Raw genomic sequence first — 144,179 nt, 5'->3', positions numbered from 1 at the left:
GATATGTCTCCCCAGCAATCTCACATCATAAACAACACCACACAGTTTATTACATTTGCAAAATAGATCATAAGATCATAAGACATAGAAACAGAATTCGACCCTAACGAGTCCCTACCGCCATTCAATCATGGCTGATCTATCTTTCCCTCTCAACCCCATTCCCTTGCATTCTCCCCATAACCTTTGATGCACTGACTAATCAAGAACCTATCAAAATACTGTATGCACAACTATAAATATATAAACACAGATATACAAAATACCACAAAGACATATACAAGACCATCTTTAGTCAGAGGGTGGTGAATCTGTGGAATTCATTGCCACAGATGGTTGGACATTGACAGATTCTTAATTAGTGAGAGTGTCAGGGGTTATGGTGAGAAGGCCAGGGAATGGGATTGAGAGGAAAGATAGATTAGCCATAACTGAATGGCGGAGTAGACTTGATGGGCTGAATGGCCTAATTCTGCTCCTATAAAATATGAACATGAACTTATGAATGGAGCATAAGACATAGGAGCAGAATGAATCCATTTTGCCCATTGAGTTTGTTCTACCATTCGATCATGGCTGATCTATTTTTCTCTCTCAACCCTATTTATCCGCCTACTCCCTGTAACCTTTGACGCCCTTACTAAACAAGAACCTATCAATATCTGCTTTAAAAATACCCAATGTCTTGACTGCCACAACCGTCTGTGGCAATGAATTCCACAGATTCACCTCCCTCTGGCTAAACAAATTCCTCATCTCCATTCTAAAAGTAGATTGTTTTATTCTGAAACTGTGCCCTCTGGTCCTAGACTCTTCCACTATCGGAAACATCCTCTCCACATCCACTCTATCCAGGCCTTAACTCCTATAAAATGCTGCATCTTTCAGCCTTCAGTGAACAAATTCTCCAAATTCCAGCTGTCAACGTTAATCTTCCTAGGGATGTGTTGCCGGGCGGAAACGGATATTCTTGTTGTTGAGATGCAAGATGACATACTTTAAGATCCATTGAATTTGTTTGACTTTATGTAATGGAAGGCACAATGAGGCCATTTTGTTAAAGGGAGAACACCATCCAGCTGTTAATATTTCACCACAGCATTGTAGGCAGTAGTGGGTTAGAAAGAGGTGGGTGAGAAAGGTCACCTTTTGAGATCTCTACATGGGAAAATTCAGAACCAGCAGCAAGGAGACACAAACGGTTGCAGAAGCTGGGAATTGAATCACAGAACAAGTATTTGGAGTATTGTGTTTAAGAAGTAACTGCAGATGCTGAAAAATCAAAGGTAGACAAAAATGCTGGAGAAACTCAGCGGGTGAGGCAGCATCTATGGAGCGAAGGAAATAGGCAACGTTTTGGGGCTGAAACGTTGCCTATTTCCTTCGCTCCATATATGCTGCCTCACCCGCTGAGTTTCTCCAGCATTTTTGTCTACCTTTGGAGTATTGTGTTCCGTTTTGGACATCCTGCTATAGGAAGGATGTTGTTAACCTGGAAAGAGTGCAGAGGAGATTCGGAGATACAGTGTGGAATCAGGCCGGTCGGCCCACCGAGTCCATGCCGACCAGCGATCCTTGTACACTAGTTCTATCCTACTCACTAGGAGCAAGTTACAGAAGCTAATTAACCTACAAACCAGCACGTCTTTGGAATGTGGAAGGAATCCGGAGCACCCGGAGAAAACACCCACGGTGCAGAACGTGCAAACTTCGTACAGACAGCACCTGTAGTCAAATCAAACCCGGCTCTCTAGCGCTGTGAAGCAGCAACTCTATTGCTGCACCACTGCCAATTGTAAGCCATCATGGTGGAACTTGGCATAGGTGCTTTTCTCAAGTCTGATGTTAGAGCTTTGGCCCTGGGTGTGTCTGGTATACACTGGTTCACTTTTACCCTGTCACTGGAGGAACTTGTGAAGAGTTTGAGGATTCAGTGTTGACGGAATCTCTCGACTGCTTTGCAATGGCTCAGAGACATTCAGGAGAGCAGGGGTTAGGCATTGGTTAAGTCTGTGTGTTGGTAATTCAGACTCAGATTTATCACATCGAGCCAGATTCACCTTATCAAAGAAATGTTTAATAAAAAACAGAATCAACCAAATAATGATTTTATATTCAGCTGGCCAATGTCAAAAGAAATTCCAACCAACTGCATGAAAAGTTGAAAAAATGTTGGCTTCCAAAAACGAATACCAGGCTATTTATGACTAAGGTTTTCCGTCCAGACTTATTCTATGTACTCACACTTGAAACTTTTCTTGCATGAGAGGCCTGGTCAGAAAGCGTGGCATCCAATTTAACAAGAGTGTGATGCATTTGCAGAGACTTGAATAATTGCACTTTACGAAGTCACAGCTAGTATTTGGCAAGTCTGACCTCATCTCTCATTCTACCACATGTTTCCCGTGAAACTAAAACAGGCCAATACACAAAGTTTCACTTCATGACTGTTTAACCCCAGTGATGTGGAACTTTACTTAAGGGCCTGTCCCACGAGCATGCGATTACATGCGTCTAGCGTGACCAAACGTGGTCGCTTGAGGCATACGGCCTCGCGGGGCCAGTCCAAATTCCAACCGCGGAGGCGTATGGAGTTGTGCAGGGCTGGGCTCGACATCATACTCACCAATCAGCTGGGCAGGAGGCGGGCCGACTGAATTTGGACATCGCACGGCGTCAGGCGGTGACGTCATCACGCAACGGCACGCCGGGTGGTGACGTTATCGCACAACGCCACGCGCTAGGCGTACGCCGTCAAGACGCTGTGTACGATGTCGAGACGCTGCATACGGCTGTTGAGGCGTTGCATACGGCCTCAATGCGGCTGCGGGCCGACAGGCCGTTGTCGAGCGGGATTTTCGGACAGTGCAAGATTTTTGGAGCACCGCGCGATGTCGGGACCAGCTCAGCACAACTCCATACGCCTCCGCCGATCGAAGTGGGACAGGCCCCTCGAGGCCGTACGCCTCAAGCCACCACGTTTGGTCGCGCTAGACGCATGCTATCGCATGCTGGTGGGACAGGCCCTTTAGAGTAATCCAGAGTGGAAACAGTCCCTTTGGCCCAACTTGCCCATGTCGACCACCATGCCCCATCTACACTAGTCCCACCTGTGTTTGGCCCATATCCCTCTAAACCTTCCCAATCCATGTACCTGTCTAAATGTTTTTTAAACATTGCGATAGTATCTGCCCCTGCAACCTCCTGCGGCAGCTCGTTCCACCACTCTTTGTGTGAACAGGTTATCCCTCAGGTTCCCATTAAATCATTCCGCCCTCACCTAAAATTTATGTCCTCTGGTTCTCGATTCCCCTACTCTGGGCAAAAATACTTTTTTTGTGTGTATAAATACAAAGAGCTTTTATTCAAACAAACACAAATACAGAGTAATAACAAAATCAAGACTGCCATTGGCAGTTTACAATCAAATAGTTATCAAATTAAAATATTGTCAATTTTATCTACAATACACTCGACCCCCCCGCGGCGACCAGCGTTCACGGAAGGCCTCCAGAGTCCCCGCGGACACCGTGTGTTTCCTCTCCAGGGACACGCGGGCACGTACGTGGGCCCGGAAGAGAGGCAGGCAGTCGACTCGGGCAGAACGCTCGACTGCCCCCAGCCTGGACCTACGAATTTCCACTTGGCGAGGCCCAGAGGCAAACTGACAGGGAGACCCCATCCCTCCCGACCCGACCCTCTCTGTACCGGATGACCAAAGATCAAGAGCGCGGAAGGGGCAAAAGGCCATGGGTTTACCCAATCAATTCCTCTCATGATTTTGTACACCTCCATAAGATCACCCCTCATCCTCCTGCGCTTCAAGGAATAAAGCCCTAGCCTGCTCAACCTCCCCCTGTAACTCAGTCCCTCGAGTGCTGGCAACATCCTGGTAAATCTTCTCAGAACCCTTTCAAGCTTGACAACATCTTTCCGATAACATGGTGCCCAAAACTGAACACACTACACTAAATGTGGCTTCACCAACGTTTTACATAACTGTAATATGACCTCGCAATTTCGACATTGAATTCCACTTAATTCTTACATGTGCTGGCAGTGTAGAATTAATAGAGAAGATTAATGTGTGAAAACGCATACCACCAGATTCAGGGGCAGTTTCTTCCCAGCTGTTATCAGGCTACAGAACCGGCCTCTCACCAACTAAAGAGTGGTCCTGACCTCCCATCTACCTCATTGGAGACTGTCGGATTATCTTTACTTGGACTTCACTGGACTTTATTGTGCAGTAAACATTATTCCCTTTATCCTGTATCTGTACACTGTGGACGGCTTGATTGTAATCATGTATAGTCTTTCCGCTGACTGGATAGCATGCAACAAAAAAGTTTTTCACCATACCTCAGTAAGGTGACAATAAACTAAACTAAACAAAACTAAATAGATATTCTGTCCCTTGTGATGGAGATTGAGAAAGAGATTGGAATTAGAGATAGTGGCAGCACAGTGGCGCAGCGGTACAACCGCTGCCTCAAAGTGCCAGAGACACAGAGTTAGATCCAAGACCTCGGGTGTGTGTGTGTGTGTGTGTGTGTGTGTGTGTGTGTGTGTGTGTGTGTGTGTGTCTATGTGTGTGTGTGTGTGTGTGTGTGTGTGTGTGTGTGTGTGTGTGTGTGTGTGTGTGTGTGTGTGTGTGTGTGTGTGTGTGTGTGTCTCTGTGTGTGTGTGTGTGTGTGTGTGTGTGTGTGTGTGTGTGTGTGTGGAGTTTGCATGTTCTCCCTGTGACCACGTGGATTTTCTCCGGGTGTTCCGGTTTCCTCCCACATACCAAAGACCAGTGGGTTTTGTACGTTAATTGGCTTCTGTCAATTGCCCCTTAGTGTGCAGGAAATGGATGGGAAAGTGGGATAACATAGAACTAGTGATTGGTGGTCGGCGTGGACTTGGTCGGCTAAAGGGCCTGTTTCCATGCTCTATCTCTTAACAAAACTAGTCCAAGTGAATAAGAGGGCAGAGTGGAAGTTAATAAGATGTTAGACACCATGGTAACAATCCCGTTTAATTGTACAGACTATCAATCTCTCATGTGATGTCTAACATCCTATTAATTTCTACCCTGCCCTTATATTCACTTGGTCCTTCTCTGACCCTTTCTCCCCTTTCTCGATCTCTCTGTGTCCATCATACTGTACAGACTATTGAAGGACATCTACTACAAACCCACTGACTCCCACAACTACCTTGACTACGCCGTTGTTGTTAACATATGATGAGCGTTTGACGGCCCTGGGCCTCTACTCGCTAGAGTTTAGGAGGATGAGGGTTTCTCACATTGAAGCTTAGTGAAAGGCCTGGATAGTGTGGACGTGGACAGTATGTTTCCACTAGTGAGACAGTCTATGCCCAGAGGGCAAAGCTTAAGAATAAAAGGACGTACCTTTAGAATGGAGATAAGGAGGAATTTCTTTAGCCAGAGGGTGGTGAATCTGTGGAAGCCATCGCCACAGACGGTTGTGTCGGCCGTTATTGGGTATTTTTAAAGCAGAAATTGATAGGTTCTTGATTAGTAAGGGCATCAAAGGTTATGGGGAGAAGACAGGAGGTAGTTAGTTTAGTTTTTTTGTCATCTGTACTGAGGTACATTGAAAAGTATTTTTTGATGGGGTTGAGGGAAAAATAGATCACATAATCGAATGGCAGAGTGGATCCGATGGGCTGAATGGCCCCATTCCACTCCAATGCTTTACGGTGCAGAGGTCGCAGGGGCAAAAGTCTGAGACATGACTAGTTCCGAGTGGCAAATAACTGCAAGCTCCCTGAAGAATTTCTGTTCTCGAGGGCCACGCTCAGGCTGACATGGATCAGGCCCAAATGGTCTTTCATCTGACAGATGAGGAATCCTTTTAAAGTCTGGTTCATCTTGGGAGGAAGCCAGATTCAAAAGGTCGAACAGAACCAAGACAGAGTCTTTTAGCACCATGGAGCAGCGTCTAAGGCAATGAACTAGGAAGTTAGTGACAGGAGCAAGCTGTTTGCACACTCCAGATTTGGAACGTATCTTATTGACTCCAGCAGCTTTGTCTTGAGTTTGTTATTAAAAGTCCCGACCTTCACTTTGGACACTTTCCAACTATCGAGTGGGATTAGTTGAAACCAGTGAGGTCTTCGTGTCCTATGCACTGGGATCAAACAATTCTAGAGACTGAAGGAAAGTTCACCTTATAGCAAAGCCCTCTAGCAAGAAACAAAGTGCTGGAGGAACCCTGTGGGTCAGGCAGCATCTGTGGAGGGAACGGACAGATGACGATTCGGGTCAGGACGCTTGTTCAGACTGATGGAGTAGAGGGGAGAAAGCTGGAAAAGAGAGGTAGGAACGTGACAAAGTCTGGCAAGTGATAAGAGGTGAGGGGGAACAAGAAACAGCAGATACACACAAATTGCTGGAGTAACTCAGCGGGTCATGCAGTATCTCTGAGGGAAAAGGATGGGTGACGTTTCGTGTCGGAACCCTGCTTCAGACTGCAGTGACTGAAGAAGGGTCTCAACCCAAAATGTCACCTATCCACGGTCCCCATAGATGCTGCCTGATCTGCTGAGTTACTCCAGCACTTTGTGTAGTTTTAAGGAACCTCAAATAGTGGTTTACAAAAAAATGACACAAGATGCTGGAATAACTCACAGACCAGGAAACAAAAATAGGTGAAGTCTTAGAAGGGTCCCGACCCAAAATGTCACTTATCCATGTTCAGCAGAGATGCTGCCTGACCCACTGCGTTATTCTGGTCTAGCACTTTGTGTCTTTTATTGTAAAACAGTAATTACATCATTCCTCACGGCAGGACCAAACTGTACTGCTGGGGAAGAGTGCCATCAAGTGGCAATGGACAGTACTGCTCAGTATTATACCAGGCCCAGGCATGGGGGACATTAACACTGGAGACTACATGTATTGGCATTCTGGTGTTCAAATTTAGAGCAGCCATGGTTCCTCTGGGCTTGTGACCTGGATAAGTGGAGAGAATAATGGGATTAGAATTGGGGAAAGCACCTGTTAAAATTAGGCCATGGCCCTTCCGCGGACAAACTCAAGACCCGGCGGTCGTGGCTTCAGGGAGAGCCCGCTGAGCTGGTTCCCCGCAGCCGAATGAAAGAACAGGTGGGCGAGGAACTAGGCTCGGAACCGGGGTCCGGCCTACTGCGCCCTCAATGTCGGCTGCAGGAGGCACCCTTGGGGTGCAACGATGGACGGGCGAATTCCTGGGCGTGCATGTTCCAGAACATCTTCCTGGACCCAGCACACTGAGGTCCACTGGCACGGTACGTGAAGCCAACAGTTTTGAACCTGGGTTTTAGGATGGACAGTGATTTTAAATTAGATAATCAAATAGGCGCGGTGGTTAAGTCCAGCTTCTTTCACCTAAGGAAGCTGGCAAAGGTGAAGCCCATTCTCGAGCGGCAGCATTTTGAAACAGTAATCCATGCCTTTATTACATCTAGGCTGGATTACTGTAACGCACTCTATTTTGGAGTTGCACGATCTTCACTGGCTCGTCTCCAGTTGGTTCAAAATGCTGCCGCTCGCCTTTTAACTGGAACTCGAAAGAGGGAGCACATAACGCCAATTCTGGCCTCCCTCCACTGGCTCCCGGTGCACTTTCGAGTTCATTTTAAAATTCTTTTATTTGTTTTTAAATCTCTAAATGGGCTCGCCCCGCCTTGCCTCTCTGAACTGCTCCACCCATAAGCTCCTGCCCGGTGCCTCAGGTCAGCTGATCAGCTGCTCCTGGAGGTACCGAGGGCTAAGCGGAAGCTCAGAGGGGATAGAGCCTTCTCTGTTGCTGCACCGGCACTCTGGAACATCTTGCCGTTGCACATCAGACAGGCCCCCTCACTGTCCATCCTCAAAACCAGTATTAAAACACATTTTTATTCCTTGGCTTTCGACACTGCTTGAGACTTTGCTCCTGTTTTTAGTGCTTTTAATGTTTTTTTATTTTTATTGTTTTTAGTCCTTCGTTCAAGGTTTTTATTGTCATGTAATAATTTCTTGTCCATGATCAGTCATGTACAGCACTTTGTTGCAACTGTGGTTGTTTTAAAGTGCTCTATAAATAAAGTTATTATTATAGTTATTATTAATTATAAAGAAAGCACATCTACCTCCTGAGAAGATTACGGAGAATCGGTATATCAGAGAGGATTCTCTTGAACTTCTACTGGTGTACAGTAGAGAGCATCACAGCCTGGTTCGGCAACTTGAACGCCCAGAAACGCCCAAGAAGATGGCAAAAAGTGGTGAACACTGCCCAGTCCATAACCGGCTCTGACCTCCCCACCATCGAAGGGATCTATCGGAGTCGCTGCCTCAAAAATACTGCCAGCATCATCAGAGACCCACACCACCCTGGCCACACACTCATTTCACCCCTGCCATCGGGAAGAAGGTACAGGAGCCTGAAAACTATAACATCCAGCTTCAGAAACAGCTTCTCCCTACCGCCATTAGGCCATTAAACATGACAATCTCAAATAAGCTCTGAACTACATAGATTATTATTGTTATTATTGCACTATTATTGTTTTTTATGTGTGCGTGTGTGTGTGCGTGTGTGTGTGCGCACACACTGAACTTCCAGCCTAATTTATTATATTGTTTACAGTGTACTATGTTTACATATTCAGTTATGCTGCTGGAAGTAAGAATGTAATTGTTCTATCTACAAATACTACAATAAAACACTTGTGTGCAGGAAGGAACTGCAGATGCTGGTTTAAATCGAAGGTAGACACAAAATGCTGGAGTAACTCAGTGGGACAGGCAGCATCTCTGGAGAGGAGGAATGGGTGGCGTTTCGGGTCGAGACCCTTAACTGGAGGAGAGAGACGTAGGAAATTATACAGGGGTAATTAGTGGAAGACACCAGTAAATGGAGAATTAGGGAGGGCAATAGTAAATAGGGAATATGGGGAGGGTAACAACAAATGGGGGAATTAGAGAAGTAATACTGGTGAATAAGAGCAATAGCAAATGGAGGAATTATAGAGCAATAATAAATGGGGCAAAATAGGGGATGGCAACAGTAAACGGCAAGACAATGTACAGACATTGAGATGAGGTTCAGGTTTAGGTATATTCTTGTCATGTGTATTCAGGTACCACAGGGTGTATACAATATAATGGCTGCCTCGCCAACAATCTGTCTCGTCCCTTCTCTGTTTTTATTATTTTAAGTATGTCTTAAATGTATGATTCAATGTTTCTTGGTCTGTTTTATGTGGGGGGTGGGGGATCGGGGGGGGGGGGAACTTTTTTCAGCCACTTTCCAGCAATTTTTCTCCATGTCGCATCGCCGTCCCCACCCTGCGGCCTACAACATGGAGTGGTGCAGCCTTTCCTGGAGACCGGCCCGGAGCTTCAAGCCGCGGGCGCAGCGCGGACTTTAACATCGCGGAGTGGGAGATCCTTTGCCAAGGATCGCCAGCGAAAATGCTCCGACCGCGGGGGACCGTGGACTTTAACACCGTGAAGCCGCAGTCTCCGGTAAGAAGAGGCCGACTCCGGAGCTCCATGCCGCGGAGTGTTCCGAACCGTCCCAATGACGGAGTTTCGATCATCCTGACACGAGGGTTTGGACATCGGACCGTGGGCAGCGGCAAACTGCGGAGGGTTCAAAGGCCCCGACCACGGGTCATCAAAGAAGGAAGATATCAGAACTTTGCCTTCCATCACAGTGAGGAATGTTGATTCCACTGTGGTGGATGTTTATGTTAAATTTTATTTTATGTGGCTGTGTGTATTGTTGCTTTTCACTTAGTCTGGCAGTATGGTAACTCAAATTTCACTGTACCTTCATTGGGGTTAAGTGACAATAAACGCGAACTTGGGGTACAGTGAAAAGCTTTGATTTCCATGCTGTTCAATCAGATCAGATAATACTATACCTTCTGCTGGATGGGAGAGGGGAGAAGAAAGAATGGCCGGGGTGGGACAACTCTGATGATTTTTTCACTGGGTCGCTGATTAGGTTTACCAGGATGTAGAAAAAAGAACAGCAGCTGCCGGTTTATACTAAAGATAGACACAAAGTGCTGGAGTAACTCAGTGGGTCAGGCAGCATCAGGACCGTTCTTCAGGCTGAAGGTAGGAAGGAGAAGAATTGGAGGTTAGGATTGGAGGGTATTAGCGACGAGGTTGGACAGACATGGATTGTTTCCTCTGGAGTGTCGCAGGTTAAGGGGAGACCTGATAGAAGGATGTAAAATTAGGAGAGACATTGTTAGGGTAGACAGTCAGAACCTTTTTACCAGAGTAGAAATGTCAAAGACTAGAGGGTACAGCTTTAAGGTGAGTGGGGCAGTTTAAAGGAGAATGTTTTTTACATGGAGGGTGGTGGGTGCCTGGAACGCGCAGCTAGGGGTGCTGGTGGAGGCAGATACAATAATACAATAGTGGTGTTTAAGGATTTTGGATAGGCGCATGGATATACAAGGAATGGAAGGATATGGGTCACGTCCAGGCAGATAATAATTGGACTTGTCATCATGTTCAGCACAGACACTGGACCAAAGGGCCTGTTCCTGCACGGTTCTCTATTCTATGTCCTACATACAGGTCCACCATCAGTTTTCCGGCAACTGGTGATCCGGAGCCTTATTTAATCCAGACAAAATTATGAGAGTGCACTTGAAGTCCCTCCCCCAGAAGTCTCCCTGAAAATGTGACACCTAGGCCGGATTAAATCTGACTCCCTCCCCTCCCCCTCCCCACCCCCCACCTTCAAGCCCTCTAGACTTCCAGCCGGGCCTGCAGAATCCATTCCCATAGCCAACATCCGAGGCCGACTTTGTGGGCCGGTATCCCTGCTCCCTGGCAGCCTAGGCGGACCGTTCCGCTACTGTTGGACACCTCTTGGAAGCCTTGACTTCTGTTGGTCCGGCAAAACAGATAATCCAGCAGGGCTCTGGAACCGAGGGTACAGGAAAATCGGCGGTGGACCTGCAAATTGTTGTTGGCAAGTTGGCTCTTGTGTCCTCTGTACTACAACTGAGAGAAGTGACTAGTTCACCGCACAGAATCTGACACCAAAACTATGCATACAGGGCTCGAAATTAGCAGTTGCCCGGGTGCCAATGACCACCCAAAGTACCGCCGGGCAACCTAAACACCGAGTCATTTTGCCCGGCTTGGCACTGCAGATACTGGTTTATACCGAAGATAGATACAAAAAACTGGAGTAACTCAGCGGGTCAAGCAGCATCTCTGGGGAAATGGAACATGACGTTTCGTGTCGGCGACGGCTGTGCGGGGCAAAGATACTAGGTGCGGGGTGACGAAGGGTTGGAGCGAATGACGGGCCCCGCACAGCAAAAGCAGCGGCCGCGAAAGCGGCTCCACCTCCTCCTCCTCCCGCACCCCGCCCGCCCTGATAGCGGCCGCTGTTTGCAAATCCGCTAACGGCGATAACCGCTTTCAAAACAAACCCTCTCGCACGCCGAGGCTGGGAGGAGGAAGGGAGGGGGAGGCCTCTTTCCGCCATCTGAAGCAGTTGCACCAAAGATTCTGTAGCTATAGGATCTTTGAGCTGCACCGCTCGGTCCCGCACCTTGCTGTTGGCTGGCGGAGGAGGGGAGGCGGTGGCGAGGAGTTCCCAACCGCCTCCCCCTTTGGCGGCGACACTTAGCGGTGGACAGGAACGGCCAAGGCAGCAGGGCGATGTTGTCCGAGGAGCGCTGACCTTCCTACCTCCCCACTTCGCCCCCTCTCTCTCTCTTGTACGCCCCCCTCCACCGCTCTTATTCTGGGACCCCTTCTCTCCATCCCGCACTGATCCCCATTCCCGCCTCTATTCAGTCTTCACTGACATCCCCTGTGCTCCCCTCCCCATCTAACCCCCCCTCCCCCAATTTATTCATCCTGCACTGATCACCCTATCCATCTCGCATTGATTCTCCTGCCACCCCCCATCTATCCTACACTGGTCCCCCAATTCATCCTGTACTGACCCCCATTCCCATTCATCCTGCACTGCTCCCTCATACATCCTGTACTGATCCCTCCATTCATCCTGTACTGACCCACCCTCCATTTATCCTGCACCGATGCCCCCCATCCATCCTGTACTGATCTCCCCATTCATCTTTTACTCCCCCCCCATTCATCCTGTACTGAACCCCCCATTCATCCTGTACTGATCCCCTCATTCATCATGTACTGATCCCCTCATTCATCCTGCACTGATCCCCTCATTCATCCTGTACTGATCTCCCCCATTCATCCTGTACTGGTCCCCCCATTCATCCTGTACTGAACCCCTCATTCATCCTGCACTGATTCATCCTGTAGCGAGCCCATTCATCCTGCACAGACCCTCCGATCCACACGGTACTGACCCCCCCCCCCCCACCCATTCATCCTGTACTGATCTCCCATTCATCCTGTCCTGATTCCCACCCCTTCCATCCTGTACTGATCCTGTTAACTACGGACTTCGTCCGAGCACATTATCGCACGCGTCGCATGAGGTACACAAAGCATCCTTGCCTCTCATGTGGTTTCCCTTGTTTGAGGGGTGTCCCTCAATATACGGCAGCTGGGGAAACCTAGACTGTGATCCATCATATCATGCTTCAACTTGGAAGTTTGATTAAGATGCTCAGAAGTGAAAGGGGCTTCAAAGAAAATATTTTTGTTCGATGGAAACCTTGACTATTGTGTGATACACCTTCCACTCTCCCTGAGTTAGTCAATGCTGCCTTATTTTGTCATCTGTCTTTTTACAAATCTTTTTGGGGAACTGAAAGGTATCCATTCCTGCAGTAGGGGATAGACACAAAATGCTGGAGTAACTCAGCGGTTACCAGGCCATGAGTAAAGTATGAATCCTGGCACTTATGTGGCAGACTAAAGTGCTTTCAGATGTTGTCACATCACGTTAAAGCACTTAGCGCACAGTTATCTATTTTTAAACTCGTGACGTTAGTATTTTTTGTAGGCCAGCGAAAACGTCATCCTTCCTTGCCAGCACTAAAGCAATCTTTACACTCCCTGTCTTGGCATGTGGCAGCCATCTTTACAAAAAATGCCATTATAAATCGTACTATTACCAAAGTAAGACATTCTAAATGACTTCACTGAAGCAGCACCAATTATCGTAGGAGATGCAAGAAAGTGCAGATGTTGGTAAACAGACGGATCCTGACCCAAAATGTCACTTGTCCTTTCTACAACAGATACTGCTTGAATCAATTAGTTGCTTCGGTGCTTTGTTTTTTGCTATTATTAGTCTTAGCGGCATTTTCTTTAGTATAATACTCAGTAAGGCCACCAGCATAATCAAAGACGAGTCTCACCCTGGTCACTCCCTTTCTCACCTTTCCTATCAGGCGTGTGAAAACACATACCTCCATATTCTTCCCATCTATCTCATTGGAGATCTTCAAACTATCTCATATTGGTCTTTATTGGACTTTATCTTGCACTAAACATTATTCCTTTATCCTATATCAATCTATGTGCACTGTGGATGACTTAATTGTGATCATGTATAGTCTTTTTGCTGAGTGTATAGCACGCCACAAAAAAGCTTTTCACTGTACCTCGGAACACATGACAATAAACTAAACTAAACTAAAGATTGTCAAGAGAGTCAAGAGTGCTTAATTATCACATGTAGCAACACAGAACAATGAAATTATAGTCAGTCATTCAGCACTGAAACAGGCCCTTCGGCCCAACTTCCCCATGCCAAACAAGATGCCCCATTTCCACTCCCACCAGCCCACATTTGGCCCATATCCCTCAAAGTACTGGAAGATCTAAAACAAAGTACTGGAGGAACTCAGTTGGTTCGGCAGTATCTGTGGCAGTGCTTCCACACCTCAAACATTATTTTCCTGAAATGGAATCCCAAATTTCCTGGAATTTGATGGTATTTCCTGAAAATGTTTAAATGCTTCCTGTGTGCTATTTGGTTGGTTTTTATTTGTGCGGGCACACGTTAACAACACAGGGAAGAACAAGGCAAAACAGATCTATGTAACTACACCATATCTGCCTGCTTCTGTTACTCACTTGTACAGTGTTATGCAAAGCGGCTTTCATTGCCTCCAACAACTTTCGTTATCTTCGTTTTTTCAACCTGCTCTCATGAGTCTCAGTCTCTGCTCTCTCCCTCCCTCGCTTCCTCCCTCCCCATCCCTTTCTCTCCCTCCCTCTATCCTCCCTTTTTCCCCCCCTCACTCTCTTATTCCCTCCCTCCGTCTCTCTCTCCCCCCCTCCTTCTCCCTCTCTCCCTCCCACTCTCCATCATCTCCCTCTCTCCCGAAATTATTTAATTTCCCTAAAATTACCCGAAGACAACCAGAATTTGCCGAATTTCGGGTAATTTCCTTCAAAGTGGAAACACTGATCTGTGGAGGGCTTAGGCTGGTGATTCTTAAAGTCAGGATCATTCTTCAAATTCTAATTCAGGACCTGATCTGAAATGTTGCCTGTCCAATCCATCCACAGATGCTGCCCGACCCGCTGAGGTTTTAGTTTAGTTTAATTTAGAGATACAACGTGGAAACAGGCCATTCAGCTCATAGACTCCATGCTGACCAGCGATCACCCGTCTATCCTACGCACTACTGACAATTTATAGAAGCCGATTAACCTACAAGTCTTAGGAATGTGGGGGGAAACCACACGGTCACAGGGAGAATGTGCAAACAAATCCATATAGACAGTAGAGAGAGCCTGACGAAGGGTCTCGACCCGAAACGTCGCCCATTCCTTCTCTCCATAGATGCTGCCTCACCCGCTGAGTTACACCAGCATTTTGTGTCTACCATACAGACAGCATCTCTCAACACCAATGACTGCACCTCCACTGACTCCTCTGTCAAGCTTCTCAAGTTTGCGGACGACACAACCCTGATTGGACTGATCCAGGATGGGGAGGAATCTGCCTACAGACAGGAAGTGTCACAGCTGGCGTCCTAGTGCCATGGCAACAACCTGGAGCTCAATGCTCTTAAGAGAGTGGAATTGATTGTAGAATTTAGGAGAGCTCCCCCTCCCCATCAATAACACCACAGTCACATCTGTGGAGTATTTTAAGTTCCTGGGAACCATCATCTCGAAGGACCTTAAGTCGGGGGCTACCATCGACTCCACAGTCAAAAAGGCACAACAGAGGATGTATTTCCTGTGGCAGCTGAGGAAGCACAATCTGCCACAGGCAATGATGGTTCAATTCTATATGGCCATCGTAGAGTCTGTCCTCACCTTCTCCATCATGGTCTGGTTTGGCTCAGGCAGCAAGCAAGACACCCGGAGGCTGCAGCAAATCGTCCAATCAGTTGAGAAGGTTATTGGCTGCAACCTTCCCTCCATTGACCAACTGTACACTGCAAGGGCCAGGAAGCGAGCGGATAAGATCATCTCTGACCCCTCTCACCCTGGCCATAAACTCTTTGAATCACTTCCCTCTGGAAGGCAACTCTGGACTGTCAAAGCTGCCACAGCCAGGCATAAAAAAAACTTTTTTCCACAAGTAGTAGCTCTACTCAATAACCAAAAATCTGTAGCCTTCTTTTGCTCTCGTATTCACATGTTTAATCAATAATGTTTTATTATTAATGTTTAATATTTTATGTATCATTCTTAACTGTCACTGTATGTCATGTTGTCACTTGTGGGCAGAGCATCAAGGCAAATTCCTTGTATGTGAATACTTGGCCAATAAACGTATTAATTAATTCATTCAGCAAGTCTACCGCTGCGCCACTGTGCCACCCCTTCGTTCCTCAAGTAATTCGTGTTTTTTCCTCAAGATTCTAGCATCTGTAGTTCCTTGTGTTTCTAGCCTTAGGGGAAAAAAATCAAATATATATTCGTCCCCCCTGCGCCATTCTGCCTTGTGCCCCTCCAGCATTTACACCCATTTCACCACTTGCCATATATTCATTCCTCTGGTTTCACAAAACAGACCACTTCAATACTAATCTCACACTTTTCATCTCTGTCCAAACATGTGCCTTTCAAAGAAACCCACCTGTATCAACCTACCACTTGCCAAGCTTTGTCCCGCTACCACCTCTCTTTTCCAGATTTCTACTCCCTCACTCCATCGGTCTGAAGGGTTCTGACCCAAAACGTCATCTGTCCATTTCCCTCCACAGATCCTGTCTGACCCACTGTCTTTCTCCAGCATTTAGTGTCTTGATTTATTTGCACAGGCTTGCAGAATTTATGTATAATTGATGTTTTTGTGTTTGGGGACTTTAAAACTTCGACCGCCGGCCTGCGGCCTACACCATCTTGAAGCCGCGGTCTCCGGTGGTGAGGCATCGATTCACGACTTACCTGGACTTACCCTGTCTGTACTTCTGGACGCCTGCAGCGACGACTGCGGAGGGTTGAGGTCGCGACCACGGGGGAAATGGAGGAGGACTGGACAAATTTTGTGCCTTCCACCACAGTGATGAATGCTGTGGTGGATGTTTGTGTTAAATTTTTTATTGTGTATTGTGTGTTCTTTTTTATTGTACCGCTGCTGGCAAATTCATTTCACTTGCACATAAGAATAGAACTTGATTGATTGATTGACTGATTGTTGTCTGAGTCAAAGTGCCTGTGATGCTGTAGTAAGTAGGTATGTTGCAAAACGTACCTGAAGCGTCGCTGAAAATCTGTCCCAGCCCGTGTGCGCGATTTTGACGCCGTTTAGAGGGGGGCGGGTTTAAAACGCGATTTTCCCTAGGCTGTTCAAATCGAGGTTTTTCAGCCTAGTTAATTATTAACGAAAAATCGCTGGAAGATTCCCTCGCTTGAGCTATTATTAGTTTTAAGGGCTTTATTTAATTGTTATAGTAGGTTAAAAATTAACCTCTAAACCCCTGACCGCCGACAACGGGCCAGATCTCATACAGGGGACAACAGGAGGTAGGCTGTTTATTTTTACATTAAAAAGGGCTTCTTAAGATCCCTTTATACAAAGTTTAATGTTGCGAGTAGCTAATTTTGGGCCCATTATATCCCGCAGTATTTTTCTGGGCATTTGAGGGCACAAATCTAGCGCAATGTGAACGTTCCAAACCAGCGCGTTCACAGAATCCCACTAGAAAGATGATTTAAATGGACTTTAATTTACAGCAATTAAACACTAAATTCCTTCCATTTGGCCTATAAATTAATGTAAATGAGATTTAAAAATCATGTTTTATTGTGAATATTATTTGGACACTTAGGCTATTTAAAAATGTTAATCATTTATTAAGAAATGGATAGATGTTTAGGTCTAGTAATTGAAGTTTGAAATTGGCTACAATTAGGTAACTAACTAATTATATGCTTTAATTTCAGGTCATCCAAGTAAGATTATTTTATGGTACACAAAATTGCTGGGGAAACTCAGCGGGTGCAGCAGCATCTATGGAGCGAAGGAAATAGGTGACGTTTCGGGCCGAAACCCTTCTTCAGACTGATGAGGGGTGGGGGAGAAAGAAGGAAAAGGGGAGGAGGAGGAGGAGGAGCCCGAGGGCGGGCGGATGGGAGGGTGGGAGGAGACAGCTAGAGGGTTAAGGAAGGGGAGGAGACAGCAAGGGCTAGCAAAATTGGGAGAATTCAATGTTAATGCCATACGGACGCAAGGTCCCCAGACGGAATATGAGGTGCTGTTCCTCCAATTTCCGCTGTTGCTCACTCTGGCAATGGAGGAGACCCAGAACAGAGAGGTCGGATTGGGAATGGGAGGGGGAGTTGAAGTGCTGAGCCACCGGGAGTTCAGGTAGGTTATTGCGGACTGAGCGGAGGTGTTCGGCGAAACGATCGCCCAACCTACGCTTGGTCTCCCTGATGTTTGTGGATTTTGGGGAGAAGGTAAAAACGGGCCGTGCGGCGCTGGGGAACGATGAGGTTGGAAGCTTGGTCGGGCAGGGCGTGGGAATTGATGAAGTCGGTGATGGTGCTAGAAATGGTGGCCTGGTGCTCGTCAGTGGGGTCATGGTCCAAGGGTAAGTAGGAGGAGGTGTCCGAGAGTTGGCGCGTGGCCTCAGCTTTGTAGAGATCGACGCGCCAGACTACCACGGCACCTCCCTTGTCGGCTGGTTTGATGACCCAATCTGGGTTTTTGCGGAGTGATTCAATGGCAGTGCGTTCAGAGGGGGAAAGATTAGAGTGAGACAGGGGAGTGGAGAAGTTGAGGCGGTTGACGTCGCGGCGGCAGTTCTGAATAAAGAGTTCCAGAGCCGGGACTTTATGAGGGGGGTTCCACGAGGAGGGGGTGCGTTGGAGACGGGAAAAGGGGTCATCATTGGGGGGCGAGGACTCCTTCCCATGGAAGTGCGCTGTGAGGCGGAGACGACGGTAGAAGCGCTCCAAGTCATGGTGGGCGCGGAACTCATTGAGATGGGGACGGAGGGGGACAAAGGTAAGACCTCTGCTGAGGACAGACCGTTGGGTGGGGGAGAGGGGGAGGTCGGGGGGGATGGTGAACACCCGGCAGGGGTGGGAGTTGGGGCCAGAGGAAGGCAGGTGGGTAGACTGGGGACGGGGCGATGTGTGGGGGGGGGGGTTGTGGGTGTTGGAGGAGTGGTGGGTGGTCAGGGGGTGGGGGGGAGAGAGGGCTGTAATGTGGGTGGGGAAGAGCGGGGGTGACATGGTTGGGGGGGGATGGGGGAGGGTCAGTGGAGCAGCCACTGAGGTTAGCAAGGTGGGTCAGTGGAGCAGCCACTGAGGTTAACAATGAGGTGGGCAGACGGGCGCTAGGACCCAGTGGAGTTAAGTTCAGGAGAGTGGGAGTAAGCAGCGTGGAGGCTGCAGGCCCAGTGCAGAGTCCAGGCTCCAGGTAAGGCGACGGCTGTGGGTTGCTGGAGGGGGGTGGAGTGGCGCGGGTCACCGGACCCGATGGTCGGAGTCCAGTGGCGCGGGTCAACGGACCCGATGGTCGGAGTCGAGTGGCGCGGGTCACCGGACCCGATTGTCGGAGTCCAGCGGTGGTTGAGTCGGGGTCCGCGGGCGATGCGTGGGTGGTCCCGGTGGGCGGAAGGTCGGCGGCGAGATGAATCGGGTGCGTTGCGGCGGCCATGTTGGGGGAGCCCCGGTTCGGCGGCGATGCCGGGTAGTTCGGGTCCGGTGGCGATGTTGGAGGAATCAGCGAGGGGGAGAAAGTCCGAGTTACCGTAGAAGCTGCGAGGCTGGGCGTCATCGGTCGGCAGGTGAGGGTCGGCGGCGGCATCGATGTGGAGGTCGGTGAAGGCGGCGTCCCGGTGAGTATGGAAGTCGCTCCTAGTGGCCAAGATGGCGTCATCCATACCCCGTAACACTGCTCTCTCTCCCCATCCCCGCACTCGCAACAAGTGCAGAGTCCCTCTGGTCCTCACCTTTCACCCCACCAGCCGGCAAATACAACACATAATCATTCGCCATTTCCGCCACCTCCAACGTGACCCCACCACTCGCCACATCTTCCCATCTCCCCCCATGTCTGCCTTCCGCAAAGACCGCTCCCTCCGCAACTCTCTCGTCAATTCTTCCCTTCCCTCCCGCACCACCCCCTCCCCGGGCACTTTCCGTTGCAACCGCAAGAAATGCAACACCTGTCCCTTCACCTCCCCCCTCGACTCCATTCAAGGACCCAAGCAGTCGTTCCAGGTGTGACAAAGGTTCACCTGTATCTCCTCCAACCTCATCTACTGCATCCGCTGCTCTAGATGTCAGCTGATTTACATCAGGGAGACCAAGCGTAGGTTGGGCGATCGTTTCGCCCAACACCTCCGCTCAGTCCGCAATAACCTACCTGAACTCCCGGTGGCTCAGCACTTCAACTCCCCCTCCCATTCCCAATCCGACCTCTCTGTCCTGGGTCTCCTCCATTGCCAGAGTGAGCAACAGCGGAAATTGGAGGAACAGCACCTCATATTCCGTCTGGGGACCTTGCGTCCTTATGGCATTAACATTGAATTCTCCCAATTTTGCTAGCCCTTGCTGTCTCCTCCCCTTCCTTAACCATCTAGCTGTCTCCTCCCACCCTCCCATCCGCCCGCCCTCGGGCTCCTCCTCCTCCCCCCCTTTTCCTTCTTTCTCCCCCCCCCCCCCCCCCCCCCCATCAGTCTGAAGAAGGGTTTCGGCCCGAAACGTCGCCTATTTCCTTCGCTCCATAGATGCTGCTGCACCCGCTGAGTTTCCCCAGCAATTTTGTGTACCTTCGATATTCCAGCATCTGCAGTTCCCTTTTGAACAAGATTATTTTATATTTGTTTCAGAATGCTTCAATCTATGATAACTGAAAATTTCATTCAGTTCTCTTAATTTTTAAGAAAGTTATGGGCTTTTGACTGTCCACGATCACAGCTTTTTCGTTATGTCCATAGAAAATCAATAGGAAACAAGATGCTAATTTCCGAGTATGAAAATGGCCATAACTTTTTAAATACTTGAGATATGAAAGTGAATTAGGTGTCAAATTAAACTTATTTTTATGCTTTATCTGATGGGATAAATTGCAGACTTGATTTTTAAAATCTCAAAATTTTGTAACATTGCTACTGTAAGCAAGTTTTTTATTGTACCTGTACCTCAGCAAACTTGTGAGTCTGACATTAAACTGAAATGGTAACTCAAATTTCACTGTACCGTAACTGGTACATGTGACCAAAGATCATAGAGGAGATCCTCTATGATCTTTGCATGTGACAATAAACTGACCTTAAAACCTTGAAACTTGACACTTTAAGGCAAGTACTTAGAAATATCATAGGAATTGAGGTCAATTTTGACCTTCTTAAGATGGCGGCGCGGCCTACAGAGGGCCAGTGGTCCGCTTTTCCTCACTCGTCTGCTTAATGATGCACATACAATGAAGATTATGAAGTGTTAACTCGGCACTTCTCTCCCCGGAGACTTTCTAACCTGCGGGACGTTTCCAATATTCGTAATTCTTGTTTGAACGAGGTTCTCACATCCGTCGCCATGACTACCGTGGGACCTGTCTGACTCGACCACTCGTATAGCGCATGCACGCCCCTCCTCCCTCCGCCCTTATATAAGAACAGCACATGCGCAAACACGGCTCAGTATCGGGGACATGAACAACGCATGCGTATACACGGCAGTGCCGGGGTCATAATTAGCGCATGCGTATACATGGCTCAGTGCCGGGGACATGATTAGCGCATGCGTGTACACGGCTCCGTCACCCGGGGCATGAACGGAGCAAGCATCGCGTCACACCCTCAGCAACAGCCTCGCATGACGTGCCACGCCCTCCCGCTTGGACCACGCCTCCTCCCACGTGTCCGGTTATACAGTCTGAAGAAGGGTTTCGGCCCGAAACGTCGCCTATTTCCTTCGCTCCATAGATGCTGCTGCACCCGCTGAGTTTCTCCAGCATTTTTGTGTCCCTCCGGTTATACTTCACCCTATTCGTTGAGGTGCATGCCAATTACCTGCCAGTCTCATCTGCCCAGAACCCGCCCACTCGACCAAGCCCCGCCCTCCGATGCCAAGGACCACAGAGAAGAAGATGGAGGAGATGAGGCTCTTACAAACCTCTATGAAAACATCATAGAAACCATGCTGTTGGATTGCATCATAGCTTGGTTTAGGAACAGCTCTGGCCAAGGCTACAACAAATTGCACAGAGTTGTGGGACATGGCCCAGTCCATCACACAGAACAGACTTCCCACAATTGACTGTCATCATGCTACCTCGGGAAAGCAGCTAACATGAACAGATCAGTCATTATCTCTTCTCCCCACTGTTTGACAAAAGATACAAAAGCTTGAAAGTACGTATCACCAAGAACAGCTTCTTCTCCACTATTATCTTGAAAGGACCTCCCAACAGTTAAGCATGTATTCCTGATCTTCCAATCTACTTTGTTGCGGCCCTTGCACCTTTTTTTATCTGTACTTTCTCTGTAGCTGTTACACCATATTCTGCACGCTGTTTTTATGCAACTTTTGCTCAACCTGATATAATCTTAGAAAACAGAACAGTGGAGCATAGGAACACGCCCTTTGGTATGGTATATGTGATCTGTTTGGATACTATGTAAAACAAAGCTTTTCATTGCACCTCGATACACGTGACAATAATAAGCCTAAATAATGTCTGTGCTGACCCTGGTGCCAAGACCATTGCCCCATTCCTGCATATCCATGTGCCTATCCAAAAGTCTCAAGTCCGAAGAAGGGCCCCAAACCGAAATGTCACCTATCCTCTCTCCAGAGATGCTGTCTAACCCGCTTAGTTACTCCGGCACTTTGTGTCTATCTTTAATTATCATATGTACTGAAATGGAACAATGAAATTTTTACTTGCAGCAGCACAACAGATTTATAAACACAGTATCCCATAGACCATAATAAACAAACAAAAACAGTTCACTAAAATAAAACAATATTGTGTAAAACAAAAGTCCCTTAGTGCAACCCGTGCAGTTTGTAATTCAGAATTTACACAGAGGGTAATTGGGTGCCTGGACCATGTTGCCAGCAGTGGTGGTGGATGCAGATACGATAGTGGCGTTTAAAAGGCTTTTAGATAGGCACATGGATATGCAGGGAATGGAAGGGTATGGATACATGCAGGCAGAGATTAGTGTAGCTCAGTATCTTGTTCAGCATGGACATTGTGGGCCGAAGGGCCTGTTCCTGTGCTGTACTGTTCTATGTTTTATCTGATCGAGGAGATATTAGGAAAAGAGGAAAAAATGCTGGAATTGGGAAATCTATACCAGTGATTCAAAACACTGAAATCTGAAAAGACTATTGGAAATACTCAGTTGTTCGGATACCATCTGTGGAGAGAGAAACACATTTAATGTTTCAGGTTGATTACCTCAATTACCATATTACCTGAATGCATGAATTTGGCTTAAATAAAAGCGATTAAGGGTGGAACAGTGGCAGAGCTGCTGCCTCACAGCGCCAGAGACCCAGTTCGATCCTGATCTCGAGTGCTGTGTGTGTGTGTGTGTATAGTTGGCACGGTCTCCCTGTGACCGCGTGGGCATCCCCTGGGAACTCCTATATCCCAAAGGTACACAAAAATGCTGGAGAAACTCAGCGGGTGCAGCAGCATCTATGGAGCGAAGGAAATAGGCAACGTTTCGGGCCGAAACCCTTCTTCAGACTGATGGGGGGGGGGGAGGAGGGAGAAGAAAGGAAAAATGAGGAGGAGGAGCCCGAAGGCTGAGCGATGGGAGGAGACAACCCGAGGGCTGAGGAAGGGGAGGAGACCAAGGGCTAACAAAATTGGGAGAATTCAATGTTCATGCCCCCAGGATGCAGACTCCCCAAGCGGAATATGAGGTGCTGTTCCTCCAATTTCCGGTGTTGCTCGCTCTGGCCATGGAGGAGACCCAGGACAGAGAGGTCGGATACGGAATGGGAGGGGGAGTTGAAGTGCTGAGCCACCGGGAGGTCAGGTTGGTTATTGCGGACCGAGCGGAGGTGTTCGGCAAAACGATCGCCAAGCCTCCGCTTGGTATTAATCCTATATCCCAAACACGTGCGAGTTTGCAGGTTGATTGGCCATCTGTTAGTTGTCCCTAATATGTAGGGAGTGGATGGGAAAGTGGGATAACATACAAACAAAGAATTTCAGGTGCTGGGTTTATATACCAAAGGACACAAAACGCTGGAGTAACTCAACTGGTCGGGCAGCATCTCTTGAGAACATGATTAGGCAATGTTTCGGGTCGAGATCCTTTGAGACTCAAGAAGAAGGGTCTTGACCTGAATCGTCACCTATCTATGTTCTCCAGAGATGCTGCCTGACCTGCTGAGTTACTCCAGTACTTTGTGTCCTTTTGTGTATTAAGCATAATCTGCAGTTCTTTAATTCTACTGAGTTCAGTTTTGGTCAGCCTATTTGCAGGGCTGCCAACTCTCACGCATTGAGCGTGAGAGTCACGCATTTCACAAAATTCTCATGTTCTCACGCTGATCACAGATTTCTCACGCTCAAAAATCAGCAAGTGCTGGAAGTTCTAATTAAAGCAAAAATTGTTTTAGAAGTGAGTAAAAACCATGAGGGGGATATATAAGGTGAATGCGTAGTCTTTTTCCTGGCATGTGATTCAAGAACTAGAGGGCATTGGTTTAAAGCAGGGCTCTCAAACTACTGGCCCGCAGGATGATTTGAGGGGAAAAAAAGTTGTTTCGTTTCTCCCGTGCAGATGGTGTGATAGGTGGTCCCAGCACCGACCCTCCCCCCCCCCCCCCCGAGGCACCGCTCACACCTCTCACCCTCACCTTCAGCCGCTCTGTCCACACCCCATGGAGTTTTAATCCCGGCCCGGAGCCAGGAGCGGACCGGGTGAGTGGGAGCGTCGGTGCCGCCTCCGGAGCCGCGGGCATGAATCTGGGGCTAAACCTCTGCTCCGATGCCCAACCCCCGGGTCACTGACCCTCACCCCCCTGGACCCCAGCTGGACACAGAGAACCTGAGCCGGCCCGCTTTCCCGGGAGGGGGGGAAGAGTCGGGGAGGGGGGAGAGGGAAATGGTCCACGGGCATCGCCAAGTCTCCGCTCACTCCGGACGTTGTCGTCGCTTCACTGACACACACACTAGCACACACAAGGTTTAAAGGGATAAGGGCCAAATGCGGATAAATGAGACTAGTTTCGATGGGCATCTTGATCTGCATGAACAAGTTGGGATGAAGGACCTGTTTCCATGCTGGAAGGCTATGACACATTGTAGAAAGGGTGCAATTGCTCTGGAGAGGATCCAGGGGCAATTTATGAAGATGTTGGCAGGGCTGGAATTATTTTTCACTTTGAAGAAAGATTTGATAACTGGGATTGTATTCTCTGCAACAATGGAGGTGGAGAGAAAACTTAGTTGAGGTGAATAATATTATGAGAATAGGACCTGTTTCGCTTAACAAAGAGTGTAGGAAGAAACTTGCGATGCCGGTTTAAACTGAAGATAGACACTAAAAACTAGAAAAACTCAGCAGGACAGGCAGCATTTCGGGTCGAGTCCTTCAGACTGAAGAGGTTGAAAACCAGCCATAAAACACAATGACTGGACGTGTGTATCCAACTAAGGGCAGAAATCAGAATCATGTGTTCATCTTTATTGACGTGACACCATAATAAATATATTACAGAAAAAATAATTTAATGGAGTGGCACGGTGGCGCAGCGGTAGAGTTGCTGCCTTACTACCACATGGGTTTCTCCCACATCCGAAAGAAGTGCAGGTTTGTAGGTTAATTGCTTCTGTAAATTGTCCCTGGCGTGTAGGATGGAACTGGTGTATGGTAGATTGCGGGTCGGTGTGGACTTGGCGGGCTGAATGCCTGTTTCCATATATATGTTTTACATATATATCTTAATTTCATTGAACCATATATGATTGAATATGTGGCATTCTTTTTGTCTTGTTTCTATAGTCAAAGGGTAAGGTTGATTGATTTATTTGTGCAAAACAGTGATGGAAGTGACTTGCCTTTTTTCTCTGTTTTTTTCTCTCTATATATGCATAACAGCATGAATTATAATCTGATTTCCATACATGAATATAGTCATTCATGTGCTGCACCTGTTGACCAGAGCCTACTGCGGAATGTAATTAGAATGTAATTTAGCCTAACCTCATTCATACCTAATCCAATTTAAAGTATAAATGTTGCATTCAAGTGTAAGTTAAAAGAATCGCTACAGTGTGCACCAGATTGCACAATTTCAAGCTGAAAAATGCGAAAACTCCCTACACCCCCATCCCCCCTCGGTCGCTACGCTCCCTCGCAACTCCCACCCAATGTTGGCAGCCATGCTATTTATGTCCTTGTGGCATAACAGAACGACTGTGAATTAGTGATCGATGGACAGTGTGGACGCGATGGGCCGATGGGTCTGTTTCCTTGATGCATCTTTCACTCAAATCAATCAGTCAATTTTAATTTGTATTTGTTACAGAAACAGCATGTCAATTTATCCCTATTTTTCTTGAACAGTAAAGCCATTAGTTCCAAACCAAGACTTTACACCTTGGTGACAAAGAGTTTGTCGAGGTGGAAAGTCTTTTGGGGTTGAATGTGTAATCGGAATCCAAGGTGTTAATTGTCTCCATTGCTGATATAATCACAGACTCCTGTATCACCTTCAAAGACAGCCCATCTGTTCAATATTTCTATCTCTGTGATCTCTTACAGTTTACAATTCTTTCAGAAATTTCTCCATTTCTGCCCGCCAGTGTCTGATGGCTGTGCATTAATTTTCATGAATTTAACTTAGGAAATTTCTGTCCTTAATGTAGCCGCATTTACAATATATCTATATCTTATCTATCTATCTATCTATCTATCTATCTATCTATCTATCTATCTATCTATCTATCTATCTTGGATAGGCTGGGTGAGTGGGCAAATGTTTGGCAGATGCAGTATAATGTGGATAAATGTGAGGTTATCCATTTTGGTGGCAAAAACAGGAAAGCAGACTATTATCTAAATGGTGGCCGACTAGGAAAAGGGGAGATGCAGCGAGACCTGGGTGTCATGGTACACCAGTCATTGAAAGTGGGCATGCAGGTGCAACAGGCAGTGAAGAAAGCGAATAGGTATGTTAGCTTTCATAGCAAAAGGATTTGAGTATAGGAGCAGGGAGGTTCTACTGCAGTTGTACAGGGTCTTGGTGAGACCACACCTGGAGTATTGCGTACAGTTTTGGTCTCCAAATCTGAGGAAGGACATTATTGCCATAGAGGGAGTGCAGAGAAGGTTCACCAGACTGATTCCTGGGATGTCAGGACTGCTTATGAAGAAAGACTGGATAGACTTGGTTTATACTCTCTAGAATTTAGGAGATTGAGAGGGGATCTTATAGAAACTTACAAAATTCTTATGGGGTTGGACAGGCTAGATGCAGGAAGATTGCTCCCGATGTTGGGGAAGTCCAGGACAAGGGGTCACAGCTTAAGGATAAGGGGGAAATCCTTTAAAACCGAGATGAGAAGAACTTTTTTCACACAGAGAGTGGTGAATCTCTGGAACTCCCTGCCACAGAGGGTAGTCGAGGCCAGTTCATTGGCTATATTTAAGAGGGAGTTAGATGTGGCCCTTGTGGCTAAGGGGATCAGAGGGTATGGAGAGAAGGCAGGTACAGGATACTGAGTTGGATGATCAGCCATGATCATATTGAATGGCGGTGCAGGCTCGAAGGGCCGAATGGCCTACTCCTGCACCTAATTTCTATGTTTCTATCTATCTATCTATCTTTCAGCTTTCTATACTCTATACTATTACTAAAACTCTCATCTTGACAACTTCCGGTCTGTGTTGTTTTTAAAATTGCGCAAAAACGGTACCCTATATCGCTAGGATTACTCGCCACCTTACTCACCGTTCTCCTCTGCTCCAAGCGCACCAAGTTTTGTTCCAATCGGTGGAAGATTATAAAAGTTATGAAGGTTTAATAAATCGTGAGATCAGCAGATTGGTCTTCTCGCCCGTCAGTCACCATGAAGGTAACCTTCCGGCACCCACTGGAGAATGAATTTCCGGAGGCGGGGCTGAGTCAGTGAGCACGTCCACAAGCCGCCAAGAATAAAACAGAAGCAGCTGAGTGTGGGCTGTGTTCACGGGCAGGGGCGGGCTGTGTTCCGTGGGCGGGGGCAGGCTGTGTTCTCGGGCGGGGACGGGCTGTGTTCGCAGGCAGGGGCTGTGAGCGCAATAGGCACTGGGGACAGGAGCAGCTGAGTGAGTCCGGAGCCGGGTCCTGGGGCCAGGAGTGCGGTCGGAGCCTCGGCCGGGAACCGATGAGCCCACACCCCCTCCACTACACCCCCCCTCCACTACACTCCCCTCCACTACACCCCCTCCCCTACACCCCCCCTCCCCTACACCACCCCTCCCCCACACCCCCACCCACACACCCCCCACCTCCCCACACACCCTCTCCCTCACACCCCCCCTACCCCACCCCCCTCCCCCTCCCCCACATTCCCCTCTCCCCCATATCCCCTCCCCCAAACACCCACTCCCTCACACCCCCTCTACCCCCCCACGCCCCCCCCTCCCCTACACCCACACCCCACCTCCCCCACACATCCTCTCTGTTCTGGTCTTTTCTTGCTTCCTGTTCCTTCCTCCACAATCAGTCTGAAGAAGGGTCACGACCCAAAACGTTACCAATCCATTTTCTCCAGAGATGCTGCCTGACCTGCTGACTTACTCCACCATTTTGCGTCTATCTTTGTTATAAACCAGCATCCGCAGTTCTTTTTTATTACAGTTACCTTGCAGTTTGACTCTCTAAAATATTCAAAGGAATTGAAAGCAAAATGTTGATTAGAATGGTGAATGGGGCAATACGTTGGCGCAGCGGTAGAGTTGCTGCCTTACAGTGCCAGCGACCCAGTTTCGACCCTGACTATGGGTGCTGTTTGTACAGAGATTGTATGTTCTCCCTGTGACCACGTAGGTTTTCCTCAGGTGCTCCAGATTCCTCCCACATCCCAAAGACGTACAGATTTGTAGATTAATTGGTTTTGGTAAAATTGTAAATCGTCCCTAGTGTGTAGGATAGTGCTAGCATACGGGTGATCGCTGGTCGGTGCGGACTCAGTGGGCCGAAGGGCCTGTTTCTGCGTTGTATTTCTAAAGTCTAAAGTCTAAACTACTGCTTGTGTTCAGAGTTAGAGACCCTAACCAGACTTCTCACTCAAAAACTATTCACTTTCTCAATTTGGGCCATCGTTATTTTCGGATTCCTTTTTTATTAAATGTCATTACATGGTCGATTGTAATCTTTTCATATTCATATCTATGCTGTCAACAGAGATGTCTTCAAAGAGAGACATGCTTTAAATATGCTCCATGTGATGAGATCTTGATTTTGGAATGTCACAAGGGAACTATTATCAGTGATCATAATAGTTAAATTTGGTTAAAAAGTTTGATCTAAATTTGCAAAGATTCAGTTTGAAAGTATGTATCTTATGGGTGTGGACATGATAGAGCATGATCTACTGTGAAATAATGAAAGAGTCACAGAGTCATACAACACTGAAATAGGGCCCTTTGGCCCAACTCGACCATGCCCACAAAATTTCCTCATCTAACTGAGTCCCATCTGCCCGCATTTGTCCCATATGTTTAAGGCAGAGATAGATAGATTCTTAATTAGTACGGTGTCAGAGGTTATGGGGAGAAGGCAGGGGAATAGGGTTAGGAGGGAGAGGTAGATCAGCCATGATTGAATGGCGGAGTAGAATTGATGGGCCAAATGGCCTAATTCTACCCCTATCACTTATGACCTTATGATCCCTCTAAACCCTTCCTATCCATGTACCTGTTCATTGCATCTTTTCCTCTAAAAACACCAACAACTCTGACCCAGTACTGCAGCCAGAACAATGGGCCTTTAAGGCCAAGTTAAAACTCTATATCTTCAATAACTTTGAAATTTGAAGGATACAAGTTGGCAGTATTGGCAGATTAGGTCAGTCAAACCAAAGACCACATTTAGTAACAGACAGCTTCCCACAAACCAGTTCCTCAAGTTAATTGTCTTCTGTACCAACAACAGGACAATGAAATTTAACTTGTTGCAGCATGGAAATATGCCCTTCAGCCCAACTTGCCCACTCCGACCATAGATGTCTCATCTATGTTAGTCCCATTTGCCTGTGTTTGGCCCATATCCCTCTAAACCTTTCTATTGAATTGAATTGAATTGAATTGAATTCCTTTTATTTGTCATCCAGACCGAAGTCTGAACGAAATTTAAGCAGTCATTACATATAATACAATACAATAAAAAACAACAATAAACACATATTAACATCCACCACAGTGAGTCCACCCAACATCTCCTCACTGTGATGGAGGCAAAAGTCTTAGGGCTGCAGTCTCTTCCCTCCTCTTCTCCTTCTGCGCTGAGGCGATACCCCCCGGGCGATGTTCCTCGCGGCTCAAACACCGCGGCCCGGGGTAGTCGAAGCTGCCGCTCACCAGACCTGCTGACGCAGCCGCTGGCCCGCGGCCGAACCCCCGGTCTCAGGCCACCGCCAACCAGAACTGCCGTCCCAGCCCCCGGAGCATCGTTCCAGCCCCGAGCCGGAGATCGCCCTCACGTGAGTACTGCCACCGTCTCAGCCTCGCGCCAGGCACGCCGCTCCTCCCTCGCGCCAGGCCGCCCCGACCGGGCGCCGCTCCTCCTCGCGCCAGGCCGCCCCGACCGGGCGCCGCTCCTCCCTCAAGCTGGGAACGCCGTACCTCCCCGAGCTCGCTACTCCGACGGGAGCACCCGTTCCTTCCTCGGCCGGCCCGCACAGCCCCTCACGAAGCCTGTTCCAGCCCCGAGCCGGGCCGTCCTCACGGGAGCGAGCCCAGTGCGAGTCCTGGCAGGCTCTGCCCTCCTGAGCCTCGAGGTCGCCAGCTCCGCCACTAGGCCTCAGCGCAGACGGAGGCAGAGAAGGGAATACGACAAAAAAGTCGCCTTCCCCCGCAGGGAGAGACAGCAAGCCCCGTTTCAACCCCCCCCCCCCCAAAACACAAACTAAAAACCAAAACTAGACTAACCAAAACGAAAATAAACAAACCAAAAAACACAAAACTAACAGGACTGCCGGAGAGCCGCTGCAGCCAGAGCCGCGCCGCCACTAGTATGATATACCTAATTCATATACCTAACCAGTGTCTTTTAAATTGATTTATTTTACCTGATTCAACTCCTTCCTCTGGCAGTTAGTTCACTTCACTTTGGTTGCTGAGGTTAATGTTGCGTTCAAGAGCATTACAGTTGTTGGGAAGAAGCTGTTCTTGAACCTGGTGGTCACGGTTCTCAGGTTCCTGTGGAAGAACCACCTCCACTGAAAGAACACAAAGTGCTGGAGTATCTCAACGTGTCAGGCTGCGTCTCTGGAAGATATAGATAGGTGATGTTTTGGGCTAGGACCCTTTATCAGATCTAGGTCTAAAGAATTATCAGTTCGAAGAAGGGTCCCGACCTGAAACATCACCTATCCATGTTCCCCAGAGATTCTGCCTGACCCACTGAGTTACTCCAGCACTTTATGTTCTCCTGACCCGCTGAGTTACTCCAGCATCTGTAGTTTCCTGTATCTACCTATGTTGAAATATTATGAATAGAATTTAGTTAAATCAATAGGGTGGGAATTTTAGTCTATGGTAGAGATATGTTTCCATCTATTTTAAAACCTCTCCAATTTTTCTCATTAGGGTCCAGGTTCACGGTTCCCTCAAAGTAGCAATGTAGATAGAATGACAAAGAAGGCATGTGGTATGCTTGCCTTTATAAGGTGGGCCATTGAGCATAAGAGTCAGGAAGCCAAGCTTTATCGGACCTTGGTTAGATCGCATTTGGAGTATTGTGTGCTGTTCTAGTCGCCCCATTACAAGAAGGATGTGGAGACTTTGGAAAGGGTGCAGAGGAGTTTACCAGCATGGTGCCTAGATTAGGGGGTATTAGCTATAGGGATAGGTTAGACAGACTTGGATTGTTTTCTCTGGAATACCAGAGGTGGTGGGGAGACCTAATAAAAGTATAAAAATTATGAGAGGCATAGTGCCTTGCAGCACCAGAGGCCCAGGTTCAATCCTGACTACGGTTGCCGTCTGGACGGAGGTTGTAACGTGGGATTTCTCTGGGTGAAACATAGAAACATAGAAAATAGGTGCTGGAGGAGGCCATTCGGCCCTTCGAGCCAGCACCGCCATTCATTGTGATCATGGCTGATCAATCAATAACCCGTGCTTGCCTTCTCCCCATATCCCTTGATTCCACTAGCCCCTTAGAGCTCTATCTAATGCTCTCTTAAATCCATCCAGTGATTTGGCCTCCACTGCCCTCTGTGGCAGGGAATTCCACAAATTCACAACTCTCTGGGTGAAAAAGTTGTTTCTCACCTCAGTCTTAAATGGCTTCCTCTTTATTCTAAGAATAAAGCTCTGGTTTCCTCCCACACTCTGAAAACGTACAGGTTTGTAGATTAATTGGTGTTGTTAAAAATTGTGAATTGTCCCTAGTGTGTGGGATAGTGCTAGGTGATCGCTGGTCGGTGTGGACTCTGTGGGCCAAAGCACCTGTTTCCATGCTGTATATAAAGTTTAAAGTCATAGATAGGGTAGACAGGCAGAACCTTTTTCACAGGATGAAAAAATCAAATATTAGAGGGTACACAAAAATGCTGGAGAAACTCAGCGGGTGCAGCAGCATCTATGGAGCGAAGGAAATAGGCGACGTTTCGGGCCGAAACCCTTCTTCAGACTGATATTATTAGATATTAGAGGGCGTAACTTTAAGGTGAGAGGGGCAAAGTGTACAGGAGATGTGTGGGCCAAGTTTTTTACACAGAGGGTGGTGGTTGCCTGGAAAACACTGCTGGGAGTGGTGGTGGAGGCAGATATGATAGTGGCATTTAAGAGGTTTTTAGATAGGCCATGGATCTGCAGTAAATGGAGGGATATGGATTATTTGTAAGTAGATAAGAGATGGTCTTGGCATCATGTCCAGAACATACATTGTGGGCTGAAAGGCACGTTCTTGTGCTGCACTGTTCTATGTTCTAAGTGTGACAATAAAAATTGTACAGTGTGCAAGACAGTCAGCCAGTCCAGAATTATCTCCAATCGAACTGAAGAAGGGTCCTAACCCGTACTATCACCAGTCCATCCTTTCCACAGATGCTGCCTGACTCACTGAGTTCCTCCAGCACTGTGTTTTCCACAATTATCTGTTTTTCATAAAACGCTTCAAATAAAGGTTTAGAGGGATATGGGCTAAAGGCGTTCAGGTGGGATATGTGTAGATGGGGTATTTTAGACAGCATTGGCAATTGGGCCGAAGGGCCTGTTTCCCTGCTGTATGTCTCTATGTGAATGAACCAAACTGTTTTCTAACAAAATTCTCTTGTGTTAATTAATGATCAGGTTGTTTAAAAGAAAAGCCAATTGTTTGGAAATCTAATGCAGTGAGCTGTTTGGTGATGAAAAGGTTAAACTCGTGGCCTCTGTCATGTCTGCGAGATGCCCTCTAGTGTGTGTTGCATTTCTGCTGTCTGCTTTTCCCTTTGTGCAGAAAGCAAGGCCTCCTCGTTTCTTTGCTCTGCAATGGCTTGAGGGAGCTTCACGAAAGAGGCAGAAAGAGGATAACCGGAGAACAGATTACTCCCGGAGTCGAATTTTCTGGTGGTGAGTGAAGACCTTGTTGCATTAAGGCGATGTGTTGAATAGTTAGACTGTGTGTGTGTGTGTGTGTGTGTGTACGTGTATGTGCCGGTGTGTATATGTTTCCTCTGTGTGCGCTTGTGTCCTTTTTAATCGGTGTGTGTGTATATACGTGTACGTGCATGTGTGTGTGACTGTGTGTATGTTTCCTCTGTGTATGCTTGTGTGCTTTAATGGGGTGTGTGTGTGTGTGTGTGTCTCTCTCTCTTATACGTGTATGGTGTATGCATACGCGTGTGTGTGTGTGTGTGTGTGCGTGTGTGTGTGCGTGTGTGCGTGTGTGTGTGCGTGTGTGTGTGTGTGTGTGTGTGTGTGTGTGTGTGTGTGTGTTTCCTTAGCGTGTGCCTGTGTGTTTTTTATAGTGTGTGAGAGAGAGAGAAAGAGAGAAAGAGAACGTGTTGCTTGTATCCTGGAGCCTGAACATTATTTAATCATTGATTCAAAAGAGAAGAGCAGTAAATCGAACACGAGGCAACATGGAAGCAATCCCCAACCCCCTCTCCCCCTCCCCACCGTCTGCGAGCAAGAAGGGTGGGTTCAGAAATTCAACCACAAACGAGTGTAGTGAAGGGACTGAAGTTGCAGTGTAAATGGTGAGGAGGGAAGGAGGTATTGGGAACCTGGGGGAAGTGGGGTACTGGAGAAGTACACAGCCAGATGCATTCTGTGTAGACTTTTTACTTTTAGACTTTTTAGAGAGACAGCGTGGAAACAGGCCCTTCGACCCACTGAATATGCATTGACCAGAGATCACCCTAGCACTATCCTACACACTAGGCACAATTTACAATTCACAAAACCAATTAGCTTGCAAATCTGCATGTCTTTGAAATGTGGGAGGAAACCGGAGTACCCGGAGAAAGCCCACGCGGTCGCAGGGAGAATGTGCAAAGTCCATACAGAGAGCACCTGTGGTCAGGATTGAACCTGGGTCCCTGGCGCTGTGAGGCAACAACTCTACCACCTTACCACTGTGCCGCCCCATCGCCCCTACTACTGAGCCACTGTGCCCCCTACTGCGGTGCCACTGTGCCCCCTACTACTGAGCCACTGTGCCCCCTACTACTGCTGTGCCCCTGTGCCCCCCACTGCTGTGCCCCTGTGCCCCCCACTGCTGCACCACTGTGCCCCCCACTGCTGTGCCCCTGTGCCCCCCACTGCTGCACCACTGTGTCCCCCACTGCTGTGCCACTGTGTCCCCTACTGCTGTGCCCCTGTGCCCCCCACTGCTGCACCACTGTGCCCCCCACTGCTGCACCACTGTGCCCCCACTGTGCCGCCCCATCGCTGCACCAGTGTTGGTCCTACCGCTGTGCCACTGTGCCCCCCCACTGCTGTGCCACTGTGCCCCCCACTGCTGCGCCACTGTGCCCCCCACTGCTGCGCCACTGTGCCCCCCACTGCTGTGCCACTGTGCCCCCTACTACTGAGCCACTGTGCCCCCTACTGCTGAGCCACTGTGCCCCCCACTGCTGCACCACTGTGTCCCCTACTACTGTGCCACTGTGCCACCTTACTGCTGAGGCACTGTGCACCCTACTGCTGTGCCACTGTGCCACCCCTGATACTCAGTTGAGCTGAGTGTGATTCATGAGACTGTAGATGTGCAGTAAGCTTTAAAAAAAATACAGTTAGCAGCGTAGAGAAGGCAATGCAATCACTTTGGATCAGAGATGTTATTTTGGAATTAGAGATTGCTTTTGAGTGACTCCAAAAAAAATTTGTCCCCTGATTAACTGTGAACGAGGGCAAATAAATAACTGTACAAACAAGGGCTGCACAGGGACCTGGGTTTGATTCTGATCTTGGAGTTTGCACCTTCTCCCTGTGACCACATGGGTTTCCCCCGGGTGCTCCGGTTTCCTCCCGCATTCTAAAGACGTGAGTTAGAAGGTTAAGAGCCTTCTGTAAATTGTCCCTCGTGTGTAGGATAGGACCAGTGTGAGCGGATGATCAATGGTCAGCGCGGACTGGAGAGGCCGAAAGGCTGATTTCCAAAGCTGTATCTCTAAGCTAAATTAAACAAGGAACTGCATGTGCTGGTTTACAAAAATAAAAGACACATGAGTAACTCAGCAGGTCAGGCAGCATCTCTGGAGATAGATACAAAATGCTGGAATAATTCAGCGGGTCAGGCAGCATCTCTGGAGAAAAAGAATAGATGACGTATCGAGTCAGAACCCTTCTTCAGACTGCAAGTGGGGATGGGGGGGGGGGAGGGGAGGAGGTGGGGGAATAAATAGGAGGTGAGAAAAGGCAAGAACGAAACAAGGCTTGGAACCGATGACCTCAGAAAGGATGGAGCCCATAATGGTCCATTGTTGGCTGGGGAGGTGTGATAACAAGAGGGATACAATGATGTGTCCAGTGGAACAGGTGGGAAGATTGCTGCAGCACGTGGAACATCCCTGGAGACCTTACAATTAAAATTTATAACAAAAAATTACAATTATCTTCACAAGCTTTTGCTACTAGGAGAGGTTGTACCAACGTGGATTGTAGTTTCTGGAGTACTGGAGGTTAAAGGGAGACCTGAATAAAGTATTTAAAATTATGAGGGTATTAGATAGCGTAGAGAGTCAAAGTCTTTTTCCCAGGGTGGAAATGTCGAAGACTAGAAGGTACAGATTTATGATGAGGGGGGCAATGTTTAAAGGAGTTGTGCGGGCCAAAGAGAGTGCTGGGTGCCTGGAACGTGCTGCCAGGGGTGGTAGTGAAGGCAGATAAGACAGTGGTGTTTAAGAGGCTTTTAGATATGCACATGGATATGCAGGGAATGGAGGGATATGGATAATGTGCAGGGAAGTTTATTTGGCATTCTGTTCAGCATGGACATTGCGGGCCAAAGGGCCTGTTCTGTGCTATATTCAGCTAGGCAGTTGTTGACAGATCATCTTATCTTTCGTGGCACAAAGAACTGCAGATGCTGTAATCTGGTGGCAAAAACCACAAAGTGCTGGAGTAACTCAGCACATCAGGTGAGGGAGGGGAGGTGATTGGCAGATGGGTGGACAAAGGCCAGCGATGAAAAGGAGACAAAAGGCTGCGAGATAGGAAGAGGAGGGGTGAATGGTGAGGCCAGAGGAGGGGATGTAGGTAGAGTGTGAAGGAAGTAGAAAGAGGGGAAAAATGGTCGGAGAAACGGGTGGGGCACAGGGAAGAGAGGTGGTAGTAAAAAGATGGGAGTTGCATTGATTGTTAGTTACCTAAAACTGGAAAATCCAACGATCATACCATTGCGTTGTAAGCTACCAAAGCGGAACATGAGTTGCTGTTCTCCATTTTACGTATGTACTCAGTCTGACAATGGAGGAGGCCCAGGACTGAAATGCAGAAACAAGGAACTGCAGATTGTTGGCTTACAAAAGAATACACAAAGTGCTGGAGTAACTCAGCGGGTCAGGCAGCATCATTGGATAGTTTTTCTCCAATGATGCTGCCTGACCTGCTGAATTACTCCAGCACTTTGTGTCCTGGGCGGAAAGATAAGTATGGAGATGGGAAGGGAAGTTAAACTGATTGCGACCTTACCTCTCTTGGTTGATTTGCTGCTATTGAATTAAGCTTCTCTTGCATTTAAATGGGTGATGGTCAGCATGGGTGCGTTGGACCGCAGGGCCTGTTTCCGCGCTGTGTAACACCTTGCCTCTACACAATGTCGAAAGGTCTAAAGAATGATTTGTAAGTTACGAGCCGCAGTGTGCTGAAACTGCCCTGTTCGGTGATGCTTCAGAGATACAGCACTGAAACAGGCCTTTTGGCCCACCGAGTCCTCGACGACCAGCGATCACCCCGAAGACAATTTTTCCTGAAGCCTATTAACCTACAAACCTGTACGTCTTTGGAGTGAGGGAGGAAACCGGAGCACCCGGAGAAAACCCACGCAGTCACAACGTACAAACTCCGTACAGACAGCACCCGTAGTCACGATCGTACCTGGGTTTCTGGCACTGTAAGGCAGCAACTCTACTGCTGTGCCACTGTGCCAGTTGCAGACATTGAACTTTGTCTCTGGAACTGGTGCATTACAATGCGGAGAATTACACCATACATTTAAGTTTATTATTGTCACATGTTTTGACGTACAGTGAAAAGTTTTGATTTTCATGCTATCTAAACTGTTCAGATACACCAAACGTCAGACACAATCAGTTCAAACTCAAATACAATAGGTAGAGCAAAGGAGAAGTTACAGAATATGCAATATAGTTCTCAGCATTGTAGCGCATCAGTTAGATAGACAAAGTCCAATGCCCGCAATGGGGTAGAGGCAAAAAGGACAGTACCCTACCTAATTGAAGGACCGTTCAGAAGCCTGATATCAGCGGGGAAGAAACTGTTCCTGAGTTTGGAGGTGCGTGCTTTCATGCTTCTGTACCTTCTGCTGGACGGGAGCGGGGAGAAGGAGGAATGACCAGGGTGGGACAGGACTAAGTCATTGATTATGTTGGCTGCTTTCGCAAAGCCGTGTGAAGTGGAGATGGAGTCGATGGTGGCGGTTCTGGTTGGTGTGATGGACTGGGCTACATCCACAACTCTCTACAATTTCTTGTGGGATATTGTGTGATTGATTTGGCGAGCATGCAAATGAAACTTTATCCCTGTATCTTTATGTATTTTTCTGAATCGGGGTACATGTTTAGTTTAGACTAGAGATACCGCATGGAACTAGGCCCTTCGGCCCATCGAGTTCGTGCCGACCAAACATCACCCATTCACACTAGTTCCTATGGTACACACCAGGGACACTTTACAAAAGCCAACTAATGTGCAAACCATGCCTTCAAGTTTTTGTATCTTAGGCCATCTGGAGTGTTGAGATGAGTTTGCATTTTCTCTGTCTCTTGATGTACTAAGATGAGCAGTGCATGTGTTAAATGTTCACACTATGATCAATTGAATTGTGAAAGATTGCCAGGTAGCAGTGTAATATTATTATGGATGTAGCCTTCCAAACAAGAATCATAACTGAAGGAAACATTTGAGCTTGGGTGAAATATCAAGGTTAAAGTCTTCCTCCAAATTGAGCACTCTGAGATGATGAATGAAGGGTGGCCTGAAAGTACTGTTTTGGCTTGCAGGCTTTGTAATATAAACTTTCATTTATATGACGCCTTATTACACTCAGAGGTGGACTAGCTTTTGTTTTCGTAAACGATGCTGTAACTGTTATCTGAGATAGGGTGTGCTGCCATTGGAGAGGGTCCAGAGTGACATAGACTTTCAGCCTGAATATATCTCTCCTTTCCCTTTCCCGTGACTTTCAGCCTGAAGAAGGGTCTCGACCCAAAACGTCACCCGTTCCTTCTCTCCAGAGATGCTGCCTTACTCAGGCTTTTTGTGTCTATCTTCGGTTTAAACCAGCATCCGCAGTTCCTTTCTAAACTAAACTAGATGCTGGTTTATACCAAAGATAGACACAAAGAGCCGGCGTAACTCACCGGGTCAGGCAGCATCTATGGAGTACATGGATAGGTGATGTTTGGGTCTGATGAATGATCCTGACCCAGAAACATCACGTATCCATTTTCTCCAGAGATGCTGCCTTGACCCACTGAATTACTCCAGCATTTTATGTCTATCTTCACCATTGATTTTGTGTTAAGACAGATGCGAACATTACTGAGTTTGAAACTATTTAATGTATGGATACTAAGAATGTATGAAGAGTTATATGCATGGGTTTTGCATAGATACTGAGAACATCTGTTTTTTTGTTCTGTATTTATTTTTTATAATGCATATAGTTTATATGTGGAAGAAAAATTGCAGGCAATGGAGGCAGGAACCCTCCAGTCGTGACATGCCCCTGGGCTCAGAACAAAAATAAATGACCTTGGTTGCTCTCCAATCAATATCCGTCAGTTTTTCCTGGAAGTTCGAGAGTGTGTAGGTGTCTGGGGGATTGTATGTGCTGGTGCTGTCAAGGAGACATCTATGAATAATGACCATGTGGGTGAGGTGGTAAGGCATGTAGAAATGCCTCAGGGGAGTGGGTTGTCTAAGCAAGAGAACATTAATTTGACCAGTAACATGTATGAATCAAGGTTAACTCGGCCTATGCTTCTTAAAGCCCCTCCCCCCCCGCTCTGCAAACCTCCAACTCTAGAAGAGAGCGTCACGTGGAGAAATAGTTTAGTCTATTTATTGTCACGTGTACCGAGGTGCAGTGAAAAGCTTTTATGTTGCGTGCTATCCAGTCAGCGGAAAGATTATACATGATTACAATCAAGCTGCTCCCAGAGAACAGATACAGGATAAAGGGAATAATGTTTAGTGCAAGATAAAGTCCAGTAAAGTCCAATTAATGATAGTCCGAAGGACTTCAATGAAAGGTGTGAGGTCAGGGCCACTCTCTAGCTGGTGATAGGATGGGTCAGTTGCCTGATAACAGCTGGGAAGAAACTGGCTCTGAATCTGGAGGTGTGCGTTTTCACACTTCTGTACCTCTTGCCTGATGGGAGAGGTGAGAAGAGGGATTGACCGGGGTGAGACTGGTCCTTGATTATGTTGGTGGCCTTGCCAAGGCAACAGGAGGTGCAGATGGAGTCAATGGAAAGGAGGTTGGTTCTTGTGATGATCTGGACAACGTCCACAACTCTGCAATTTCTTGTGGCCTTGGATGGAGCTGTTCCCAACCATGTTGTGATGCATTCTGATAAAATGCTTTCTACGGCGCATCTGTAGAAGTTGGTGAGAGTTGATGGGGACATGTCGAACTTCCTATGCTTTCTAAGGAAGTAGAGCCGTTGGTGTGCTTCCTCAGACTTTACTTCGATATGGCTTGTCCTGGACAGGTTGCTGGTGATATTTACTCCTAGGAACTTGACGCATCTCTACTTCGGCACCGTCAACGGATGTGTACCACTTCGCTTCCTGAAGTTGAAATTAATGGGCAGTGGAACCATGAAAGAACAGACAGTAAGTTGACGTGGGTGCCATGTTACATCAGGTTTCTGTACAAAAACCTCTCACAAGTCAGTTGTTGAGCCATGCCGCCAAGTCCAGCTGCTTTACCATAGAATCCTGGACTCAAAACATTCAGGTCACTGAAAGGAGATGCTCAGAGCAAGATTCTGATCAGACCTTCAAGCCATCTCCAGCTCTCTAATTTCATGTAAGCCCATCCTCCCCCTTGTTCCACTGCTCTCCCCCCCTCCCCCACCTGAGCATATCCATTTCTCTCACCATCTCACTAAAGTTAAACTTAAATTTAAACTAAACTCGCTTGACTTTAGAGAAACAGCGTGGAAACAGGCCCTTCAGCCCGCCGAGACCCGTGCCGACCATCAATCACCCTGTACACTTGCACCATCTTATACAGTAGGGATAATTTACTATTGTACTAAAGCCAATTAATCTACAAACCCAGACGTTGTCGGAGTGTGGGAGGAAATTGGAGCATCTGGAGAAAACCCGCAGGTTCACAGATAGAACGTACAAACTCTGCACAGACAGCACCCGTAGTCAGGATCGAACCCGGGTCTCTGGCTCTGTGAGGTAGCAACTCTACCACTGCTCCACCGTGCCCCCTCATCAACTCTCCAGTCACCTAGCTGCTTCCCCTCCTTCATACACTCACCTGCCATCCCCAATTCCCATATTTCACTTTTATCCACCTCTTTCCCCTCCCCTCCAGTCCCCTTTCACCCACATCCCTCCCTCGAGCTTTACATTTTACTCCTCCTCTTCTCTCCTTGTCTGACACCCTTTTGTCTTCTTTTCTCCTCTGGCCTTTGTCACTTAAGGTGCCTGTCCCACTTGGCCGTCATTTACGCGACCTGGTAGCGTGTGGGTAGTGTGCCCGAAATCTTCGCACGCCACCGACCTATCGCTTAAATGACGGCCAAGTGGGACAGGGTGACGTTTTGGGTCGAATGGGTGACGTTTCAGGTCGAGACCCTTCTTCAGACTGAAACATCATCCATTCCTTCTCTCCAGAGATGCTGCAGGTCCTGCTGAGTTACTCCTGCATTTTGTGTCTATCTTCAATTTAAACCAGCATCTGCAGTTCCTCCCCACAGATTAATTTGGTCTGCAGCGTGCTACTTTTCATTCACCTCTTTTTTTGAATAGGGCCATTACATCTGCAGTTTTTCCAATTGCTAGCATCACTCAAGAAACTGGAACATTTTAGAAAATCACCATAAACATCATAAACTGGGTAAATATCATAAACTGGGTATTCAAATGACATCACGCGCTCCAGATGGCTGTGCGGACGCATGATGACGCGCGCGACAGTCACCACTGGCCTGTCGAATAAATGACGGCCAAGTGGGACAAGCCCTTTACTCCACTCATCTGTTAATCACCCCCACCTCACCTGTATCCACCTATCACTTGTGAGGCTTTGTCCTACCTCCACCTCTCCTTTCCAGCTTTATGACCCTTGTTACAATCAGTATGAAGGTGGGTCCCAACCCGAAACGTCGTCTGTCCATTCCTTCCTCAGGTGATGCCTGACCAGTTGAATTTCTCCAACACTTTGAGTTTTGCTTACGATTCCAGCATCTGCAGTTCCTTGTGTCACCAAAGGTCTTTTAGAAAGAAATTTACTCTTTGTACAGATTGTTTCCATCTCCAGCTCTCCTCGACTGAGCGGTGATTCTCACAGCTGTGTGATTTTCATGAAAGTGTTATTTGACGGCCGGAGGGTGAAAGTTAAAAGGGAATTCGACATATCTCCAACCTATCATACCAACTGGAGAGAAGGCAGGTACGGGATACTGAGTTGGATGATCAGCCATGATCATATTGAATGGCGGTGCAGGCTCGAAGGGCCGAATGGCCTACTCCTGCACCTAATTTCTATGTTTCTAACTTCTATAGATGCACAGTTGAAAGCATCCTAATAGGATGCATCACAGTTTGGTTTAGCAAATCCTCCGCCCAAGATCATAAGTAATTGCAGAGAGTTGTGGATGTAGCCCAGTCCGTCACACAGACCGGACTTCCCACCATCGACTCCATCTGCAATCCACACTGCATCGGGAAAGCAGTCAGCATAATCAAAGATTTGTCCCTGTCCCACCCCAGTCATTCCTTCTTCTCTCCCTGCTCCTGTCGGGCAGTAGGTACAGAAGCTTGAAAACACGGACCACCAGTCTCAGGAACAGTTTCTTCCCCTCTGTTATCAGGCTTCTCAACGGTCCTTCCATAAGCTAGGGTACTGTCCAATTCACCTCTACCCCATTATGGACATTGGACTTTGAAGATACAAAAACTTGAAAGTACATATCTGTTTGAAGAAAGGGTCTTGACAAGAAAGATCACCCATCCATGTCCTCCAGAGATGTTGCCTGCCCCGGTCTAGCATTCTCAGTCGTTTTTCTGTTTAGTTCTTTATTCCACTCCCCCAGGGAAAAAGACACTGTACATTCACCCCTGCTTGATTTTTAGTTTAGTTTTTTTTCATATTTACCAAGGCACATATTTTGCATGCGATCCAGTCACCCGAAAGATCACATGATTATAATCAAGCCGTCCACAGTGTACAGATCCATGATAAAGGGAATAACATTTAGTGCAAGATAAAGTCCAGTAAAGTCTGATGAAAGACAGTCCAAGGTCCCCAATAAGGTAGACCGCTCTCTAGTTGGTGATAGGATGGTTCAGTTGCCCGATAACAGCTGGGAAGAAACGGTCCCTAAATCCAGAGGTGTGCGTGTTCACACTTCTGTACCTCTTGCCTGATGGGAGAGGGGGGGAGAGGGGAGGAGAGGGAGTGATCGTGGTGAGATTTTTTTAAATTTTATTTATTTATTTTATTTTTTAAATTTAAAATGAGTACAGTAAATTACAATAATACACATCAGATATATCTTATTACATTTGTTGTACCACTTCGTTTTTCGAGCTTTAAAAAAGATAGAAATAAAAGAAGTAAGGAAAGTGAGCAAGAATCGTGAAGGTGCAGGAAAGTGTTGGGAGAAGAAAGCCCCTTAGGGAAGAAGTTAGAGAAGGAAGTAAAGAAAGGAAATAAGACCCCAGAAAGAAAAGGAAAAAAAAGGAAAAACAATCGCTCTATTGTAACACAAAACTCCGCAAAAAAGGATATACCAACCGTATGTTTTTTGGTTTTTTTTAATTTATTTTATATCCCCCGTTACCAGATCCTGGTACCATTTATATTTTAAATTACTATTGCACCTTATGCTTGTAATAGTTCCATAAATGCAGACCACGTCTTTTGGAAGTGGTCTGCTTTGACTGCTAGGAGGAGTCTCATCTCTTCCAAGTGTAGTGTTTCGAACATGTTTGAAATCCACATTTTTATTGTTGGTATTGGAGCATTTTCCCAAAATTTGAGTATAAGCTTTTTTCCCATTATTAGCCCGTAATTAAGTAAGTTCTTTTGAAACACGTTTAATTCGGGGTTACCTTCCGATATTCCAAAAATGATCCATTCTGCTTTTGGTACAAGTTTTATTTTAAATAATTTTGTGAAGATTTCAAATATTTCGTTCCAGAATTTTTGGATTTTTATACAAAAAACAAAAGAGTGCGCTATGGTAGCTTCTTGTGACTGACATTTATCACAAATGGGTGAGACATTGGGGAAAAGTTTATTTATTTTAGTTTTTGAATAATATAGTCTATGTAATGTTTTATATTGAATTAGAGTATGTCGTACGTTGATCGAGCATTTATGCACATATAGTAAGTGTTTATCCCAGCTCTCTTTTGAAATTTTTATAGCTAGTTCTTGTTCCCAGTCTCTTCTAATACCATCGGTTGTAGGTATTTCTATATTTAAAATAATGTTGTATAAGTATGATATTAGATTTGCTGATTCAGCCTTTGTCTTCATGGCTTCATCCAATAAGTCTGGGGACATGTTATGATAGTCTTTTGTGTATTTTTTCAGATAGTCACGGATTTGAAGATATTTAAAATATTGATTGAGGAGAGGGAGTGATCGTGGTGAGATTATGCTGGTGGCCTTGCCTAGGCAGTGTGAAGTATAGATGGAGGCAATGGAAGGGAGGTTTGTTTGTGTGATGGCTTGGCTGCGTCCGCAACTCTGCACTTTCTTGTGATCTTGGATGTGACCAAAACAAAGTGTTAATAACTAGCTAACTGTGCAATTATAACATTGTGTTCATTAGTCCATCTCCAGAACAAAGTGGCCACAAGAAATGTTATTCCCTTGCTGGAGGTTAATTTAACATGCGGAGAGTCGCAACTTGCATATTAAAACATTTGACTGTCTCATGTACATGCTAACCTGCCAGCTGATCAATATTTCTGATTGAGTATTGGAGGAATGATTGTTGTCTGTTCCCAGAACTGGTCAAAAGGTCTTGGCACAAACCCAAGGCGAGCAACCTCAGCTGCGTATTCCTTCCTGTGTCTCCGATCCTTGTAGATAGACACAACATGCTGGAGTAACTCAGCAGGTCAGGCAGCATCTCTGGAGAAAAGAAATAGGTGAGACCCTTCTTCAGACCTTTTCTCCAGAGATGCAGCCTGACCCGCTGAGTTATTCCAGCATTTTGAGTCTATCTCTGATCCTTGGCCTTGATTATGCTCCTTACAGGAACAGAAGGGCAGCACAGTGGTGAAGTGGTAGAGTTGCTGCCTAACAGAGGAGACCCGGGATTGATAATGGCTAGAGGTGCTCACTGTACAGAGTTTGCACGCTCTCCCTGTGACAGCGTGGGTTTTCTCCAGGTGCTCCGGTTTGAATGAATGAATAGTTTATGAATGAATGAATGAATGAATGAATGAATGAATGGTTTCCTCCTACATTCCAAAGGCGTAAAGGTTTGTAGGTTAATTGGCTTCTGTAAATATTGTAAATTGTGTTGGTGTGCAGGATCGTTCAAGTGTATGGGGTGATCGTTGATCGGTGTGGGCCGAGGAGCCTGTTTCCGGGCTGAATCTTTAAGGTCTAAAGAATAAATTGCCTAGTGTAGACACTTCTCTTGCTGGAATGGGATAGTAAAGGGGTGGGATTGAATGGAGGATGGGATGGGATGGGATGGGGAATGTGGTGTGGTTAAGGGTAGGGAGGAGAAATCTCATTGAAAGTGCTGGATCGAATAGTGAAAGGCCTGGATGGAGTGGATGTGGAGAGGATGTTTCCAGGACCAGAGGGCACAGCCTCAGAATGAAAGCATACACCTTGAGAATGGAGATGAAGAGGAATTTATTTAGCCAGAGGGTGGTGTATCTGTGGAATTCATTGTCACAGAGAGCAGTGGAGGCTGAGTCATTGGGGATATTTTTAAAGCGGAGATTCATACACTCAGTAAGAAAAGTCAATGATTTGAGAGGTTATGTCTTAGGTCAGGATCTTTCTTGAGTCTGAAGAAGGGTCCCGACCTGTTGTTTTCGCCTCTTAATGTTTTCCAGAGATGCTACCTGACCCGCTGGGTTATTCCACCACTTTGTGTCTTTTTTCGTAAGGCAGATTCTGTAGTGCCTTGTGTTCTTATATCTACAAGTAACATAAGATGTTGGGGGTCTTAAAAAAACGTAATCAAAGAGGTTCATCAGTCAGTCTGAAGAAGAGTCCCGACCCGAAACGTTGCCTATCCATGTTCTACAGAGGTGTGTATGAAGAGGTGTGTATGCTGATGCTGGTTTACACCGAAGATAGACACAAATGCTGGAGTAATCAGCGGGACAGGCAGCATCTGGGGAGAAGGAATGGGTGACCATTTGGGTCGAGACCTTTCTTCAAAGATGCTGCTGCCTGACCCGCTGAGCTACTCCAGCACTTTGTATCCTTTCAATGTAAATTAATTGGTGAGTTAGTTAGTTTATTTATTGTCACATGAAAAGCTTGCTCTGCATACAATCCTGTCAAATGATATATTAAATGAGCACAAGAGAACCTCTTCTGGAACAGCAAGTAGCGAGTTGCCATGCTCTGGTGCCATCAAATTCCAAAGAACCTTAAGAAAAGCCAGAAAGGCTTGCAATTAAATTTGTCTTTTGCAATCTCAGCTTTCTCTCCAAGACTAATTAAGAACTTTTGAAAAATCACTGTTATTGCAGAAAAGATGACTCCAATGAGCAAACCGATGCGTCACAAATTACTGTGCTAATTATCGGATAAGATTTTAAGGAGAAACTTCCCAACCTTTGATGTTTGACAACTGAAGGGTTGCTGCCAATGTTCGAATAATAAAAATTCAGAATCCTCAAGACTTGTGAGGGAAATTGCATGGATGAAGAAGAGCAAAGGATTTTATAATTGGGGATGAGAATTCTGAAAGTAACGTGCTCTTTCAACAGGAACCATGTTAGGACAGCAAGCACGGGAATTATAGGGTGAATGTGAGTTAGAGGACAGGGCAAAGGCTCATTACTTACGATTTGAAAAGTATATTAAATATATGTGGACTTTCCCAGAATCATAGAGTTGTACGTGTTTAAGAAGGAACTGCAGATGCTGGAAAATCGAAGGTACACAAAAATGTTGGAGAAACTCAGCAGGTGCAGCAGCATCTATGGAGCGAAGGAAATAGGCAACGTTTAGGGCCGAAACCCTTCTTCAGACTGACACATAGAGTTGTTCAGCATGTAGACAGGCCCAACGTCCATGCTGACCAGAATGCCCCATCTACGCTCGTGCTCCTGCCTGCATTTGGCCCATATCCCTCTAACCCTTCCTATCCATGCACCTTGTTAATATTGTTGTAGCACTTGCCTCAACTACCTCCTCTGGCAGCTTCTTCACTGCACTCTTTCCAGAAGAATGGTCCCGACCTGAAATGTCACCCATCTTTTTCTCCATAGATGCTGCCTGACCCGCTGAGTTACTCCAGCACTTTGTGTCTATCTTTGGTATAAACCAGCATCTGCAGTTTTTGTTCTTTCTTTTGCTCTAGTCTGGCAATTAAGGCAATATTTGTAGTCACATATTGAGACCCATACAGCACGGAAACACACCCTCCAGCCGACAATGCCGACCAAGATGCTCCATCTAAAATCATAATTCAGTCCAGAATAATTCCACTATTGCCACTTACTGAGATCAATGAACAGAGTCTTTAGACATGTTTATAATTCTCGAGACTTTAGTTTTTGTTTAGTTTAAGGTTAGAGAAACAGCGCGGAACAGGCTCTTCGGCCCACTGAATCCACGCTGACCAGCGATTCCCGCACACTAATGGTATCCTGCACACACTAGGGACAATTTACAATTATACAATTATGCTAAGCCAATTAGTCTGCGAACCTGTACGTCTTTGGAGTGTGGGAGGAAACGAGATCTCGGAGAAAACCCGCGCAGATCACGGGGAGAACGTACGATCTCCGTACAGACAACACCGTGGTCAGGATCAAACCCGGGTCTCTGGTGCTGTAATGCAACAACTCTACTGCTACACCACCATGCCGAGACTTCTTAAGTAGATGTTTTAAAACATTATTTCTTTTATATGAGTATTAGTAAGTAGGTCAGAACCTTTCCCCCCCCCATCCCTATTGGCTCTTGTGATCATGTTACTGAGATGTCTTCTAGAAGTTGCAAAAAACTTTTAATATGTTTTTGCTAGACTTGCATGGAACGTTATTAGGAACATTACCATAGACCATCAGATTTATGTGACAACTACTGAGAAGTTTTTATACCAAGAATGAATTTTAGCAGACAAGTGGCAATTCTTTTGTAATGTATCTCCTCATTGTAGTTGCTCTAATTGCAAGAAAGTGAGAGAATGGAGTTAAAATTATAGATATTATCTGTCCAGCAAGCTTTTCAATAATGCATTCTATCTGAATTTTTTCTCGTGCTCTTGCTGTAATGAGGGAGTAGACGTTGATGATTTTGTTAAATGGTCTATAGTTAATGAGTTTTAGTCAAGTTTAATGAATTTCCGTGAATAATCCCAGTGGAAGTAAGGTTTTCAATTTTACCAATGACCACGGATGCAATTATACTCAATTTCCCATCTTGCTCACTCAATGAAGTTTTCTAAATGCAAACCAGGAGTTTAAGATTTTAGATTACTTTTTAACTTTAACTGCAGTTACTCTGTCATGTATCCAATGCAAGTAACAAAATGAGAATGTTGTTTAACATGCTGATCTTATCTTTCCTTTGAAGCCTCTTTGATTTAATGTGATTAAAATACATTTAGGTTTAGGCAGGGCTGCCAACATTGGGAGTGAGAAATTGTGAGAGACCAAGCCCGAGGGAGCGCAGCAACCTGGTGGGGGGGAAGAAGGGTGTGGGAGGGGGGAGTTTTTTGCATTTTTCAGCTTGAAATTGTGCAATCTGGAGCATACTGTAGCAAGTCTTTTAACTTACACTTGAATGCAATATTTATGCTTTAAATTGGATTAGTTATGAATAAGGTTAAGTTAAATTACATTCCACAGTAGAGACGGGCTCTGATCAACAGGTGCAGCACATGAATGATCCTAGTATATTCATGTATTCTGTTACCATTTCCTTCATTTTCCTAACAAATTGTCCTGAAGTCAGGATTTTCAGTATTTTGCTGTCTTCCTCTCAGCTGGGACTTTTCCAAAATGCAACGTCCAATAACTATATATTTAAGCAATATTATTCTATTAAAAGGGATCTTGAGAGGACATAATATTTTCTGTGGTATTCATAACACAACAATGATAAAAAGATCTTTGTTTTGATTGCACCTACCAACATGCATACATTATTATATTACAGTTAATATGTACCAAGGGTAAATTTTTGTTCCAATGCTCCCCATTCCCAATTACTTTTACATTGAAGTGATTGAAATCCAAGTGAAGTTTAAATGGCATCAGAAAAATAAAGCCTCCGGAATGGATGATGTTCATTACGTTGGTTGGAGTCAGTATCAGCACAATTACTATATTAAACTTTAAATCTTCAGATGTCCTGGTTCAAGCTAAAACTAAAGACAAATAATAACCTGCTCACACATTCCCCTGCAAGTATCCCTGTCACTCCTTTCAAATATGCCCCTTCTTTGAACAAGCTCTTAAATATCGCATCTGAATCAGTTTCCATCTGATTAAACTCCTTGAGGATGTTCATCTACGTGTTCAATTAATAAAACAACGAGATTGGGGACATTTCTATTCAACCTGCCAAAGGAATTTGGGGGGGGGTTAGAAATAGTCGGTGAGGTAAACTAACATTATAGTTGAGTGGCAAATGACAATAGTGTTCCCGTCCCAATATTTAACTGAATGAAATAATGGGTTATCGGGACTGTATGTTTTGATAAACAGCCTGACACCTTGCATATCATTTTAATATTACATTTATCCCATCCCCATGGATATTCAGGATTAATAAATTAAGGTTTTGTCAACTAATTACATAGAAACATAGAAACATAGAAAATAGGTGCATGAGTATGCCATTCGGCCCTTCGAGCCTGCACCGCCATTCAATATGATCATGGCTGATCATCCAACTCAGTATCCTGTGCCTGTCTTCTCTCCATACCCCCTGATCCCTTTAGCCACAAGGGCCACATCTAACTCCCTCTTAAATATAGCCAATGAACTGGCCTCAACTACCTTCTGTGGCAGAGAATTCCACAGATTCACCACTCTCTGTAAAAAATGATTTTCTCATCTCGGTCCTAAAAGACTTCCCCCTTATCCTTAAACTGTGACCCCTTGTTCTGGACTTCCCCAACATCGGGAATAATCTTCCTGCATCTAGCCTGTTCAACCCCTTAAGAATTTTGTAAGTTTCTATAAGATCCCCCCTCAATCTTCTAAATTCTAGCGAGTACAAGCCGAGTCTATCCAATCTTTCTTCATATGAAAGTCCTGCCATCCCAGGAATCAGTCTGGTGAACCTTCTCTGTACTCCCTCTATGGCAAATCAGGCTAATTACAAATCAATAACATTAGCCAACTCCGAAACACGAAGCGCTGAGCATTGGGATCCAGACATCATGGACAACTGGCCTCAGTTCCCCGCTCACATCTGGCAGTGCTCTCTGTCTGAACCAGGGGCCACGGAGCGTTTTTGGAAGTGGGGAGGCTGAGCAATCACGGATAACTGGCCTTGGGGGTACCCGGCGAGGGAGTGGAGCAACCGAGTGGAGGGAGGGTGTCCCCCCCTCCCATGCTAGGGACTCTTTGAAATTTGATGTATTAAAATCATGTTTTAATGCATGGTAGAAGTATGATTTCAATGTTTTTTGTATGGTATTTTTAAGACTGTACTGTGGCTGAGAGGAGGGCGTTGCAGGGAATTATAAAAACTGCGCAGATCATTACAAACGCCCAACTGCCCTCCTTGGATGACATATATAGGGCCCGATGCTTGCGCCGGGCCACAAATATCAAGCAGGACACATCCCACCCTGCCAACCACCTTTTTACTCTGCTACCCTCAGGGAGGCGATTCAGGACTCTGAAGGCTCGCACCGGTAGACTAAAGAATAGTTTCTACCCATGTGCGATAAAAGAGCTAAATTCCAACAGAGAATGCTGGGGAAGCAAAATGTAATTCTAAGAAATGCCGCCAAATTCTTTTAAATTCTTTTAAATTCTTTTAAAACACCTATTTATTTTTACTAATAAGTGTACATATGTGTCAATGGTTGTCGTGTTTGTATTGTTTTTAACCGGAGGAGATGTAATGGAATTTCGTTGCACAGTATTGTGCAATGACAATAAACGTATTCATTCATTCATTCATTCATTTAAGGGGTAACTTTTTCCACACAAAGGGTGGTGGGTGTATGGAACAAGCTGCCAGAGGAGGTAATTGAGGCAGGAACAAACCCAACATTTAAGAAACAGTTAGACTGATACATGGATAGGACAGGTTTGGAGGGTTATGGACTAAAAGCATGTAGTGTAGCTGGGACATGTTTTGCAGGTGTGGGCAAGTTGTGCCGGGCCTGTTTTCACACTGTATCACTCTATGACTACATTATACCTCCACCATGCATGAATGCTTCAAAATCAAGTGATCGAGTTTTATTGCCATATACTCAAGCATAGAAACGTAGAAAGTAGCAGGAAAAGGCCATTCGGCTCTTCGAGCCAGTACTGCCATTCAATATGATCATGGCTGTTCATCTAAAATCAGTACCTCTTTCCTGTGTTTTCCCCATATCTCTTGATTTCGCTAGCCCCAAGTGCTAAATGTAACTCTCTCTTGAAAACATCCAGTGAATTGGCCTCCACTGCCTTCTGTGGCAAATAATTCCACAGATTCACAACTCTCTGGGTGAAGAAAGTTTGTCCTCATCTCAGTCCTAACTGGCCTACCCCTTATTCTTAAACTGTGACACCTGGTTCTGAACTCCCCCAACATCGGGAACATTTTTCCTGCAGTTACAATAAGTGAAAATCTAGCAGGCAAGCAGGATGCTTTCTCCAGCCACCCCCATTTGAGGCCACTATCTTCCACCATTTCTACCTAGTGCTTGGTACTTACTTCCAGCAGACACTGCTGTCCTCCAGGATGCACCGAGCCGCAGCCTGATCCATGCCAGTCACCTGGCGAATTCGGCACAGAGACTCTCACGGCAGCGGTGCAACGCTTCCGACGCCTCCGACGGCCTGGGACTCTTGCACTGAGGCTGCTCCATGGCCAGAGCTGCAGCGAGCGACTCACCAGCCCGGCAAACACTGGCCAGCCCCGGCTCCCCATCCGCATCTGTCCCCGCTGCTGCCTCTGCTTCCATCCCTCCCTCAGCCCTGGCCCTCCAACACCCACGGCCCATGCAGTTGATATGAGTTTTGAAATTTTCGTTGTTCACAGAATTTCTCACGACAGAGCGTGAGAAATTTGTGATCAGCGTGGGAATTTGGCGAAATGCGTGATTCTCATGCTCAATGCATAAGAGTTGGCAGCCCTGGTTTAAGCTTATTATTGTCACGTGTACTGAGGTGCAGTGAAAAGCTTTATTGGTGCATTATATCTTCATTCTTCAATTCTTTTTCCTAGAAAGAAATAGGGCGGCACAGTGGTGCAGCAGGTAGAGCTGCTGCCTCGCAGCACCAGAGGCCTGGGCTCAATTCTGACTTCAGGTGCTGTCTGCGTGGAGCTTGCACGTTCTCCATGTAACCGCGTGGGTTTCCTTCGGATGCTCTGGTTTCCTCCCACACCCCAAAGACATATGGATTTGCAGGTTAATTCGCCCTCTGTAAATTGCCCCTGATGTATAGGAGGCGGATGAAAAATTGGGATGAAATCGAACTAGGGTGAATGATGGTGGGCGTGGACTCCGCGGGCTAAGGGGCCTGTTTTAATGCTGTATCTCTAAACTAAAAACATGAGGGCATAGCTTTGTGGGAGGAGGAAAGTTTAAAGGACATATGTGAGGCAGATTTTTTTTACACAGCATCTTAAAATAGTGGCGAGGTGCTATATGTTCCTGCTCAGCTATATTTTCCCAGTATACTTGTTTAATACAATAATTATTTAGTTACAGGGTCATAGAACTATACAGCAGAGAAACAGGCCTTCAGCCCACCTTGTCCATGCTGACCAAGTTGGCAGTCTAGGCTGGATCTATTTACTTGCATTTGGTCCGTATCCCTCAACGACAGTAGTGTGCTAAAGCAGAGTGAAAATTCACAGCCTGGCCTTTTCCAAACGCAGCATGAATGGGTGTAAATAACAGATGCTGCGCACAAATATAATTGTCAGTGTGGATGATACATTTTCAAGGTGATGTATGACTGTCGAGATACAGCAGGAACATTTAGCACCGCGCCACTATTTTAAGATGCTGTGTAAAAAAACCTTGCCTTTAAACATCTCCTTTAAACTCCCACAAAGCTATGTGGTGCATAGGGCGGCACAGTGGTGCAGCAGTAGTGTAAATGCCTTACAATGCCAGAGACCCGGATTTGTTCTTGACTACGGTAGCTGTCTCTACGGAGCTTGCAAGTTCTCCCTGTGACCGTAGGGGTTTTTTCCATTTTCCTCCCACATCCCAAAGATGTGCAAGTTTGGTGGCCGATTAGGAAAAGGGGAGATGCAAACAGACCTGGGTGTCATGGTACACCATTCATTAAAAGTAGGCATGCAGGTGCGGCAGGCAGTGAAGAAGGCGAATGGTATGTTAGCATTCATAGCAAAAGGATTTGAATATAGGAGCAGGGAGGTTCTACTGCAGTTATACAGGGTCCTGGTGAGACCACACCTGGAGTATTGCGTACAGTTTTGGTCTCCTAATCTGAGGAAGGACATTCTTGCCATAGAGGGAGTACAGAGAAGGTTCACCAGACTGATTCCTGGGATGTCAGGACTTTCATATGAAGAAAGACTGGATAGACTCGGTTTGTACTCGCTAGAATTTAGAAGATTGAGGGGGGATCTTACAGAAACTTACAAAATTCTTAAGGGGTTGGACAGGCTAGATGCAGGAAGATTGTTCCCGATGTTGGGGAAGTCCAGAACAAGGGGTCACAGTTTAAGGATAAAGGGGAAATCTTTTAGGACCAAGATGAGGAAAACATTTTTCACACAGAGTGGTGAATCTCTGGAATTCACTGCCACAGAAGGTAGTTGAGGCCAGTTCATTGGCTATATTTAAGAGGGAGTTAGATGTGGCCCTTGTGGCTAAAGGGATCAGGGGGTATGGAGAGAAGGCAGGTACAGGATACTGAGTTGGATGATCAGCCATGATCATATTGAATGGCGGTGCAGGCTCGAAGGGCCGAATGGCCGACTCCTGCACCTATTTTCTATGTTTCTATGTAGGTTAATCGGCTTCTGCAAAGTGTCCCTAGAGCATAGGATAGAACCAGTGTTGGTGAGGCCGCATTTAGAGTAATGTGTTAAATTTTGGACATCATGTTATAAGAAAGATGTCAAGCTGGAAAGGGTGCTGAAAGGATGTTGCTCAACTTGAGGCCCTGAGCTATGGGGAGAGGTTGAGCAGGCTAGGACTCTATTCCTTAGAGCGCAGGAGGATGAATTGTCTTTCTGATGTGGGAGGAAACCAGAGCACCCGGTGAAAACCCACACGGTCACTGGGAGAACATACAAACTCGGTACAGATAGCAACTGAGGTTAGGATAGAACTTGGGCCTATGGTGCTGTAAGGCAACAACTCCACTGCTTCATCACTGTGACGCCCCTAAGTGCGTTTAAATCGCGCAGGAATGCAGCGGGCGCTTGTGTGAACTTGCTTTAACTTTCCAGAGCAGCTGTGGCGTATAAATCATCCCAGCACTTCCCTCTCAAACGCCTGACCTCACTCGCTGTCATGTGATTGCCAGTACTTCCAGCCTGAAGCAGAATTAAATTGTTAGAAGACAAAGGGAAAAAAAGAAATCAAGAAAGAAATGTTTGCAAATTTTAATCATTTTGTGTTTTAAAATCCGCCCTCTATTCGTTTTAGTTGCTATGTTTCTTTTGGATCGGCACAATGGATCAGCTGCTAGATCTGCTGCCTCACAGCGCCGGAGCCCCTGGTTCAATCCTGGTCTCACGTGCTGTCTGTGTGTGGAGTTTGCACTTTCTCCCCGTAACCGCATGGGTTTCCTGCCGGTGTTCCGAATTCCTCCCACGTCCCAGAGGCGTGCAGGTTTGTAGGCCAATTGGCCTCTGTAAATTGCCCCGAGTGTGTACAGAGTGGATGAGAAAGTGGGATTACATGGAACTAGTGTGAATGGGTGATCGATGGTCGGTGTGGAATTGCTGGGCCGAAGGGTCTGTTCCCATGCTGTATATCCAAACTACAAAACAAAAAAAAAACAGAGACCATAGCTTTGTGGGAGGGGCAAAATTTAAAGGACATGTGCGAGGCAGTTTTTTCCCCACAGAACGTTCAAATAGTGACGTGGTACAAAATGTAATCCATGTTGATGAACTATTATTAAGCATCCATAAATGTATTGGTCTAGACTTAGGTTTATTATTGTCATGTTTACCGAGGTGCGGTGGAAAGCTTTGTCTTACATGCTGTCCAATCAGATCAGGCAATACTATACATAGATATAATCAAATCAAACTCAAGTGCAACAGGTAGATCAAAGGGGAAGATACAGAGTGCAGAATATAGTTCTCAGCATTGTAGCACACCAATTCGAGAGACAATGAGACAAGGTCCATAAGCTAGTATCCTAGCTTATGGAAGGACTATTCAGAAACCTGATAACAGAGGGGAAGAAGCTGTTCCTGAGTCTGTGGAGCTCAATTTATTGGGTCAAAATATAATTGGGTCGATAGGACTGCTTGTACAATTGGCAACACTTTAACTTGTAAGATGAATGTATCTTCTTCAAACCTCATGAATAAGGATACAAATCTAGCAACAATGTGACATTTGACAGTCACATTATTGCAACATTGTCTTGTATGACCATGCAAAATAGCATTATTGCAGTGACCTCCTTGTAGATGATTCCTTTGCTCAGGCTTACTTCCGTGACTCTTGTCAGAAGAATCTTTAGTTTAGTTTCGTTTAGAGATAGTGCGGAAACAGGCTCTTCGACCCACCGAGTCCACGCCGACCAGCGATTACCCCGCACGCTAGCACTACCCTACCCACTAGGGACAATTTACAATTCTTACTGAAGCCAATTAACCTACAAACCTGTTCGCCTTTGGAGTGTGGGAGGAAACCAGAGCACCAGGAGAAAACCCACGTGATCAAAGGGAGTATGTACAAACTCCACACAGGCAGCACCCAAAGTCAGGATCGAACCCGGGTCTCTGGAACGGAGCTGGAAGGGAGCAACTACCGCTGAGCCACCAATCCGCCCCTAGTCCTTTTTATTCTTATTGCAAGGGTCTTCATTGGTGGAAAATTGAAGATTTCTGTTCCAAGGGGTGGTGGTGGAGGCAGATATGATCCATATTCTCCAGAGACGCTGTCTGACCAACTGAAATATTTAGGGTAAGCTGGGGTACTGTTTAATTCACCTCTTCCCCATTGTGGACATTGGACTATCTCTGGAACTGGTGCACTACAATGGTGGGAACTATGCCGCGCGCTCTGTATCATCCCCTTTGCTCTATCTGAAAATAGACACAAAATGCTGGAGTAATTCAGCGGGACTGGCAGCATCTCTGGGGAGAAGGAATGGGTGACGTTTCGGGTCGAGACCCTTCTTCAGACCTATGCTCTACCTATTGTACTTGAGTTTGACTTGATTGTATTTATGTAGTGTTATCCTATGCGATCGGATAGCATGCAAAACAAAAGTTTTCACTGTTCCTCAGTACACGTGACAATAATAAACCTAAACCTAAAGAGTTGTATTTTTTAATAGAACTTTTCCTGTTAAAATCATACTTTCCAAATACTAGTGGCTTTGTGCGGGTACCCACAGGATATATGTTACAGCAGGAAATTTCTCTTCTTGTATCGTACTATTCTCCAGCACTTTGTATCTTTGTTTGCAGATATGATGATTGTGTGTACCCAGATCTGGTCGGCCCCAATTACAGGAGGGATGTGGAGGCCTTGGTGAGGGTGCAGAGAGGTTAATGGGAATGCTGGCTGGATTAGAGGGTATTAACGACAGGGAGAGGATGGACAGACGTGGATTATTATCTCTGGAATGCTGGAGGTTGATGGGAGACATGGTGGATGTATATAACATTATGAGAGGCATAGATAGGGTAAACAGTCGGAACCTTTTTCCCAGGGTGGAAATGTCCAGTGGGCACAGCTTTAAGGTGAGAGGGGTAAAGCTTGATTGTTGGGGGGCAAATAACTTTTGCATAGAGAGTTGTGAGTTCCTGGAACACGTTACGTGGTGGGGGAGGTGGGTGGTGGTGGAGGTAGATACGATCGTGGCGTTCATGAGGCTTTCGGATATGCATGGAATGGATTGATGTGGATCACGTGCAGGCAGAGGAGATTAGTTCATCATGTTCATCAAGGATATTGTGGGTCCAAGGTCCTATTCTTGTACTGTACTGTTCAATGGGAGACGTTTCGGGTCGAGACCCTTCTTCAGACTGATCAGAAGGTCTCGACTCGAAACGCCACCCATTCCTTCTCTCCAGAGATGCTGCCTGTCCTGCTGAGTTGCTCCAGCATTTTGTGTCCACCTTTGATTTAAACCAGCATCTGCAGTTCCTTCCTACACACTGTACTGTTCAATGTTGTAATAAATATAATGGATTAAGAAATGTGATAATAAGTTCATGTCATAGGAGCAGAAGTAGGCCATTCGGTCCATCTAGTCTACTCCACCATTCAATCGGTTGATCTATTAGCCCCATTCTCCTGCCTTCTCCCCCTTACCAATCGTATCTGTCAATCTCCACCTTAAAACACTTAATGACTTGGCCTCCACAGACGTCTGTGGCAATGTATTCCACGTGGCATTAACGGAGGCATTATTCAGCGTGACTAACTCTTCTGCTTAAGAATATTTAGTTAGAACAAAGGAGCATAAGGAAAGGCCAATAAGCGCGTTATCGTTCATAACTTTAGTGCTCCAACAGAGACGACCCAGCAACAGTCTAAACTCCAAGCCCTTCCCCACAACACACCCGGGGGGCTGTGAATCCATACGTTCTCCAATAGATCAATCTAAATACCCTCTGAGTAGAAGCATTATTTATTCAAGAACTGTTCTAAATTATTGCATTACTTGAAATATGTTTCCTGTGCATTATTGATCTGGTGCAATGGTCAGGGATGTACCTGACCGTAATCATTCAATCCGTTACACTTCTCTTTTAACCTTCTCCACTTCAAGAGTCAAGAGTGTTTAATTGTCATATATACCGACAACAGAATAATGAAATACTTACTTGCTGGGCGTGAAAACAGGCCCATCGGCCCACCAGGTCCATGCCGACCTGGTCACACTAGCTCTCTGTTATTCCACTTTCTCATTCACTCCCTACACGCTTGAGGCAATTTACAGAAACTGAATAACCTACAAACCCGCAAGCCTTTGGGATGTGGGAGGAAACCAGAGCGCCTGCAGAAATCCCTTGCGGTCACAGTGAGAAAGTACGAACTCCGCATAGGCAGCACCTGAGGGCATGATCGAACACTGGTCTCTGGTGCTGTAAGGCAACAGCTCTTCCGCCACATCTGATCTGCCTGCACGTGATCTATGTCCCTCCATTCCCTGCATATCCATGCACCTGTCCTGAAGCCTCTTAAACGCTATTATCGTATTTGCCTTCACCATCACCCCTGGCAGCACGTTCCACTTGCGGTAATCCAAGTGTAGTCAACCATTTCATTACAAAGTCTCTTCAGGGTCACAGTTGAATTTGACATTCGAACTGTCAACCCACTATTCTACGTGTCTCTCTAGTTATTAACATATTAACTTGTGAGGCCACATGCAGAGAATTGTGTTCAGTTTTGGGCATCACACATAGATACATAGACAATAGGTGCAGGAGTAGGCCATTCGGCCCTTCAAGCCAGCGCCACCATTCAATGTGATCATGGCTGATCATCCACAATCAGGACCCCGTTCCTGCCTTCTCCCCATATCCCTTGATTCCGCTAGCCCAAAGAGCTCTATCTAATTTTTTTTTAATTCATCCAGTGAATCAGCCTCCACTGCCTTCTGAGGCAGAGAATTCCACAAATTCACAACCCTCTGGGTGAAAAAGTTGTTCCTCATCTCAGTTCTAAATGGCCTACCCCTTATTCTTAAACTGTGGACCCTGGTTCTGGTCTCCCCCAACATCGGGAACATGTTCCCTACATCTAGCGTGTCCAATCCCGTAATAATTTTATATGTTTCTATAAGAATCCCTCTCATCCTAAATTCCAGTGAATACAATCCCAGTCGTTCCATTCTTTCATCATATGACAGTCCCGCCATCCCGGGAATTAACCTTGTGAACCTATGCAGCAGTCCCTCAATAGCAAGAATGTCCTTCCTCAAATTAGGAGATCAAAACTGCACACAATACTCCAGGTGTGGTCTCACCAGGGCCCTGTACAACTGCAGAAGGACATCTTTGTTCCTATGCTCAACTCCTCTCATTATGAATGCCAACATGCCATTAGCTTTCTTCACTGCCTGCTGTACCTGCATGCTTACTTTCAGTGACTGATGTACATGGACACCCAGTTCTCATTGTATTCCTGTCCAAGTCACCCTGCACCCTCATAGCATCCTCTTCACAGTTCAAACTGCCACCCAGCTTTGTGTCATCTGCAAATTTGCTAATGTTACTTTTAATTCCTTATCTAAATCATTAATCTATATTGTAAATAGCTGTGGGCCCAGCACTGAACCTTGCGGCACCCCACTAGTCACTGCCTTCCATTCTGAAAGGGACCCGTTAATCCCTACTCTTTGTTTCCTGTCTGCCAACCAATTTTCTATCCATGTCAATACCATGTCAATGTGCTCTAATTTTGCCCACAAATCTCCTGTGTGGGACCTTATGAAAGGCTTTCTGAAAGTCCAGGTACACTACATTCACTGGTTTTCCCTTGTCCATTTTACTTGTTACATCCTCAAAAAATTTCAGAAGATTAGTCAAGCATGATTGACTCCATCATCTTCCCCACCACTGATGTCTGGCTAACTGGTCTATAATTCCTTTCTCTCTCCCTCATTTCTTAAAAAGTGGGATAACATTAGCTACCCTCCAATCTACACGAACTGATACAGAATCTATAGAACATTGGAAAATGATTCCCAATGCGTCCATAATTCCCTGTTCACCTCATCTGCCATTTCCTTGCTCTCAATAATACATTCACCTGTTTCTGTCTTCAAGGGACCCACATTTGTTGTAACTAATAAGCATGTTATAGGAAAGATATTGTCAAGCTGGGAAGGGTGCAGAGAAGATAAGCGAGGATATTGCTAGGTCTCGAAGACCTGAGCTATAGGGACAGGTTGAGCAGGCTATTCCTTGGAGCGCAAGAGGATGAGGGGTGATCTTATAGAGGTGTACAAAATCATGATTTCATAAATTATGACAGTCTTGCCCAGAGTAGGGGAATCGAGAACCCGAGGGCATAGGTTTAAGGTGAGGGGGAAGACTTAATAGGAACCCGAGGGGTACCCTTTTTTTACACAAAGGGTGGTCGTTGTATCGTTTAGGCAGGTACTATTGTAACGTTTAAGAAACATTTAAACAGATAAAGGATAGGATAGGTTTAAAGGGATATGGGCTAAACGCAAGCAGGTGGGACTAGTGCTGATGGGACATGCTGATCGGTGTGGGCAACGGTCATTTCTGTGTTTTGTGACTATGAACTTAACTTCGGAAGCAGCGTGTGCGATTAAATCCATTTTAAACATCTCTGGGCTACCTCTATCCTCATTAAATATCTGTTGTTCTATCTTTCAAAATGCACAGTGTTTCTGGATAGAATTTTTAAATCAAATTTACAATGAAAAAACTCCTCAACTGATCCCATTTGGCCCATGCATCATGTGCCAGTATAAAATTTAATTTGCTATTAATCTGTTCAAACTAATTTCCTTGAAGGAATGCCAACTCTCTTTAATATAATCTTAATTTAGAGTTGGCTGCAAAATTAAAAAGATTGAATATTTTCAATAGTTTATAAACAATATTCAATAGTTTATTTGATAGATCAGATTATTCAGGAAAGACTCTGTACCCACATCCACTTTTTCTCCTCAATCCTCTTCGCCCCACCTAGACGCATACCATTTTGCCCTTTCCCCTTCCCCCAACACGTCCCACTTCCATTCCTTCCTCCAGCTTCACATTTCGCACATCTTCCTTCTCTCCTCATCTCACAATTTTTGTCTTTTCATCTCTGGCCTTTGTCCAACCATCTGCCTAGCAACCTCTTGCCTCCTCCCCCGTATCCACCTTTCACTGGCCAGGCTTTGTCTGGCCCCTTCCTCTTTTCCAGGTTCTCCCCGCCCCCACCACTACAATCAGTCTGAAGAAGGGTCACCTACCTAGAATGTTTAAGAAGGAACTGCAGATGCTGGAAAATCAAAGGTAGACAAAAGTGCTGGAGAAACTCAGCAGGTGCAGCAGCATCTATGGAGCGAAGGAAATAGGCAACGTTTCGGGCCGAAACCCTTCTTCAGACCTTCAGTCGGAGATTACCTTAATTTGGCATCATGTTTGGACATTGTGGGCTGAAAGGCTGGTTGTTGTGCTGTATTGTTCTATGTTCTATGACACAAATACTCATTGTCATACAGGTGAAGTGTTCCATTACTGTGACTACTGCATGGACAAGAAACGTCTCCTTCCCTGAAAATACCACAGGAACATGTGACCTGATGCAAGGGACAAATACGTCTCCAACAACACAAGCCAGCGACCATCAGCGCTGGTAAGTCCAAGTCATCATATCAAGCAAATCAAGGGTCAAGAGTCAAGAATGTTTTATTGTCATAAGTCCCAAACAGAACAATGAGATTCTTACTTGCCGTAGCACAACAGATATGTAAACACAGTATTCGGTAAACAATGTAATAAATGAAAAGAAGTTCAGTTGTGTGTGTGTGTGTGTATATATGTATATAGCGTGTCTATATATATGATAGTGATGTTTATGAGATTTTTAGATAGGCACATGAACAGGCATATATATATATATATATATATATATATATATATATATATGTGTGTGTGTATGTGTGTGTATATATATATATATATACGTGTGTGTGAGTGTGTCTATATGTGTGACACACACACACACACACATTATAAAACAGAGTTTGCACGTTCTCCCTGTGACCGTGGGTGGGTTTTCTCCGGGTGCTCCAGTTTCCTCCCACACTCCAAAGACGTACAGGCTTGTAAGGTAATTGGCCTCGGTATAATTGTAAATTGTTTCATAGTGTGTAGGATAGTGCTAGTGTACGGGGCGATCATTGGTCGGACTAGACTTGATGGGCTGAAGTGCCTGTTGCTGTGCTGTATCTCTAAAGTCTAAAGTAATTGTTCCTTGTGAAAAAAATGAGGATTGATTCCTCATTCCTATGTTGCAAAGGTTGTCTAATTCTCTCCTTCAACAGTAAAACTCTCTGCAGTTGTGATCAAAGCGTTCTGGGAGTCTGGCGCTACTGAATTATTCAGGGCGAAGTGTGATGGCTGGTGATAAGCAGATAAATCATATGTCAACTATTATCAAAACCACAGGAGGATATGAATTCTTTCCAATGTAATACTGTACAATGAGCATTTGACGGCACTGTGCCTGGACTCGCTGGAATTTAGAAGGATGAGAGAGTATTGAAACTTATCGAATAGTGAAAGGCCTGGATAGAGTGGATGTGAAGAGGATGTTTCCCTAGTGGGAGATTCTAGGACCAGAGTGCACAGCCTCAGAATAGAAGGACATATCTTGAAAGGAGATGAGGAATTAATTTTGTCAGTGGGTGGTGAATCTATGGAATTCATTGCCACAGTCGGCAATGGAGGCCAAATCATTGCATATTTTTTAAGCGGAGATTGACAGATTAGTAGATTCTTGACTAGTACGGGCGTCAAGGATTATGGGGAGAAAGCATGGAATTGGGAGGGAAAGATAGATCAGTCGTGATTGAATGGTGGAGTAGACTTGATAGGCCTGATTCTTCTAGAACTTATAGAAACATAGAAATTAGGTGCAGGAGTAGGCCATTTGGCCCTTCGAGCCTGCACCGCCATTCAATATGATCATGGCTGATCATCCAACTCAGTATCCCGTATGACTCAGTATGATCCTATGATGATAGACACAAAAAGCTGGAGTAACTCACCGGGTCAGGCAGCATCTCGGGAGGAAGAATAGGTGACGTTTTGGGCTGTAACCCTTCTTCATAATCTTAGACAGGTACATGGACAAGTAAAGTTTAGAAGGATATGGGACAAATGCAGGCATATTGGACTAGCTTAGATGGGGCATTTGGGTTAGTATGAACAAGTTGGGCCAAAGGGCATATTTCAGTGCTGTATGACTCTATGACTCTTCCTACACTCAGGGTCTTTCTGATGAGCTGAACAATGTAAGATCTAGGCAAAGTGACCTTAAATGTTTAGCTAAGTTTATTAGCGAATGATTAGATAAGAGCATCACTTGCAATCCTGTGGAAAATGGATAACATAAAATGGCCAATGATGGAAGAACCGGTAATTATATGACTACTGGCGTCAGATAGAGTAATTACTGAATCAATGAGCTGGCCACAGATAATCGTATAATAGTGAGGTATTAAATGGGTACGTTTCTGATGGTAGATCAGACGTTTCAAGGGTTAGTGCGGTCAACAAGACATTATTAATAACAGACTGAATGACGCTGATGGTGTACAAAAGCATGGGAGGAATAGAAGGGGCAAATGCACAGAGTCTTTTGCTCAGAATAGGGATTTCTACATGGTCAAGAAGGTGAATGGTTATGCTTGCTTCCACCAGTCCCGGCTTTCAGTATACGAGTCAGTCCGTGGGGGTGATCTTATAGAGTTGGACAAAATCATGAGAGGAATTGATAGGTTAAATGCACAGAGCCTTTTGCCCAGAGTAGGGGAATCGATGACCAAAGGACATAGGTTTAAGATGAGGGGGGAAGGTTTAATAGGAACTTGAGGGATAACTTTTTCCCACCAAGGGGGGTGGGTGTGTGAAACATGCTGCTGGAGGAGGGGGTTGAGGTAATTACTGTTGCAACATTTAAGAAACATTTAGACATGTGTATGGATAGGACAGATTTACAGGTATATAGGCCAAACGCAGGCAGGTGGGGCTAGGGTATAAGCGGCATGTTGGTCGGCATGGGCAACTGTATGACACAATGTCTCTATAAAACATGGCAATATTAACAAAACAGAAACACAAAGTTACTTAGCCGGTCAGGTAGCATCGATGGAGGACGTGGATAGGTAGATATGATAGTGATGTTTATGAGATTTTTAGATAGGCACATGAACAGGCAAGAAATGGAGGGATACAGACAGAGTGGGCAAATGGAACAAATTAGATTGGCAACATGGTCAGCGCAGATATTGTGGGCAGAAGGGCCTGTTCCTGCAGTGTGCTGTCCTATGTTCAATACTGAATGCTAGGTTCGCTTCAAAAGGCTGATTCTTTTAATTTCAAATCGAAAATTTATTTTGCAATAAATAATATGTACAAAACATAAAAACAGGCCAATGTCTTAAAACATTCTGAGTGTGTCTCTACATTCAATAATGCTAGTGTTATATCCAGTAGTGTTAGAACCTGTCTTGATACCAAACACCCTTGCCATTCATGTGCCCCCCTCCACCCCCTCCCAGGGGTGTTCAGTTGAGTTCAAATTAGATTAGAGTTACATCATGGAAACAGACCGTTTGCCCATGGAGTCCGTGCCGACCAACGATCACCTGTACACTAGCTCTATCCTACACACCAGGAGGAAATTTACAGAAGCCAATTAACCTACAAACCTGCTCCTCGATGTCCAGCAGCGGAAGGACTCTAGACTGTGGTTCTCCCCCACTGAGGCTTCGCATTGGAAGCACCAAGCTTCAGCTCGTCCCTCAGCACGTACTCCTGCAGTTGAGACAAGTCCGCTCCTGTCTCTGGTTTATCTGTTCTTATCTTTATTTGTTTATTGATCATGAGCTTGCATTCGATCGGGTCACCTTAGAGTTATCAGTATCATCTCCACCCAGTAAACCTTCTGACAGCTCGTGTCTTATACGCTTCATGTTAGCTCGAAAGCTCAGATATTAAACACATCCCCTGGCTGTTTCAGATTATCTCCACTCCCAAGTAATTTTTATTATAATATTGCTCTTGTGACCATGTGTGCATTAGTCATAGAATCACACAGCGCGGAATCTGGCCAACTCGGCCACGCTGACCAAGATGCCCTATCTACGCTAGTCCCACTTACCAGTGTTTGGCCCGTGCCCTTCTAAACCTTGCCTATCCATGTACCTGTCCAAATCTTTTTTTAAAGACTGCTATGGTACCTGCCTCAACTACCTCCTCTGGTAGCTCGTTCCATATACTCACCACTCTCTGTGTGAAAACATTTGCTCCACAGGTTCTCAGTAAATCTTTTCCCTCTCGCTCTAATGCCCTCTAGTTCTTGATTTCTTAACCACGATTAAGATAGTGTGCATTTCTCCCACGTAGGTCCCTTAGGTTCCTATTAAATCTTTCCCCTCTCACCTTAAACCTATGTCCTCTAGTTATTGACCTATGTCCTCTAGTTCCCCTGCCCTACGTAAAAGACTGTGCATTCACCCTACGAATTCCCCTCAAATTTTATACAAATTATTTTCCATTGCCAGAAGGCCCTGTTTCTATGCTGTTATGTAATGATTATGATTTTAACACATCTGTTGTGCAATGCTCCGTGTTCCAGAGGGTGGATATTAAGGTTGAAACAAAGCTGGTTCCAATTTCCTCGTGCGACGAGTTTTCACTCCTCGTTGAGGAGATTGTGCCGGATCACCACTGAAGCACTTCCAGCAACAAGTACACTTTGCAGCTGTGTCTAGGTGCCCAGGGACTCTTGCACGCCGATCCACACTTCCACACAACACCTGACAGCAAAGCCTGCTTCCTCCCCTTAATGATTTTGGCTGAGACTGTTCAGTTGCAAGATTACAATCTTAAAATCTAATTTTAAAATGTTAAGGATGAGGGCGATTAATGTTTGATTGTTGCTGGTTTTAGGTTTAGGTTTATTATTGTCACATGTGCCGAATATATTATTATTATTATTGTTATTATTTTTGTAATGTGTACCGATGACCCCTTTTTTTTAACCCAAAATGGCAGCATCCTTTTTCTCCAGAGATGCTGCCTGACCCACTGAGTTACTCCAGCACTTTGTGTCTTCCTTTGACCTAAATCAGCATCTGCAGTTCTTTGTTTCTACAGTTTAGTTTAGTTTATTATTGTGACGTGTACCAAGGTACAGTGAAAAGTTTTTTAGTTGCATGCTATCCAGTCAGCAAAAAGACTATACATGATTACAATCGATCCATTTACAGTGTATAGATACATGATAAGGGTATAATGTTTAATGCAAGGTAAAGTCCGATTAAAGATAGTTGATGGTCTCCAAAGAGGTAGATGAGAGGTCAGGACCGCTCTCTAATTGGTGAGAGGATAGTTCAGTGTTCATGATGGTCTGTGTTGTGTCCACAATTTCTGCAATTTCTTGCTATCTTGGATGGAGCTGTTGGTTTGGTTTAGTTTAGTATTGTTTAGTTTATCATGTGTACCAAGGTAAACTGAAAAGCTTTTGCTTGCGTGCAATTCAGACAAAGAAAGACTATATATAAATATAATCAACCCATCTATAGTACACAGATACAGGATAAAAGGTACAACATTCAGTGCAAGATATAACATTGAAGTCTGATTAAAGATAGTTCAAAGATCACCAACGAGGTAGGTGAGAGCGTGCTCTAGCGGGTAAGAGGAAATGAAAGTGAAAAGCTTTGCTTTGCAGCTATCCACAGATCAGACATACCATACATAGATGCAACCAGTGCAAACTTAAGTGCATTAGGGAGGGCAAAGGGGAAGATACAGAGTGGAGAATATCATTCTGAGCATTGTAGTGCATCAGATGAAGCAGACAAAAATGCTGGAGAAACTCAGCGGGTGAGGTAGCATCTATGGAGCAAAGGAAATAGGCAACGTATCATGTCGAGACCCTTCTTCAGACTGAAGAAAGGTCTCGACCCGAAACGTTGCCTGTTTCCTTCTTGATAAGTTTCAAAGTGATCCTCCTCATCCTTCTGAACTCCAAACTTATGGTCATATATCCTGATAAGTAAAGAATGAGTACAACAGATATGTAAACATTGTACTCTCTATACACCATAATACACATACACACTATATAGAGTGTGGAGAGGATATTTCCAGTAATAGGAGTGTCTCGGACCAGAGCGCACGGCCTGAGAATAAAGGGATGCACCTTTAAAAAGATGAGTAGAAATGTCTTCAGCCAGAGGTTGGTGAATCTGTGGAGTTCATTGCCGCAGACGGTGGTGGAGGTCAAGTCATTGGGTGTCTTTAAGACAGAGATTAACGATTCTTGATTAGTAAAGGTGTCAAAGGTTACAGGGAGAAGGCAGGAGAATGGGGTTGAGAGGGAAAGATATATCAGCCATGATCCAAGGGCAGAATAGACTCAATGGGCCGAATGGCCTAATTCTGCTCCTCTGACATGAATTTATGACCTTATGAACAATAAAACACACTTCCTGACTCTCTTGCTTGTTCTGTGTAGGGGAAGACATTTTACTGAATTGAATATTCAAATCATACGTTGAACATTTTTTTGCCACTGGTATTGTGTTTGCGATGCATAGCAAGACGCACGTGTGTGATAATGACAATGAAAGATCACGTCCGTCGCTTGCCGTATTTAATTAGGTCAATGCATTTATTTTATGATTTGCTAGCTGTTTTTATCTGACAGAGCTCCCAAGGCTCTCTGGGGACGACAAGATAGGTTGCTAATTTAAATTCAGGCATTGGCACGGGCATTTAATTGAGGCGAGAACAAATGCAATCATTGGATGTTTTATAAACATTTTGAAGCTGGTCTCAAAGATTAAAGCAGCACTAATTAGTTTCTTGAAGTCAATGTGCATTGATGGACATTTGCCTCTGAGCCAGGATACTTCAAGGATTCAAGGCCGAGAATAGGTACTTCATCTCAAGAGGCAAGAGTGTTTGGAGATACAAGGAACTGCAGATGCTAATTTGCCAAATAGGGCACAAGGTGCTGGAGTAACTCAGCGGGGCAGGCACCATTTCTGGAGAATATGAAGAGGAGGCATTTTGTGTCGGGACCCTTTCTCAGACTGTCATTAATAGTCATGGGTACCGAAAATGGACCAATGAAATTCTAACTTGCAGCAGCATAACAAGCTTGAAAACACCGCCGGACACAAAATGCTGGAGTAACTTGGCGCGTCTCTGGAGAATATGGGAGGTGACATATCAGGTTGAGACCCTGCTTTGGACTGATTGCAAGGTTGTGGGGGGGGGGGGGGGAAGCTGCAAGAGTGAAGGGGCAGGACAAAGCAAAGCAGGTCATCGGTGAACACAGATGAGGGGGGGGGGTTGATCGGCAGATGGTTGGACAACAGCCACAGATGAACAGACAGAAGGTGTGAGGCAAAAGGATTAGAGAGTTGTGAATTGTGTAGCTAGAGGATTGATGAGGTGCCAATTGTTTAGGAATGTAGGTGGAGGAGGAGGGGAGGGCAGAGATAGTTGCAAGAAGGGTTTCGGCCCGAAACGTCGCCTATTTCCTTCGCTCCATAGATGCTGCTGCACCCGCTGAGTTCCTCCAGCAATTTTGTGTACCTTAGTTGCAAGGACAGCCTTGGCTTATGGGTGGGGAAAGAAAGGGTGGGGGGGGGTAATGCAGGTGAAAGGGGGGGGGGGGGGTTAGATCTGATGAGTTCAGTTCGATCATGTGTCTTTTACTGACCACAGAATGAATAAGCGGCGCTGGATAGAGAACAGGAACAACACCTAAAGTCTTTCAGTGTTCTATTCGCCTTCTAATATGCCGTGAAAAATTGCAGTATGAATAACAACAGTCAATCGACAATAAAATAAACATTTCTCTCCCTTAACTCCTCTCCAGTGTTTCCAATAGGTTGTTTAACCTGGTATTCCGTACAGTAATTCGATAAACTCAGTTTGTATTTTTTAATAATAAGTATGATATTTGAAATTCACGACCTAAACAATCATCATACAAGTCTGAGGTTTCAGTCCGAAACATTGCCTATTGATCAGTCTGAAGAAGGGTTTTTGGCCCGAAACGTTGCCCATTTCCTTCGCTCCATAGATGCTGCCTCACCCGCTGAGTTTCTCCAGCATTTTTGTCTATCTTCGATTTTCCAGCATCTGCAGTTCCTTCTTAAACATTGTACAAGTCTTATTCTCTTTAGACTTTAGATTTTAGAGTGTAGTGTAGATGGTGTCGATGATGGGGAGTCTGGTCTGTGGGATGGACTGGGCTACATGTACAACTCTCTGCAATTTCTTATAGCCTTGAGCAGAGCTGTTTCCAAACCAAGCTGTGATGCAACCCGACAGTACGTTTCCTATGGAGCATCTACAGAAGTTCGTAAGAATCATTGGAGACATGCCGAGTTTCCTCAGTCTCTTGAGGAAATAAAGGCATTAGTGTGCCTTTGTGGTTGTCCCTTGAGATCACGACAGTGTGGCAGGTGACAGTGCGATGGAGTTGTGTACTCTGTGCAGCTTGAGATAGAGATTGCCGTGCTTTGTACAATCTGACTGTTTAGTGTAGTGTCCATTATTTTGGAGATACAGGCCCTTCAGCCCACTGTCAAAACTGGCCATTCGGCCCACCGAATCCATGCCGACCATCCTGACACCAGTTCTATCCTACACCCGAGGGGCAATTTACTGAAGCCAATTAACCTACAAAGCCGCACGTCTTTGGGATGTGGGAGGAAACCGTAGCACCAGAGAAAACCCACCCGGTCACAGGAAGAACGTGCAAACTCCACACACACACACACAGCACCTGAGGTCATGATCGAACCCGAGTCTTGGGCGCTGTGTGGCAGCAACTCTACCGCTGCGCCACTGTGCCACCCGACTGCTGTAACTCTGCAGTGATTGTACTTTGCGAGTCTCCATGCTCTGATAACCTTTGGAGACCTCTGCAACCTTAGACATTGTCTGCTGCTTGATAACCCGATAGGTATTGATGTACGCTGCACGACTGATTAAAATCGCTCATTGTTCAGCTCGGTGCAAGTGAGCTGTGAGTGAAAATTGACGTTTAGTCTTGTTTCTGCACAACGATCCAACCACAGATCCTCAGGGAGTGTCCTTGCCAAGATATTTTTTTAATCTAAATTAACTACCTGTTATTTTCCAGTCAATGTTTTGGCTGGCTTTTCTGAAACAGATGTTGCGTTCTCCTCCACTAATTCATCATCTGTGTGACCTAATCATGCTCATTCCTGTAGCTGTCTAGCCTCAACTATCTTCTCTCACCCCACCCCTCGTTATTTCTCTGATGATTGAGATGATTAATTGAAAGATACAGCACGGGAGCCGGCCCTGCGGCCCACCGAGGCCACCACGACCATCGATCACCAGTTCACACTAGTTCTACATTATACCACTTTCTCGTCCACTCCCCTCCCTACACTCCAGCGGCAATTTACAGACGGCCAATTAAGCTGTAAACCCGCACGTCTTTTGGGATGTGGGAGGAAACCGGAGCACCCGGAGGAAATACACAAATATTATATTTATGTATAGTATTATCGGATCTGTTTGGCTGGACATGCAAAGCTTTTCACTGTACTCTGGTACACGTGACAATGATAAACATTAACCCTGAATGTCCACAATAGGGTAGAGGTGAATCGTGCAGTACCCAAGTTTACGATATGTAAAGCAAAGGGGCAGATACAGAGTGCAGAATATCGTTCTCAGAATTGTAGCGCATTGGTTCCAGAGACAAATATGGAAAATCAGTATGCAATATCCCTGTGGTAATCTTAGTTTAGTAGATAGTGACAGAGCATTTACTGTAAAATTAGGTTTTTGCATTCATGTTTGCTTTGCGCTTTACATGGTCATTTGCAGAAGAGGATTACTAATCTCCCGCTGTTACAGCTAATCAGGCCTTCATTCACTGTTGTTCCATCAGGAAACGCAAAACATAAAACTAAGTGCAATTACTTATTAATTAGCATTTCACATTATTTCTGTGCATTTTATGTCTGAAGATTGTTTCTTTTATGTTTTCTCGATTGCCTGTTAAAATCGTGCTCTTGTGGAAAGTATCATCGGTAGATTAGGTTTTTAAAATGCTGACAATAAAAGTAATTTTTCTGAGGCAATCTTCGTTTCGCTAATGCTGGAAAGATGTGTAAAATTGTAATCTCTGTTTAGACATTCTGTGTGCATGCCTCTACTTGTTTTAAATTGATGTAGTGTTTGTTCAACATCACTCACTAGCAACTGGGAAGTAGAGGCATGGAGTCAGGCAGTGTGGAAACAGGCCCTTCAGCCCAACTGTGCTGTCCAAGATGCCCCATCTATACTAGTCCCACCTGCCTGCGCTTGGCCCATATCCTTCAAAACCTTTCCTATCCATGTACCTGTCCAAATGTCTTTTACAGAACCATAGTCTTATACAGCGTGCAAACAGGCCCTTTGGCACAACTTGCCCACACCGACCAAGATGACCCATCTACAGTAGTCCCACATGCCTGCGTTTGCCCCATATCCTTCCAAACCTGTCCTATCTAAATACCTGTCTAATTGTTTCGTAAACGTTGCAATAGTCCCTGCCTCAGCCACCTCCTCTGGCAGCTCGTTCCATACATCCACCGTCTTTTGTGTGGAAAAAGTTCCTATTCTATCAGTCCCACTTCACCCTAAATCTAAGTCCTCTGGTTCTTGATTCCCCTACTCTGGGCAAGAGACTTTGCGTCTACCCAATCTATTCCTCTCATGATTTTATACAACTCAATAAGATCACCTGTTATCCTCCTGCGCTCCAAGGAATAGAGTCCTAGACTGCTCAACCTCTCCCTAGAGCTCAGACCATCAAGTCCTGGCATTATCCTCGTAAATCTACTCTGTACCCTTTCAAACTTGACAACATCTTTACTGTAAGACATCGCTCGAAATGCGGCATCACTAACGTCTTACTATATATAACTGAAACATATCCTCCCAACTTCTATACTTAATACCCTGACTGAACACATTTTTTATTAATTTTCCATGACACCTTACTTCTTATAGTATTTCAGAGAGGCATTGGCCTTTCTTAGATAACATGTCTGCATTTTTCTCCTGTATCTTGTCTGGATTTTTCCTGGCCCACCTTTCTGGTCTGTTTGTGTCTTGCCAAAACTCCTGAGAAATACAAACTTCCTAATCATGGATCTTGGCTCCAGTCCCATAAACGAGAGTCACTGTGGGTGACAACTTATATAACTGCAACATGATCTCCCAACTTCGATACTCAATACTTTGCCTGATGAAGGCCAATATGTTCAGTGCATTTTTGACCACCTTATCTAACCACCTTAGCTGAGTTGGATGATCAGCCATGATCATATTGAATGGCGGTGCAGGCTCGAAGGGCCGAATGGCCTACTCCTGCACCTATTTTCTATGTTTCTACCTGCGACACCACCTTCAAGGAACTATGTACCTACATCCTAGATCCCTCTGCTCTGCAGCATTCCCCAGAGTCCTTCCACTCACTGTGTACATCATGCCCATGTTAGTCTTTCCAAAATGCAACACCTCACATTTCTCTGTATTAAATTCCATCAACCATTTCTTAGCCCACCTGACCAATCGATCAAGATCATTGTAGCTCATACCCTCCAATCACCTCCTCAAGGGGTGACCTGATAGAAGTATATAAAATTATGAAAGGCATAGAAATGGTAGACAGTCACACCTTTTCCCCATTATGGGAATATCAAAGAATAGAGGCTTCACTTTAAGGTGAAAGGGGCAAAGTTTAACGATGTGTGGGGCATGTTTTATAAACAGAGGGTGGTGGGTGTCTGGAACGTGCTGCCAGGAATGGTAGTGGAGGCAGATACGATAGTGGTGCTTAAGATGCTTTTAGATAGGCACAAAATGCAGGAATAACTCAGCAGGACAGGCAGCATCTCTAGTTGTCTCAGGTCGAGACCCTTCTTTAGACAACTGTGTTTTTAGATAGGCACGTGGATATGCAGGGAATGGATGGACATGGATCACATGCAGGGAGAGGTGTTTAGTTTATCTTGGCTTTATGTTTGGCAAGGACGTGGTGGGCCGAAGGGCCTGTTTCTGTGCCGTACTATATTCTATGACACAAATACTCATTGCCGTGCAGGTGAAGTGTCCCATTTGGAAATCAAATAACTGCCGATGTTGGATACTGTCAATAACATTTGGAAATGTTGAAAATACTTCCCAAGTTAGGCAGTGCCTTTGGAGAGAAAAAGACACAGAAGTATTAGAATTATTAGAATGAATGGCATGGGTGAATTGTTAACGCTGTTTCCTTCTTCATAGATGTTTCCTGGCCCATTGAGTACATGCAGTACTTTCTGCTATTATTAATGAACTTTAAAGTGCAGGTTATGGCTGAGAATAAATTAAGAGCTTTTCGAGAAATAGTTTAAAGTAGTGAACTGGGTATTGTGTACGATTGGTATTTGATTATGCTTCTCGTAAGCAACTATTAGAAAATGAAGACAAATTATTGATTTAGTTTAGTTGAGAGCTACAGTGTGGAAACAGGCCCTTCGGCCCACTGGGTCTGCGCTGACCAGCGATCACCTCATACACTAGCATTATCCTGTAAACTATGGACAATTTACAATCTTTACCAAAGTCAATTAATCTAGAAACCTGAACGTCTTTGGAGTGTGGGAGGAAACTGGAGCAACTGCAGGATTTTTTTTTCCTGCATCTAGCCTGTCCAATCCCTTAGGAATTTTATATGCTTCTATAAGATCCCGTCTAATCCTAAATTCCAGTGAATATAAGCCTAGTCGATACATTCTTTCATCATATGTCGGTCCCACCATCCCGGGAATCAACCTGGTGAACCTACGCTGCACTCCCTCAATAGCAAAAATGTCCTTCCTCAAATTAGGAGACCAAAACTGCACACAACGCTTCAGTTGTGGTCTCACCAGGGCCCTGTACAACTGCAGTAGGGCCTCCTTGTTCATCAACTCAAATCCTCTCGCAATGAAGGCCAACATGGCATGAGCTGTACCGGCATGCTTACTTTCAGTGACTGATGTACAAGGACACCCAGGTCTCGTTGCACCTCCCCTTCTCCTAATCTGACACCATTCAGATAATAATCTGCCTTCTTGTTCTTGCCACCAAATTGGATAACCTGACATTTATCCACATTATACTGCATCTGCCATGCATCTGCCTACTCACCCAACCTCTCCAAGTCACCCTGCATCCTCGTAGCATCCTCCTCGCAGCTCACACTGCCACCCATCCTCAATCTTGGTGATGTTACATATAATTCCTTCGTCTAAGTCGTTAATATGTACTGTATTGTAAATAACTGGGGTCCCAACACTCAACCTTGTAGCACCCCACTAGCCACCGCCTGCTATTCTGAAAAGGACAAGTTAATTCCTACTCTTTGCTTCCTGTCTGCCAACCAGCTCTCTATCCATGTCAATACCCTAACCCCCAATACCATGTGCTCTAATTTTGCTCACTAATCTGTTGTGTGGGACCATGTCAAAAGCTTGTTGAAAGTCCAGATACACCACATCCACTGGCTCTCCCTTATCTATTCTATTTGCTATTGTTACATGTTACATTGTTTATTGTTACATGTACCAGAGTATAGTGAAAAGCTCTTGTTGATTGCTATCCAGTCAGCGGAAAGACAATATCTATATATGATTACAATCGAGCCATCCACAGTGTACAGATACATGATAAAGGGAATAATGTGAATAACGTTTAGTGCAAGATAAAGTCCAGTATACCCGATCAAAGATAGTTGAAGGCTCTCCAATGTGGTAGATGGTAGCTCAGGACTGCTCTCTAGTTGTTGGTAGGATGGTTCAGTTGCCTGATAACTGCCGGGAAGAAACTATCCCTGATTCTGGAGGTGTGTGTTTTCCTACTTCTGTACCTCTTGGGAGTGTAGAGAGAGTGGCCTGGGTGAGACTGGTCTTTGATTATTCTGGTTTCCTTGCCGAGGCAGTGTGAAGTGTAGATGGAGTCAATGGAACGTTTTGGTTATTCAGTTTGGGTTATGAAATAAAAATGCTGCCTGTTTGTACATATTAACTGTACATACAGTATATATTAACTGCAGTCACAGTTTGCCAAGAAGTACTTAAAGGAGCACCTACAGTTCTGGAAAAAGGTCTTGCGGACAGATGAGACGAAGATTAACTTATATCAGAGCAATGGCAAGAGCAAAGTATGGAGGAGAGAAAGAACTGCCCAAGATCCTAAGCATACCACCTCATCTGTGAAACATGGTGGTGGGGGTGTTATGGCCTCGGCATGTATGGCTGCTGAAGGTACTGGCTCACTTATCTTCATTGATGATACAACTGCTGATGGTAGTAGCATAATGAATTCTGAAGTGGAAAGACACATCCTATCTGCTCAAGTTCAAACAAATGCCTCAAAACTCATTGGCCGGCAGTTCATTCTACAGCAAGACAATGATCCCAAACATACTGCTGAAGCAACAAATTAGTTTTTCAAAGCTAAAAATGGTTAATGCTTGAGTGGCCAAGTCAATCACCCGATCTGAACCCAATTGAGCATGCCTTTTATATGCTGAAGAGAAAACTGAAGGGGACTAGCCCCCAAAACAAGCATAAGCTAAAGATGGCTGCAATACAGGCCTGGCAGAGCATCACCAGAGATGACACCCAGCAACTGGTGATGTCCATGAATCGCAGACTTCAAGCAGTCATTGCATGCAAAGGATATGCAACAAAATACTAAACATGACTACTTTCATTTACATGACATTGCTGTGTCCCAAACATTATGGTGCCCTGAAATGGGAGGGACTAAGTATAAACACTGCTGTAATTTCTACAAGGTGAAACCAAAAATGCATAAAAACACCCTTTATTAAAATCTGACAATGTGCACTTTAACCACATGTGATTTTTATCTATTACAAATCTCAAATTGTGGAGTAGAGGGGCACATAAATAAATGATGCCCAAACATTATGGAGGGCGCTGTAGAAGATACATAGAACAACCAAACAAATGAATGAAAGAAATGCAAAAAGCAAAGATGATCAAGGAAAGGTGGAGCCCACAATGGTCCATTGTTGGCTGTGGGGAAGGTGGTAATGAGTGATGCAAACAGCGAGTCTGGGTTAAAAGCTGGAGAGCAGGAGGAACCACAGTAGGGGTGCAGCGACCTCTCGTCGGAGAGAGGAGAATTTCTTCAAAGTAGGCAGTGGACCAGACAAAATGTGTAAGAAGGAACTGCAGATGCTGGTTTACACTGATACATCTGTTCCCACGGCACATAAATGAGAGGAGTGAGCCATAGTGGGCAAGAGATTGCAATAGCAGGATGTGTTCCTATTGTATGTGATCATTCAAGCATGCATTGAAACCCCTTTAATTATGAATAATGGATGCATGATAATTTATTGAAATGCTCACAGCATTTTTTTAAAATCTTTCCTGCTTCATCCACTGTGGAGGTGGGTGTAACATGCTATGATAGCAATAATATTCTCATTTTCTAAATCTCTCTTATAATTTATTTCAGTTCACAGGCGGCAGTTTAGCTGCGGTGGGTTGGAATTTACAAGCAAGTTGTTCAAGTGTAGCCTTTGGTCTCGTAAGAAGTAGAAGTGGGGCAGCACAGTGGCGCTGCGGTAGAGCTGCTGCCTCACAGCGCCAGAGACCTGGGTTCAATCCCAACTACGGATGCTGTCTTTACGGAGTTTGCTTTCCCTGTGACCATGTGGGTTTTCTCCGGGTGCTCCGGTTTCATAGAAACATAGAAAATAGGTGCAGGCCATTCGGCCCTTCGAGCCTGCACCGCCATTCAATATGATCATGGCTGATCATCCAACTCAGTATCCTGTACCTGCCTTCTCTCCATACCCCCTGATCCCTTTAGCCACAAGGGCCACATCTAACTCCCTCTTAAATATAGCCAATGAACTGGCCTCAACTACCTTCTGTGACAGAGAATTCCAGAGATTCACCACTCTTTGTGTGAAAAATGTTTTTCTCATTTTGGTCCTAAAAGACTTCCCCCTTATCCTTAAACTGTGACCCCTTGTTCTGGACTTCCCCAACATCGGGAACAATCTTCCTGCATCTAGCCTGTCCAACCCCTTAAGAATTTTGTAAGTTTCTATAAGATCCCCCCTCAATCTTCTAAATTCTAGCGAATTTATTTCCTACCACACTCCAAAGATGAACAGGTCTGCAATTAATTAGCTTCGGTAAAATTGTAAAATGCCCGTAGTGTGTAGGATAGTGCTAGTGTAGGGGGTGATTGCTGGTCGGTGCGGACTCTGTAGGCTGAAAGGACCTGTTTCTTTAAACGAAACAATTCAATTAATTATCCATGTTGACCAAGTTGGCGTACTGAGCTAGTCCTATTTGCCTGTATTTGGTCCATATCCCACTAAAGTTTAGTTTTATATTTAGTTTTAAAGATACAATGTGAAAACAGACTTAATGGCCCATCGAGTCCATGCCGAACCGCAATCATCCGTACACCAGTTCTATCCTACATGCTCGGGATAATTTATAGAAGCCAATTAAAGTACAAACCTGCATGTCTTTGCGCTGTGGGAGGGAATCGGAGCACCCGGAGAAAACCCACATGGTCCCAGGGAGAATGTACAAACTCCACACACACAGACAGCTCCCGTAGTTAGGACCGAACCCGAGTCTCTTGCACTGTGAGGTAGCATCTCTATCGCTACACCACTGTGCCACCTCTTTTTATTAATATATATCTGTCCAAATGTCCTTTAAATGTCTTAATTGTATCTGCTTCTGGCAGATCATTCCAGATATGGACTATCCTCTGAGTGAAAAGATTGTTTCCGAGGACCTTCTTAAATTTCTCCCTGGGTCACACTGCCAGGAGTGGTGGCAGAGGCAGATGCAATATAATACAATACAATAATACTTTATTAGCCAAGTATGTTTTGCAACATACGAGGAATTTCATTCGCCAATCACTCATACAAATAAAAAGCTACAGAGCTCACAAAATACATTTTAACATAAATATCCACCACTGTGACTCCTCCACATTCCTCGCTGTGATGGAAGGCGAGAACAAAAGTTCAATCTCTTCCCCTCCTTGTTCTCCCGCTGTCGGAGCCTCGAGCCTTCCGTTGATGGGACGATCTTACTCCTGTAGCCGGCGGTCGGGCCCTCCTTGTTGGGGCAATCAAGCTCCTGCATCAGGGGGATCTCAGCTTCCCCCACGCTGGCGATCGGACCCCGGGTCAGGGCTGTCGAACCTTCTGCCTCGTTGGAGCTCCCGACTCGGTCTCTACCTGAGACTGCGAGCCCTTGATGTTAAAGTTCACAGACCGGGGGATTGGAGCGATCCCAAGCAAAGGATCGACTCCGATGGTAAACCCACGCCCCCGCGGTGGGGCCCAAAGTCAGTCCCGAGCGAGGCTTCTAGCTCCACGATGTTAGGCCGCAGAGCGACCGGACGTATGACCAAGTTTCCCCCGACCCCCTCTCCCACCCCCCACATAAAACAAACCGGAGAACATTTACACAAACTTTAAAACACACTAAAAATAACAAAAAAAAGACGAAAAAACAGACTGCTGGTGAAGCTGCCAATCGTGTGGCTCCCCGGTTGGTGAAATACAAGAGGCTTTGAAGGTCTCGACCTGAAACATCATCTATTCCTTTTCTCCAGAGATGCTGCCTGACCCGCTGAGTTACTCCAGCATTTTGTGTCTATCTTCTTTTAGATAAGCACATGGATATGCAGGGAATGGGGGAAATATGGATCACGAGTAGGCAGAGGAGATTAGTTTAACTTGGCATCATGTTCGGCACGGACATTGTGGGCCGATGGGCCTGTCCCTGTGCTGTTCTGTTCTATGTTCTGTGTAAACGATATATTCTCGGCATTCTGAAATGAATGGTGGCTCTGATTCCTGTTTAAACTAATCACACTGTTATGAAGCACCTTTAAAACGTCAAAACTGCTCAGTTCCCGAAGAACAAAAAGACAAGTGGCAGTCTAAAAAATGACTAGTTTACACAATGGAATAGTTGTGACCCAAATCTCAAGAGCTATACAATTTTACAATGTCATTTAAGCAAAAATGTTAATGAGATCTGAATGATGATTGTGGCTTATATAAATATCCTGAGCTCACAGCAACTCAATCATACAAATGATTGTGTAAGTGTCAAGTGTCAAGAGAGTTTACTTGTCATTTGTACTAGGGACATCAATGGAATCCTTGTGCAGATGCTGGTTTAAGTCGAAGGTAGACACAAAATGCTGGAGTAACTCAGCGGGACAGGCAGCATCTCTGGGGAGAAGGAATGGGTGACGTTTCCCATTCCTTCTCTCCAGAGATGCTGCCTCTCCCGCTGAGTTACTCCAGCATTTTGTGTCTACCTTCAATGGAATTCTTGCTTGCTGCAGCTTTACAGACTCATTAACACAACGGCACACAAATAAACATACAATGAATAATACAATACATAATCAGCAATACTAGGTAAACCAGACCATAATAGTCTAGTCATAGAGCCATACAGTGTGGAAGCAGGCTTTTGGGCCCAAATTACCCATGCTGACCAAGGTTCCCCATCTGCATTAGTCCCATCTGCCTACGATGGTGATCGAAGTACAATGAAAAGCTTTTGTTGTGAGCTAGCTAGTCGGCAGAAAGACTACACATGATTACAATCGAGCCATCCACAGTGCACAGATACATGATAAAGGGAATAACGTTTAGTGCACGATAAAGTCCAGTAAAGTCCGATTAAAGATAGTCTGAGGGTGTCCAATTAGGTAGTTGGGAGGTAGACTAAAGTGCTGGAGAAACTCAGCGGGTGCGGCAGCATCTATGGAGCGAAGGAAATAGGCAACGTTTCCGGCCGAAACCCTTCTTCAGACTGATGTGGGGTGGGTGGGGAGGAAGAATAAAGGAAGAGGAGGAGCCAGAGTGCTGAGGAGACAATAAGGGCTAATAGAAATTGGAGAAGTCAATGTTCATGTCGCTGGGGTATACACTGCCCAAGCGGAATATGAGGTGCTGCTCCTCCAATTATCCGGTGGTGCTCACTCTGGCCATGGAGGAGGCCCAGGACAGAAAGGTCGGATTTGGAATGGGAGGGGGAGTTGAAGTGCTTAGCCATCGGGAGATCAGGTTGGTTATTGCGGACCGATCGGAGGTGTTCGGCGAAACGATCGCCAAGCCTACGCCTGGTCTCACCGATGTAAATCAGCTGACATCTAGAGCAGCAGATGCAATAGATGAGATTGGCGGAGGTGCAGGTGAACCTCTGTCGCATCTGGCACCTGCATATGGTAGTTGGGAGGTCAGGACTGCTCTGTAGTTGGTGAGAGGACGGTTCAGTTTCCTCATAACAGCTGGGAAAAAACTGTTCCTGAATCTGGAGGTGGGCGTTTTCACAATTCTGTACCTCTTGCCTGATGGGAGCGGGGAGAAGGAGTGACCAGGGTGAGACTGGTCCTTGATTATACCAGTGGCCTTTCCGAGGCAGCGTGAAGTGTAGATGGAGTCAATGGAAGGAAGGTTCGTTTGTGTGGTTTCTCTCCTATCCATGCACTTGACCAATTGTCTTTTAAATATTGTGATAATACCTGGCTCAGCTACCTCCTCCGGCAGCTCGTTCCATATGTGTGAAAAAGTTGCCCCTCAGGTTGCTATAAAATCCTTCTCCCCCTCAACTTAAACCTATGTCCTCCGGCTCTTCGTTTTTGAAGTCAAGAGAGGCAAGAGTGTCTTATTCTCAAATGCGCCAAAACAGAACAATGAAACTCTTACATGTTCCAGTCTGACCCTTCCAGTCTGAAGCAGGGTCCCGACCCAAAACGCCCCCTATCCGTATTCTCCAGAGATGCTACCTGACCCGCTGAGATACTCCAGCACTTTGTGTACTTTTGTGTATTAACCAGCATCTGCAGTTCTTTGTTTTTACAATAAATTCGTACTTGAAGCAGCAGAACAACTTGTTTTAAAACACAATACTCAATGGAAAATAATAATAAACAAACAAAAGATGAATAAATTAAAAAACCAAATGGCGCAAAAACCAAAGCAAAGTCAGAAGTCCCTAATGTCAAAGCCAGAAGCCCAGGCATTTTTGTCGTTTAGATAATGTTGGGTAGTATGCAAGACCCTGATGGTTGTTGGAACAAAACTGTTCTTGAGGACAAGATGTCCACCTTTTAAAATGGGTACTGAGTTTTCCTTAATTCTGCATCATCTGAAATTATCGTCTTGATTGGTGAACTTGCAGGATATTAATTTGTATTTATACCTCTTGTACCTTCTACCTGATGGTAGGAGTGAAATGGGAGCGTGGCCAGGATGGTGTGGGTCTCTGATGATGCTGGTTGTCTTTTTGAGACAGCAACTCCGATAGATCTCTTTGATGGTGGGGAGGTCAGTACCCGTGATGGACCAGACAGTGTCCACCACTCTCTGTAATCTCCTTCGTTCCTGGGCGTTCGAGTTGCCGAACCAGGCCACGATGCAACCAGTCATTATGCCATCTACCGTACAACTGTAAAAGTTCAGTTGGATACACAGTGACAGAGGATAGTGCTTGATTAATTATACATTAGTGTACTTTTCATCTCAGTCATCTTTTAGTAAGCACGCTTCTACTGGAGAGATGAAGCACAAAGGATATATTTTGCAAAGTACACTCGTGTGGAGCTGTGATCATTGAGTTCAGTTGAAGGATGTAAATGATGGGAGCTTCACTCTCTCGGTTTGCCATCGGTCTCCACAAAACACCTGCCTTCTCATTCCCTGTTTTCTCTTTCTAATTATTTTTACCTAGTTCTCCAAGAACTTGATTAAGTAGCTGTCTTAAAGCATGCTGAAACCTAGTCAGTACACACTGGAGTTGCTCCAGTTTCCTCCCACATCCCAAAGACATGCAGGTTTGCGGGTGAATTGGCCCTCTGTAAATTGCAGAGGGACAGAACCATTTGGCCCACCAAATCCACACAAACACTAGCTCTACATTATCCCACTTTCTCTCCCAATTTACAGAGGGCCAATTAACCGACAAGCCCACATGGACATGTCTTTGGAATGTGGGAGGAAACCGGTGCACTTGGAGGAAACCCTTGCTGTCACAGGGAGAACGTGCAAACTCCACACACGCAGACAGCACCTGTAGTCAGGATCAAACCCGGGTCTCTGGCGCTGTGAGTCAGCAGCTCTACCAGCTGAGCCTCTGTGTCACTATTATATTCTTCCAATTCATTTTACTCGGTTCTCATAGAACTTGATGAACTAGCTCTTGGATCATGCAGAAACCTAGTCGGTATACACAGGAATTGCTGATATTACACTATTTACCAGCTGGAAGAAGTTCTGGAGGACAGAACTTATAGGTTTATAGGTTTACAGAGGACATAGAATAGTATAGCACATGAACAGGCCCTTCGGCCCACAATGGGATGGCACAGCGGCCCAGCGGTAGAGTTGCTGCTTCACACGCCAGAGACCCGAGTTCGATCCTAACCTCCTGTGCTGCGTGTACAGAATTTCCACATTCTCCCTGTGACCATGTGGGCTTTCTCCGCGTGCTCTGGTTTTTTCCCCCACATTCCAAAAGGCGTGCGGGTTTGTAGGTTAATTGGTCCTGTGTAAATTCCCCTTAATGTGTTGGGAGTGGATGAGAAAGTGGGATCACATGGAACTAGTGTGAACGGGTGCTCAATGGTCGGGTGGACCCAATGGGCTGAACGGCCTGTTTCCATGCTGTATCTCCAAACTAAATCTCTAAATTAAACACCATTCAAAAGACATTTGTACAGGTACGCAGATAGGACAGATATAGAAGGATACGAGCCAATAATATGGAGAATTCAACATTCATACCAATGATAGACACAAAGTACTGGAGTAACTCAGCAGGTCAGGCAACATCTCTGGATAAAAGATGTTTCGGGTTGGGACCCTTTCTCAGCCCAAAACCCATCCTCCTCCTCAACATTCGGTACCCAAGCAGAATATAGAACGATGAGGAGGGGAACCTCATTGAAACTTACCAAACAGTGAAAGGCCTTGATAGATTAGATGTGGAGAGGACGTTTCCACTAGTGGGAGAGTCTAAGACCAGAGGGCACAGCCTCAGATGTACCTTCAGAATGGAGATGAGCAGGGTGGTGGATCTGTGGAATTCATTGCCACAGACGGCTTTGTCTTCTTGCGTATGGCGAGCACAGCCTAAAGTTGTAGGACAACTTGTTCTATTTGATATTATTTGATTGTGCACGCCGAGTTGATTGCGTTCATCGAAACAGGGCGGACCACGTGAAGGTTGCAATCTCCCACCCCGCCACAGACGGCATTGGGTATTTTTAAGGTGAAGATTGAAAGATTCTTGCTTAGTATAGGTGTCGGGGGCTATGGGGAGAAGGCAGGAGAATGTGAAGGAGTGCAAAAGATAGATCAGCCATGAGTGAATTGTGGAATAGATTTGATGGGCCAAATGGCCTAATTCTGCTCCAATAATTTTTGAACTTATGAATGAGGTGCTGTACCTCCAGTTTGTGTGTGGCCTCACTTTGGCAATGGAGGAGGCTCAGGCCGGAAAGGTCAGTGTGGGAACGGGAAGGGAAGTTAAAATGTTTGGCAACCGGGAAATCCAGCAGGCCTTGGCGCAAATGTTCGGCAAAACAGTCGCCGAGTCTACACGGACCGCTAATGAGTGCAAGTATGAACATTCTTTACTGTGTTGTGCTTTACCTGACCAATAATGCTATTGCGTTATACGCCACTGGCTGTCTCCATGGTGACAAGCGAGAATGACACACAATTAATGAATTTGAGTAAAATCACCGAGGCAAACCGTGCTTCAGAATCGCCTGAATAAATCTAGAACGTTCTGAGAAAAATAATTGTACACTGGTGCAGTAATCGCAAGTGATATATTTTCTCCATGAAGTTGCTGGATGTACAGATTAACTAGTACTTGTATTATTGATCAGCCTGGTAAAGATGGATTACCTGAAATTGTAAAAGCTGATCTTTAAATTTGAGCAAATTTGATTCCCCCCATTTGTTTGCTCGTGTGTCAGACGCCGTGTAGCTCGCTGTTGGCTTCTGTCGTCGTCCAACATGTTGATAGAATTGGTCGCCCGACGTGTCACAGGGTGTATCGCGTCGTTGTTTCCAGGGATCGCCATGAGGAAGCTTCTGTCATGATCCCCATTCCCCCCTTTAATTGAGTGAGATAAATATATTGACACAGAAAGCGTACTGTTAGGTTGCAAAGACACAAAATGCTGGAGTAACTCAGCGGGATAGGCAACATCTATGGAGAGAAGGAATGTGTGACATTTCAGGTCGAGACCCTTCTTCAATTTGATGTCAAGGGAGTGGGCGGTACATAGATAAGGATGTGTATAGATAAGGAAGTGTGAGGTGTGGAAACAGGACAAAGGGAATAGAGATCAAGGAAAATGTAGAATAGATTGATAATTGGGAGAAGGTAGCAACAAAGCAAACAGATAAAATGTAGTGGGAGAGTAAACTGGTCGGAGAACTGGGAAGGGGAGGGGATGCAGAGAGAGGGGAAGCAAGGGCTACTTCAAATTAGAGAAGTCAATGTTCATACTGCTGAGTGTAAGCTGCCCAAGCGCAATATGAGGTGCTGTTCCTCCAATTTGCTCTGGGCCTCACTCCGACAATGGAGGAGGCCCAGGACAGAAGGGTCAGTGTGGGAATGGGAAGGGGAGTTAAAATGTTGAGCAACCGGGAGGTCTGGTAGGTTTAATAATAATAATAATGGATGGGATTTATATAGCGCCTTTCTAGAATACTCAAGGCGCTTTACATCGCATTATTCATACACTCCTCAGTCACACTCGGTGGTGGTAAGCTACTTCTGTAGCCACAGCTGCCCTGGGGCAGACTGACGGAAGCGTGGCTGCTAATCTGCGCCTACGGCCCCTCCGACCACCACCAATCACTCACACACATTCACACACAGGCAAAGGTGGGTGAAGTGTCTTGCCCAAGGACACAACGACAGTATGCACTCCAAGCGGGATTCGAACCGGCTACCTTCCGGTCGCCAGACGAACACTTAGCCCATTGTGCCATCTGTCGTCCTAGGTTTAGGCTGACAGTGCGGAGGTGTTCAGCGAAACGATCGCCGAGCCTGTGCTTGGTCTCGCCGATATACAGGAGTCCACACCTGGAACAGCGGATACAGTAGATGAGGTTGGAGGAGTTGCAAGTGAACCTCTGCCACACCTGAAAAAACTGTCTGGGTCCTTGGACGGAGTCGAAGGGGGAAGTAAAGGGACAGGTGTTGCATCTCCTAGTGGTTGCAGGGTAAAGTACCTGGGGAGGGGGTGGTTAGGGTGGGAAGGGACGAGTTGACCAGGGAGTTGCGGAGGGAACGGTCTCTGTGGAAAGTAGTGGGTTCCCGTTGGAGGTGCTGTATGCAACGGCTGATGGGATGGAAGGTAAGGACAGGGGGGACTCTGTCCCTGTTACAAATGGGGGGGAGGGGGAACAAGGGCGAAGCTGCAGGATATTGAGGAGACCCTAGTGAAGGCCTCATCTATAATGGAAGAGGGGAACCCCCGTCCCCTAAAGAATGAGGACATCTCTGATGACCTGGTACGGAACACCTCATCCTAGGCGCAGATGCGGCGTAGATGGGAGTAGGAGATAGAGTCTTTACAGGAAGCAGGGTGGGAAGAAGTGTTGTCTTGATAGCTATGGGAGTCAGTGGGTTTATAATAGATGTCAGTTGATAGTTTGTCTCTTGTGATGGAGACGGTGAGATCAAGTCAGTTGATAGTTTGTCTTTCGGGGTTTGTACTGTCGGGTTGCATCACAGCTTAGTTTGGGAACAGCTCTGCCCAAACCCGTAAGAAATTGCAGAAAGTTTAGGATGTGGTCCAGTCCATCACACAGACCAACCAGACTCCCCACCATTGACTCCATCTACACATCACGCTGCCTTGGGAAAGCAGCCAACATAATGTCCCTGTTTCATCCCGGCCATTCCTTCTCCCCGCTCCCAGGCGGTGGAAGGTTCAGAAGCTTGAAAGCAAAGATCCTATAGCAAGCAAGACTCGACGAAAAAGACGTAGGGTCATGGGCAGATTCATGGGTAATCTTCGGCCCCATTTCCGTAACCGGCTTCCGTCTCCGCACTCCCGTCTTTGCTTTGGCCATGGCGTCCACATCTTGTGAACAGTGTGATCAAATGAATTACAGAGTGCAAGTTTAATACAAACATCAACTCAAACGCGCACATGAGCCATTTAAAAAGAGATTTTTAAAAAAAACTTTAAAAAAAAGAAGAAGAAAAACATAAAAAAAAGAAAATTAACAGAATTGTAATTTATTGACATATTAATCATTAACAAAAAATAGCAGAATTATGAATTAACAGAATTATGAATAATGGGTCTAACACTATATCACACACACAAACTGTTCCCCCGCAACGCTGATTACACTGTGAGAGGGATATACAAAGTCGGGTCGGGTTTACTGAAATGGCCGACGAAATGGCTGACGTTCCGCTCCGTAGCGTACTACACGTTAGCCCATTGGTTTTAGCAGGAGTGCACTATCTTGCTTGCTATAGGATCTTTGCTTGAAAGTGCGCTTCACCAGACTCAGGAACAGCTTCTTGCCCTCTGCTTCTTGCCCTCTGAATGGTCCTTCCATAAGCTGAGTTTAGTTTTGTTTAGTTCATTCTCACGTGTACTGAGGTACAGGGAAAAGCTTTTGTTTCGTACGAACCAGTCGAGCCATCCCCAGTGCACAGATACATGATCAAGGGAATAACATGAATAATGTTTAGTGCAAGATAAAGCCAGTGAAGTCCGATCAAAAATAGTCCAAGGGTCTCCAATGAGGTAGATAGTAGTTCTGGACTGCTGTCTAGTTATTGATAGGTTGGTTCAGTTGCCTGATAAGACGAGGGAACTGGCCGATTCACCTCTACCCCATTGCGGACATTGGACTTTGTCTCTGGAACTGGTGCGCTACAGTGCTGGGAACTATATTCTGCTCTCTGTATCTTCCTCTTTGTTCTACCTCTTGTACTTGATTATATTTACGTATAGTATTATCTGATCTGATTGGATAGCATGCAACACAAAGCTTTTCACTGTAAATGAGTACACGTGACAATAATAAACCTGAACCCAAACATAACGAGCTGCTTCTTTCAATAGAGCTTATCCTGTTAAAAGCATACCTGACTTTCCATAATCCCAGCGGCTTTGTGAGGGTACCTACAGGATGTAGGTCGCAGCAGAAAATTCCCCTTGTGGTATCGTACAATTCTATACCACTGATCAGAGACTGGTCCTGGCTATCCAGTGTGCATCAGTATATCTAGACCGCAGCGCCATTAATCTGAAACCTAATTAATCATTATGTTTAAGCAGCGTGGTGTTTTATCCTTGAAATCAATATCGCTACGTTTATCACAGTAAAACAAATTTATTTGCAGCAAATTCCAATCCATCTGTATGCTCCTTGGCTGACTGATGGGATCGTGCATGTGAAGGATTGAAGTGAAATCACAATATGCTGTTCACTGCAGAACTCCATCCCTCTTCACGGTGTGCTGTTGCATTTCCGTGACCTCCAAGAGACAAAAGGAATAAGCCAAGAAACGCAGAAGGGAAAATTTTGTCCCACCCTGACGAATTTCTGGACATACATCCAGAGTAGGTCTTTTAGACTTTAGAGATACAGCGCGGAAACAGTTCCCTTCGGCCCACCGCGTCCGCGCCGACCAGTGATGACCATGTATATTAACACTATCCTACACACTAGAGCCAATTTATTATTTTAACGAAGCCAATTAATGTACAATCCGGTGTAGGAAAGGACTGCAGCTGTTGGTTTAAACCGAGGATAGACACAAAAAGCTGGAGTAACTCAGCGGGTCAGAAAGCATCTCTGGAGAAAAGGATTAGGTGACATTTTGGGTCGAGGCCTTTCTTCAAAGAAGGGTCTCGACCTGACATCACTTATTCCTTTTCTCCAGAGATGCTGTCTGACCCACTGACTTACTGCAGCTTTTTGAAACTACAAACCTGCACGTCTTTGTGGAGTGTGGCAGGAAACCGGAGCCCCTAGAGAAAACCCACAGGGAGAACGTACAAACTCCACACACACACACACACAGACAGCACCCAAGGTCAGGATTGAACCCGGGTCTCTGGCACTGTGAGGCAGTGGCTCTACCAGCTGTGCCGCCCACTCCTAATCAGACTATTCCATAAGATCATAATACTCTGAATGAAAAGGTTTTCCCACACATCTTCCTTGAATTTTGTGCCTAACATTTCAAATCTGTTCCCCCTAGTCTTCAAACCATCCAAAAATGGGGCCAGCTCATCAACATCAACTTGTGCACCACCATAAAATATCTTCTCAAACTTATTTGGTTCGTAGAACATAGAACAGTATAGCACAGGAAGAGGTCCTTTAGTTCAGCCAACAATATTTATGCCAAAGATGATGCAAAGACCCACTTATGTGCCTGCACGTGATCCATATCCTCCATTCCTTGCATGTCCATGTGCCCGTCCAAATGTCTCTTAAACGCCACTATCGTATCTGCCTCCACCACCGTCCCCCAGCAGTGCATTCCAGGTACCCGCCAATCTTTGTGTAAAAAACCTGCCCCGAACATCTCCTTTAAACTTTGCCCCTCCCACCTTAAAGCTATGTTCTCTAGTACTTGATGTGACCACCCTCGGAGTGATTGCTAGTCAGCATGGTCCCGGTGGGCCGAAAAGCCTGTTTCCACACTGTGTCGCTACAGTAGAAAGCAGGCAAAGAAGAACGGTGATTGTAGAGCAAACACTTATAATTTTCCGTGATTGTCAACCTGCAATCAATTAAGCAGACAGCCGACTACAAGATGATTGGAAAATGGTTTCATCATGTTAAACAGCTTACAGTAATATGCTGCCTGTAAAATAATAAATGTCCTCAATACTTCACCAAGTCCGCGCCGACCAGCGATCACCCCGTACACTAGCACTATCCTACACACTAGGGACAATTTACAATTTTACCGATGCCAATTAACCGACAAATCTGCACTTCTTTCAAGTGTGGGAGGTAACCGGAGCACCCGGAGAAAACCCACGAGGTCACAGGGAGAGCATGCAAACTCTGTACAGACAGCACGTGTAATCAGGAACGAACCCGGGTCTCTGGCGCTATAAGGCAGCGGCTCTACCAATGCACTACTCCTGGCTTCACAACTCCTCAATCCTTTCACACATTCTCCTTTCATCTCTGGTCTTTGTTCCAACCATCTTCCCATCAGAAATCCCCCCCTCACCTGCGTCCACCTAATGCCTGTCACGATTTGTACTTCCTCTCCTCTCTCGCAGCCTTCTTTTGACCCGAAATGTCACCTATCCATATTCTCCAGAGATGCTGCCTGACCCGCTGAGGTACTCCAGCACTTTGTGTCCTCTTGTGCATTAACCAGCATCTGCAGTTCCCCATTACTAAGGTAAGAGTTGATGTTGGCATTATGTTCGGTAGGGACATTGTGGGCTGAAGGGCCTGTTTGCTATGCTGTACAGTTCTATGGTAGAGAGTTTCCAGCATTTGTAGTTCCTCTTGTCTGCACTGCACTGTTTATAAGTTTTGACTATATTGGTTGCTTTTCCGAGGCAGCGTGAAGTGTAGATGGAGTCGATGGTGGGGAGTCTGGTCTGTGTGATAGACTAGATTGATCGGAATAGATAGGGTGGATGCAAAGAGTCTTTTACCTAGAGAAGGGGAGTCAAGAACCGAAGGACATACGTAGGTTTAAGGTGAGTGGGAAACATTTAATAGGAACCTGAGAGGCAAGATTCTCACACGGGTGGGTATATGGAACAAACTGCCAGAGGAGGTAGTTGAGGTATAACAGATAAACGTCACCTATCCATGTTCACCAGAGATGCTGCCTGACCCGCTGAGTTACTCCCCCATTGTCTTTTTCCCCCCATTTGCAGTAGCTGTTAATACAAGGATTATTCACAAAGTAGGATTTGGACAGGTATACGATAGGAAAGGTTTATAGGGATATGGGCCAAACGCGGGTAAGTGGAACTAGTGTAGATGGGTCATGTTGGCCAGGGTGGGTGTTGTGTCGAAGGGCCTGTTTCCGTGCTGCATGACTCCGTGACCGGGCTACATCCACAACTCTCAGCAATTCCTTGCGGTCACGACAGGCTGAATTACAATGGAATATACGGAATGATGCATGAACCTGTTCACGGACTGAGTCACACACACAGAGGGAACATAAAACGGCTCAATTTCAGCGCTGTGATGAATTAGTGGTTGTGTGGTGGTTAAATTACTGAACTAGCAACCAATATCCTGGATCATTGGCCAGCTCAGGTGGTTAAATGCTGCCATGGCAGCTGAGGAATTTAAAGTTAAATAAATGTGGAATAAAAAAAAAAAAAATCCAGTTTCATAGTAATAGCTTAAGGAGAGGAGGGAAAGATTCAATAGGAATGGGAGCAGCAACTTACATGTATTTACACAAAGGATGATCGGTGTATGGAATGAGCTGCCGGAGGAGGTAGATGAATATGTATAGGTGACGTTTCAGGTGGAGACCCTTCTTCAGACTGATTGTGAGGGGGGAGGGGAGGAGGGGGGGGAGCGAGGGGGTGGAGCGAGGTGAAATAAATTTGCATGAGAGGTAGGAGGTTCTTTCATAGTGTCCCCTCTCCTGTATCCACCTATTACCTGCCATGTTTTGACCTGCCCCTGCTCTCTTCCAGCTTTCTCCCCTCCCCCATCCCCACCGTAAGTCTGAAGAAGGGTCCCGATCCGAAGCGACACTTATCCATGTTTTCCAGAAATGCTGCTGAGTTACTCCAATACTTTGTGTCTTTTTTGGTAAACCAGCATCTGCAGTAGCTTGTAACTCCAGCAATCTTATAAACCTCTTCTGGTCCACGTTTGGGCGTGGGCTGCAGATCAGAGGCATCCAGGATGACAATGTAACCGCCAAATCTAAGGGTCAGGAGCGTAAAAAAAAAAGGATTTCTGATGAGGCACAAGAGAAGCAGATGCTGGAAACTGGAGCAAAACACAAAGTGCTGAAGTATTTCAGTGGATCAGGCAGCAATCTCTGGAGGATATAGATAGGTGACGGGTCTGAAGAAGACCCTTGCTAATTTTCTTTTGTCGTGTAGTTCTTCTGGTGATTCATTGAAAGATGGGAACAGGCCCTTCGGCCCACTGAGTCCACGCCGACTATTGATCACCCGTTCACGCTAGTTCTGTTATCCCACTTTCTCATCCACTCTCTACACACATGGGGTAATTCCCAGAGGGCCAATTAGCCGAGAACCCTCCACATCTTTTTGAATGTTGGGGGAAACTGGAGCACCCAGAGAAAACCCATGCAGCTACATGCAAGTTGTACACACACCCAAACGTAGTCTGAGGAAGGGTGCCGACCCAGAACGTCACCTATCTATGCTCTCCACAGATGCTGCCTAACCAGCTGAGTTACTCCAGCACTTTGTGTCTTTTTGTGTATTAACCCAGCACCCGCTGTTCTTTCATAAGTTCATAAGTTCTCGGAGCAGAATTAGGCCATTTGGCCCGTCAATTCCACTCTGCCTTTCAATCATGGCAGATTTGTCCTTTTCTCTCCCCATAACCCCTGACACCCGTACTATTCAAGACTCCGTCAATCTCCGCCCTAAAAATACCCAATGACTTGGCCACCACCGCTGTCTGTGGCAATGAATTCCACAGATTCGCCACACTCTGACCTAAGAAATTCCTCCTCATCTCCTTTCTAAAGGTACGTCCTTTTATTCTGTGCCCTCTGGTCCTAGACTCTCCCACCAGTGGAAACATCCTCCCCACATCCACTCTCCAGGCTTTTCACTATTCAGTATGTTTCAATCAGGTCCCTCCCTCAAACTTGTTTCTACGTTTGACAGCAAATGGAACGTTGCAATCTGTTTAAAAAAAAATAGGACCCTGGGGCCAGTTTTGAATGCTTAATGGACAAGCCAGTTGGTTAAGTGTTTTAAAAAAAAAGTGCTTTAGCAGAAGTTGAGAGGTTGTGAGTGTTGTTGATCCGTGGCTGAACACAGCATGCAGTGTTAGCAGGCATCTTACTGCAATCCCCCGCTTCGCAACAATAGAACAGTTCTTCAAAAGTGCACAAAGCATTCCGAGGAGCCAGCGGTAAGGTGAAAGCCTCTCTACTCTATTCTGGGACGTTCAACGTTAAGCACAAAGATTGAGTGTAGCCACATGCAATTTAGGCTGAGGATCTCTCTAACACCTCTAAGGTAGGAAATATCCTGTCTCGAAGGAAGTGTGGAATTTGCATGGTATTCTCCATGGGTCCAAGCATGTCGAGCTCATTCATTCCACTGAAATGCTCTCTGCCTAATGGCTTTAGCTTTGAGAGTGATATTCGTCTCTCCCTCTCCCTCTCCCTCTCCCTCTCCCTCTCCCTCTCCCTCTCCCTCTCCCTCTCCCTCTCCCTCTCCCTCTCCCTCTCCCTCTCCCTCTCCCTCTCCCTCTCCCTCTCCCTCTCCCTCTCCCTCTCCCTCTCCCTCTCCCTCTCCCTCTCCCTCTCCCTCTCTCTCTCCCTCTCCCTCTCCCTCTCCCTCTCCCTCTCCCTCTCCCTCTCCCTCTCCCTCTCCCTCTCCCTCTCCCTCTCCCTCTCCCTCTCCCTCTCCCTCTCCCTCCCTCTCCCTCCTACCTCTCCCCTGTCCCTCTCCCCTGTCCCTCTCCCCCTCTCCCCCTCTTCCTCTCCCCCCTCTCCTCTCTCCCCTCTCCTCCTCTCTCCTCTCCTCCTCTCCTCTCTCTCCCCACTCCCTCCTCTCACCACTCCCCTCCTCTCTCCTCCTCTCCCCTCTCCCCTCTCCCTCCTCTCCCCACTCCCCTCCTCTCTCCTCCTCTCCCCTCTCCCCTCTCCCTCCTCTCCCCTCTCCCCTCCCCCCTCCCCCTCTCCCTCACCTATCTCCCTCTCCCTCTCCCTCTCCCCCCTCCCCCGCTCCCCTATCTCCCTCTCCCCTCTCCCCTCTCCCCCCTCCCCTCTCCTCTCTGTCTCTCTCTCTGTCTCACCGATTTAATTATTTCAGCTTACGATTTATTTGGTGATGCTGTGGGCTTTCCTCTCTGTGCAGTGCCACACATTCTCTACAATGTTAGATGGTCTCTTGACAATTCCTTGTGTTATTTTACTCGTGCTATCTAGCCGTGTGCCTCCAGTACTCGACTGCCAGTGAATGAAAAAGCAGGGGGTCTTTTGAAATGTAAAATTGTCAGCATTCTGCTCCCCAGTGTGCGGCATGCCCGTCAAATATTTATCTGTGTGCAATCTGAGACTAATGTTTCAGCGAGAGCCAAGATACGTGTTTCAGCCCTGGTGTTTCTGGGGCAGGTTATGGTCAGAGGGAGGGTCCCCTGTGTTAGCTGATTCAATGTGGGGAGGGGAAGGGGGGGAGAGACCGCTTGAGCCACTCTGATCTACTAGGGCGGCTGAAGACGGCTTCCTTAAAAACCCCTGCAGAAAAGAGGGAGTACGGAGAAGGGGTCGAATCCGGCCCAGTGCGGCCCAGGAGCTGGACTGCCTGAAGGACAGGAATAGGGGGCAATGTGTCACCTGCAACCACTGAAGCTATACCCATTCTCAAGGGGCCTCAGTGAGTAGCTTTAGTTGAAATCTCAGTGGCTTCAACAAGGGAGATTGTCAGTGGAGACCCACATGGCTTTGCACCAACATATGGCAGCTATTAAACACACTGTTCTGTGACAGCACACTGCTCACGTTTGCATCCTGTTTACTTTAGATTAGTTTGGTTTGGTTTGGTTTAGTGTAGTTTACTTTGATTTAGTTTAGTTAGGTACAGTTTAGTTTAGTTTAGTTTAGAACACAGAAACAAGCTCGTCAGCCCACCAACCATCGATCACCCCGTACACTACAATTCAATTTTTATTCATTAGCACTAGCCTACACACTTGGGATAATATACAATTTTACCAAAGCCAATTAACCTACAAACCTGCACATCTTTGGAGTGTGGGAGGAAACCGGAGAACCCGGAGAAAACCCACGCATCACCGGGAGAACGTACAAACTCTGTACGGACAGCACTTGTGGTCAGGTGTTTGAACTTGGGTCTCTGGCGCTGTGAGGCAGCAACTCTACCCCACCCCTGCACCACTGTTATGGAGCCAGTTGTGGGCCCCTTTTAACTGGGACGTTAAACTACCTTTCAGATAAAGGTTTCGATTTATATTGTTATACATGTACTGACCTGCAATTTAGTTTATACCAAAGAAAGACCAAAGTGCAGGAGTAACTCAGTGGGTCAGGCAGCATCTCTGGAGCAAAACGATCGTGACATTTCGGGTCGGGACAAAACATCACTCATCCTTCTTTTCCAGAGATGCTGCCTGAGTTATTCCAGCACTTTGTTTCTATGTTTGGTATAAAACAGCATCTGCAGTTCTTTGTTTCTGAAGAAGGGTATTAACCTGAAATGTTACCCATTCCTTCTCTCCAGAGATGCTGCCTGTTCCGCTGAGTTACTCCAGCATTTTGTGCCTATCTTTGTTTCTAGGGTTTAGTTCTGTTTATTATTGTCACATGTACCGAGGTACAATGAAAAGCTTTTTTGTTGCGTGCTGTCCAGTCAATGAAAATACTATACATGATTACAATCAAGCCGTTCATAGTGTGCAGATACAGGATGAAGGGTATAATGTTTAGTGCAACATAAAGTCCTGTAAAGATACTTCAACGGTCTCCAATGAGGTAGTTGGTAGGTCAGGAGCGCTCTCTACTTGATGATGGGATGGTTTTGTTGCCTTATAACAGCTGGGAAAAAAACTGTCCCTGAATCTGGAGGTGTCCATCTGAGGATTTACGTATAAGGTGAGAGGGGAAAGATTTAATAGGAACTTGAGGGACAACGTTTTCACACAGAGGGTGGGTGGGTATATGGAACGAGCGGCCAAAGGAAGTCGTTGAGGCAGGTACTATAACAACATTTAAAAGACACTTGGACAGGTACACGGATAGGAAACATTTTGAGGGATTTGGGCCAAATGTAGGCAAGTGGGCCTAGTGTAGAAGGAGCAAGTTGTGCAGTAGTCTAGAATGGGCAAGTTGGGCTGAAGGATCTCTCTCTATGCTGTATGCCAATAGGTAAAGCAAAGGGGAAGATACAGAGTGCAGAATATAATTCTCAGCGTTGTAGCGCATCAGTTCCAGAGACAAAGTCCAATGTCCGCAATTGAGTAGAGGTGAATCAGACAGTATCCTATCTTATGGAAGGACCGTTCAGCAGCCCGAGCTTCTTCTTCTTGCGTATGGCGTGCACAGTCTAAAGTTGTAGAACAACTTGTTCTATTTGATCTTATTTGAATGTGCACGCCGGGTTGATTGCATTAGTCAAAACAGGGCGGACCACGTGAAGGTTGCAATCTTCCACCCCAGCAGCCCGATAACAGAGGGGAAGAAACTGTTCCTGAGTCTGGTGGTGCGCACATTCAAGCTTCTGTACCTTCTGCCGGACAGGAACGGGGAGAAGAAGGAATGACCGGGGTGGGACAGGGACAAGTCTGTGATTATGTTGAAACAAAGGAAACAAGACTCTATGTATGACTCTATAAGAAACGTTAACTCCTCCATCTCATTACATCTGTTACTTGTTTCCTCTGTTACCTTTAACCTTTACAATCTAATCTTTGTGGTGACATTAGAGATTGCATGGTTGACATTTGCTGTTCCGAGGTAGATAAGTTCCAATTCAGTGTTCACTGAATGGAAAGTGTGGAGGGAGTGTAGGAAGGAACTCCAGTTGCCGGTTTAAACCAAAGATAAACACTAAAAAAAGCTGGAGGAACTCAGCGGGTAAAGCAGCATAGCTAGAGAAAAGGAATAGATGACGTTTCGGGTCAAGACCCTTCTTCAGACTGAGAGTCAGTGGAGAGGGAAACGAGAGATATAGATGGTACATAGGACAAATGGATGAAAGATATGCAAAAAGCAACATGATCAAGGAAAGGAGCCCACAATGGTCTATAGTTGGCTGTGGGGAAGGTGATAAAGTTACACAGACAGTGAAATTCAATAGGACGACAGTGAAAATAGTAGGGTGACTAGGGTGGACGCGGGACAGAGAGAGAGAGGGGATGCGAGGGTTACTAGTTGGCTTTGAGAAAGCCCCACTGTTTGTCCAAGCACTGTGAACGGTTAATGTTGGATATGTAGATGAGCACAGGGGGTTTCTCTGCATTCTTGTTCAAAGCATCATTTCCTCTCCAGTTCCCGTTCAGGCTAATTCATTCCTTTATGCAATTCTCTCACTTTTAGCAGGGAACGCCAAATGTCATGGAACTGTGCACCATTGACGGAAGGTTTATCGTTTTAACCCTTTCATTATCTAGTAGGTTATAGTTTGAACCTTCCAGATAATGAAAGGCCTCGTTAAAGTGGACATTTAGTTTCGTGCAGTTTAGTTGAGAGATACTGCGTGGAAACAGACCCTTCAGTCCACCGAGTCCACGTTGACGTTGACCAGTGATCACTCCGTACACTAGCATTATCTTCCACAGTAGGATCAATTTGTAATTTTTACCAAAGCTAATAAACTTATAAACCTGTATGCCTTTGGAGTATGGGAGGAAACTGGAGTACCCGGAGAAAACCCACACAGTCACAGGGAGAACGTACAAACTCCGTACAGACAGTACCTTTAACATGGAGACGAGGAGGAATTTCTTTAGCCAGAGATGGCGGTGGAGGCGAAGTCATTGGGTGTTTTTAAAACAAAGATTAATAAGTTCTTGATTAGTAAGGGTGTCAAAGGTTATGGAGAGAAGGCAGGAGAATGGGGTTAAGAGGGAAAAATAGATCAGCCATGATTGAATGGCAAAGTGGACGATGGGCTAACATGGCCTTATTCTACTCCTATGTGAATGAATGAATAAGTTTATTGGCCAAGTAATCACATACAAGGAATTTGCCTTGGTGCTCCACCCGCAAGTGACAACATGACATACAGTGACAGTTAGGAATGACATTAAACATAAAACATTAAACATTAATAATAAAACATTATTTATTAAACATGTGAATTAAACATGTGTCTTATGGTCTATCTAGCACTGTAATATGGTCTTAACTCTCGTGTTTAGAGCTAGTAGGATATTGTTAAGACAGCACAGTGAGCAGTGGGTAGAGCCGCTCCCTCACGGCACCAGAGACCCGGGTTCGATCCTGACCGTGGGTGGTGTCTATGTGGAGTTTGTGTGTTCTCGCTGTGACCACGTGGGTTTCCTCCAGGTGTTCCGGTTTCCTCTAACATCCCAGAGACATGTAGGTTTGTAGGTTAATTGGCCCTCTGTAAATTGCAATGAAACGGAACTATTTGGCCCACTGAAACCACGCCGACCATCTCTCACCCGTTTACACTAGTTCTAGGTTATCCCACTTTCCCATCCACTCCCCACACAGTTGCACCAACACACCTTTGGGATGTGGGAGAAAACCAGAGATCCTCTTCGAAACTCCAGCCTGCACAGGCCCAGAGTCATCAAATGCTCATCATTATGTTAAATCCAATCATCCCCGGGATCGTTCTCGTAACCTCGTCTGAACCCTCTCCAATCCCAGCACATCCTTCCTGAGATATGGGGCCCACAACTCCTCACAATACTCCAGATGTGGCCGCACCAGCAGCTGATGAAGCTTGTTAACATCTGCAGTTCCTCGTGTCTTGGCCTCTCTCCTTATTGCACCGAGGGATTGGTTTGAACGCTGTTATTAACCCTCAGGACTCAATCAGTTTGGTGGTGAATTAATTTCACAATCCACCGGGGAGTTAAGATAAAGTCATTGCAATGCGGGAATAAAATTTTGATGAGTCATGCAACGTTTAAAAGCTGGCTCGAGAGCTTTTATTTTCTTGAGATAATTTACAGTAGAACAAATTAAAGGCTGGGCCTGTGCTTGCTGATAAAGTTCTCATCAATGTTGTCTCCATCTCCTGGCAAATACATAATTGAACCAGCGCACCCTTGGAATATTTATACCCTTGATGCTTTACAGTTGTCTCTGATGGCCATGTTATGTTGAAGGGATAGTTCAATGGTTCTTTATTGTCACGTGTGCACAGCATAGTGTAATTCTTTTGTACAACCATAAAATGCACAGTCGCCACAAATGTGACACTATTTAAAAAAATTAAAATAAAACAGAAAACACAAACGGCACAGTTGGGGTGGCACGGTGGCGCAGCGGCAGAGTTGCTGCCTCATAGCGCTTGCAGCGTCTGAGACCCGGGTTCAATCCCGACTTTGGGTGCTGCTTGTACGGAGTTTGTACATTCTCACCGTGACTACGTGGGTTTTCACTGAGATCTTCGAGTTTCCTCCCACATTCCAAAGACATACAGGTTTGTAGGTGGATTGGCTTGGTACAAGTGTAAATAGTCCCTAGTGTGTGTAGGATAGTGTTAATGTGCGGGGATCGCTGGTTGGTGTGGACTCGGTGGGCCGATGGGCCTGTTTCCGCGCTGTATCCCCAAACTAAATAAACAGTCCAAAGTGCTGGAGAAACTCAGCGGGTGCAGCAGCATCTATGGAGCGAAGGAGATAAGCAACGTTTCGGGCCGAAACCCTTCTTCAGACTGATAGGGGAAGTATTGGACTTCCACGTATTGGAAGTCCTGGAGTGCCCCTGATCTAGGTAACCCCGACCCGATGTCCCTCTCCTCTGCCGACTGCCTCTGGAGGCGCCTCCTGCAGCCGACCTTGAAGGCGCTGGAGGCATTACTCCGATCTCTCTGCTGCTGGCCCACTCCTCACCTCCATCGTCGCCAGCGGCTCCCTCCCCGTCATCACTCCGGTCTTCGTGGCTCAAGGCTTCCCCTGCATGTGGCCGTTGGGTCTTCGGTAGTTCGAATTCTTCAATTTTAGGCAACCTACTACTAAACCCTCCCCCACATTGTTTTGAAGGGAACAGACTGGACTGTTGGCTCTCTCCCTGTGAGATTTTGTGAGATAAATTGGTGTTGCTTCTAATTGTTATTCCAATGTTCCGTGTTGGAATCAAAATGCTGTGGGAAAAGATTCCGCGCATTGTACACTCCTACATTTACAGAAGTGGTTCTTCTGTTTATTGGTGCGTTGAAAAGTACAGTACAGAATGTGAACAGGTCCTTTGGCCCATATTATCTGTGCTAAACATGATGCTAAACTAAACTAATCTCCTCTGCCTGCACGGGATCTATATCCCTCCATACCCAGGTGCCTATCTAAACGCCTCTTAAACGCCACTATCCTATCTGCCTCCGTCACCACTCCTTGCAGTACATTCCAGGCCCCCACCACCCTCTGTGTGTAAACAAAATCAGTCCCACCCATTGCCTTTTGCTCAAGAATTGTTCCTTTTCTCAGCCCACAAACATTTTCTGCTTTACCTTCTTTCATGGTTCACCTTAATCTTTTAGCGCCATTTATGGACAAGTTAAGGCTATAACATTTTTTCTTAAATTTCGGACTTGAAGGTGCAAAATGGGGCCTAAAATGTGGCGACGAGTGCGGACACAGTGTTTTCTGCTGCTTACACTCTTATATTAGTATGATTGTGCCTAAAGTATAGCAATATTGTCACTGTACTGGTCTACTGGAGCAGCTCCTGATCCAGGTAAGCCCCCAGGGCCACCCTATGTCACCTTTACCGGCTTGGCCTGTGAATCAATGCCCGGCCATCTTTGTGTGTTGGGGTCGTCTCCTGCAGCCGACCTTGAAGGTGCTGGAGGCTTTGCCCCAGTTCACCCTCCCACCTCCCCTTGCTCCTCGCCTCCTATGTCTCCAGCAGCTCCCTCCCAGTACCGTGATCCACCGAGCCTTCCACCGATCCACCCACCCAACTCTTAAAGGATTCCAATGCCCACATCTGCATCGTAAAGCACAGTAAGGATTTTTTACTCTTTTGCAAAGTATTAAATCATGCCAATTACCTATAACCACAGATATCCCTCAGCAAAACTAATGATGTATGAAAACGCTGGAAGCTTTGCACCAAATATTAATTGCAGAATAAATCATGAATTCATGATTTATGTTAATGGATTAATTAGCATTCTGGAGGGTTTTGGATATTGCATTTTTATTTTGCCTTCACTCTGAGCGTGGAAGAACAAAATATATTTCAAGTAAGGTCACGAATGTATTCTTTCGCAAAAGACACGAGGTGCTGGAGTACGCAGCAGGTCAGGCAGCATCTATGGAGATTGACACAAAGTGCTGGAGTAACTCAGCGGGTCAGACAGATTCTCTCGAGAAGATGGATGGGTGACTTTTCAGATCGGGACCTGTTTGAAGAAAGGTCCCGACCCAAAATGTCAACCATCCTTTTGCTCCAGAGATGCTGCCTGACCCACTGAGTTGCTCCAGCACTTTGTGTCTATCCATGGTATAAACAAACATTTGCTGTTACACAAAAAAGCTGGAGAAACTCAGCGGGTGCAGCAGCATCTATGGAGCGAAGGAAATAGGCAACGTTTCGGGCCGAAACCCTTCTTCAGACTGAAGAAGGGTTTCGGCCCGAAACGTTGCCTATTTCCTTCGCTCCATAGATGCTGCTGCACCCGTTGAGTTTCTCCAGCTTTTTTGTGTACCTTCGATTTTCCAGCATCTGCAGTTCCTTCTTAAACATTTGCTGTTCTTTGTTTCTACAGTTTCAGCATCTCTGGAGAACATGGATAAGTGACGCTTTGTGTCGAGACCTTTCTTCAGACTTGTGTACATGGTGAGTCTGAAGAAGGGTCCCAACCTGAAACATCACCTAGCCATGTTCTCCATAGATGCTGCTTAACCCGCTGAGTTACACCAGCACTTTGTGTCCTTTGCTCAAGATTCCAATATCTGAGGTTTCGGTTTAGGTTTATCATTGTCGAGGTACAGTGAAAAGCTTTGTTTTGCCTGTTCTCAAAGCAGATCAGATTAAACTATGTTCATCAGTTAGAGGAGAAAGAATTAGGCCATTCGCCCATCAAGTGTACTCCGCCATTCAATCGTGGCTGATCTATCTTTCCCTCGCAACCCCTTTCTCCTACCTTCTCCCCGTATCCCCTGACACTCCTGAGGCATATTCTGAGGCTGTTCCCTCTGGTCCCCAGACTCCCCCACATACACTCTATCCAGATCTTTCACTATTCGGTAAGTTTTAATGAGGTACCCCTTCATCCTTCTAAACTCCACAGAGTACAGGCCTAGTGCCGTCAAACGCTCACCATACGTTAACCCAATGATCCCTGGGATCATTCTCGTAAACCACCTCTGGACCCTCTCCAACGCCAGCACATCAGATATGGGGCCCAAAACTGTCACCAATACTCCAAATATGGTCTGACCAATGCCTGATAAAGCCTCACCATTACATTCCTGTTTTTATATTCCAGTCCTCTCGAAATAAATGCTAACATTGCATTTGCCTTCCTTACTACAGACTCAACTTGCAAATTAACCGTATGAAAATCCTGCACCAGCCTTCCCAAGTCCCTTTGCATCTCCGATTTCTAAATATACTACACATTTAGAAATTAGACTATACCTTTATTCCTACTACCAATGTGCATGACTCCACACTTTGTAATGCTGTATTCCATCTGCCACTTCTTTGCCTACTCTCCCAACCTGTCCAAGTCCTTCTGCAGAATCCCTGCATCCTCAACACTACTTGCCCCTCCACCTATTTTCATATCATCTGCAAACTGGGCCACAAAGCCTTCAATCCCCTCATCCAAATCATTGGTAAACAATGTGAAGAGTAGCGGCCCTCGCACTGACCTCTGTGAAACACCGCTAGTCACTGGCAGCCGACCAGAAAAAGCCCCCTTTATTGCCACTCTTTGCCTTCTGCCATCCAGCCAGCCTGCTATCCATGCTACTATCTTCCCTCTAATACCATGGGCTCTCATCTTCTTTAGCAGCCACACGTGCAGCAACTTATCAAAGGCCTTCTGAAAATCTAGGAAAACAAGTCCGGGAAAATCCAATTAAAGATAGTCCGAGGGTCTCCAATGAGGAAGATGGTGGTCAGGACTGCTCTCTAGTTGGTGATAGGACAGTTCAGTTGCCTGGTAACAGCTCAAATTAATGATTTGCTTGACCCACTCAATGAATTAAATAGTTTAATGTAGTGGTTGAATGAATTGCCCACTGCAGTGCCCAACGCGGTGCTGCGACTTAAGTGAAGTGCGTTGCTGGATCACCCACTGATTGTTGCCTCTGCTCATTGCAGGATGCTCTGGGGTTTGTCCGAGTGGTGATCGTTCTGGTTGATGGTCGGGCCGGCACCTCACCCACGCTCGCCCATGCTCGGCCGCGCTCGCCCACCCATGGACTGCCTCACGGACGGGCATGAGAGCCAGTCGCCAACGCGCCGCCGATCCTGGGACGTCTGAGCACCTTTGCGCTCCCGGTTCTTACGGCCACCGATGGTTTGCGATGGTGACATGAAACCCAAGCAAGGTCAAGAGCGGAGATCGCCATTTCCGTCGGAAGATAAGCTGTCGGGCTGAAACCCAAGGGAAGGGCGTTGCATTCCGTTGCGTGCGTGGGTAAAGCATGAATTTGTTGAGCCGTTTCCACCGGGTCTTTCGACAGCTCACTCTGCAAGGAGTTCTCCTGCTTCTCTTTGCCTTCTGTATGGCCACGGTGTTTATCTCGGGCTACTTCCTGTACGTGGGCACCAGGCAGGAGACGGAGCCCTCCAGCGACCTCCAGGTCTCGGACTGTGACAATTCCAGGGTCACCCCTTCCAGGCTGCTCCCCACCAAAGCCGCCAAGCGGGTCGACTCTTCCCGCACGGACCCCGTGGTGCTGGTCTTCGTCGAGAGCATGTACACTCAACTGGGCCAGGAAATCGTGGCCATTCTGGAGTCCAGCCGCTTTAGGTACCACACTGAGATCGCCCCCGGAAAGGGGGACATGCCCACCTTGACAGATGGGGACAGGGGTCGCTTCATCCTTATTGTGTATGAAAATATATTAAAGTACGTGAATTTAGACGCTTGGAACCGAGAACTATTGGACAAGTATTGCATCGAGTACAGCGTTGGCATCATTGGCTTCTTCAAGGCCAACGAGAATAGTTTGCTGAGCGCCCAGCTCAAGGGTTTCCCACTCTATCTCCATTCCAACCTTGGCCTCAAGGACTGTAGCATCAACCCAAGGTCTCCACTGCTCTACATCACCAAAGCCAAGGAGATGGAGAAGGGCTTCCTCCCAGGTGATGACTGGACGGTCTTCCAGTCCAACCATTCGACCTATGAGCCGGTGTTGCTGGCCAAGACCAAGTCGGCGGAGAAGATCCCCCACATGGAGGTGGATGCTGCCCTCCATACCACGGCGGTCCAGGACCTGGGGCTCCATGACGGCATCCAGCGAGTCCTCTTCGGAAACAACATGAACTTCTGGCTCCACAAGCTGGTCTTCGTAGACGCCGTCTCCTTCCTGACAGGCAAGCGATTGTCCCTGTCCTTGGACAGGTACCTTCTGGTGGATATCGACGACATCTTCGTCGGGAAGGAAGGCACCAGGATGAAGGCGGAGGACGTGAAGGTGAGCATTGGTTTTGGTGGAGTAACAGCAGGTCACACACATCTCGGAAGAAAGGACACAAAGTGCTGGAGTAACTCAGCAGGTCAGATGGCATTTCTGGTGGGAATGGATGAGTGACGTTTTGGGACCCTTCATAAGTTCATAAGTTGTAGGAGCAGAATTAAACCATTCGGCCCATCAAGTCTACTCCACCATTCAATCATGACTGATCCCTGACATCCTTACTAATCAAGAATCTATTAATCTCCGCCTTAAAAATATCCATTCTTGGCCTCCACAGGTGTCTGTGGCAATGAATTCCACAGATTCACCACCCTCTGACTAAAGAAATTCCTCCGTATCTTTCTAACGGTACGTCCTTTTATTATGAGGCCATGGCCTCTGGTCCTAGACTCTCCCACTAGTGGAAACATCCGTTCCACATCCACTCTATCCAGGCCTTTCACTATTCGGTAAGTTACAATGAGGTCCTCCCATAGTCTGGATCTGAAGATGTAGAGCACTGCACACAGTCTGAGGAAGGGTCCCCAACCCAAAACATCACCTCTCCATGTCCTTCAGAGATGTTGCTTGTCCTGCTGAGTTACTCCATTACTTTGTGTCCCAACAAAATTCTAGCACCTGCAGTTCCTTGAGTCTTGTCGGTTTGAGGAGTGAATGAACAGGTCACCCCAGGTGCCTCTGTTTTCAAAAAAACAAATTCATACACAATGGGATAGAGGTGAATCAGACAGTACCGTGGCTTATGGAAGGACCGTTCAGAAGCCTGATAACAGAGGGGAAGAAGCTGTTCCTGAGTCTGGTGGTGCGCACTTGCAAGCTTCTGTAGCTTCTGCCGAACAGGAGCAGGGAGCAGAAGGAATGACCGGGGTAGGACAGGGACAAGTCTTTGATTATGTCGACTGATTTTCTAAGGCAGCGTGAAGCTAAACGATTCTTTTTGTAATTTCTGAAAGAAAGAAATTAAAAAATGCTTGATAGCATGAAATATCAGTTCAGCCATAAGCTCAGAGAAATTCAGGGGAGGTTTGATTCCAGTTTGAGCCCAGAATGTTAGCCTCTACGCCCAGACATTTAGTCTTCAGGAAACAGCCTTTGGGTTGGTTGGAGGCTTGTTGCCAGCTGGTTTTCTGTGCTGTAATCTGCCAGAGGCTTGCAATCACACGTGGTCATAGCTCACGTCCCAGCAGAGGACATACTAGCTGCTGGAATGTGGGTGGAAAGATGGAGGCAGAGAAAGAGGGAGTGTGTATGTGAGTCTGAGTGTGAATGTAGCTATGTTTGTGTAAGTGCGTGAGCTTGCGAGAGTGAGTGTGAGTGAGAGTGCGTGAGTGAGTTTGGGAGTGAGAGAGCATGAGTGAGAGTGCGTAAGTGAGTGTGTGAGTGAGAGAAAGTGTGTGTGTGTGTGTGTGTGTGAGTGTGAGAGTATGTAAGTATGTGTGTGAGTGTGAGAGAGCATGTGTGTGAGAATTAGTGTGTGTGAGAGTGAGTGAGAGTGAATGTAAGAGTTAGTGTGTGAGTTAGTGTGTGAAAGTGATTGTGTGCGAGTGAGAGTGAGTGTGTGAAAATGAGTGTGAGTATTTGTGTGAGTGTGAGACAGCATGAGAGTGTGAGTGTGGGAGTGAGAGTGAGTGATTGTGAATGAGTGTGTGAGTGAGAATGAGAACATTTACAATACAGAAAAATAGACACAATGAATCCCAGATGCTGGTTTACAAAAAAAAGACAAATAGTGCTGGAATAACTCAGCGGGTCAGGCAGCACCTCTGGTGAACATTGATAGGTGACGTTTCGGGTCGGGTCCCAATCTTCAGATTAGGTCCACTGCTCTGCATCTTGAGACCCAGTCTGAAGAATGGTCCCGCCAATCAACGTCCTCCAGAGATCTTCCTGACCTGCTGAGTTACTCCAGGTCTTTGTCTCCGACAGAAGAGAAAGGGGGAAAGCTGCAAGAGAAGTGATGGTGAGGGTAGGTTTTGGTTTATGGACTTTGACAAAGGCAATAGATGAAAAGACAAAAGGTATGAGATAACGAGAGAAGGATCGATGAGTGATATGTTAAGCCAGAGGAAGGAATATAGGTGGAAGGGGATGGGGGGGGGGGGGGGGGGGCATCCAGAGGGGCAAATGGAAGAGATGAGGAAAAAAAGGGTGTGGGGTATTGTTGGTTAGTTACCAAAATTTGGAAAATTTAATGTTCATCCCACTGGGTTATAAGCTACTCAACCGGAACAAGAGAAGAGGTGCTCTTCCTCCAGTTTACGTGTGGCCTCACTCTGGCAATGGAGGAGGTCCAGGACAGAAAGGTCAGTGTGGGAATGGGAAGGGGAGTTAAAATGGTGCCACCGGGAGATCCGGCGGGCCATTGCAGATTGAGCACGTGTTTGGTGAAACGGTAGCCGAGTCTATCCTTGGTCTTGCCGATATAGAGGAGGCCTCATCAGGAACACAGGGCGCAGTAGATGAGGCTAGAGGACGTGCGCGTGAACCACTGTCTCACTTGGAAGGACTGTCGTGGTCCCTGGGTGGAGGGGAGGGAGGAGGTGCTTCATCTCCTATGGTTGCAGGGGAAAGTAGATTAGATGAGGGTGGGGTAGGTTGGAAGGGATGAGTGAACCTAGCAGTTGTGGAGGGAGCAGTCTCTGGGGAAGGAGGAAAGTGGTGGGATGGGAAGGTGTGATTGGTGGTGGGATTGTGGCGAATCTGTCTTCCTCTGGTTTAAAACATCTCCAATGAACTGATAATGACTTGATTGATTGGAAGATACGGCACGGATACAGTTCTTCAGCTCACCGAGTCCATACTGGCCATTGATCACCTGTTCACACAAGTTCTATGTTATCTTACTTTCTCATCCACTCCTTAAACACAAGGGGCAATTTACAGAGGGCCGATTAACCTACGATGTCCGCATGTCTTTGGAATGTGGGAGGAAACTGGAGCCCCCAGAGGAAACGCACGGGGTCACAAGGAGAACGTAAAAACTCCACACAGACAGGCAGCACCTGGATCAAACCTGGGTCTCTGGTGCTGTGAGGCAGCGGCTCTTCTCGCTGTGCGCCACTGTGCCCCCTTTAGGGTCATTTTAGGGCCCTTCAGCCCAACCTTCCCATGCTGACCAAGGTGCCCCATCGACACCAGTCCCACCTGCCCGCATTTGGCCCATATCCCTCTAATCCATTCCTATCCATGTACCTACCTAGTCTGCAGTTGTGTTCTAAGACGGGAGCTGTTTTCATTATGGGGTGATTAAGTAGATGAAGGGTATAGCCTCACAACCCTTTTCGATGTTTACCCATTGATATTACTGTTATTCCACCAGTGGGAGAGTCTAGGACCAGAGGGCACAGCCTCAGAATAAAATAACTTACCTTTAGAAAGGAGATTCTTTAGTCAGAGGGAATTTATTTCGTCAAAGGGTGGTGAATCTGTGGAATTCATTGCCACAGACGGTTGTGGAGGCCAAGTCATTGGGTATTTTTAAGATGGTGATTGACAGGGCCTTGATTTTACTTCGGAGTCACGTGAGTGACTACGTGAAGAACCCCGCCAGGACGCATGCGTGTCATATCGCTACACGCATTGCAACGAGTCACAGCAGGGGGAACGACGTTCCCCTTAGCGGCAGAATTTGAAAGCCGGGAACAGCAGGTAAGGAGACTCTGCGTTCCTTCCACTTACCTTACAGGTGGAGACATGGACCAGATCCACAAAGGCTGCGAAAAAGCTGGCGGGGGAGAACCGCGGAGTTGCGGGCAGCCAGCAGCAGCAGCCAACGGCACGCCAATCTCCCGAAATGGGAACAGCTGTGCCCGACTTCGCTCCCGCACCGGCCATGGCCGGGCGGTAGAGCGAAGCAAAAAACTAACAGAGTCGTTGATTCTGATGAGTCCGACTCTGAATAGCCGCGAGCGGCCAGTGCCCGTGAGCATTGGGGCCGGTTGGAGCGGCTTCAGGAGCAGCCGTAAGCGGCCAGTGCCCGTGCGCATTGGAGCCGGTTGGAGCGGCTGGGAGCGGGGAACAAGAGCAGCCGCGACGGCCAGTGCCCGTGAGCATTGGAGCCGGTTGGAGCGGCTGCAGGAACTGGAGCAGGAGCGACTTCAGGAGCAGCCGCGACGGCCAGTGCCCGTGAGCATTGGAGCCGGTTGGAGCGGCTGTTGGAGCAAGTACTCCAAAGTGACAGGCTCCGGGAGATGGAGACTAGTCACAGTGGGCAGCTAGTAAGTCCTACAGCAGTACCTCTTGTAGGGCTGCACAGTGTTTCTCCCTCATCAGAGGGGAGTACAGGGGGTCAATTCTGGGCTGACCCTGAAGAGGGGTGCAGAACATACCCCTAGTGCACATGGGGTGCAAGAAAACCTATTGGATATGGTGTCCCAGTTTATTCAACCCGACCAAACTGGCCAAAACCTGGAACCTAAAATAGCTGCAAGTATCGACTACTTGTCATTCAACCAGCTATAAGGACAGGCATTATTGGACACCACAGCAAGACACTTATCACCAGGGAACTGCAAAACACTGAATGTTCCCAGTATCAACCAGTGTATTTGAAAACATGTCGGAGCCTCAATCAGAGCCAGGGACTTGAAACTACAGAAAGTTCTGAAAGTCCTAACAGCGGGAATCACGGTTTTCGCCCGCACAATAAACAAAAAAGACATGACACAAGATCACCAGGGTGCACTGGCTTTATTTTGCAACTACCAATACGAGTAAACAGCATTAGGAAGAAGTGCCATCCAACCGGCTTTAGACCCTAATTTGCAGGCCCATGCAAACCTGGAACCTCCAAACCACCAATATTACTATTTGGAGGCAACTTATCAAAACAGGTAAAAGAACTTGACGAAGAGGGTAAAACCCTGGGGCTCATTAAAGCAACGTCTAAAAACTACTTCGGCCAGGAAAAAGCACCCCAGTCGGCCAAGACAAACTGGTGAAAGCTCAAAGGCCAGGAACACTCAACATCGGTCTTTTTAGGCCATGGCCCAGACCGGCCTTCCTGGGGAATGCGCTAACCCTCAACACCGACCCAACTACAGATCCAGACACCGGCGCCTCAACGTGCCACGGAGGATGCCGAAAAAGTAACAAACCTACCAATAGTAACCATGGAGGTAGGTGGGTCTGGTTCCTTACGAGGTTGGTGGGAGATTACAATTCTATCTGGATGCATGGAATAAATGAACTACCGACACTTATATTTTCAGAAGTATAGGGTTATACCATAGAATTTATACAAAAACATAATCCTCCAGATCAGCATGTACCGAACCGAATGTTCATGCTTACAGGCAAAGAAAAATCAAAAGCGCATGCTGAACTACAGTGGCCATATAAAAAAGGAGTAATGGAGGAAACCCAACACGAATCACAGGAATTCGAGTCCAAAATCTTTATCATAAACAAGATGGTGGTTGCCGCATCATCATAGATTTGACTAATTTGAATACTTTCGTACTATATATTCATTACTAGATGGAAACCTTTGTTACTGCTAAGCAATTGATTTCCTAGGTTACTACATGGCAAGCATCGTTTTAAAAGATGCTTACTATACAGTACCCATTAGAGGTGACCACAGATGTTATTTAACACAATGGATCATCTGGGGTTCACCCTTAACTCAGTTCACATGTCAGCGACTTTGCCGAAAGAAAAGGTTACAGCCTTCATGGAGGCTTGCAGCAAAATCATTGACATCACAAAACCATCCATCAGACTGGTAGCAAGAATAATTGGCATTATAGTGGCTGCGTTTCCAGCCACACAAATCGGACCTTTACATTATCAAAAATTACAGAGGGCTAAAATACGAGCACTCAAAAATTATGGTGGTCATTTTGACAGACCAATGAAGCTACCAACAGAGGCCATAATGGAATTAAAATGGTGGAAAGATAACATTAGGCATTGTTCCAATCCAAACATTATCAGCTACCCGTCTATGGAACTACAAACTGATGCCAGTGCACTTGGATGGGGTGCGATATTTGGATATCAGCTACCTACTTACCAGGTAAACTAAATTTAGTGGCAGACAACAGGTCACGCAAATTCAATGAAAACACTGAATGGATGTTGGATAAAAATGTATTTGCTGAAATTACAGCACGGCATGGAACACCAGTTATCGACCTATTCGCATCCAGACTCACACCAGCTATCGAATTATGTTCATGGGAACCAGAACCTGGGGCAGTGGCAACAGATGCATTTTCGCTGCATTGGGGGATTGTTTATTTATGCATTCCCTCCTTTCTGCCTCATCAGTCGGGTATTTAGGAATATACAGCAAGACTCCGCGTCTGGTATTTTGCTAGTACCCGATTGGCCTACTCAACTATGGGTCCCGGTGATACTCGACATGGTATTAGAACCATGCATCACCATCCATCATAGACCTAATTTACTGGTTCATCCCGCAACAAGGGGAAGTTACCCATGTCATAATTATATAAACCTATTAATTTGTAGAGTTTGAAAGCACCCCTACTACACCTGGGACTGACGGACCGAACAGTGGATATTATTTCAGCGAGCCACAGACAGTCCACCAAAAAACAGTACTTGGTGTCATCAAGAAATGGGAAGTACTGTCACAACAATAAACATCACCCACAGATCTATGAACATCCCGTCTGTTCTGGAATTCCTGGCAAGCCTCCATTACGATGAGAGGCTCAGTCATAGTGCCATCAACTGCGCAGAAGTGCTCTGTCAACATACCTGTGGCAAGGAACAGAGCGGCATTCTGTTGGGACACACCCTGGTAACCAAACTCATGAGGGGTATTTTTAATGTTAATCCCCCAAGAACCAGGTACTCCCAAATATGGGATGTGAGCATTGTACTGACCATGTTAAGAAACTGGTCTCCAGCTACAGCTCTGTCCCTACAGAAACTGACTATGAAAACAGTCATGCTGATGGCCTTGGTCACGGCACATAGGGTCCAGTCACTACAGAAACTAAGGCTGGACAACATGACTATTTCATCTGGAAATTTAACTTTTCACATCAATGAATTAGTCAAACAAAACAGACAGGGGTCAGCAGGCCTAAAAACAGAATTTAGGGCCTACCCGACAGATGATCGTCTCTGTATTGTAACACACTTACTATTATATATGGAGTATACTAAGATCATCAGAGTGAAAGAATTGTCACTTTTAATCAGCTACAAACAGCCACTCAAAACAGTGACAGTCCAGACCATCTCTAGATGGCTAAAACAGGTCCTACTAAAGGCTGGAGTAGACACTAGCATTTTTAAATCTCACTCCACCAGGGCTGCAGCTACATCGGCAGCTATGAAGTTGGATGTTCCTATGGACCAAATCCTCAAGACAGCAGGATGGTCAACGGAGAAAACTTTCCAACGATTTTATAACAAACCAGTCATTGAACCTGGAAAATTTGCAGAAACAATTTAAAGTTCTGTAATATAATTTACCCCATAAATAGGAGCTATAATTTGGTGGTAATATATTTATCGTTGGGTTTTCAATATCGTATTGATGTCTAATGATGTTAACACTATTCTCCCCATAATCAAGGCAGATGTGATGCATGGACTCGTTTCCACGGCATGAAATCACAGAGCTTTAAAATCTTCACGTAGTCACTCACGTGACTCCGAAGTAAAATAGTAGGATTAAACGAGAACTTACCAGTTTGAAGTTTGATCATTATTTTATGAGAAGTAACGTTGAGAGATTACGTGCCCTCCGCTCCCACCCTTGATCATATACTCAACTGGTATCTCTTCTCTAATCTTACTATGTTTAGTCATTACAGTTATCTGTGATTTCACACCGCTGCTTTGAAGAATGGCACGCATGCGTCCTGGCGGGGTTCTTCACGTAATCCCTCAACGTTACTCCTCATAAAATAACGATCAAACTTCAAACTGGTAAGTTCTCGTTTAATCCTACTATTACTAAGGGTGTCAGGGGTTATGAGGAGAAGGCAGGAGAATGGGGTTGAGAGGGAAAGATAGATCAGCCATGAGTGAATGGCGAAGTAGACTTCATGGGCCGAATGACCTAATTCTGCTCCTATAATGTATGAACATGAATTTAATGTGAGTTAATGACTCGTATTAACTGCATTCTTTACAGGCGTTGCTCGAAGCCCAGAATCAGTTCCGGGTTCATGTTCCCAACTTCACTTTCAACCTGGGATTCTCTGGAAAATTCTACTACACCGGTGGGTTTTGCTGTCAAGCTCTGTTAGTTGCTGCGGCCCTTGACTGTCTCTCACTGTCTAGCTCTAGTGTCATAGAGTCATAAGGCACGGAAACAGGCCGCTTGGCCCACATTGTCCATGCTGACCAAGATGCCCCATCCACACTAGTCCCATCTGTCTGTGTTTGGCCCATATCCCTCTACGGTGAATTCTCTAATTTTAAGTAACTTCTACCTTCACTCCCCTCCCTTACCACCACCTCCCCCACCCCCCCCCCCCCCCCCCCCCCACCAACCCTTCCTTGCCCCTTTCTCCACCCTAGTCGTTTAACCACCGTTCTCCACTATTGTATCCCTCTTGAAATCATACTTCCCTAGCCAACAATGGGCCTCGCAGGGCACCACCCTGCTTGAGGTAATTGGCGGCCGGCTTTGATTTGTCCTGGTCTTTTCTCACCTCCAGTTTACCTGAACGGTCCTGACCCGCGACGCCACCCATCTTTTTTTTCCAGAGATGCTGCCAGATCGCTGAGTTACTCCAGCACATTGCACTATCCCGCTAAACCTTTCCTATCCATGTACCTGTCCAAATGTCTTTTAAATGTTGTTATAGTACTTGCCTCAACTACCTCCTCTGGCAGCTCATTCCATACACCCACCACCCAGTGTGAAAAAGTTGCTCTTGTAGTGGGTGAAAAATCTTTTCCTCATCTCAGTCCTAAATGGCCTACCCCTTATTCTTAAACTGTGACCCATGGTTCTGGACTTCCCCCAACATCGGGAACATTTTTCCTGCATCTAGCCTGTCCAATCCTTTAAGAATTTTATATATTTCTAGATCCCCTCTCATCCTACTAAATTCCAGTGAATGCAAGCCCAGTCGACCCATTCTTTCATCATATGACAGTCCCGCCATCCCGGGAATTAACTACGCTGCACTCCTCAATAGCCATAATGTCCTTCCTCAAATTAGGAGACCAAAATTGCACACAATACTCCAAGTGCGGTCTCAGCAGGCCCCTGTACAACCGCAGTAGGACCTCCTTGCTCCTAAACTCAAATCCTCTCGCAATGAAGGCCAACATGCCATTAGCTTTCTTCACTGCCTGCTATACCTGCATGCTTACTTTCAGTGACTGATGTATAAGCATACCTAGGTCTCGTTACACCTTCCCTTTTCTTAATATGACGCCATTCAAATAATAATCTGCCTTCCTGTTCTTGCCACCAAAGTGGTTAACTTCATATTTATCATCATTATACTGCATCTGCCATGCATCTGCCCATTCACCCAACCTGTCCAAGTCACCCTGCAGCATAATAGCATCCTCGTTGCAGCTCTGCCACCCAGCTTTGTGTCATCCGCAAACTTGGAGGTGTGCTTGTAGAAAGGAGGAACTGCAGATGCTGGTTTAGAAAAACAAAAGACACAAAGTGCTGGAGTAACTCAGCAGGTCAGGCAGCACCTGTGGAGAACAAGGATTGGTGACATTTTGGGTTGTGACCCTTCTTCAGGCCCCACCTATCACTTACCAGGCATTGTTCTTTCCCTCCTCTCTTCCAGTTGTCCCCTCCCCACCCACCTCCACCCGTCTGAAGAAAAGTCCTGACCCAAAACATCACCTATCCCTATTCTCCAGAGATTCTGTCTGACCCGCTGATATACTCCAGCACTTGGTACCTTTGTTTGTAAACCAGCACCCTGCAGTTCCTGTGTCATAGAGTCATAGAGTCACACAGCATGGACCCAGGCCCTTTGGCCCAACTCATCCATGCCATCCAAGATGCCCCATCTACGTTACTCCCACCTGCCTGGGCCATATCCCTCTAAACCGTTCCTGTGCGTGTGCCTGTCTAAATGTTTTTTACATGCAGTTAAATGTTGTTGAGCATTGAATAGTGTACGTCTAGCCAGGAATGTTGCTAATCGTGAGTTGCCCTCCTGTTCTCCAGGGACTGATGAGGAGGACAAAGGGGACAATCTGCTCCTGTCCAACATGAAGGAGTTTTGGTGGTTCCCCCACATGTGGAGCCACATGCAACCTCACCTCTTCCACAACCAGTCAGTCCTCGTCGAGCAAATGCTCCTCAACAAGCAGTTTGCAGTGGTGAGTACAAACGGCAAGGCCACCATCATAATCAAGGGCCAGTCTCACCCTGTTCACTTCCTCTTCGTAGGATCATAAGATCATAAGTGACAGGAGTAAAATTAGACCCATCAAGTCTCCTCTGCCATTCAATCATGGCTGATCGATCTTTCCCTCCTGACCCCATTCTCCTGCCTTCTCCCCATAACCTCAGACACCCATACTAATCAAGAATCTATCTATCTATCTCTGCCTTAAATATATACACTGACTTTGCCTCCACAGCCTTCTGTGGCGAAGAATTCCACAGATTCACCACCCACTCTAACCTAAGAAATTCCTCCTTTTCTCGTTCCTAAAAGAACATCCTTTAATTCTGAGGCTACGACCTCTAGTCCTAGCCTCTCCCACTAGTGGAAACATCGTCTCCAAATCCACTCTATTTCACTATTCTGTACATTTCGCTCTTCTACCCTGTCCCATTAGGGCCAGAGGCACAGAAGTCTGAAATTACCCCTCCATGTTCTCCACAGATGCTGCCTGACCGGCTGAGTTACTCCAGCACTTGGTGTATTTTGTTTTTGTTAACCAGCATCTGCAGTTCCTTGTTTCTACAGGTGATAGGTGGAGATACAGGGGAGAATGGTATGATAGGCAGATGGTTGGACAAGGCCAGAGATGACAAGATAAAAAGAGATAAGGAGAAAAGAGGTGCGAAATTTGAAGCCAGAGGAAGGAAGACACCAGGAAGTGCAGATGCTAGTTTACCAAAGAAAGCACAAAGTGCTGGAGTGTCTGCATAGGAGTAGGTCATTCGGCCCTTCGAGCCAGCACCGCCACTGGCCCTTGTGGCTAAGGGGATCAGAGGGTATGGAGAGAAGGCAGGTACGGGATACTGTTGGATGATCAGCCATGATCATATTGAATGGCGGTGCAGGCTCGAAGGGCCGAATGGCCTACTCCTGCACCTAATTTCTATGTTTCTATGTTTCTATGTTTCAATGTGATCATGGCTGATCATCCCCAATCAGTACCCCGTTCCTGCCTTTGCCCCATATCCCCTGACTCCGTTATCTTCAAGAGCTCTATCTAGTAAGTATCCAGAGAACCGGCCTCCACCGCCCTCTGAGGCAGAGAATTCCACAGACTCACAACTCTCTGTGTCTGGGACAGTTTCTTCCCAGCTGTTATCAAGCAACTGAACAGTCCTATCACCGTCCCAACTGGAGAGCGGTCCTGACCTCCCATCTACCTCATTGGAAACCCTTGGACTCTCTTTAATCGGACTTTACTAGACTTTAGCTTGCACTAAACGTTATTCCCTTTATTCGGGTGAGGTGGCTGATCTCAACCTCATGGGGACTTCCACAGCCGGCCGATCGGATAATACGGCAAGGCTCTGGAATCAAGTAGGCCGGAGAATCGGTGGTGGACCTGCACGATCGTATCTAAAAAGCAGCAGCCTGGTCGGTATTCCCTGCAGTGTTCGTTATTGCCCTTGCTGCTTGAATGCTGATAATAGATGCAGAATCCCCTCGAGTATTCACTCAGGCCCTCTGGCCTCTGGCCTCGCTCTTCCCTTGTTCCCGTCACAGACTGTTTCCCCTGAACTCTGAGGAGCTTCTTTCTAAAGCAGTGATGCTGAGATGGGGAGAGTGCGGTGTCGGGTAACTGTGGTTGTCATTGTGAAAGATTCTCTGAAAGAGCCCATTGTGGGAACAGTCACGTTGCACTGGCGAAGTATTTATAAACTACTGTGTGGCACATACATGCTATAGGGAGAGACCTTACTACTTGGGAAGGCTAGAACAGTACAGCACAGGACACATAGTGCTGGAGTAACATAGAAACATAGAAAATAGGTGCAGGAGTAGGCCATTCGGCCCTTCGAGCCTGCACCGCCATTCAATATGATCATGGCTGATCATCCAACTCAGTATCCTGTACCTGCCTTCTCTCCATACCCCCTGATCCCTTTAGCCACAAGGGCCACATCTAACTCCCTCTTAAATATAGCCAATTAACTGGCCTCAACTACCTTCTGTGGCAGAGAATTCCAGAGATTCACCACTCTCTGTGTGAAAAATGTTTTCCTCATCTCGGTCCTAAAAGATTTCCTCCTTATCCTTAAACTGTGATCCCTTGTTCTGGACTTCCCCAACATCGGGAACAATCTTCCTGCATCTAGCCTGTGCAACCCCTTAAGAATTTTGTAAGTTTCTATAAGATCCCCCCTCAATCTTCTAAATTCTAGCGAGTACAAACCGAGTCTATCCAGTCTTTCTTTTTATATGAAAGTCCTGACATCCCAGGAATCAGTCTGGTGAACCTTCTCTGTACTCCGTCTTTCCTCAGATTAGGAGACCAAAACTGTACGCAATACTCCAGGTGTGGTCTCAGCAGCACGGTGGCGCAGCGGTAGAGCTGCAGCCTTACAGCGCCAGAGACCCAGGTTCGATCCTGACCTCGGGTGCTGTCTGTACAGAGTTTGTACGTTATCCCTGTGACCGCGTGGGTTTTCTCCGGGTGCTCCCGTTTCCTCCCACACTCCAAAGATGTGCAGGTTTGTAGGTTAATTGGCTTCTGTAAATTCTTAATTGTTCCCAGTGTGCAGGTTAGTGCTAGTATACAGGGTGATCGATAGTCGCCGCAGACTCAGTGGGGTGAAGGGCCTGTTTCCATGCTGTGTCTCTATAGTAAAGTCTAAAGGGTGAGGCAGCATCTCTGGAGGACATGGATAGGCAACATTTTGGGTCGGGACCATTCTTCAGCATAGGAATAGGCCCTTTGACCAACAATGTATTTGCCGAACATGATATCAAGTTGTTCTCTTCTGCCTGCTCATACATAGAACATAGAACATCGAACAGTACAGCATAGGAACAGGCCATTCTGCCCACAATTCTGTGCTGACCATGACCATAATCTCCTATGCCTGCGCATACATAGAATGTAGAAAGGTACAGCAGAGGAACATGGCCTTTGGCCCACAGTCCACTGAACATAATGCCTTAATTAAACTAATCTCCTCTGCCTGCACGTGATCCACATCCCTCCATTCTCTGCTGATCCATGTGCATTGTCTAAAAGCCTCTTAAAACACCACTATCGTATCTTCCAGGTACCCACTACCTTTTGCCACTAACGCCACAGACGCCTGTAGAGGCTGGTTCATTGGGTATTTTTAAAGCAGAGATTGATGGGTTCTTGCTTAGTACGGGCATCAAAGATTATAGGGAGAAGGCAGGAGAATGACAATAGACAATAGGTGCAGGAGTAGGCCATTCGGCCCTTCGAGCCAGCACCGCCATTCAATGTGATCATGGCTGATCATCGCCAATCAGTACCCCGTTCCTGCCTTCTCCCCATATCCCCTGACTCCACTATCTATAAGAGCCCTATCTAGCTCTGTCTTGAAAGTATCCAGAGAACCGGCCTCCACCGCCCTCTGAGACAGAGAATTCCACAGACTCACAACTCTCTGTGTGAAAAAGTGTTTCCTCGTCTCCGTTCTAGATGGCTTACCCCTTATTCTTAAACTGTGGCCCCTGGTTCTTGACTCCCCCAACATTGAGAACAAGTTTCCTGCCTCTAGCGTGTCCAAACCCTTAATAATCTTATATGTTTCAATAAGATCCCCTCTCATCATTCTAAATTCCAGAGTATACTAGCCCAGCCACTCCATTCTCTCAGCATATGACAGTTCCGCCATCCCGGGAATTAACCTTGTGAACCTACGCTGCACTTCCTCAATAGCAAGAATGTCCTTCCTCAAATTTGGAGACCAAAACTGCACACAATACTCCAGGTGTGGTCTCACTAGTGCCCTGTACAACTGCAGAAGGACCTCTTTGCTCCTCTACTCAACTCCTCTTGTTATGAAGGCCAACATGCCATTAGCTTTCTTCACTGCGTGCTGTACTTGCATGCTTACTTTCATTGACTGTTGAACAAGGACCCCCAGATCCCTTTGTACTTCCCCTTTTCCCAACTTGATACCATTTAGATAATAATCTGCCTTCCTGTTCTTGCTACCAAAATGGATAACCTCATATTTATCCACATTAAACTGAGAGGAAAAGATAGATCAGCCATGATTGAATGGCGGAGTAGACTTGATGTACCAAATGGCTTAATTCTGCTCCTATAACTTATTAACGTATGAAACTAATATAAGATTACAAATGGGTGCACGGTGGCGCAGAGGTAGACTTACTTACTTACTTACTGCCTATTATTCCTCCTGGCCTGTAGGGCAGCAACGAAGGTCCTCCATTCAGTAGTGTTGATTCCTTCAGTTGCTATTTCCGTAACATATTTGTTTTACGAGACAGGGTTGTTAGCCCTGTGCTCAACCTCCTACCTGGAGGACCAGTCGATCGCTCTTCGTCTCGCCTCTACCCTTCGACCTGTCCAGCATGGGAGACCCTAACAGGAGACGAATCTCCCGCTGGCATTGCTCGAGGGGTCACTGAGACACACAAGCTCCCCGACCACGACAAGGTTGCAATCCAACGGGGAGGTAGAGGTAGAGTTGCTGCCACACTGTGCCAGATACACGGGTTTGAACCTGACTACGGGTGCTGCCTATACGGAGTTTGTACGTTCTCCCCGTGACCTGCGTGGGTTTTCTCCGGGTGCTCCGGTTTCCTCCCGCACCCCAAAGACGTACAGGTTTTTGGGCTAATTGGCTTGTTATAATTGTGAATTATTCCCAGTGTGTGCAGGATAGTGTTAGTGGGGTTCGTGATTGACCGGTGTCCGTGCTTTGTCTCTAAGCTAAACTAAAATGGCGGGCTCGCTCTTTGTCCCTTGCAGGAGCATGGAATCCCCACGGACATTGGCTACGCGGTAGCTCCCCACCATTCTGGAGTCTACCCTGTACACATGCAGCTGTATGAAGCCTGGAAGCTGGTCTGGGGCATGAAGGTGACAAGCACTGAGGAATACCCGCACCTGAAGCCGGCACGCTTCCGACGGGGGTTCAAGCACCACGGCATCATGGTAGGTCGGGCTCAGACCCACCCAACCGCGAGCCGCTCCGCCCTCTGTGACAGCAGAGGTGTCATAGCTCGGTACAGGGACGGGCAGGATTTACCTGCACTGGAAACATAGGGGGGCACAGTGGCACCTCTGTAGAGCTTTAGAATTTAGAGATGAAGCGCGGAAACAGGCCCTTCGGCCCACCAGGTCTGCGCCAACCAGCGATCACCCCGTGCACCAGCACTGTCCTGCACACTAGGGACAATTTACAACTTTTCCCAAAGTCAAGTAACGTACAAACGTGTACTGTCTTTCGAGTATGGGAGGAAACCGGACCACGAGGTCACCCGCAGTCAGGATCGAACCCAGGTCTCTGGCACTGTTAGACAGCAACTCTACTGCTGCGCCACTGTGCCGCCTTTTTAGTGAGCTTCAAGTTAATTATTGAATTACAAATACTAGAGGCCCATTAATAAAAATTGTAATATGGGCAATGGTTTCAGGCTAGACACCCACCATTGACTCCATCTATGTTTAAAGCTACTTTGGAGAAGTTGCTGCCTCACAGCACCCGGGTTCGATCCTGACCTTGGGTGATGTCTGTGTGTGTGTGTGTGTGTGTGGAGTTTGCACGATCTCCCTGTGACCACGTGGGTTTCCTCCAGGTGCTTCAGTTTCCTTCCATATCCCAAAGACGTACGGGTTTGTACGTTAATTGGTCCTCTGTAAATTGCACCTAGTGCGTACGATGGTGGATGAGAAAGTGGGATAACATAGAACTTGTGTGAACGGGCGATCGATGGCCGGCGTGGACTCGGTGGGCCGAAGGACCTGTTTCCATGTCATATCTCTAAACTAAACTCAAATTCAACTAAACTTATAGCAAGGAGGAGAAGTTGGGATTTCTTTGCCATACAACACAAGTAGAAACAGGGACTTGACTCCTGTGACTTATGAACTGATAAACCTGGAGGAACTCAGCAGGTTAGGCAGCATTCGTGGGGGGAATAGAACACTAAAATAGGAACACTAAACGTTATTCCCTTTATCCTGTATCTGTGGACAGCTTGATTGTAATCACTTATAGTCTTTCCACTGACTGGATAGCATGCAACAAAAAGCCTCGGGACACATAACAATAAACTAAACTAAACTAAAATGCAGCTAGTTTGGACACCTATTAATTAAGATTTTGATTCTCTCTAGTCATCATTTTGGGTGAGAGGGCGTGTTAGGGGAGGGGGACGTGTCGATTTGACATAAGTGCTGACCGCCAGAACTTGGCCAAGGAAGCCAAACACCGCTGGGGGTGGGATCAGGATCGAGGGTCCCTCGTAAACCAGGAGGATGAAGGGAGGTGGGCTTTGGCCCATCTGCTCAGTGCCTTCCCGTGCTTGCCAAATGTGCTTTGACACATCAGCAGTTCGAAGCTCAACTGGGCCCAAGTGATGGGATCAAGTGGTGATTCTGTGCAGATGACAGACACAAAATGCTGGCCAGGCAACATCTCTGGTGAAAAGAAATAGGTAACGTTTCGTGTTTGGACCCTTCTTCTGTTCTCCAGAGATGCCGCTTGGTTCACTGAGTTACTCCAACAATCTTTGGATTCTGCAAATAGGTTGAGAGAGTTGGTGAAGACTTGGCAATTGAACTACCTTCATTGGTCGGGACATTGAGTATCATGAAGTCATAATGCAGTTTTATAAGCTTTTGGTCAGGCCGTATTTGGAGTATTGCGTGCAGTTCTGGTGGCTCCATTACAGGAAGGATGTGGAGGCTTTGGAGAGGGTGCAGAAGACATTCACCTGAATGCTGCCTAGATTAGGGGAGAAGGGGAGAAGGCAGGAACGGGGTACTGATTGGTGATGATCAGCCATGATCACATTGAATGGCGGTGCTGGCTCGAAGGGCCGAATGGCCTACTCCTGCATCTATTGTCTATTGTCTATAAGAGGGAAACTGTTGGATAAACTTAGATTATTTTCTCTGGAATGTCAGAGGCTGAGGGGAGACCTGATAGAAACATATGTGAGAGGCTTAGTTAGGGTAGACAGTCGAACCTTTGTTCCCCAGGGTGCAGATGTCAAAGGCTAGAGGGCTTAGCTTTAAGGAGCGAGGGGCAAAGTTTAAAGGAGATGTGTGAGGAGCAGTTTCTTACACAGTTGGGGGGGGGGGGGGTCTGGAGCACACTGCCAGGGGTGGTGGTGGGGGCAGAAACAATGGTGGAGTTTAACAGGCTTTTAGATTGATCAGCAGGGAATGGAGGGATATGCATCCTGTGCAGGCAGAGAAGATTTGCATAACTTGGCATCATGTTTGGCTTGTTCATTGTGGGCAGAAGGGCCTGATCCTCTGCTGTACTGTTCTCTATTTGATGGAAAAGAGGGGTTTATTGATAGAAAATAATTGATCAGGGTGGCACAGTTGCGCAGCAGCAGACCAGAGACCCGGGTTCGATCCAGACCTCAGGCCCTGTCTGTGCGTGAAGTTTGTACATTCTCCCTTTGACCGCGTGGGTTTCCTCCGAGTGCTCCAGTTTCATCCCACGTGCCTAAGACGTGTGGGTTGTATAGGTTAACTGGCTGCTGTAAATTGCCCCTAGTGTGTAGGGTGTGAATGAGAAAGTGAGATAACATAGAACTAGTGTGAACGGGTGATCGCTGATCGGCATAGACTCAGTGGGCAGAAGGGCCTGTTTCCATGCTGAATATGATATGTGATTGGCACCATTTTGTCTACAATACAAGAACTGACTGTGCCGGTCCTGAGATTCACAACACACCCCAACCTCACCATCTTTACCTCTGCTGTTCCACTGGGTCAGAGTCGGCTCTGAACATTTATTTTTAGTTATACTTTCGCTGAAGGGATTAACAATCCCCTGAGGCTGTGATGTTTGGGGTGCAATGTCCTGCGGTAATCCTCACAGTACGACTTTGCAGCTTACTGCCAACCTTTGCTGCCAGTGCAACCTCCGCAGGTAGCTCTCCAAATGTACTGTCAGCTTGCATTACACCTTGGTTTGGGAACAGCTCTGCCCAAGATGGCAAGAAATTGCAGAGAGCTGTAGATGTAGCTCAGTCCTTCGCACAGACCAGACTCCCCACCATCTACTCCATCTACACTTGGGAAAGCAGCCAACATAATCAAAGATGTCATGAAAATCGTCTAGATCTAGGAATAGATCGGATAGACGCACATATATTCTTACCCAGGGATGGGGAATCGAGAACCAGAGGACATAGGTTTAAGATGAGGGGGGAAAGATTTAATAGGAACCTGAGGGGCGATGTTTTCACTCAGAGGGTGGTGGGTGTATGGAACGAGCTGCCAGAGGAGGTAATTGAGGCAGGGACTATAACAACATTTAAAAGACATTTGGACAGATACATGGATAGTTTAGTTGAGAGATGCAGCAGGGAAACAGGCCCCCACGCTGACCACCAATCACCCATACGCTAGATTTATACTACAGTCTAGAGGCAATTTACAGAAAACAATTAACTGAGGGCTTACAAACCTGTATGTCTTTGGAACGTGGGAGGGAACCATCCTACCAACAACTAGAGACGACAGTCCTGAAGCACTATCTACCTCATTGGAGACGCTCAGACTATCTTTGATCGAGCCTTACAGGCTTTACCTTGCACTAAATATTATTTGCGTTATTCCATTTATCCTGTATTTGTACACAGTGATGGCTCAATTATAGTCATTTGTTGTCTTTCCGCTAACTAGATAGTATGTAACAAAAGCTTTTCAGTGTCCTTGGTATACATGACAATAAATTAAACTCAAACTCACCCAGAGGAAACCCACGCGGTCACAGGGAGAACATGCAAATTCCATACAGATAGCACCCATGGTCAGGATCGAACCCGGGACTCTGGCGCTGTGAGGTAACAGGCATACCACCACGCCACCCTGCCGCCATAGGAAAGGTTTAGAGGGCTATGGGCCAAACACAGGCAGGTGCGACTAGTGTAGATGGGGCATTTTGATCAGCATGGACACGTTGGACTGAAGGGCCTGTTTTCGTGCTGCATGCCTCTGTGACTATTTGCTATTCTCAGTCTCTGTTCCTTCGTACAGGTTCTGCCCCGTCAAACTTGCGGTCTTTTCACGCACACTATATTCTACAACGAGTACCCTGGAGGACCAAAGGAGCTGGACAAGATCATCAACGGTGGAGAGCTATTCCTCACCATCCTCCTCAATCCCGTGAGTACTTGCTGTGTGGAGTTTGCACGTTCTCCCTGTGGCCGCCTTGGTTTCCCCCGTTTCCCAAAGACGGGCGGGTTTGTACGTTTATTGGCCTCTGTCAAATGTTGCCTCTGGTGTGTAGGGAGGGGATGAGAACGTGGGATTAATGTGAACAGGTGATGGGTAGCTAGTGTGGACATGGTGGGCGGATGGACCTGGTTCCCTGCTGCATCTATAAACTAAAACTAAAGAAAACGCATGTTTGGAAAGGAACTGCAGATGCTGGTTTATACCAAAGAGACAGAAATGCTACTCAGCAGGTTAGGCGGCATCTCTGGAGAAAAAGGATGTGACATTTCAGTTTGGGACTGTTCTTCATGATTGTTGGTCGATGTCGACCTGGTGGGCCGCAGGGCCTGTTTCCAGGCAAAATCTTTAAATCAGTCAAGCTGACGGAAGTTAAAATTATCTACTAAATAAATAGAAAATAGACGTGTGGATTGATAGTTTAGCAGCAGGAGAGAGTTGCTGAGTACTGAAGACGCCAATAGTTGCCATCACAGTGTGTCCCAGCAGCAGATTGGGATGTTTATTTTCACGATTTAGCAGTAATACTTTGGCAGGCGGTGGTTCACACCTTCTCCCTGCCACAGATGGAAAACCAGCCAGGATGCCTCATGCCAAAATCTTGCTGCGGATGGAAGAGACGCAGAGAGAGGGAAGTAATTACTGCTCCCGGGGAGGGGAGGTTTAAAGCCTCTGCCTTGTGCAGATGGCCCTTTGGCATGGTCCCGACCTGAACCGTCACCTATACATGTTCTCCAAAGATGCTGCCTAACCCACTGAGCTTCTCCAATACTTTGTGTCTATCTCTGGGTTTGATAGGAGTGGACTTTAGACTTTAGAGATACAGCGAGGAAACAGGCCCTTCGGCCCACCTAGTCTGTGCCGACCAGCGATCTCCCCATGCACCAGCACTATCCTGCGCAGCACTAGGGCCAATTTACAATTTACAGAAGCCAATTAACCTACAAACTTGCACATCTTAGGAGGTGGGTGGAAATCGGAAGACCCGGAGAAAACCCGGAGAAGTCACAGGGAGAACGAGCCACCTCCGTACAGACAGCAGCTGGCGGCACCACTGAGCAGCAGTAGAGGTACTGCCTTACAATGCCAGAGACCCGGGTTCGATCCTGATTACGGGTGCTTGCCTGTACGGAGTTTGCACGTTCTCCCAGTGACCTGCATGGGTTTTCTCCAAGATCTTCGATCTCCTCCCACTCTAGACGTACAGGTTTGTAAATTAATTGGCTTGGCGTAAACGTATAATTGTCCCTAGTGTGTAGGGTAGTGTTAATGTGCGGGGATCGCTGGTCAGTGCGGACCTGGTGGGCCGAAGGGCTTGTTTACGTGTTGTAGCTCTGAACTAAACTAAAGCTGCAGTGAGGATCAAACGCGTGTCTCTAGTGATGCGAGGTACCAATTGTGCTCCCACAGACAGAGAGTTTAGTTTAGAGATGGCATGGAAACGGGCCCTTTGGCCCACCGAGTCCACGACGACCATCGATCATGTATTTTCTTTAGTTTTAGCTTCTCCCTTCTCCCATCAGGCAAGATTGGTACAGAAGTGTGAAAACGCACACCTCCAGATTCAGGGACAGTTTCTTCCCAGCTGGTATCAGACAAATGAACCATCCCATCACCAACTGGCGAGCGGTCCTGTCCTCCCATCTACCTCTTTAGAAACCTTTGAACTATCTTTAATCGGACTTGACTGGATTTTATCTTGCCCTTTATCCTGTATCTGTACACTGTGGAACAAAAATGCTTTTCACTATACATGCAGGAGGATGAGGGGTGGTCTAGTACAAGATCATGAGAGGAATAGATCGGGTAGTCACTGGCCCAGAGTAGAGGAATTGAGAACCAGAGGACATAGGTTTAAGATGAGCGATGAAAAATTTAATAGGAACCTGAGGGGAAACATTTTCACACAGAGGGTGATGGGTGTATGGGAACGAGCTGCCGGAGGAGGTAGTTGAAGCAGGTTCTATCACAACGTTTAAGAAATATTTAGACAGGTACATGGATAGGATAGGTTTAGAGGATTATGGGCCAAGCATGGGCAGGTGGGACTAGTGTAGATGGGGCATATTGGTCGGTGTGGGCAAGTTGGGCCGAAGAGCCAGTTTCCATGCAGTGTGTCTTTATGACTATAATGTGACAGTAATAAACTAAATCAAATCCCTATGAGAGACACAAAGTGCTGAACTCAGCAGATCAGGCCGCATCTCTGGAGAAAATGGATAGGTGAAGGGGTTTGAGGTGAAGGCAAGAAGAGTCCAGGACAAATCCTGGCTGGCAACAAATGGCCTCAGGCAGGGTGGTGTGTCGTGGTGTACAGCACTGATGCTGTTATTTACTTTAGTTTAGTTTTGTTTACAATACAATACAATAATACAATACAATACCATTTATTTGTTATTTTAGTGTATTTAGTGTATGCTTAGTGTATTATCATGTGTAACGAGGGACTTTTATTTGTGTGCCAACCAGTCAATAGGAAGACTACACATGATTACAGTCAAGCCGTCCACAGTGTACAGGTACAGGATAAAGGGAATAACGTTGAATGCAAGAGTGGCACTGTGGCGCAGCGATAGAGATCCTGCCTCATAGTGCCAAAGACCCAGTACGATCCTGACTATGGTTGCTGTCTGTGCAGAGTTTGTACCTCTCCCTATAACCGCGTGGGTTTCTCCGGGTGCTCCGGTTTTCGCTAAAGATGTACAGGTTTGTAGGTTAATTGGCTTTGGTGAAAATTGTAAATTGTCCCTAGTGTGTAGGATAGTGCTAGTATTCGTTGGTCAATGCGGAATCGGTGGGCCGAAGGGCCTGTTTCCATGCCGTATTGCTAAAGTAAAACTAAACTATAATAATAATAATTATTATTATTATTATTATTATAATAATAAATGTATTTGTATAGCACATTTAAAAACAACTCACATTGACCAAAGTGCTTTACATTAGTGTAGGTACTAATTTGATACATACAACGGTAGACAGACCTAACAATACATACATACATGTACATACATACATACATAAACTGTTTACAGCTCCCCCTCAGAGGGGCTCAAAAACGCTAGGGGGTAGAAATAGGGAGTAGAAATAGGTTTTGAGTCGTGACTTAGAGGAGTCGATGGTGGGGGCAGTTCTGATGAGGAGCGGGATGCTATTCCACAGTTTAGGTGCTGCAACCGCAAAATCGCGGTCACCCCTGAGCTTAAACCTAGACCAAGGTTTATGATAAACTATGATAAAGTCGAGTAAAGTCCGATTAAATACAGTCCGAGGGTCTGCAAGGTAGTTGGTAGATAGGTGTGTGTGAGTGCAGTCCTGATCCTTGCCGTCCACCTCTCTCCTAGATCAGCATCTTCATGACGCACCTGTCCAACTATGGCAACGACCGGCTGGGACTGTACACCTTCAGGAATCTGATCAGCTTTGTGCAGTGCTGGACCAACCTGAAGCTACAGACCCTGCCTCCTGTGCAGTTGGCCCAGCGATACTTCCAGCTCTTCCCCGAGGAGAAGGACCCTTTCTGGCAGGTGAGAGCTCGTGGCCCTGAAACCGAGCAGTGGACCTCTGACTGGTGGAGCGGAGGCTGGACGTTTTACTTTACGTTCGATTCTCTTTAAAGTAGACTAGTGTGTAGATGGCTCGACAAGAGAGGACAATGTTTGACCTCCAATTTGGAAAGAAGGGTGGCCAAGGAACTGAAGGGTCAGTGAGAGAGCTTTTGGGACAAGTTGCCATAACTTTAATTAGTTTTAAAATAAATCCGTATCTGCCGCTGTGAGGCAGCAGCCCTACCTGCTGCACCACTATGCCTCCTTACACATGCCTCTTGTGTCTGATCTTGCAGGACCCATGTGAAGATAAAAGACACAAAGATATCTGGAGCAAAGAAAAAACATGTGACAGACTGCCAAAGCTTCTTATTATTGGCCCTCAAAAGTCAGGTAAGTGTAAGTCCACAGCCTGAGACTGATCAAATATAAATCTTCTCTCTTTTTCAAAATACACGCACTCCCCGACTTACCTAATGGGTGATTTACAAAAACTCACACTTACGTAGGCAATGCTTTCAGACCACGGACGCCCATGTTGTCTCCATCTCGGAGCTCCCCACTGTGGTCTCCACGTTGGAGCTCCCCCATGGTCTCCACGTCGGAGCTCCCCCCTGTGGTCTCCACGTTGGAGCTCCCCCATGGTCTCCACATCGGAGCACCCCCCTGTGGTCTCCACGTTGGAGCTCCCCCATGGTCTCCACGTCGGAGCTGACCCTGTCTGTAAACCTCCCCCAAACCTGTACGTCTTTGGATTGTGGGAGGAAAACGGAGCACCCGGAGAAAACCCACGTGGTCACAGGCAGAACGTACAAACTCCACACAGACAGACACAGACAGACAGCACCTGTAGTCAGGATGGAAAACTGGTCTCTGGCGCTGTGAGGCAGCAACTCTTCCGCTGCACTGCTGCGCCACCCTTTTGTGTGTTAACCAGCATCTGTTGTTCCTTGTTTCCACAGATAAGAGTTGATGTTGGCATCATGTTGGGCATGGACATTGTGGGGCAAAGCGCCTGCTTCCTATGCTGTAATGTTGTATGTTCTATATCAGGGTCTCCAGCATCTGCAGTTGCTCCTGTCGCACTGTTCTATATTATGTGCTCGATGTAATTCCATTGACACACACTCCACACAGCTGCTATGACTGAGTGAGCTCAGCCATGCAGGATCAGGCCTTCGAGACAGCTGCAAGCATCCGGATTCCCCCTCCAGGCATGGGGGACGTTTAACAAATGTCAAACTGCTCCACAGCACTCTGCAGTAAAAGTACTCCTCCCTTTCCCAGCTGTGGATCGAATTCCAGAACAAATACATGGAAAACCACACCACCGACTTCTCCAACTACCTGGGTGGTCCTAAGTTCATAAGTTATAGGAGCAGAAATTCGGCCCATCGTGTCTACTCCACCATTCAATCATGGCTGAACTATCTTTCCCTCTCAACCCTATTCTCCCTCTAACCCCTGACACCCTTACTAATCAAGAATTTGACAACCTCCGCTTTAAAAAATACCCAAAGACTTGAGCTCCACAGCCGTCTGTGGCAGTGAATTCCACAGATTCACCACCCTCTGGCTAAATAAATTCCGCATCTCCTTTCTAAAGGTATGTCCTTTTAGTTCTGGAGCTGTGCCCTCTGATCCTAGATTCCCCCACTGGTGGAAAAATCCTCTCCACATTCACTCTATCCAGGCCTTTCACTGTTCATTAAGTTTCAATGAGGTACCCCCTCATCCTTCTAAACTCTTATCGAGTACAGGTTGAGTGGTCTAATTCTTCTCCAATGTCTTATGGTCTCACTTCAATTGAGAAGTGAATGGCATAGAATACGGAACATCGAACACTACAGCACTGTTACAAACATCTACAAATGCACTGTCGAACTTGGTTTGAGAACAGCTTTGCCCAAGATCACGAGAAGTGGTAGATGGAGCCCAGTCCATCAGACAGACTCTCAACTCCACACGTTCGCAGGTTATAGGAGTAGAATTAGGCCATTTGGTCCATCGAGTCTACTCTGCCATTCAATCATGGCTGATCTCTGCCACCTATTCTCATTTCCATGCCTTCTTCCCATAACCCTTGACACCCGTTCGAATGAAGAACTTGTCTATCTCCCCACCATTGATTTTATCTACACTTCACGCTGCTTCAGAAAAGCAGCCAACATCATCAAAGACTTGTCCCATCCCGATCATTCCTTCTTTTCCCACTCCCCATCCGGCAGAAGATACAGAAGCTTGAAAGCGTGCATCACCAGACTCAGGATCAGCTTTAGGCTTCTGAACGGTCCTTCCACAAGTTTGGGTACTGTACAATGCGCCTTGGTTTAGTTTAGTTTAGAGATGCAGCACAGAAACAGGCCCTTCGGCCCACCGGGTCCATGCCAACCAGTGATTCTCATACACTTACCCTATCCTACACACACTAGGTGGCAATTTACAATTATACCAAGCCAATTAGCCTACAAACCTGTACCTCTTTGGAGAGTGGGAGGAATCCGGAGATCCCGGAGAAAACACATGCAGGTCACGGGGAGAACGTCCAACCCCCTACAGACAGCACCCGTAGTCAGGATCAAACCCAGGTCTCTGGCGCTGTAAGCCAGCAACTCCACCGCTGAGCCACCGTGCCGTCTACCTCCATCTATCACATTGCAGACATTGGACTTTGTCTCTGCAACTAGTACGCTACAATGCTGAGAACTATATTCTGCACTCTGTATCTTCCCCTTTGCTCTCCCTATTGTACGAGTTTGGCTTGATTGCATTTATTATGTATAATATTATCTGAGCTGTTTGGATAGCATGCAAAACAAAGTTTCTCAATGTACCTCGGTACATGTGACAATACAGAAAACTCAAACTCCTCTTTGCCTTACATATTATACCTGCGTTTGACGATTGTATTTTTGCATGGTATATCAGATCTTTCGGGTAGCATGCAGAACAAAGCTCTTCACTGTACCTCGATACAGGTGGCAACAATAAGCCAAACCTAAACATGGCTGTAACGGTGTTCTCTTCCTTTATAGGTACTACGGCACTCTATCTTTTCCTCACTATGCATCCGGACGTCACCAGTAACACTCCAAACGCTGACACATTTGAAGAGCTGCAGTTTTTCAATGGGCCGAACTACCACAAGGGTATTGACTGGTAAGCGAGCGACTCGGGTGAATATTCCACAGCCATCCCCCACACACTGTGGCCAGCCCACCACTCACACCAGACTGCCCACCATCCACTCCATCTACCCTTCACCCTGCCCCTGGAGAGCAGCCAACATCATCAAAGGTGGAATGAACTGCAGATGCTGGTTTAGACCAAAGATAGATGCAAAATGCTGGAGTTGCTCAGCGGGCCAGGCAGCATTTCTGGAGAACAGGGATAGGTGGTGCATAGGAGGTTTACCAGAATGATGCTTTATCAGGGTATTAGCTAGTGAGAGCTTGGACACTCTTGGACTGTTTTCTCTGGAACGTCAGAGGCCGAGGGGAAAGTTGATAGAGGTATATAAAATAATGAGAAGCATAAATAGGGAAGAAGGTCAGAACCCTTTTCCCAGGGAGGAAATATCAAAGACTAGAGGGCATAGCGTTAAGGTCAGTGGGGCAAAGTTTAAAGGAGATGTGCGGGGCAAGTTTTTCATGCAGAGGGTGGTAGGGGCCTGGATCTTGCTGCCAGGGGTAGTGATGGGTGCATATAGATATAGGCAGCACGGAAGCAGCCCCTTTGGGCCAGCTTATCCACGCCGACCAAGATGTCATCTACAGTAGTCTTAGCTGCCTGCGTTTGTCCATATCCCTCTAAACCTTTCCTATCCATGTACCTGTCTAAATGTATTTTAATGTGATTGTAGGGCTTTAAGAAACTTTTAGATAGGCACATGGCTGTGCAGGTAGTAGGATAAATATCTGATAGGATAGAATTGGCAGCGTGGTGAGGAGAGGGTGAGGGATGGGATTGGATTGTTTAAGGGCCTGTCCCACTTGGCCGTCATTTGCGGGTAATTTACGAAACATCATTTATGCGTCACGCATGGTGCGCACATGGTGCACATTACGCGCGCATGGTGCGTGATGACATAGGCAGTGACGCATGGCCGCACGTGGCGTCGCAGGATTTTGTGATGTACAAAATCTTCGCGCGCCATCTGCGTGACGCGCAATTGACGGCCAAGTAGGACAGGCCCTTTAGAGTTTAGTTTTAGACTTTAGAGATGTAGCGTGGAAACAGGCCCTTCGGCCCGCTGAGTCCGTGCTGACCAGCGATCACCCTGTACACTAGTACTATCCTACACACGGGGGACAATTTACAATCTTTTAACAAAGCCAATTAAGCTCCAATTAAGCTCCAAACATGCATGGCCTTGGGAGGAAACCGGAGCACCTGGAGAAAACCGACGCGGTCACAGGAAGAAAGTGCAAACTCTGCACAGACAGCACCCTTAGTCAGGACCGAACCCAGGTTTCTGGCGCTGTGAGGCAGCAACTCTAATACTGTGCCACCGTCCCGCCGTTTGGTCTCACAGAGAGCTAGTGCTGTGTCCATTCCGTGACCGCCATTGCACCGTAAACTCCAGGCCACTCTTCCAGTGTAACAGGTCCCCACCTCTCTCCCCGTTGCAGGTACATGGACTACTTTCCGATTCCCTCCAACACCACCTCGGACTATTTCTTTGAGAAGAGCGCAAACTACTTTGACTCTGATGTGGCGCCGAAGCGGGCAGCGGCCCTGTTGCCCCTAGCTAAAATCATCAGCATCCTGATCAGCCCCGCTGACCGTGCCTACTCCTGGTACCAGGTACGTCTGCCCTCGACTGCCATCGGTGGTGGTATCTGTGTCGGTGTTGATATCGGTATCAGTATCAGTATTGCTATCCGTATTGCTATATGTGTCTATTAGTATCCATATTACTATCTGTATCAGTATCTGTATTGGTATCGGTATTGCTATCTGTGTCTGTATCAGTATTGGTAGCGGCACTGGTATCAATAATTGGTAATCGTATCAATATTGATATTGGTTTTAATATTGGTATCGCTAATTAGTAATTGTATTGGTATTGGTATTAATATTAGTATTGTGTGGTAATGGTATCAGTACTGGCATCGGTATCAGTATGGGTATCGATAATAGGTGGTGGTATTGGTATTGGTATCAGTACCGGTAGGTATTGGAATCAGCATCGGTATTGGTATCAGTTTCTTTATTGGTATTTGGTGCTGGTATCGGTATCAGTATGAATATTGGTATTGAGCAACTTGGTCGGCATGGATGAGTTGGGCTGAAGGGCCTGTGTACGTGCTGTAGAACACTTTGACTCCATAATCAAAACCTGAGGAGCAACCTTTTCACAGTCTTTCACCCAGGGAGAGGGAATCAAGAACCTGAGGACATGGGTTAAAGGTGAGAGGGGAAAGATTTAAAGAAAGGGGAAAGAGATAGTCTGTCTCCTGTGATGGAGACGGTGAGATCAAGAAAAGGTAGGGTGATGTCGGAGACTGTTCAAGTGACTTTGAGTGCTGGATAGAAATTAGTGGTGAAGTTAATGAAGTCAGTGAGTACTGCATGGGTGCAGGAGGCAGCACCGATGCAATCACCAACAAATAGGACTAGGTTGGCATGGATGAGTTGGGGTGAATGGCCTGTTTCCTTGCTGTGTGACTACATGCCTCTCCCCGTCTCTCCCTCAGCACCAACGAGCCCACGATGACCCGGTGGCCCTGAGGTACAGTTTCCACGAGGTGATCACTGCTGGACCCAACACCGCCCCGAGGCTGAGAGCTCTCCAGAACCGCTGCCTGATTCCAGGCTGGTACGCGATGCACATCCAACGCTGGCTGAACTACTACCACACCAACCAGGCAAGTCCTCACCTCCACCGCACCCTGGGCCACTCCACAAACCACAGGCACATGGCATCCAAGGAGTTGGGCAAAGGGGATCCAATGGTTCAGTCGTTGAGTTTGGGCGGCACAGTGTGCCCAGATTTATGCCAACATCAACTCTTTTGTGCAGAAGCAAAGAACTGCAGATACTGTTTAATATACAAAAGGGTGGCACAGTGGTAGAGTTGCTGCCTTACAGCGCCAGAGACCCGGGTTTGTCCTGACAACGGGTGTTTTCTATATGGAGGTTTTACGTTCTCACTGTGACCGCGTGGTTTCCTCCGGTTGCTCCGGTTTCTTCCCACATCCCAAAAAATGCACAGTATTTTAATTGACCAGTAAAATTGTACGTTGTCCCTAGTGTGTAGCATAGTACTAGTCTATGGGGAGATCGCTGGTCGGCGCGGATTCGGTGGGCCAAAGGTCCTGTTTTCGTGCTGTACGTCTAAATGTACAGGAAATTAGTTTTACTTGGCATCATGTTTGGTGCAGATATTATTGACTGGAGGGCCTGTTCCTGTGCTGACTCGTCTATGTCCTGTGTTGCCGCCTGTTTGTTTGATGCGTTGCCTCAGCCCTGGAGTTGCACAGTCACAGCGCCAGGGTGGTGAATCTGTGGAATTCATTGCCATAGACGGCAGTGGAGTCCAAGTTAATGGATATTTATATAACCCCGGTGTGTAGAGCTAGTAGGAGGTGAAATAAAACATTGTTACGACAGCTCAGTGGCGCGGTGATGGGCCAAATGCCCTAATTCTGCTCCTACAACTTACGAACATGAACAGCCTCCTGTATCGTTCCTTTTTCTCAGCAGATCCTCGTCCTTGACGGGCAACTCCTCCGGACGGAACCAGCAACAACAATGGAAAAGGTGCAGAAATTCCTGGGACTTCAGAATGTCGTTAATTACCACAAGTTTTTGGTGTAAGTAAACTCTGAAATACTTTCAGTTTGGGAGGGACAGCATTTATTTCAAAGAGGGTTCCCGACCCGAAAACGTCCCTTATTCATGTTCTCCAGAGATGCTGCCTGACCCGCTGAGTTACTCCAGCATTTTGTGTCTTTCGAGATTAATGGAGACAGGCCCTTCGGCCCACCGAGTCAGCGCCGACCAGCGATCACCCCGTACACTTGCATGATCCTACAATTTTACAATTACAATTTACTGAAGCCAATTAACCTACAAACCTGTAGGCCTTTGGAGTGTGGGAGGAAAGCGGAGCATCCGGGGAAAACCCATGTGGTCACGGGGAGAACGTACAAACTACGTACAGGCAGCACCCTTAGTCAGGAACGAACCCGGGTCTCTGGCACTGTGAGGCAACAATTCTATTGATGCACCACTGTTCCGCCCTTTTGCTGGCTTTGTCCAGAGAAACTACTTGTCATCATGTTCTTGAACCAACCTACGCATCTCAAATCCTACCTTGGCAACAGAACACCTTGTATCTGAAGCAACTTGTACATTTCTCTCTGAAGAAAACAAATAGATTTATCCCTGCATTTCGTGATTCTGTGGGTGTCGAACACTGCCCTCTTTGGTAGAAACAAAGAACTGCAGGCTTAACTCAGCCAGTCAGGCAGCATCTCTGGAGAAAAAAAGATGGGTGACATTTCAGGTCAGGGCCCTTCTTTGGACTGCACTCTTTGGGCCAGTACCATGTTATTTATGAGCAAAACATAAATTACATGAGGAAATCAGTGGGTCAGGCAGCATCTGTGGAGGGAATCAGTCTGACGAAGGGTCTCAACTGGAAACATCACCTGTCCATTTACCTCCATAGATGGTGCCTGACCCGCTGAGTTTCTCCAGCTCTTTGTGCTTTGCTCATGAGTAACATGGTACTGACCCAAAGAGTGTTTTGGGTCAAAGATGTTTAGCTCATATGTCTTACAAAGGCTGTCTTTGATATAGAAACAATGAACTGCGGATGCTGGTTTACACAAAAAGACACAAAGTGCTGGAGTAACTCAGCGGGTCAGACAGCATCTCTGGAGAACATGGATAGGTGACATTTTGTGTCGGGTCCCTTGTTCAGACTGCTTGCTGGGAGGTGTGACAGGAAAGAGAGTTGGAGGAGAGGAGCGGGCAGGACAGATCATGGCTGGCAATAGAAGGACAGTGGTGAGGGAGGTTTTAGATAGGCAGATTGTTGGCCAAAGGCCAAAGATGAGAAGACAGATGTGAGCCCTAAAGGATAAAGAGTTGCGAATTGTGAAGCTCGAAGACTGAAATGTTGAGAATAGTGTAGCTGTAGGAAAGAATATAGGTGGAGGGGGGGGAGGGGGGGGGGGGGGGAGAAACCAGTGCAAGGCCCGTTACGAGGTGGGGGATGTGGGGTAAAGAAGAGTGGCGCAGTGATAGAGTGGCTGCCAGAGGCCTGGGTTTGATCCTGACTACTGTGCTGTCTGTATGGAGTTTGTACATTTCCCCGCTCCAAAGGCTTACAAGTTTGTAGGTTAATTGCCTTTGGTAAAAATGATAAATCGTTCCTAAACTGTAGGATAATACTAGTGCACGGGGTGATCGCTGGTCGTCGCGGACTCCTTGGGCCGAAGGGGCTGTTTCCGTGCTATATCTCTAAAGTCTAAAGGTTCAAGGGAGAAGGGGGGGAAGTGGAGGGAAGCAAAGGTGTGAGGGGCTTGGGGGGAGATGAAGAGGGGGAAAGGTGGGTGTTTGTAGAAGTTACATAAAATTGGAGAATTCAATGTTCAAACCTGTGGATTGTAAGGTACCCAAGCAGAATATGAGATACTGGTATAGGTACAAGTATAGAAGACAAAGTGCTGGAGGAACTCAGAGAGTCAGGCAGCATCTGCGGAGGGAATGGACAGGGGACGTTTTGGGTCGAGTCCCTTCTTCAGACCGAAGCGAAGTCTTTCTATGACCCAGAGTTGACACCAACTTTCTTTTCTGGATTTCAGATTTGACCCCAAGAAAGGTTTCTGGTGTCAGCTCTTGGAGAGCAATAAAACAAAGTGCCTGGGCAAGAGCAAGGGTCGGAAGTACCCCGAGATGGACAATGATGTACGTACCCAGCCTTCCCATGCACCAACTTACACTTGAGCTCCAGAAGATTCATGGTGCAGCTTTACGGGACTTTGGTCAGGCTGCATTTGGAGCATTGCATGCAGTTCAGAGGGTGGTGGGGACCTGGAACGCACTGCTGGTTTTCTCCCACATCCCAAAACACGTGCAGGTTTGCAGGTTAATCGGCCCTCTGTAAATTTCCCCCCTAGTGTAGGGTGGATGGCAAAGTGGGATAACATAGAACATATAGAAACATAGAAACATAGAAAATAGGTGCAGGAGTAGGCCATTCGGCCCTTCGAGCCTGCACCGCCATTCAATATGATCATGGCTGATCATCCAACTCAGTATCCTGTACCTGCCTTCTCTCCATACCCCCTGATCCCTTTAGCCACAAGGGCCACATCTAACTCTTAAATATAGCCAATGAACTGGCCTCAACTACCTTCTGTGGCAGAGAATTCCAGAGATTCACCACTCTCTGTGTGAAAAATGTTTTTCTCATCTCGGTCCTAAAAGATTTCCCCCTTATCCTTAATCTGTGACCCCTTGTTCTGGACTTCCCCAACATCGGAAACAATCTTCCTGCATCTAGCCTGTCCAACCCCTTAAGAATTTTGTAAGTTTCTATAAGATCCCCCCTCAATCTTCTAAACTCTAGCAAGTACAAGTCGAGTCTATCCAGTCTTTCTTCATATGAAAGTCCTGACATCCCAGGAATCAGTCTGGTGAACCTTCTCTGTACTCCCTCTATGGCAAGAATGTCTTTCCTCAGATTAGGAGACTAAAACTGTACGCAATACTCCAGGTGTGGTCTCACCAAGACCCTGTACAACTGCAGTAGAACCTCCCTGCTCCTATACTCAAATTCTTTTGCTATGAATGCTAACATACCATTCGCTTTCTTCACTGCCTGCTACACCTGCATACCTACTTTCAATGACTGGTGTACCATGACACCCAGGTCTCGTTGCATCTTCCCTTTTCCTAATCGGCCACCATTCAGATAATAGTCTACTTTCCTGTTTTTGCCACCAAAGTGGATAATGACATATTTATCCACATTATACTGCATCTGCCATGCATTTGCCCACTCACCCAGCCTATCCAAGTCACCTTGCAGCCTCCTAGCATCCTCCTCACAGCTAACACTGCCCCCCAGCTTCGTGTTATCCACAAACTTGGAGATGTTGCATTCAATTCCCTCATCCAAATCATTCATATATATTGTAAATAGCTGGGGTCCCAGCACTGAGCCTTGCGGTACCCCACTAGTCACTGCCTGTCATTGTGAAAAGGACCCCTTTACTCCTACTCTTTGCTTCCTGTCTGCCAGCCAGTTCTCTATCCACATCAATACTGAACCCCCAATACCGTGTGCTTTAAGTTTGTATACTAATCTCTTATGTGGGACCTTGTCGAAAGCCTTCTGAAAGTCCAGATATAACACATCCACTGGTTCTCCCTTATCCACTCTACTAGTTACATCCTCGAAAAATTCTATAAGATTCGTCAGACATGATTTACCTTTCATAAATCCATGCTGACTTTGTCCAATGATTTCACCACTTTCCAAATGTGCTGCTATCCCATCTTTAATAACTGACTAGCAGTTTCCCCACTACCGATGTTAGACTAACTGGTCTGTAATTCCCCGTTTTCTCTCTCCCTCCCTTTTTAAAAAGTGGGGTTACATTAGCTGCCCTCCAATCCTCAGGAACTACTCCAGAATCTAAAGAGTTTTGAAAAATTATCACTAATGCATCCACTATTTCTGCAGCTACTTCCTTAAGTATTCTTCCCTTCCCTCCCGCACCACCCTCTCCCCGGGCACTTTCCGTTGCAACCGCAAGAAATGCAACACCTGTCCCTTCACCTCCCCCCTCGACTCCATTCAAGGACCCAAGCAATCGTTCCAGGTGCGACAAAGGTTCACCTGTATCTCCTCCAACCTCATCTACTGCATCCGCTGCTCTAGATGTCAGCTGATTTACATCGGGGAGACCAAGCGTAGGTTGGGCGATCGTTTCGCCGAACACCTCCGCTCAGTCCGCAATAACCTACCTGAACTCCCGGTGGCTCAGCACTTCAACTCCCCCTCCCATTCCCAATCCGACCTCTCTGTCCTGGGTCTCCTCCATTGCCAGAGTGAGCAACAGCGGAAATTGGAGGAACAGCACCTCATATTCCGTCTGGGGACCTTGCGTCCGTATGGCATTAACATTGAATTCTCCCAATTTTGCCAGCCCTTGCTGTCTCCTCCCCTTCCTTAATCCTCTAGCTGTCTCCTCCCACCCTCCCATCCGCCCGCCCTCGGGCTCCTCCTCCTCCTCCTCCCCTTTTCCTTCTTTCTCCCCCCCCCCCACCCCCCATCAGTCTGAAGAAGGGTTTCGGCCCGAAACGTCGCCTATTTCCTTCGCTCCATAGATGCTGCTGCACCCGCTGAGTTTCCCCAGCAATTTTGTGTACCTTAGTTATTCAATTGGTCTGCCATGTCTTTGTTTCCCATGATCAATTCACCTGTTTCTGACTGCAAGGGACCTACATTTGTTTTAACTAATCTTTTTCTCTTCACATATCTATAAAAACTTTTGCAGTCAGTTTTTATGTTCCCTGCCAGTTTTCTTTCATAATCTATTTTCCCTTTCCTAATTAAGCCCTTTGTCCTCCTCTGCTGGACTCTGAATTTGTCCTAGTCCTCTGGTAGGCTGCTTTTTCTGACTAATTTGTATGCTTCATCTTTTGTTTTGATACTATCCCTGATTTCCCTTGTTATCCACGGATGCACTACCTTCCCTGATTTATTCTTTTGCCAAACTGGGATGAACAATTGTTGTAGTTCATCCATGCAGTCTTTAAATGCCTTCCATTGCATATCCACCGTCAACCCTTTAAAAATCAATTGCCAGTCTATCTTGGCCAATTCACGTCTCATACCCTCAAAGTTATCTTTCTTTAAGTTCAGGACCCTTGTTTCTGAATTAACAATGTCACTCTCCATCCTAATGAAGAACTCAACCATATTATGGTCATTCTTGCCCAAGGGGCCACGCACAACAAGACTGCTAACTAACCCTTCCTCATTACTCAATACCCAGTCTAGAATAGCCTGCTCTCTCGTTGGTTCCTCTACATGTTGGTTTAGAAAACTTTCCCGCATACATTCCAAGAAATCCTTTTCCTCAGCACCCTTGCCAATTTGATTCACCCAATCTATATTGAAGTAGATTGAAGTCACCCATTATAACTGTTTTACCTTTGTTGCACGCATTTCTAATTTCCTGTTTGATGCCATCCCCAACTCCACTACTACTGTTAGGTGGCCTGTACACAACTCCCACTAGTGTTTTCTGCACCTTAGTGTTTCGCAGCTCTACCCATATCGATTCCACATCCTCCAAGCTAATGTCCTTCCTTTCTATTGCGTTAATCTCCTCTCTAACCAGCAACGCTACCCCACCTCCTTTTTCCTTTCTGTCTATCCCTCCTGAATATTGAATATCCCTGCATATATCATAGTCATTAATAGCTATCTGCACATTCAACTCATCCACATTATTACGAATGCTCCTTGCATTGAGACACAAAGCCTTCAGGCTTGTTTTTACAACATTCTTACCCCTTATACAATTATGTTGAAAAGTGGCCCTTTTTGATTTTTGCCCTGGATTTGTCTGCCTGCCACTTTTACTTTTCACCTTGCTACCTATTGCTTCTACCCTCATTTTACACCCCTCTGTCTCTCCGCTCACACATTTAAGAAACCCTTTCCCTTTAACTCCATCCTCGACTATCCCATTTGACACCCGACCCCATAGATTGACACCCCATAGATTGGGTAAACTGTCAGAACATTTTTCCAAGGGCGAAAATATCCAGCACTAAAGGGCATCGCTTTAAGGTGAGAGGGAGAAAATTTAAAGGAGATGTGCGAGGCAAGTTTTTTACACAGAGGGTGGTGGGAGTCTGGAACGTGCTGCCAGGGCTGATGGTAGACGCAGATATGATAGTGATGTTTAAGGGGTTTTTAGATAGGCATATGTATATGGGGGGATATGGATTATGTACACGCAGATACTAGATGGTCCTGTCATCATGTTCAACACATTGTGGGCCGAAGGGTCTCTTCTGTACAGGTTCCGTAATAAAGTAAAGAATGGGATAAATATCTTTGGGATGTGGGAGGAAACCGGAGCACCCAGAGGAAACCCACGTGGTCACATGGAGAACCTGCAAAGCGCGCGCGCTCACACACATACACACACACACACACACACACACACACACACACACACACACATACACACATACACACACACACACACACACACACACACACACACACACACACACACACACACACACACACACACACACACACACACACACACACACACACACACAAAGTTTAAAGACTCAATGGTACTCTCAATGGTACTTTACCTGTCACATGTTGAGAGGGATAGATTGATTAGCCACAATTGAATGGTGGAATAGACCCAATGGGTTGAATCGACTAATTCTGCTCCTATAACTTATGAACTTAGGTACAGTGAGATTTATTTGTGTGTGCAGTTTAGTAGAAGTATCACTCTACATAAGCACTCAGATAAGCATTTCATATACAGCACGTGTATAGCAGTAGTACACTGAGACAGTATACACAGTCGCCAGATTTGGCGCCAGTTTCAACTCTACGACTCTATGACGTATTGCCGTGCCTTGATGCTGGTTACAGTCCGTCTTTTCCTTTTCATTTTACAGTCCCAGGTCTTTCTGAGAGAGCATTACAGAGACGCCAACATTGAACTGTCTAAGCTCCTGTACAAACTGGGCCAGACTCTACCAACATGGTTGAGGGAAGAACTCCAAAACAACAGGTAGTTACCAGAGCTGGCACGGTGCTTCCAACTCTGCCTCGAGGACATCGAGCTGTGATCCCACTCCATCCATCTTCATCTTCCAAGGGCCAGGTCCCGACGTGTCTAACCGAGCCTCCAGAGACTTCTACAGAAACATGGAGGGTGGGATTCTGACCCTGGAGATCCTGGCACCCACCATTTCAGCACTGACTGGGTTCTCGTGAACATCATCAAACATTTCCATCTCGTGCTCCCTCAGGAGTGAAGTCTAGATATTGGTTCCTCAAGACATTGATGAATCTCATCCCCATCCACTCCTGAGCTGCTGAGATACACGATAATTGTTCAGTTATGGTCTCCTCTTAAGGGACAGCTCAGTCTCTGACGTTGGAGATCGCAAGAGTTCAACGCGAGGAGATATATTTGCTTCTCCAACATGGTCCATGCTGCAATTTCAACCAGGGAGGGCTCTTGTCTTCTTCTCTTTCCTCCCTCTCCTCCCATCCCGATCACTTCCATCCCATCCACCCACATCCCAACCACCCCCATCCCAATTATCCCATCCCAACTATCTCATCCCAACCACCCCCATCCCAATTATCCCATCCCAACCACCCCCATCCCAATTATCCCATCCCAACCACTCCCATCCCAACCACCCCATCCTAACCACCCCATCCCAACTGCCTCCATCCCAACCACCCCATCCCAACTATCCCATCCCATCCCAACCACCCCATGCATGACGTAGCTTAGAAGAAGTTGTCTCAACAGAGTTTCAATGGATTGACTCCCCCCACCAAGGAGCTTGTGTGTTGAAGACTATCGCACTTGTCCTTCCACAAGGGCTTACAATGGGACAGGAGCACGGGGACTCCTTGCAACAGGGGGCCCTGAGCGAAAGTGGGAGTCGGTAAACTACCAGACAAGAGCCCTTCTGCTAAAGGGCACCAACAGATGCACTCTAGGACCAGGCTGGTATAGAGAAACAAAATGACCACTATTTCCCTACTCCCACCTGTAACATTGCCACTAAAGACAAGTAGTCTATTCTCCTTCCCTCGTCCTCCTCGTTAGGTTTGTATTCACGTTTAAACAACCAATGTGACTGTTTTACAGAAAACTATTGCGGACTATTTGAGATTGGTGTCCACAGAACCTTTCTAATGTCCGGTGACTTTGAACCAGTGACTTGATGTAATTACTCTGTGTGAAGAGTGCATATCGTTTTGGGGACAAAGACTAATTCATCTTCCCAGTCAAGATTCACCCTCAGTCTAGTGTTCAGAGCTTTCACAGGGGCTTGTGTCAACCCCTGACAGGTCTTCGATTGAAATACTTTTTGCATTCTCCCCCCCCCCCAAAAAAAAGATTGCCTCATTCCGCACAAGCATTTGAACGATTGCTCAGATCAAAGAAAAAGACCCATGAGAATGTTGAGCCTAAGCCTTCATACAGCGCTGAAGGCAGGTGGATGATGTTGAATTATTTTACTGTACCAGAGGTGACTTACAATTTATTTAATGTACAATGGGACCAAGCACGCCACAGTGGGGAAATTATTTTTGGCAATATTCTGTGTGTGAAATCATGAGGGGAGTAGAAAGGGAGAATGCACCGAGTCTTTTACCCAGGGTAGGGGAATCAAGAACCAGAGGACGCAGGTTTAAGATGAGAGGGGAAAGATTTAATAGGAACCTGAGGGGCATTTTTTTACACAGTGGGTGTATGGAACGAGCTGCCAGAGCAGGTAGTTGAGGCAGGTACTATATATAACAACATTTAAAAGACATTTGGACAGGTAAACGGATAGGACAGGTTTAGAGGGCATGTGGGCAGGTGGGACCAATGTAGATGGGGTCATCTTAGCCGGCATTGGCAATTTGGGCCGAAGGGCCTGTTTCCGTGCTGTATGACTCTATGGCATTATTTGACTTAATGCAGTCAAACAGGGCATTTTAAATGGGCGAAAGGGTCGGCATGGGCATGGTGGGCTGAAGGGCCCGTTTCTGTGCTTCACCACCATGACACATGGATGTCCAGAGAAACACTTAAAAGACCTGACACCTTCATAGGTTCAGAGGGACATGGGCCAAACGTGGGTACTAGCATAGATGGAGCATCTTGACAAGTCATTGAGTATTTCTAAGGCGGAGATTGACAGGTTTACTAAGGGTGTCTGTGGTTACAGGGTGAAGGCAGGAGAATGGGTTTGAGATGGAATGATAGATCAGCTATGATTGAATGGTGGAGTAGACCTGATGGGTTGAATGGCCTAATTCTGCTCCTATGACATGGTATGAATCTCAATCATGTCCACAAGAGTCTGGTGGTGGGAGTACTATTGTTGTGTGCGATGGTCTTGGCTATGGACAACACCTTGGGCTGACCAGACGCTCTCTCGCTCGATGAGGTTGCTGTAGGTTATGGCGACAACGGTATGAGGAGTGTGCAATGAAGACTTTGTCCTCGGGCAGGCAAATGTACCGAGAGAAACCTGACGTGCGGGTAACGGAGAGAGAAGATGGTTCCCATGGAAAGCCAACGTTACCACCTGCTGATCAACGGTCCTCTCTTGATGAACTCTGGGAACGGGTCCTCTTTGAAGGATTTCGTAGCTGCTTCTTTGCGATAAATATTCCCTCCCACACACCCTTCCCCACAACGGACAACGGTGTATGTGAACACCTCACTCAAGTACATCTTCTCTGTCACTGGATCTGTGTTTAAGAAACAACAAGCAATGAAAATAACATGAAAGTTGAAGTTTACACTGTACAAATTTTTGGAAAAACCATTGTATTGGTAATTTATTAACAAAGTGTTTTAAATCTGTAATTTTAAATACCCTATAATTTACTCACCAGCTATAAGAATAATACTTTTACCATTGAATGAAACAGAGTAACAGGAGTGTGAGTTGTCTCTTTCTTACACACACACTTTGATTTATAACTCCATGAGCTGTGTTTTAATGTCAGGCAGGTGGGACTAGAAGGGTTATCATGGGTAAGTTGGGCCAAAGGGCCTTTTTTCATACTATATGACCATGACTGTATGTAATAGTTTATAATTACTTCCTGGTATACAGTTAGTGATGTTCATTTAGTTTAGGTTAGAGATACAGTGTAGAAACGGGCCCTTCGGCCCACTGAGTCTGCGCCGAGCATCAATCACCCCGTACACTCATTCTATCCTGCACATTAGGGACAATTTACTGAACTTAAGTTAAACCTGCACACCTTTGGGATGTGGGAGGAAACCGGAGCACCCAGAGGAAACCCACGTGGTCACAGGGAGAACGTACAAACTCTGTACAGATAGCACCCTTAGTCAGGATTGAACCGGTCTATAAGGTAGCAAGAGGCATATTACTCGTGTATATTGTCTCAGTGAACTATTTCTATACATTTTGTTCTTAATCTCCAATTGTGCTGATATATAGTAATATTTCACTGAACTGTACGCAAAAAAATAATTTCATTGCACCTCGGTACATGTGACAATAAAGATCCATTGACCGTTGGATATAACCATATTATAACAATTACAGCATGGAAAACAGGCCATCTCGGCCCTTCAAGTCCGTGCCGAACACTTATTTTCCCCTAGTCCCATCTACCTGCACTCAGACCATAACCCTCCATTCCTTTCCCGTCCATATACCTATCCAATTTATTTTTAAATGATAAAATCGAACCTGCCTCCACCACTTCCACTGGAAGCTCATTCCACACAGCCACCACTCTCTGAGTAAAGAAGTTCCCCCTCTTGTTACCCCTAAACTTCTGTCCCTTAATTCTCAAGTCATGTCCTCTTGTTTGAATCTTCCCTACTCTCAATGGGAAAAGCTTATCCACGTCAATTCTATCTATCCCTCTCATCATTTTAAAGACCTCTATCAAGTCCCCCCTTAACCTTCTGCGCTCCAA

The 144,179-nt window shown here is 46.3% G+C and overlaps 1 protein-coding gene across 6 annotated transcripts; it reads left to right on the top strand.

The window, feature by feature from the left end:
• Positions 1–32,942: 32,942 nt before the first annotated feature.
• ndst1 (N-deacetylase and N-sulfotransferase 1) lies at positions 32,943–140,844 on the top strand. 6 transcript variants are annotated; one of them, XM_033029748.1, is made up of 15 exons: positions 32,943–33,117; positions 61,195–61,328; positions 102,040–103,361; positions 111,487–111,574; positions 113,506–113,660; positions 118,458–118,643; positions 122,715–122,843; positions 126,257–126,439; positions 126,757–126,853; positions 129,496–129,619; positions 131,092–131,266; positions 132,160–132,330; positions 133,169–133,278; positions 135,280–135,382; positions 140,150–140,844. In XM_033029748.1, exons 3-15 carry the CDS (start codon positions 102,366–102,368, stop codon positions 140,267–140,269), a joined length of 2,637 nt encoding a protein of 878 aa, XP_032885639.1. In that variant the 5' UTR covers positions 32,943–33,117; positions 61,195–61,328; positions 102,040–102,365; the 3' UTR covers positions 140,270–140,844. The 6 variants fall into 6 exon arrangements, with proteins under 6 accessions (XP_032885639.1, XP_032885633.1, XP_032885634.1 ...); XM_033029742.1 differs by having other exon boundaries at positions 133,166–133,278; XM_033029743.1 differs by lacking the exon at positions 32,943–33,117 and adding an exon at positions 48,714–48,724 and having other exon boundaries at positions 133,166–133,278.
• Positions 140,845–144,179: the final 3,335 nt, after the last annotated feature.

This window comes from Amblyraja radiata, chromosome 11 (genome assembly GCF_010909765.2).
Source record: "Amblyraja radiata isolate CabotCenter1 chromosome 11, sAmbRad1.1.pri, whole genome shotgun sequence".
NCBI classification, from domain to species: domain Eukaryota; kingdom Metazoa; phylum Chordata; class Chondrichthyes; order Rajiformes; family Rajidae; genus Amblyraja; species Amblyraja radiata.
This window is presented reverse-complemented; position numbering and strand designations above follow the sequence as displayed.

Coding starts and splice junctions, on each gene's coding strand:
- ndst1 (XM_033029742.1), top strand. CDS start 102,366: ATGAATTTGTTGAGCCGTTTCCACCGGGTCTTTCGACAGCTCACTCTG. Junction 113,661..118,457: donor TCAACAAGCAGTTTGCAGTG/GTGAGTACAAAC, acceptor TGTCCCTTGCAG/GAGCATGGAATCCCCACGGA. Junction 126,440..126,756: donor AGAAGGACCCTTTCTGGCAG/GTGAGAGCTCGT, acceptor CTGATCTTGCAG/GACCCATGTGAAGATAAAAG.